This window comes from Rhinolophus hipposideros, assembly GCF_964194185.1.
Source record: "Rhinolophus hipposideros genome assembly, chromosome: 23".
Classification (NCBI taxonomy): domain Eukaryota; kingdom Metazoa; phylum Chordata; class Mammalia; order Chiroptera; family Rhinolophidae; genus Rhinolophus; species Rhinolophus hipposideros.
This window is the reverse complement of record NC_138069.1, coordinates 11,828,031-11,972,209: the sequence shown is the minus strand read 5'-3', so window position 1 is coordinate 11,972,209 and position 144,179 is coordinate 11,828,031. Positions and strand designations below refer to the sequence as shown.

General features: G+C 46.4%; 1 protein-coding gene across 4 annotated transcripts; it reads left to right on the top strand.

Annotated features, from left to right (window-relative positions):
- Positions 1 to 24,283: 24,283 nt before the first annotated feature.
- MACROH2A1 (macroH2A.1 histone) lies at positions 24,284 to 104,528 on the top strand. 4 transcript variants are annotated; one of them, XM_081034822.1, is made up of 9 exons: positions 24,284 to 24,456; positions 34,295 to 34,514; positions 57,935 to 58,041; positions 58,441 to 58,638; positions 79,056 to 79,166; positions 88,729 to 88,819; positions 93,440 to 93,529; positions 95,895 to 96,069; positions 103,763 to 104,528. In XM_081034822.1, the coding sequence occupies exons 2-9, from the start codon at positions 34,343 to 34,345 to the stop codon at positions 103,926 to 103,928; spliced, it is 1,110 nt and encodes a 369-aa protein (XP_080890948.1). In that variant the 5' UTR covers positions 24,284 to 24,456; positions 34,295 to 34,342; the 3' UTR covers positions 103,929 to 104,528. The 4 variants fall into 4 exon arrangements, with proteins under 4 accessions (XP_080890948.1, XP_080890949.1, XP_080890947.1 ...); XM_081034823.1 differs by having other exon boundaries at positions 24,289 to 24,456; positions 79,059 to 79,166; XM_081034821.1 differs by lacking the exon at positions 88,729 to 88,819 and adding an exon at positions 86,893 to 86,992 and having other exon boundaries at positions 24,309 to 24,456; positions 79,059 to 79,166.
- The last annotated feature ends 39,651 nt before the right edge of the window (positions 104,529 to 144,179 follow it).

Here is a 144,179-nt window from a genome sequence, read left to right as displayed (position 1 = left end):
AGGAAAGCACAGCTTTCTGGGTCCGATCTCTCTGCTGGGAGAAAAGGGACTTTCAACTCCATCCTTGAGCTGTAGCCATACCCCAAGGCCTCCTGGACACTGAGAATAGGACACTACCTGGCTGGCCACCCAAGCTGTGTGTATTACCCAGCAGCCCCTCCGGAAGCCCCAAACAGGCCACCTCTCCCCAGCCTGGAACGACTTGAATTGGATTGTAGACAGGACCAGGACCCGTGCTTGAAGCTTGAATTCCAGACCCCAAATGCACGTGTGGCTAGAAACCAGTCCCTACAAAATCCTACAGTACAAAGTGAACCCCTGTGCTACCTTCCAGCATCTCCCAGCTTGGCGACTCCCCCTCTGGCTTGTGGGTAAAAGACATCCCATTGCCCAGGCCACGTCCCCTCAATCCTGTGTCACTTCAAATTTTCTGGCTTGTAGGTTTGGTATGCTTGGCTCTTTTAAACATCACGCTTTATGGCCTTTTGCAGTGTAATTTTATTCCTGTCCTGCCATTCAATTTGAATTAAATATCAAACAGATGTGAGTCATTTTTTTGCTCTTTTTAAAGAAAAAGTTTAATATTAGGGAGCATGCCCTTCTATATGATCAGGAAAGCCATTTGGAGAAATAAGCCCCTTCAAATTAAAAAAGAATCACATTGGTTAACGTTAAGAAGCTTTCAAGTGATACATTTCGAAGTGCTAAGGGAAGGTGTTTCCAGGAAACTATAAAGCAGCCGGGAGAAAGGAGAAGATATATGGCCTTAGGCTGATGGGGAAATTGGAGCTCAGAGAGGGGGCACCCCCACCTGGGGAGGAAGCTCTAAGCTTGGAGATGAGGTTCACAGATGATGGTGGGGGAGGCCATCTTCCCCAAAAGCCTAGCGGGGAACTGTTCTCTGCAGCCTGTGTGGTCACGGTGGGAAGGGAGTCAGGAGGAGCTCCATTCTGCTCTGAGAGCCAACCTGACCTGGGTACCCACTCCTCACCCTCACATGCTTGCACCAGCCTGGCATATTTCTCCCTCCCCCCCAGCAGTCTCAGGGGTGAAATTGTATGTTTGGACATGCTGAATGGTTTAATCCCTTGGTTCCTGCTGCAGGCTCTTGGACAGTGGGGTCTTTGGCCTTTTGTGGGTCTTGGACACCTCTGAAAATGCAGAAACAGCCATGGCTGCTCTTCAGACACAGGAACATGCGTGAACTTGTATACAACCTCAGAGGCCCATGGTCCCCTGATTTGGACCCTCTCCCCTTTCGCACAAGGTAGCCATAGCACAGAGCATTTCACCATCAAGACACTCAGCCCACAGGGCAGAGGGCCTGCTCTCAAGGAAGAGGAACCTACGTTCCAAGCAGCCACACGCCCAGCACCATGCAGGGCCTTTGCGTGGGCTGGGGGAGCTGGTCAGCCTCCAAACCTCTATGACTTCTTGGCAACACGCATGGCTGGAGCTCAGCGTTATTGGACCTGCCGCCATTTATGGCTGTGAGCCAAGGCTTCTCTAGTGCTGGCTCAGGCAAAAGTGTTTCCATGTGGTCCTTTGACTCGTTGCACCTAAAAGGCAGCTCTCCAACTACAGACAGCAGACTACAAATGACATTTCCATGTGGTGGGGAAAGGGGTCAGAACGCCTCTGATTCCAGCTGGTTCTGGCCATCCTGGACCCTGAGATGAGGCTCTGCACGCCCAAGGTTTGTGTCTAGGGATGATGTGCAAATGCCCAGAGACCCTGCTCCATGGGGAGCGTGAGGCCCTGCTGATGAGAAACAGAACCAACACTTCCTAGAATTCCACAGACAAAAGCGAAGGTTGAATGGAGGGATTTAGAGCAAAGAAAAGACTAGACTTTGGAGTCAGACAGCTGAAGTCTGGATCCTGGCTCTACCACTTAGTAGTTCGGTGACCTTGGGCTGGAGACCAATGTCTCTCAGCCTCAGTGTCTGCCATCTTGTAAAGCAGGAGTATCACCTGCCTCTCATGCTGTGTTGCAGCCATCTAGCACAGTTGACCTACATCAGGGCTCAACGTTAAGAAATTATCTTCTTTTGTCCTTCCTTCCAGGATGACAAGCCCCCTGTCTGATGGGGCGTGAGGGGCTGGCAGGTGGGTCAGGGCCAGGCTTGCCCCCAGAAGTAACCACACTAACAACCACAAGAGGAGCGGGAGATGCAAAGAAAGGGATGTGAGTTACTGTCTCATAATTCCTGTCGGGGGGAGTGGGGAGGGGAGGAATGCAGCAGAAATATCTGCAAGTGGTTTTAGAAGAGGAATTGAAATTCACAAATCATTGTCGTTATTCCAACCGTTATTTTGCCTCTGTGGCAATTCAGTGAGAATGTACTGAGATCCATTCTGAAAGTCTGAGGGGAGGGGAGACCTGGCAGAGAAAGGGTGAAGCCTGTACCCTGCCGTCTAGGGACTCAGGGACTCATCAAAGTTTAAGAGGGGCTCCGAGCTCAGAGTGGCAAGGGCTGGGCTGGTCAGAAGAGGTTTACGGTAGGAAGAGGATGAAACTGTGCTTTCAACGATGGGAAGTCTGTTGAAGGACAGAGACGCCCGCCCTCTACGTCTTGTTGCCCACCAGGCAGAGGTCTGAGGACAAGTTAGCCTGCTCTCAGGGGTCTCAGTTTAGGACCCCTCCACCTCCCAACCTACGCAGCCACATATGGCAGCCATTCATTTGTGTTTTACTCAGAATAAGAGTTCCTTTGTATAGTGCTGCTCAGGTGCCCAGCCTTGGAACTCCTAACAGCAATGAAAACATTTCTCTTACCCTGGAGCTAGGGGCAGCCGTGTGCTGGTCAGAGCCCGGAGGACACTCCCACTCTCCCCAGGGGCTCAGTCCCTCTCCAGGCTACAGGGGCAGAGGGAGTACCAAGTATGTGGGGTCATGGGCTATGATGGGGGCTCAGTCCCTTTTCCCCCCAGAATGCCCAGGACGCCCCACCCAACCCTGGAATCTCATGTGGGTGGCTACACTCATTCTGATGACCCTGTTTTTGTGTCCCGCCACGGGCAGGGCATTATCCACAGACTTTCCTCCAAGCCTTTGGGATGACGTACACCTTGCCCTGGACCCATGACACAGGTTCTCATCTTAGTAGGAACTCGATAACTTAGACACATTCATATCTATCACTCTTCTTATTGAACTTTCATTTTTAATTATGCATTTAAATATTGAATGACTTAAATATATTTAAGTAAACAATTACCTACATCTCCCTCCTGTCTTCATCAGGGTACACACTTTCCCACAGTTGTGATCAGGATGCATTGACTTAATTTCTCCAGTTATTCCCCAGGCATTTTACATGGCTTCAGACTTGTATTGATTGTATGGGCTAATCACTGGTGCAGCAATGACACACCTCAGTCTATAAGCAATTGATGGGCATTTTCATCGGTTACATTTTTTTTTTTTTGCTGTGTTAAATACCCTAAACTTGTCATAAAAAAAATTTTAGAGCAGTTCCCTTGGGGACGTTCCCAGGAATTGGATGCCCAGTTGAGAGCTGCATGAAGATTCTCTGTGTGCTAGTCACCCACTGTGGGCCCGAAGTTTTAGGGATGGTATCTCATTCACCTGTGTGTCAGCCCAGGAGTGTTTACTCCTAGGACTCCCGTTTTACAGATGAGAAAACTGAGATGGGGATAGGGGTGGACATTTGCCCAGAGCCACCCTGTGTGTCTCCTTGTGCCATTTCCTTGGCACGCCCCTTCCCTCCAGGTACACTATGGGCTTAACAGAAGCCCTGACTGCCTTTCCCCAAGGCAGTGAATGACAAATGGGTAGAAATGCCCCAACGGCAGCCGGGGATATTACGAGGTGAGGAACGCTGCTTCTTTAGCCTCTGCAATAAGCCCTGCAGATGGCAATCCCAAACCAAGCCCAAGGCTGCCTTCCCCAACCCCTCCAGAGACCCTTTAAGCAAGGAGGACGTGCTTTTTGGATCTCTAAGCCCTTCAGAAGATGTGAAAATGGGGGCAGGTCAGCCACATGAAGTGCTGGCTACAAGGTGTAAACACCACATCAGGGCACTGTTAATCTCTCAGGTCAGGCCCTGGTGCCACCAGCTGCCCACTGCAGGCACAGAGGCTGGGGTGGCTCTCGCCAAGTGGCCTGTATAATCTTGTGTTGGTGGAGGGGTCATTGGACTCTCGGGCCCAAGCAGGGGACAATTTGTTGGTAGCCCCGTGTGCCCTGTGATGGCCTGAGTGCCCTGCTCAGCATTCTCTCCATGCAAAGCCATCGCAGCTGCCAGGCCAGAGAGGCCCTGGGCTCCCACAGGCATCCCGGGCCCCGAGTCGTGCCCCTGGGTGAGGTACATGGGGCTAACCAGAAACACCTGTGTACATGGAATTTCCTGCCCCAGTTCAGCCTTCATTTCCTCCGCCAGTAAAAACCCAAGGCGTGTGAAGGTGAAAGAAACCAGCCAGTCAATCACCTAGACGACGGCCACCAGGGCCGCAGAGACAGGGCTTTCTAAATTAAATTTTAATTCCCACCCGATGGCCTGGCCAGGACAGCCATGATTCAAGTGGGGCAACCGGCCGCCTTGGCCGGGCAGATCCCTGCCCGAGGCCTTTCAGGAATTAACCTTCCCCGAGCCAGCGGATGGTGGCATCTGCCTTGGCCATCAGCTTGTGAAATGAGACCCTAAGAAAAAAAGGGACCCCTATCCCCTCAACCTCATTGTGCAGCTGCAAGGGCTGCCCAGCTGATTAGCTGCTCACTACCCCAGGCTGTTTGAATTATTAGGTGCTGGAGAGATCAGAGCCCACCAGTGACTCAGGGACATTTACCGAGGCAACATCAAAGCTGGGGGCGGCTTGGGTCCAAAGAATCGGATAACGGTCAGAGCCGGAGGGTCTGCGCTCTGTCCTGGCCCAGCAGGTTTAGGTGAGGAGAGAGTCGTAAAAATACCTCCGTTTTCCCAGAACATTTTTTCCAGAGATTCCTGCTGGTTAGTGGAGATGGGGCTTAGAGCAAAAAAGAAGGAAGTTACTGAGCTACCCATTTTCTGGTCGAACCAACTGAGGCATCTTCTGAGATGCCCGACCATAGAGCGGGCTGGAACCAGGTCAGCAGCCTGAATCCATCCCTGGAGATCGAGTCATGACCCCCATCTCCCCATCTCAGCCATCGAAAAGAGGAGCAGGGAGGTGGCCTTGAGAGACCATACCATGGTTGCAGACATCTGCGCTCAAAGCCCAGCTTGTACCTTCATGCAAGCTAACTTCTCTCAGCCTCAGTCTCATGGTGCCTAAACTGGGAAATTATGAGAGCCCCTCCTTCATAAGGTTGTTAGGAGGAACAAACAAGTGTCTATGTGTGCGTCATACTGAGGAATGTGACAGCCAGGAGATCAGATGAGGCAACCTTTGTGAGGAAACTTCTGTTTCTCTGCCGGTGACACGACGGCGACCACGGGATCATCCTCCCCTCAGGAGAATCAAGAGGTGAAGCCCTTCGCTTCAGGAGAACCCGACCCCATCCTGAACACCCACGGCCCCACTTTCTGTTCAGCCTTGTGCAAGATGCACATGTCCCCTCCCCATCCTGTCTGATTGGTCTCCTCATCGAGGGGCTGAAGCACAAATATGTGTCCTGGGTGACTGTGGTGAGCCACAGGATGGTGGGGTCAGCATAAATCCTTTCTCGTCCTGGAGAAGCAACTGGGAGAGGCCAGGCAACCTGGCTGGAGGCCAGGACCAGCCCCCCGGCAGTAAGACTGTAGAATGCTCATTGGGAAGTGGAAAGCATCCCAGCTTTTTAATAGCTGCCATCTGCCATCTTTTAAAAATAGCTTTATGATTTTAAAAATAATAGATGCTCATTATAATATACTACAACTCCATACCGTAACATGGATGAATCTCACCAACGATGTTGAGCCAGAGAAACCAGACACAAAAGAGTTCACGTTGCGTGATTCTGTTTATACAACGTTTTAAAAGAGGCAAATGAAATCTATGGTGTTTAAATCAGAAAATGAGTCACGCTTGGGGGTGATAGTGACTGTAAGAGGACACAAGGGAGACTTTGGGGGGGCCGGTGATATTCTGTTTCTTGATCTGGGTGCTGGTTACACAGGTATGTGGTGCATTAGTGAATATCCACCGAGCTGTACACTTATAATTTGTGTACTTTTCTGCATGTATGCTATAGTCACGAATAAAATTCCTCAAAATAAATTGTCGGGTCCATAGCAACACTGTGTGTAAAAACAAATAAATATGAAACATTCATGCTCAGTATAGAAAAATGTTTTTTTAAAAAAAGAAAAAGCAGAAAATTGGCAACATGTCACTGATCCTACCATCCCAAGGTAATTCCTTTAATATTTTAGTATATTTCCTTTCCACCTTTTCCACCTATGTGTGCATTTGATACATTTAGCAGTATTTTTGTATATAAAACTATAAGTGCAAATGTTTTTCTTTTGCATCGTAAGGATTTGTGCACTCCTTAATGCTCCTGAAAACGACCCTTGTGACTCTATAATATGCCACCATACGAATATATGATGCTTTAACCTAATACTTCTCAACTGGAGTCGATTTTGCCTGTCCCTCAGGGCATTTTGCAATGTTTGGAGACATTTTTGGTTGTCCAAACCTCAGGGGAGTGGTGGCTACTGACATCTCGTGGATAGAGGTCAGGGGTGCTGCTCAACATCCTACAGTACCCAGGGACTGTACAGGGACAGTCCCCACAACAGAGAATTATCCGAACCTAATGTCAACAGTGTGAGGTTGAGAACCCATGTATAACCATATCCTTCCTGTTATACATGCAGGCTACTTACAACCTTTCCTAGTATTAATGAGGCAACAACAAACCTCCTAGATAAAGCACTCTGTCCTTAGCATCAGTTTCTGTGGGCGAGCTCAATGTTAAGGACACTTTAAAGAGCTTGATATATAGTCCTAGACTATCTTCCAAAAAGTGGTCTCGGTTTACCCTCATCACTGCCAGCCTTTCCCCTCCTTCTCTAGTGACAAGCTCTGGCCCCTCCGCCTTTCAGAGGTTTGCAGACTTCCCACCCCTGAAGATAGCCTTCTTTGCCAGGACTCTCTCCCTCACTCGTACGTTCTCAGCGGAGCCTCCTGAAAAAGCTGCCCACATCCTTCTCCCCTCTGGGCCTTCTCCCCATCCATTGCTCAGGGCACTGGAGAAGGACCCCCACCCTCATCAGGCCACTGCCACTGCCCTCAGAGCTACTACAAAACCCCGCCCCTGAACCAAATATTAAGGTTGTCTTCCAATGCTTGACCTAGCCCTGAGCCAAATCTGCCAAAGGCAAGCTCCACTCATCTCTCTTTGAAGGTTGCTGAAGATCCCTGTGCCACCACCCCTCAGGGATGGTCACCCCAGGATCGGACTCCACCCTCTTCTCACCCAGGAACGCAGAGATGATCTGAGCCCCGCCTGCTCTCCTGAACTCCAGACCCACGTTTCCAATTGAAACAATGCCACTTGACCTTTCTCCCAAGCCAGGGGACTTGAGTCTTCCATATTTCACCTTCTCTGGGTGATCTTCCTAAAAAAAAAAAAAAAAAGAAAGAAAGAAAGAAAGAAAAAAAAAGTCACAAATGCAATATGTAGACTTGATTTGAATCCTGATTCATATAAATCAACCTTGAAGCAAAAGCATTTGGGAGACGACCTGAGAAATTGTAATATGAACTTGGTGTTACATGCTAAAAAATTACCGTTAATTGTGAGAGATGTGGTAATTAATGGTAGTGTAGTTGTGTTTTAAAAAACCCCCATAACTGTAAAGCATGTACCCTGAAGTTTTTAGAAGGGAATGGTTAGGATATCTAAATTTGTCTTAAAATATTCTAGCTAGGAAGAAATACATTAAGCAAATTTGGAAAAACATTAATGATTATTCAATGTAAGCATGATTTCATAGAGGTTCAGTATACTCTCCACTTTCATTGAAATTTTTCATACAGTCAAAGCCACCCACAAATCTGACGACATTCACTGCCTTGCTGGGAATACTGTGGTATTCCCTACTGCCTAGAGGATCCAGTCTCATACCAGCCCCAGGGGCCCAGCCACCTTTCACTCTCCAGCCTCCCCTCCCCCCCCATCCACTCCTTCCTCCCCATTGACAGACCATCCTCTTCACTCTGCTCGGAAAGCAGGGAAGTCTTACCCTGTCCTCTCTGCCTACAAAACCTTATTCATCTTTCAATAGTCTCTTTTCAAAGTATCCCCTCATTTCTGAACTCTTCTGAGTCCTCCCATCTCTGAACCCTCAGGCCAAGCCACTTGCCCTCCCTCTATACCCCTACCCTGCCCACTGATCAACTATTTTATAGTTTGCCAGTTTTTATTTGTTCCCTAATCTCACTTCCCACCCACCCCCACCCTGGACTGAGTTTCCTGTGGGTACAAGCTGTGTCTTCTTCACTGCCACTTCCCAAAGGACTGGTGTGGGGACAGCACCTTGTTGCGATTCAATAAAAAATCAGTGGGATGAAAGAGTAAGCCTCCTTCCTTCCTCTTCGTTCCCTTCTGAAGATGAACAGTCATTCTATTTGACTTTCCAGACTGGGCTTTTTTCTGTGCTTTACTCTGGATGGGACCTATTAGAACAGTTTCTGAAATTGAGTCTTAGGGCATCATGGTGGAAATCAACCAAGTTCAAAGAATACCCCGGTTGCTAGAGGCAACAAAAGGACACGGAGATGTTTTGTAATTGCTCAGGATCACTCTCCTTATTAGTAATTTGCTTACTTACCTGCAAGGAAAGACTTATTCAGAAAACACAGTAATTGACACAGTAATTTGTGTCAATTACCAGAAAAATACCAGAAGTGAGATCATGTACCACTGAAGCACAAACCTGACCCTGGCACAGGGAATATTAGGGACAAAGAAGACAGCATGACCAACTCCAAGAAGCAGTCAGGACCTGAGGAGGTTACCTCCTGCCTCTGGCCTTTGCTGGACCCAGCAGAAGAGCCTGTGTGGGGAAGGGTACAGTGCCTACATAGAGATGAGTTGATCTTCCACAAAGCCCTGGGCCTCAGCGCCACGTCGCCAGTTATGATGTCCCTGCTAGTCCTCTGATCCCAGGACTGCCACATTCAGATACAGCCTGGGGAGACCAGTGCACCCATCCTGACTCAGCCTATGCAATGAGCGGCCTACCTTTCCTTGTCCCAACCTGCAAAATATGAGTCTTCAGGAGAAGCTCTGAAAAGCTGCGAGCACTCCTTCCTCTTTTTGTTCTCTTGGTTTTCACAAGAAAGGCAGTTCGCATTGTTGATGTCTACCTGCATTTCTAAAGTAAGCCCCTGGATTATCCACATCAGAGATACTTGGGAAGCCTGTCAAAAAGGCACTTTGTGGGGCCCACCCTGAACTTACTGACTGGATTCTGGAAGCAGGTCTTGGGAATCAGCATTTCGGCAAGATCTTCATATAATTTTGTTTTTATTGTGGTAAAGTATTTATCACAAAAGATATGCCATTTTAAGTGTTTTTAAACATACAACTCAGCAGCAGGCATTCATCACATTTCTTGTTCAATCCTCACCATTATTTCCAAAACTTTTCCATCACCCCAAACAGTTAAGCAATAACTCTCCATTTCCTACTGCCCCTGATAACCTCCAATCTACTTTTTGTCCCTGTGGATCTGCCTGTTTTAGGTAGTTCATGTAAGTGGAATTATACAATATGTGTTCTCTTGTGTTTGATTTATTTCAGTTAGCATAAACGTTTTCAGGATTCATCCATGTCATAGCATGTGTCAGAACTTTATTCCTTTTTATGGCTGAATACTATTCCACTTGTATGTATATACCACATTTTGCTTACCTATTCTGTTGATGGATACTTGGGTTGTTTCCACCTTTGGCTATTGTGAATAATGCTGCTATGGCCATTAGTATATGAGTATCTGTTCAAGCCCTTGTTTTCAAATTTTTGCGGTTTATATCTAGGAGTGGAATTGCTAGATCACGTGATAATTCTGTTTAACTTTCTGAGGAATGCCGAAGTGTTTTCCACCAGTTGCACCATTTTATGTTTCCGCATACAAGGGGTCCATCTCTATCTTCCCAACATTTGCTATTTTCTGTGTTTTTGACTATAACCTAGTAGGTGTGAAGTGGTATCTCCTTGTGGTTTCTTTAGGTAATTCTCATGCACACTAAAGTTGGAGAACTCTGCTGTGTGTAAAGGACACAGAACATGCAACAAAGAGAGATAGGGACTTGGGATAAAGGGAAGGGATTTTTGTCATTTTTTTAAGTTAAAGTTTATTGGGGTGACAATTGTTAGAGTTACATAGATTTCAGGTGTACAATTCTGTAATACATCATCTATATATCACATTGTGTTCACCACCCAGAGTCAGTTCTCCTTCCATCACCATATATTTGATCCCCTTTACCCTCATCTACCACACCCACCCCTTATCCTCTGGTAACCACTAAACTATTGTCTGTGTCTATGAGTTTTTGTTTCTTCATTTGTTTGTCTTGTTATTTTCTTGTTTTCAGTTTTATATACTACACATCATATGGTGAAATCATATGGTTCTCTACTTTTCCTGTCTGATTTATTTCGTTTAGCATTATAATCTCAAGATCCATCCATGTTGTCAGGAATGTTCCTATATCATCTTTTCTTATCACCGAATAGTATTCCATTGTGTATATGTACCACAACTTCTTTATCCATTCATCTATCGAAGGACATTTTAGTTGTTTCCATGTCTTGGCCACCGTAAACAAAGCTGCAATGAACATTGGAGCACACGTGTCTTCATGTATAAATGTTTTCAGATTTTTGGGGTAGATACCCAGGAGAGGAATTGCTGGGTCATATGATAATTCTATTCGTAATTTTTTGAGGAGTCTCCACACTGCCTTCCATAGCAACCTCTTTGTCATTTTTTGAAGAGTGAATTTTCTTCTAATTTTTCTTCTCCTTCCCCTTCTTCTTTAAACAAACAGGTTCTTAGTGCTGAGTTCAGAGGTCCATCAAGAGCACCGCATAATCCCGAAGTGAATTTGAAGAGTTTGGGACTTGTAAGGGCCTGGTTGAGATTTGAGAAGACTGGGCAGGTGAGCATGACTGAGCCGGGGGCAGAGGCAAAGGGTTGGTGACAGCGGAGCTGTGGTACCCTACAGTCGGGGACTTCACTCTTGTGAAGCTTTTGCCAATGGAGGGACTGAGTCGAAGCCTCTCTCCAGGGTCTAAAGATTTTATGAGTTGGCTTGGTAGGATAATTTTCCTTTTTGGAATGAGAATGCACAGTGGGGAAAAATGCCATCCAACACTTTAATAAAAAAAAAAATATGACTCAGGAGCGGGAAGAGTAACTAACTTCTCTGCCCTCCCACCAACAGGGTCTGTGCAACAGCACTCAGCGGGCAAGAAGGTCTCAGGCGTTGCGCGCATCTTAACAGATGTCCAATCAGAGGGGTTTTCTTATATTCCAGGACTTTAGTCCAGGCTGAGTGATATCCTTTGGAGGCAGGTGATGCCCCTCGTGATCCCACAACACCCTGCTGCCCATTAGCTGTGGGGGTTCGGAGTGTCTGGGAAGGACTGGGTGGGACCCAGAGCTGACCCCTGAGCTACCATAGGGCTGCCCTCTTCCAAATGCCAAGTCCTGCCAGAAGGAACAATTTTGCTTCTTTGGCTACACCGGGCCAATTAGCCTCGCTGAGCTCTGTGGGTAAGCACACTCTCCGTGGGACTTGTAGGAGCCACAGTCAAGAGATCAAATAACCCCCTTGCTCTCTGTGCAACAGGCCTGGACTCCATCAGAAGGACATGCCCAGCCAGCCAAGACGTAACTTTGGTGCAGACAGCAGGGCAATGAGGCAAGCAATAAAAGGGCCTAATCTCTTAAGGCAACACGAATTGTTGGCAAGAACATAAGGGGGAAGCACCATTAGCCAAGGATCATTTTTCTCTTGGTTTAGATGCCTGCTGACTGCTTGGAAAAACAAACAAACAAAAAAAAAAAACGAAGTGGGAAAAAATCCTGCTAACACCGGTGGGTGGCAAGAGGAATTTACAGAACGGGTTTCCCCAGAATTTTAACAGCTAAACACTTAGTCTTAAGGCGATCATTAGTGACGACCATTGAGTGAGTGCTTCTGTGACAGGAATCATAGCTTGTCTGGGATCCTAAAAAAAATGAGCAGTATAATTATCCTGTGTCAGGTGGGTTCAATGCAAGAAACAGAAGTTATTCTGGGCATTTCGAGCAGAATGGCGATTTTTGTATAGGGAATCAAATGCTTATAAGATTAGGGTAAGGGCTGGAGGAGCATACACAAAGGGTGACAATGAGCTCTTGGACATAAGGACGCATTACATAGCTGCGACATCGTGAAGCTACAGTTGCTGCCACCATAGTTACTGTCACAACCACCTCTCCCACTCTGAAGCTGGTGGCCATTGTCGTGTGGGGCGGCCTGTGGGGCCTCTAGTCCCGCTCCCCACATAAAAACGCAGGACATGGTGAGGACAAAAAGGAACACACACGTAGCTGTTGGTAGGGGAGTCATACCACTCCCCTATAGTCTCACTGGAGGCTGAATCCACATGACCTGCAACCAGCCGTCTGCTTCTCTGCCTGCCAACCAACTGACAGACCAATCAGCACAGCTGCAGCAGTGATAACAGGGGCTAGTTGGCTAACTGGTAACAGCTGACGGCCAACTAGCCACAACTGATGGGCATCTACTACCCGAGCCAGCACCTTTCCACGTGAGGCCAAGAGCCTGGAAAGTGCTGCTCTCTGGGACTCTGTCCCCACACCATCTTTCTTGGCTGCCTCTAACCTCACCACAACCAAGCTTATCTTAGCAGGTGGAAAAGGCCTCCCTCAGCTCCACCTTCCAAACCTCCCATGAAAACCATCAACCAGTGGAAGTTAGTTCCCATCTAGAATTCTAGCTGTAAAAGAGTCTGCAGAGCTTTCCAGGCTCCCCAAGGAAGGAGAGTGGAATTGAGAATAAATGTGCTTCACATCCCTGTTTTTCAGTTGCATCCAGAGAGGTTAAAGGACTTGTACAAGGTCACACAGCTTGTGGGTAGTGGAGCCATTACCTGAGCCCAAGTTTGCAGGATTTTGAAACCAGTTCTTAAGCACTGCTTTCCGGAACATAAAGGAGAAAAAGTACTCTGTGCATTCTAAGTGTTCCTATTAGTTATAATTACATTGGTGGTTATTATTAAATCTTTAACATTTAACATTTAAAGGAGGAGGTATCATAGCCCAAACCATATGGCAGCAACTTATACCCTTAGAATACCCCCCTCATCACCAAGAACTCCCTCACCCACCCTTATTTGTTGGCTTCTGAGATAGTGGTAGGTAATGTTTTATTTCTTGATCTTGGTGGTAGTCATATGGCTAAAGTGACCCTGGGAAAATTCATTGAGCTGATTACTTAGGGGCTTTTTCTTTTTGCATTTCTTTACATTATGTAAAAACCTTCAATAAAAAGCTTACTTAAAAATAATGTTGGCTGATTAGACTTCTTCCAGGACCAGGAAAATATTCCATGTTTTAATTGAGTCCTAACAGGCTGAAAAAACCATATCCAGTGCTGCTGTCAACTCAGGGATTGAGTAAATGGAGGAATGAAAGAGCCAAGAAAGTTTGAGAGCTGTTTGGCAAAAGCTGAGCCATTCCTTTTACTTTCTCTTCAGAAGGTAGAAACACACATGCACACACTTACACGAAACCTGTGGCAGAGACTTGTAGCCGTTCACAAACTATTTACTTATTCCTTTACATAGTCCTCCACTAGGCTACACTTCCCAGCCTCCCTTGCAGGTAAATGTGGCCATAGGACTTGATTATGGCCAACAGAATGCCCAGAATGGGTAGAAATGATGGATACAAATTTCACGTCTTGCCCATAAACCCTCCCATAACCCTTGATTACCTTTTCTTATCTACTGGCTCACTGGAGAGTTCTCTGAGGGCCTAGAAAAGTGCAGAGCCATTAGACAGAAGAAGCCTGGATCCCTGTGACATCATGTGGAAAAGAACCATGTAGGAGTGTCACCTGACCAGGAAATCCTACGATGGGACGTTGCATAAGCAAGAAATGAACTTTATTGTGTAAAGTATTGAAATGCATAGCTTGGTTATTTCAGAAGTTAGCCTACCCTGAATAGAGCCATTTTGAAATTAAGCAAATCCTATTCTCCAAATCACCCCTCCCTTCTCAACCTAGAGCATTTTAAAAAATATAAGAAGCCAAAGTAACCTCTTACCTGTTGACTCTTAATTAAGAAACAATTGTAACAGGTTTGATTCACTAGTTTCCCAGGTGAGTTAGGGCAAAAGGTCAGGGGAAAAAAACTCATTGTCATAAGATGTGAGAGTTGGCAGTCCTTTTTTAAAAATTGTTCTTTCTCCTCCTTTGTTGTGGAAGAGCTGAGAACTGCAGCATTCTGGGCCCATTTAATATAGGGGCTAACAGTTCTGCACCACAAGAGGGCAATACTATATAATAGCTGATGCATGTAATGGTGACCGAATCCTTGTGAAAGGGAGAAATGGAGTCAGCATTTATGGAAAGAGACAGGAGGTAGACACCAGGATTGTGGAAAGGACCCTGGGTGATGGGATGCAGGAAACTGAGAAAAGTGTCTTTGAGATGTGTGCGCCTCACCTCCATGGCCCCTGCAATTGTTCCAGCGCTAAGTGGGCCTGTATTTTTCCTGCATGTATGAAAATTCTCTGGCTGAAAGGTCCAGCTTCATGAGGGAAGGAAAAATTGTACTAAAATTACCTTCCAGAAAATCATCCAAACGTGTAGAGCTGTTAGAAAATGAAGACAATGAGAAAAGGCAGAAATAAAAAGAGAGGCAGGTGAGAGGACAGAGCCCATTTTGTTCTCTTTCGGGCCCGGGACCTGCAGGAGTCTATAAGAAAACAGTAGTTTCTCCAGCAATACCTTGTGGTTTCCTATTAAAACCCAACGTTGTAAGTTCTGCTTCCTGGAATGGGAAGCCAGCTTTGCTCCAGACCAAGCCTCTAGCAAAAATAACTAGAAAAGAAGACAGAAATATATATCTTTAAATTGTTTGATAGCATCAAAGAGCAACCAAGAATTTCCAGAAGCAAGATCTCCGAGAGAAGGGGAACCCTGGAACCTGAGCCCAATCTTTGGCGTCCCTTTTTCTCTTTGAGCTATTTGCTAATTCGAATTTTTTGGTGGAACAACTCATCAGAAAGTGGCAGCTGAGAAACTGAACAAAAATTTTGACAACCTCTCACTGGGTTGCAGGAACAAAACTTGGAGTTTGAGACTTGGCAGTCAGGAGAGGATATTATGAGCAGCGTAGGTTTTCAGTTGAGATCTCAAAGACCTGTAACCTAGAATAAGAGAATCTTAGCCCAGATTTCCTAGAAGACAGGGCCAGAGGCCGAAGCGTGCATGCTGATGCTTTTCTAGGAAATACACTGGCAGGCAAGCTGGAGTGAGGAAGAAAGGGGAGTGAGGCAGAGCAGAAGGGAGAATGTATGTATGTAAGGAAGGGTCTACTGTGCTCTACAAAGTACCAGTACTCTTCAAAACTCTCCAAGTCACCAAAAACAAGAAAAATCTGATACTTTCACAGACCAGAGGATGAGACAAGATAACTAAATATGAAATTATACCCTGGAACAGAAAATGAATATTAGGGAAAAACAAATAAGATCCGAATAGAGTATGGAGTTTAGTTAATAGTTATGTACCAAGTTGGTTCCTTAGTGGTTACAGATGTACCACAGTAGTGTAAACTGTTACCAGTAGAGGAAAGTGGGTGCCAGGTATACAGAACTCTCTGTATATCTTTGCAACTTTTCGGTAAATCTAAAACTATTTTAAATATGACATTTATTTTTTTAAAAAAGAGTAAACAAGTAGGTTATACCAAATGAATTTTCACTGTTGAAAATATCAATAATAATGTCTTGTGGGATTATAAATATATATTTAACATTACTTACAATTAAATCACACACATATTAAATGTTAATAATGTAAACACATGTAATTGTATTACGTCATAATTAAAACATACAACAGCAATAGCACTAATGGCAGGAGAGGGGGGATAAGTGGGGTTAAAATACCCTAAAATCCTTATATTGCCTGGGAAATTATAAAAATATTAATTTATATTAGATTTTAATAAATCAAAAATGAATGTTGTAATGTCTAGGTTTATCACCAATAGAATAGTAACTGAATGGGTAACTAACAACTAACAGAGAAGAAAAATAGAATAATAAAAAATGCTTACAATAAAAAAGAGTAAGAAAGGAAATGGAACATAAAAGAGTTGGGGCAAATAGAAAATAAATAGCAAGTTATAATGCTTAAACCCAAATATTAGTTATAACATTAAATATAAAGAAGAAAAATGCTCCCATTAAAAGTCTAAGTTAGAGTAGATTTAGAAACAATAGCAACATAAGCCAAATGCTTCTTTAAATACATACTTTAACTATAAGGACACAGAATTATTAAAAATAGTGCGATAGAAAAAGATACTCAGTTCAAACAGTAACTGAAAGAAAACTGGTGTAGCTAAGTGGACTTCAAGACAAAACACTACTACAGATAAACACATAATGCATGTTAAAAGGGTCAATTCACCATAAATATAACAATTCCAAATTTGTATGTACTTTATAAAGGAGGCTCAAAATATAAAAAGCAAAATTTGACAGAACTAAAAAGGAAAAAGACAAATCTACAACAATAGTGGGAGATTTTAACATATTTCTCTCAGTAACTATAGAACAAGCAGGGAAAAAAATCAGTAAGGATTTAAAAGAATTGAACTATACAATAAAAAAAGGTTGACCTAAATAAGATACATAGACTACCACCTTCCAACAGTGAGAGAACGAATATACTTTCTTTTCAAGTGCATGTGAACATTTGCCAAAATCGAACATATGTTGAGCCATAAAGCAAATGTCAACAAATTTTAAAGAACTGAAATCAAACAGAAGATATTCTCTAACCACAGCTTAATTGGAATTAAGCTAGAAATCAGTAACAATAAAATTACTAGAAAGTACTTAAATATTCAGAAATTAAACAATATACTTCTGAATAAATCGTGGATCAAAGAAGAAATCACAATAAAGAGGAGAAACTAACTGAATAATAATGAAAATACAGCATACTTAAATCTGTGTGCTATGGAACGAATGTTTGAGTTCCTCCAAAATTCATACATTGAAGCCCTAATACCCAGAGTGATGATATCTGGAGGTCGGGCCTTTGGGAGATAATTAGGTTTAGATGAGAGATAATATGGGTGGGGCTCCCATGATGGGATTAGTGGTCTTAGAAGAAAAGACCAGAAGCCCTCTCTCTCTCCACCAAGTGAGGATACAGCAATAAGGTTGCTGTGTGCAGACCAGGCAGAGAGCCTCACCAGACATCACGTCTGCTGGCACCCAGCCTCCAGGACAATGAGAAATAAATGTTTATTGTTTAAGCCACCCCGGCTATGAGGTTTTGTTATAGTGGTCCCAACTAAGATATTGTGAGATATAGTAACCTCAACTTAGAGAGACATTTATACCCTGGAATTCATATGAAAGGAAAGAACATCTAGATCCAGCAATTAGAGTCATAACAGTAAATTCAACCCAAAGAGTTCCACTTCCAGGTAGATGTCGTTTGTGGCAAGGCAAAGCTCTCACTAAATAAGCCTAAAAAATCAGACAACTTATAAAAGTTATATGTTCACATGCACCAGAACCCTGCAGAGGCAACGGAGACCAAAGGATGTAAGATTTCACTGAGGGGAGAACCTTTCACCAAATGACTGCAGAATACGCATTTTTTTTCAGGAGACATTTAGGTGATCAATTCATTTTCAATAAAGTTGCCAAATCAAACCAACAGGAAAAGAGAGGTTTGTTTTCATCATACTTCTGGATGGTGAGAGAACAACAGAATATCCAATGAGATAAAATAAAGCTTGACCTCTCTACCTCACACTCCACACAAGACCTAAATGTAAAAGCTGAAATTATAAAGCTAGTAAGGTAAATATCGTCGTGATCTGGGCTTAGGCACACATTTCTTAGATAAAACTGGAAAGCTATAGCTATAAAATAAATCACTGATAAAATGGAATTTATCAAAAGTAACAACATCTGTTCATAAGATACCATAAAGAAAATAAACAGGCAAGTCAAAAGCTGGAAGAAAATACTTCAAAATATGTAACCGAGAAAGAACTTGTATCCAGAGTACATAAAACTCCTACAACTTAATAATTAAAAGGACAAACAACCCCATAAAAATAAGCAAATGACTTGGCAGACATTTTCCAAAGGAAGATAGGTGAATGGCCAGTAAGAAGTCGGTGGAAAAGTGACGAACATTATCTCCTTTTATGGGTAGGAATATAAAACGGTACAAGCATTTTGGAAATACTCTTTGGCAATTTCTTATCAAGTTAAATATGCATTTACACATTCATCCAGCAATTTCAATTCTAGGTCTTTATCCAAGAGATATAAAAACATATGTTCATGCACTGATGGGTACAAGAATGCGCATCACCTCTTTATTCCCAATAATCAAAAAATTGAAAAAAAAAACAAAAACCAAATAGCCAACAACAGGGGAATGAATAAACAAATTACAATATATGTATATACAATGTTATGCTTTTCAACAATAAAAATAAATTAACTATTAATACACACAGCAACATAGATTGATCTCCCAAACATTATGTTGCACAATGACAACTGAACACAAAAGAGACATATACTGTATAATTCCATTTTTATGAAATTCTAAAACAAGTAAAACCAATCTGAGGTGAAAAACATCAAAACAATAGTTGCCTCTGGGGCCAGAGATTAATTGAGCAGGGACTCAAGGGAATTTTCTAAGGTGATGGAAATGTTTGGTATCGTGATAAAGGAGGCAATTGCATGGTGTGTCCATTGTCCAAATTGCATGGCTTAAATGCATGCACTTCCATGTATGTACATTTTATCTTAAAATAAAAGAAGTGTGGAAAATGAGCAGCAGCAGCAGTGTCAAGGTGGGGAGTGGTTGGGAGTATAAGAAGACGCAAAAATGGCAGAATTTGATCCTTGTATGTAATAGCTGGGTGATGTGTACACGGGGAGTTAATTATGCTCTTCTCTTTACTCTGAAAAGTCTTGGATTTTTTCCTAATAGAATTTCTGGTTGATGAAGGTGATGTAAAGGAGTTTTGAGGCCTCTTTAAAGAAGAAAAAACTGAGAGAATGAGTTGCCAGCAAGTCTATTAAAAGAAGCACCAATGGTAGTGTTTTTCTTGGGAGTGGGTGGGGTGCAAAATAAAAATGACCCATATGGAAACAGGTATACAAGGAGAATGAAAAGTACCAGAAACGGGAAATATATGAGTAAACATAACATAATTGTACCAAATAATTCTAGTAATGTTATGGAGTTTAAAATATAGATAGAAGATTCATGAGAATAATACAAAGTTGAGACAGTGAAAAGATTGTAAGTTAAAATATTCTAAGGTCTTGAAATGATTGGGAAGATAAGAAAAGCAATTTCTTGGTTATATGTCAAGAACTCATCTTGTAATGTCTATAGTAATTTGTTACAACAGTAATAGGGAATTAATATAGTGTCCACTGATGATTTTTGCTGAAACTAATCTTTACTATGACGGTTGTAATGTGCTGATTTTCCAACTCCAACTGTCCCTCTACCTTTAGCAGTTACCACTCAACATTCTTGTAAAGGAAGAGAACTTCTTTCCTCACCTTTATAAATAAATCCATACTGGGGGTGCCAAAGAAATGTGTACACATGACTTGTATTCATCTTTTGTTATCAATATATATTGACTATTACAATTTTAAAACCGTTTTTTCCTTTCTTAAAATGTGTATACATTTTTTTGGCAACCTCTGTACATCTGCTATGGAATTGTGTCCCCCCCTACTTCCCAAATACATATTGAAGCCTTTATCCCCAATGAGGTCATAAGGATGGGGCCCTAATCCAATAAGATTAGTGTCTTTATAAGAAGAAGAGACACCAGAGTTTATGTTTCTCTCTCTTTCTCTCTTTCTCTCTCTCTCTCTCTCTCTGTCTCTCTCTCTCTCTCTCTCTCTGTCTCTCTCTCTCTCTCTCCACACACACACACACACATACACACACACACACACACACACACACACACACACACACAGGAAAGGTCATATGAGGACAAATGGCAGTGTGCTCTGAAAGAGAGCTTTCACCATAGACTGAACTGTACCAGAATCTTGCTCTTGGATTTTCCAGCCTCTAGGAACTGTGAGAAAATTTTATTATTTAGGTCACCCAGACTATGATATTTTGTTAGGGCAGCTTGAGCAGATTAAGACAGAGACAATAGCTTTTACGTGTGTTATATTTTGCCAATATTTCCTTCTAGTTTGTCACTTGTCTTTTGACTTTCTTATGGTGTTTTCTTTTCTATGCAAAAGTTTTGTTTTGTTTTTAATGTAGTAAAGGTAGGAGTATTACAATAATTTTGCCGATAATTTTAGATATGGTTCGCTGATTCTACACCAAGACTCAACAAATGGTAGTTTCTTAAACATTAGTAGTTATGTAGAATATTAAAATATATTACTGAACTTTTCATACTGTGACATTAAATCCATTGGTTTATCTTGAATTTTGAATGGATTTTTTAAAACCTATGCATTATGTTGTAGTATCATACATTAGTGATTTGGAAAATATTGGTTCACTAAATTATACTATCATATGTATCACTAAGATATATAAGATCTTTCCAAATGCTGACTGATTTTATCACACAACATCAAAAAAATCATATTAGTTAAAACTACCACCAATCTCATCAGGAAAGTTTTTAAGTATTGGGAAGCTGTCAAGCTCATGGTGGCAGACACAAGCTTCTAAAAAATTTAAAAATCTGCTTCCTTAGGATATTTTTTAATTCTTTCCTTTTTAAAAATTACATTTATTGGGCCGGCCCAGTGGCTCAGGCGGTTGGAGCTCCATGCTCCTAGCTCCGAAGGCTGCCGGTTCGATTCCCACATGGAGCAGTGGGCTCTCAACCACAAGGTTGTCAGTTCAACTCCTCGAGTCCCGCAAGGGATGGTGGGCTCCACCCCCTGCAACTAAGATTGATCACGGCACGTTGAGCTGAACTGCCTCCCGGATGGCTCAGTTGGTTGGAGCGTGTCCTCTCTACCACAAGGTTGCCAGTTCGATTCCTCCACTCCCACAAGGGATGGTGGGCTGCGCTCCCTGCAACTAGCAATGGCAACTGGACCTGGAGCTGAGCTGCGCCCTCCACAACTAAGACTGAAAGGACAACAACTTGAAGTTGAATGGCACCTTCCACAACTAAGATTGAAAGGACAACAACTTGACTTGGGAAAAAAATTACATTTATTGTGGTGACAAGGGTTAGTAAAATTACATAGATTTCAAGTATATAATTCTATAATACATCATCTGTATATCACATTGTGTGCTCACCACCCAGTCAGTTCTCCTTCCATCACCATATATTCATTTTTAATTCTTAAGTGATACATAAGATAGTATAATTTAGTAAACCAATATTTTTCAAATCACTAATGTATGATGTTACAACGTCATGCATAGGTTTTAAAACTCTGTTGTTTGTGTGTGTGCGTTTTACCTACCAGTGCTTTCTTTTTTTTATCATCATTGCAAATGTCAACATAGTGAAAACAGCAAATAAGGCCTTAGTGTATTATTGTGGAAGTAGTTTTGACCCACAGACCGCATGAAAGGATCTCAGGGACCTCACAGTGGTCTGTGGAACACACTTTGAGTACTAATTCTCTACAGGTAGCCTAAATCCTTCAAACTGTTATTTTCAGTTCAGCTCTAACTTGGGAGGCGGGGAGGGTTGGGGAGGGATTTAAATTTAGAGATGTCTCTAGGCCCGAAGAGCATAATACAGCCCTCCTTCTTCCAACATACACCCAGGATGGTTTTCCTTGGCTCCTTTGTTATTACTCATTAAGGGTAAATATTCACCTGTACTTCTCCAAGAGAAGGGCATTAACTGTTTAACAAAGACAGGAGGGGTTGGGAGTTGTTGAAAAGGAGGGAATGTGTCAGACGTTGCTGCCAATTGCTGATCAAAGAGAAAGAAAGAGAACTTATCTCTGAAGTGATCAAGTCAGGAAGAAAGGCTCCAACCTGCAGAGATGACGCATGCATCTGTTCCGTGGAAAACAGCACGTCTGTTTGTGGGGCAGATGACGGTGGAGAGAAGTTTACCAGATTCTTTCTTTCCTGGAATCCCCTCAGTCCTTCACACACACTCACTCCTCTTAGTTTGATGTGTGTTGATCAAAAACTTAGGAACTCACTGGAGACCCACCCAGCCCTTCCACAAACATGGGCAGGTTAAACCCAGGGACGTGGTGACACCCCGCTGTTTGACTCTCAGATCATCAAAGGTCTTAGAGGACATTCAGGGTGGGGCAAAGAGGTGCTGAGGAAATGCAGGAATGCTCAGGCCTTCCCTGCTCACTGGCGGTGCTCTGCCTGGACTTCTCTTCTCCGGGAGGGCCCTTTGACTATCTGTGATAAAGCTTTCAAACTTTGATCCAGCAGTTCCATTCCTGCGAACTTATCCTCAACAGTCAGATGTGCACAAATGTGTATCTCTAAGGATATTCATCAGGTCTTTATAACAGAGTTGGAAAAAGTCTGAAAGAAAACAACCACCAGAAGAAACTGGTAAAATATACAGTGGTACTGTATATTTAACAGGATACTTGGAACAGTGGTTCCAAAATGAGGTCTGCAGACCCTTGAAGGTCACTGAGACCCTTTCCTGGGATCCACGAGGTCCAAATTTTTCATAAAACTAAGACATTATTTAGCTTTTTCACTGTCTTGATCTTTGCACCAATGGTGCAAAAACAATAATGGGCAAAACTGCTGGAGAATTGGCACAGATCAGCTCTGGCACCAAACTGTACTCATAATCATTTTATTCTTTATTGCCAAGTACTCAGAGGAAAAAATCCGAACAGTTTCACTAAAGAATGTCCTTGATGAAGCAGTAGAAAGTATTAATTTTGTTTTGAAACTCCACCCCACTGCCTCATCTTCATTACCCAAATTTGTGCATGGCCCAAAGTCTGACTTTACTACTCAACTGAATTAATGAATCCATAAATGGCTTGTATTGGACTCCGCTTTGCAAACTTTTCAAGTCCGGTGTAAAGCATGCTAAATAAAGGGAGAAGGTTACCACCGCTGCTCTAGGGGGCAACCAGAGGGCTAGGAGGGGTCTTTGAGCAGCGGTACCTTGAGGCTCACAACAACTCTGCAAGGTGTATATTGTTATCTAAATTCGGTCCACAGCTAGGTGCTCAGGTAGCTTCCCCTCTACACTTAGGCGGAGGGGAGAAGAGGTTAAGTCCCCTATTTAAGAACCCGGGATGGGGCACTAACGCCTTCGGGAGAGAAACCAATCCAGGAACTCGGAGATGATCTTTACAGCGGCCCTCCTCTTTCTGCTCGTCGGCAGTTTTAAAACTTGAGTGTGATAAGGAATCGCCGTTTACATTAGTGACTCTCAACTGGGTTCTATCGTGAACGTTTCCTGAAGTGACTAACGGCTTCCGTGTGCAAAGCAAGTCCAGGCTTCTGGCGGTCACGATGCAGAACCCAGGGCAGTGGACGTGCAATAGTTGACCGTGGGGAGGAAAAGGTTTGCTGGAGGCTTGTATCTAAAGACAGTGGGGGGGGGGGGCTCGGAGGTGCGCGGGAGGTCTGCATCGGTTGGGGAGCACTTGTGCCTCCCTCCCTGGGTCAATAGGATGGCTTCTGGGATGAGTCCCATGCTGAGGGCCAGGCATACAGTAGGCGTTCAATAAGTGTCACTCGAAAGACACAGGCTGAGACGCGCGCTGCATGCCGCTCTGCCGGGGCACCTCCGCTCAGGGCGCGCCCCGGGCTCGGGTGGACCCTGCATCCGGCGTCCAGCGTCAGGGCCGAATGACGGAGGGCGGAGGGCCGGACCCACGCAGCTGGGGGACACACCGACCAACGTCCGAGTTGCAGAGCGCCGAAGGCTCCCGAGCGATCGGCCGCGGGCTGGGGTCAAGGCCGGGCCGGCGCGGGAGGGGTGGACGGCCGCGGGGGCCGGGATGGGATGTGACGAGCGGCGCGCTGTGCATGATGGGAATCCCGGGGCCGCGGCGACTGGTTCCAGTTCACTCGGCGGCGGAGCCGGGCGGAGGGGGCGAGCGCGGGGCGCGCGGGCGGGAAGCGAGGAGGCGGGCGGGCGGGCCGGCGAGGAGCGCGGAGAGAAAAGGCGCGAGCGGCCCAGAGGGCACAGGCCGGACACCTTGCTGCTGCCGCCGCCGCCGCCGCCGAGCCGCCTGTAAGTGCCGCGCGGACCCCTCGCCACGCGCCCCGTCCCCGCCGTGCGGGGCCGGCCGCCGCGCTGTCCCGGCGGCGGGAGCCCGGGAGCGGCCGGGCCTGGCGCTCACCTCGGGCCGCCGGGCGTGGCGCGGCCCACGGCGGAGCCTCGCGCGCGCGGCGCCCTCCCAGGCCCTGCCTGTGCCGTGCGGGGTTCCCTCTGGTTTTGTTCAAAAAGCAAACCCGGAAGCCAACTTCTCGCAGCCGCGTCCTCCCGCCCCGGCGCTTTTGTGGGAAGGGGACAGGGGGGGCCCCTCCCTGGGCGACGCCTCCTCGGGTGGACGGGCCGCCGGCTGGGCCTGGGGCCGGAGGAGGCCCCGCGGCGCTGGCTGGCCCGCCGGCCGGGGCCCCGGCGCCCAGGAGCGGAGGCGCGCGGAGTTGGACCCGGAGAAGCCACGCCAGCCCGGCCCGCGGGTTGCCCCGCACAATAAGTGGGGCCCGAGCCCCCGGTGGCCGCGGGGCCGGCGCCCGGCTCTGTACGTGCCGGCAGGGCAGGGCGGTGGGGGGCGCGGTCCTGGCGGGACGGGAGCCGGGCCGAGCGGGGGCCGGGGCTGTCCGTGGACTGGCCGGAGAGGGGCCACGGGCACCCCTGCCTCTAGCTGGGCTCCTGATCGGCCTTTTGTTTGCTTTGTGGTTGGGAGTTGTTGTTTTTTAAAGGTGACTCCGGAAGACTGCAGGCTTCCCGGGTGGAGGAGGCCAGAAGAGGCTCGCGGAGGGTGGGGTGGGCTGGGGGTGGCGAGATGAGTCCGCAGGGTGCTGCTGGCCGGGTCACCAGACAACAGGTGTGTGCATGGTGCGCCCCACCGCCACTCCCGCGGGGACCACCGGTCCCTCCAGCATCTTGTCAGCAGATTGCTTGGAAGGTGCTTTTGGACGACAAGATGCTGGGGGAAATACTCCCTAACATCTGAAAGTGACAGGCTCTGTAGAAATAGCTGAGACAGACCTTGAATTGGGCAACTAACCATGACCATGAAGTTCTTGTAAGATTTCAAGGATTGGATAAAAAGGGTATAAGAGGAAGACAGTGAGAGGGGCACTCCTGCTAGCTTCTCTTTTTCTTCCACCTTTGTGGTTTGAGGTTTTACGTTCAAGAGTGGGGAAGTGCTTTGTTCTAAGGCTCCCTGCTCCCGGGACTCTGGGAGTTTTGAACAGCTTTAGGTTTGAGTGGGAGGCCCCCGTTGTAAATTAGATGGAATTTACCTACTGCAGGCCACCTTCAGGGTACTCTGCTGTCAGAGGAGTTATTAGCTCTGAAATGGGACACCTCATGCCTGCAACTGGAATTGATACCCCTTGTGCACAACTAACTACAGTTGGCCAGGAGCATCTCCATCTTGCACAAGAGGCTCTCTGATGAGGAGAAACATGTTTTTAAACCTATTTTCTTTCTTTCTCAAGCCCCCAAGACTTTAACTTCTTCCCCCCTCTAGTTTTAGGAGAGTGGGAAATCTCTCCACTCTGTTTTGTTTTAATCTGTTGCCATTGTTAATAGTTGTAAAGTTGTTAAGGAGGAGGGAAGAAGTTAAAGTAAGTGAACATTGTTTGCGGCAGGGCCTTTAGAATGAGGAAGGAATAGTTCACATTTCACTAAACTTTGAGAGTTGTCTGGACCGTCACATGTGATTCTAATACTCCACCAGAAGTCACTGGCTTGGTCTGTACCAAATGGGCCAGGGTCAGGGAGTGGTGGATCTCAGTGTGCCATTTCTTCTCGTCCTGGAGACGGCAGAACTCTGGGAGAGCCCTCATTCTTTCCCCAGAGAGGCTTGGAGTACATGTATTCTAGTATTTGCAGAACTAATGCTGCCCCAAGTCATTTAAAGGAGATTTATTTAAATAAAGAAAAGCACAAACTGAAAACCCCAAGCTGACAAAACCCAACAATAATCTGTATGTTGTGTTCATCAGAACCGCAGCCTGTAGTTCTCATTTGAGTGTGCCTTTGAACTTCTGTTGGGTTTTTCAGAACCCATTCTTGGCACATGGGGTGGCAAGAGGCAGGGGTGAGGGGGGCTCCTACCTGTCCTATGGGTCTTCCCCATGTTCTGTAGGTTCAGAAGTACTTCGGGCCCCACCTCAGCTCTTGTGAGTGTGAGCCCAACTGGGTCAGCCCTTCATACCAAAGAGTTGTATAGATTTTTTGCTTGGCTCCAGCTTGGAGTTCAGTGTGCCGCAGTCTTTCAAGAAATATTTCCTGAGAATTAATTCGGGGTCAGGGAGTGGGGACAGAACCATGATCAAGAAATGCCCAGTCCTTGGGAAGCTGACATGCAGAGAAGACAGGCTAGCAGCCGTTGCAAGGTCACCGCGGGAGGCCACAGTTGTTCCCATCGTGTCCCCCAGGACGGTAGCCTAGCCAGGAGCAAGCCCTTACGAGACACAAAAAGGCCAAGCAGGAGTTGTCTGGGCAGAGAAGGGCAGGTGGGGACAAGTGTGAGGGAACTTCGTGTGCAGATTCTTAGAACAATGAGAATAGAGCTCCTACGGGGAACTGCCAGGCTCAGGACGGCTGGATGCTAGGGGGGAGTCAGGTGAAGCTAGGGAACCTCACGGGCCAAATCACACAGGGTCATGATCAGAAACACATTGAGAGATTTAGATTTCATCCTAAGAGCAGTAAGAAGCTTTTGAAGGCTCTGGGCAAGAGAGAGAAATGGTCAGATACTCTTTATTATATCGGGAACTCTTCCTTTATTCAACAAATATTGAATGGCTTCAAGATGCCAAGCCTGACTAGGCTCTTGCCCTACTGAAGCTCACATTTTAACTTGACCTTTGATGGTTTTCCATTGGAGTGGTTATCTTCGAGTTTGGCAGAACCTTTGAAAGGAAGAGGGGGTGTGAGGAAAGTTTCCTTGTGAAGCAGTCAGACAGTGCCTGGCTATCTAAATACAGTGCCAGTTCCTTTGATGAAGCTGGGGAAGCACAGCATGGAGAGGGTTTGCACAGGGGAAATCTTAACCCCAAACTAACTTCTTGCAAACTGTTTCCTGCTTGTGGTGAATAACACGCGTGTTTGGGTTTCGTTTTTTTCCCCCGCCGCTGAAAATCTAACACCTGAGGGAGGTATGTCTGTTAGAACAAAATGTGCAGTTTAGGATTTATTTCCTATCTCAATTTATCCTTCTCTCCCTGTTTGCAATGCCTTGGTTCCCCAAAGGTGGACTCTTAAGTTCTTTAATAATCCTGGCTCACTTTATGATGCAGTGTTTTGTGAATGGAGAGAGATGTTTTTCCTGATTGGCTAGATAACCAGAGCACGTTTCTGTTCTGAGCCAATGAGAGTGTAGCTTGTGAACCCCAGCTCTGTGAATGATAGTTGTGTAGTATAGCCACATGCCTCTGGGGATGTGACAGCATTGACACCGTTAATCATTTGATATGATGGGAGTAAACGGAAGAGAATGCCGTAAATAGGATTAGTGTCCTACGCTTCAGAATTGTCTCAGTTTTCACCTTCGTGATTGGAGTTGATGGGAAAGTGACAAATGCATGTGGACGCGTGGGCATTTATCCAGCTGCAGGGAAAGAATGGGGCAGTCTTCCCTCAGCACTGATAGCTCAGTTTCCTTCATCCTCAGGTGCTGGAGATAGGGCTGACTAGCAGCTCCACAGCAGTTCTGATCAATATTTTGTTCAATGTGCATGCATTCATTGCTTAGATAATAAAAGACTTCATGATTGACTATTCCAGTGGTTTTGTGAGTGCCCTGATTAAGAGTTTGTTTATGCTGCAGCTTTAACAGAGGTCAGTCTCTTACCGATGTGAGGAAGGTAAGTATTTTCCTCAGGTCTGTGTTACTGAGACAGTCTAGTGGTAAGAAGAGAGGCCCGTGGAGCCATAGCATTGTCAGGGAGTTGGAAGGCCTCTGCGTGGTGCCCACCTCAGCTGTCAGGGCAATCGCAGTGTTCCTTTCCTGGGAATCCCCAAGGTAGCTCCATAAGCTCTCTGGATTTTGAGGGTCTGGGCTCCCACAGGGATTGGCTGGATATGTGTACATGAATGTCCCAGAGAAGGTCCCTGATAGGTGTCCCACTTGCCACATATCTGAGTCCTCTGGCCTTTGGAAATGCTGCCCTCGTCTTTGTCGAAAGAACCCCATCCACAGTAAATGCCAGCTAATCAGCCACCATCCAGCCAGCATTTGAGAGCCATCACGTAGCAGGAGGAGTGGTGGGTTCTTGGAGATACAGTGGCGGACAGAGCTGGCTGGTCCATTCCATCAAGACAGACAAAGAAATAGGCGGTGATGAGACAGGGTAACAAGTATTAAGGGTGGGGCAGTTGGCCTAAGGATGTTTATATAAATTGCATCCAGAGGGGCAATCAGATTGGAAGGAAGGCCTGGAAACTGCATTTGCATAGCACTTTAAATAAGATTGAGAAAAGCAATGGAACGTATTCAAGAATGGTGGCTGACCTAGGGACATTATGAGGGATTTTTAGCTGGGCTCAGGGACCACAGCTGGAATGTCCACTGAGGAAACGGGGAGCAATGCAGCTTGCTAGAGCCCTGGTTGCTAGACGGGCTGGAGATCAGCAGGGCCTCGCGTTCATGGGGCTGCCCCAAATTAGACTGTGGTTGGGGGTCACAAGGCAGGAATGCAGAGGGGAGAGCTCCTTGATGAGCCTGCATCACCAGGGAAGGCATTGGCACCACTAGGTAGATTGTCCCAGACAGAAGGCTGGACAGTGCTCCAGACTGAGCGAGCGCCATGTGCCAGAAGGTGGAGGTGGGAATGCAGGCTGTTGACAGTGCTGTCAGGGGCCTGTCAGGGTGCCCTGTTGGGGAGGAGTATAGCAGGGTGGTAGGGAGGTAGGGTGGCCCTTTGCCCTCCTCTCCATTACGGCCCCACCTCGCAGGGGAGGACTTGGGGTTTTCATGTCCATCTTATTCACAGGGTCCTCACAGCCAGCTTCAAATTAGTCAGTCCTGCGCTATGACGACAGATCTCGTTGTCCTGGTCACATCTCAATTGTTGAGGGGCCTGTGGTCAGAGACTGGCTTCTCTCTCAAGTCCGGCTCATCTCTCTGTACAGCCCCCTCTCCCACAGAGTGTCTCTGGGTAAGCTTTGGGTTTCTGCCAACAAGGTTCTGTCCGTTGTGATTCATTTATAGTTGGAGGAGTTGCAGAGATAAAGACCACAGAGATCCCTTCAGGACCAACCACAGAATCTTCATTTCCTGCCCTGATAACAGTCAGAAAGGCAGCCAAACTGATGTATGGGAACAGAATGAGGGGAATGGATGCCCAGGTTGTGTGAACACCTGTCACTCTCGTCAAAGCACGTGGGGCCCGCGACTAGGGCGAGGGCTTCTGGTTTACTGAATGGGGTGTCCTCTAGGTGACGAGCCCAGGAACGAAGGACACGGCTTTGTCAGTTTGACACGATAGTATGGCTGTTTCTCCTATGAGCTGCGCCCTGAGGAGAAACTCAGTGCCTTCGAAACCACTTTTTCTATGACGTGGGACTCTCCATCTCTCAGAAGAGGCGGGCTGCAGGATGGGGGTGAAACAGGGCTCAGGAGGCTTTGGCTGGTCATTAAGACCCTGGCTTTAGGGTCAGCTTTCAGGTTTATTTGTCGTGTGACTGGGGCTGGCTGTTTCTTTCCTTTGAACAAATAGCGGACATTTCTCAACCTCTCTTACAATTAGGTGTGGCCACATGTCCAAGTTCCAGTTGATGGATCATGGCCAGAAGTGTGTGCCTCACAACGAGGCCTGGCCCCCCTGAAAACCTCCATGTGTTCTCCTCCATGGCCTTTTCCGTGCTGGGGTCACCCTGGGAATTGTGCAGGGCAGGATGGGAGGAGTCTGGATCCATGAATCATCTTGTGCAGAAACACTGGACAGTCGTGGAAACCCACTTTGGACTTTTCATGAGTGAGAAATAAGCTGTAGGGACTTACTTGTAACAGTTAGCGGTACCCTCCCCACTACAAATATCCAACACCAGTTTTTCAAGAAGGTGGCCTTTTTTCATCTTACATACATTGTCATTTTTATTTACTGAGCACTTGGTGGGCGAGTGTCAGGCTCTTACATGCATGCTTTCATTCAATATTTTATGCATGCTTTTATTCAACTCTTTGATGTCATTCTATTATCTCCATTTGACAGATGAGAGAATAGGCTTGGAGGGGTTATATCATGTGCCCAAGGACACATAGGCAATAAATGGCTGAGCCATGACTTCAATCAGGTCTGTCTGACTTTGGAATTCGAGTTATTAACCACAGTGCTCAACAGCCACTCTGTCACAGCTACTCTCTCCCCACATGGGTGCCAGGCCATAGCTGCCCATATCTCCACGGCCCTCTGAAGAGCAGGGTGGACCTGCACGTTTATGGGTTTATCTGGAGACTTCAAGCTACAAGGCAGTTTTTCCCGAATGATGCTTTTGAAATCGCCTCATATTACTGGTGTCATGAAGTTGCATAGCTTAGAATTCTCATAGCTATGGCTGCTGTTTGGGGATCTAGCATCAGAAGTGCAGAAAGAATATGGAGAGGGGCCAGGAACAGAACCTCTCTCTGCAGGACAGCCCCCGTGGGGGAGGGGACAAAGACGTGGGGCTGCTTTATCAGAGAGGAGCCGGACTGAGAATGAGACGTGAAGATGTCCTTCATTCAGCAGAGTGGCACTTGAGTGTCGTGATATTTTAGATCTCTCCTGGGACCCAGGGAGCAGGGGATGAGTTGACTCCAGCGCCTGGCATCCAATAGTTTGCAGTTCAGTCAAGCTGGGAAGGCAGGCACACAGCTATGTGCTGAGATACGTGCTATGGAAACCGGGAGCGGAGAGCAATTCAAGTTCATGCCCAGGTCCAAGAAGAGGGCTCGTGAGCATCAGTTCAGCAGGTTGGCAGGAGGACAAAGGCTGTTACAGGCAGGAGAAGCAGCAAGTATAAAGCAATTCTGGGCACACCATCACAGGTAAGGAAGTTGAGGGCAACCTGGGGCATCTGAGCCCAGGCAGGGCTGGCAGGAAGCAGTGCTGCGGAAGTAGTTGAAGGATGGTGTTTGTGGCTGACTCAGGGCGGTGGGGGGGACCAGCAAAGCAGGCAAAGGTCCTCTGGTGTCCAGGAGAGAGACAGGTGCTGGGGAAACAGGTGAGAAGTAGAGCTGAACCAAGGATGGGAGGATGAGAGAAGGGAAGAAGCTTGAGAAGTTAGGGCGGTAGATTGAACAGAGCTTGGCTAATGATTGGGTGTTGGGCAGGTGGGCAGAGAGCTAGGGGCCAGGTGGACTCCTGCTTGGTACTTTGATGCATGGTATTGACACTGATGAGGCTGAGAAACGCAGAGAAATTCAAGGCCTTACAAGTGGGCCCTTGCCGCAGGCAGTCGGAGCAGATCTCTGGGTTTCAGCAGCCAGGTGTGCGTGGGGCTGGCGGCCTGGGCGTCAGCAGCACGGATGATGTGAAGGCTCTTGGCCTCAGTCACGGGGACGCATCAGGAGCGTCATTTTTAAGGACTAAGAGTGTCTAGGCTTCATCAGGTCCCCAAATGCCAATGGCTCCTCTCTGGGTCAGGACATTGTCCGGTCCCCACAGACACAGGCCCAGCATACCCAGGGAGCTCCTCGTGGACACAGAGCTGAAATCAGAGCTCCAGTGAGAACGGGGCTGAGCCACGTGAATCATCACTGACCACAGGCCTCTCCTGCCCGGCGAGGGGAAATTCAGCTCTGAGAGCTTAGTCCGAAGGTGTTAGGGTGGTCTGTGAGACACATTTGTAGTAAAGCAAAAGACTGCTAGGAAAGCCAGCGAGAGCTTTCCCTGCAAACACACGTGTGCACAGACATATACACATACCATTTCCTGCTCAGAGCACGGGTCCCTGTTGGCGGGGGATGTTTTAAAACGGAGCTCATTATAGCGAGAAATGGAGCCAACTAATTGTTTCAGAACAACTGAGACCCTTCTGGGACTCGCTTTCCCACTCGGTGATACTTCCAGACTGGTGCCCCCTCGACAGGGTGAAATACAGGGTTCTCATCCCAGGGGACTTCAGCCCCCTTCAACATCAAGACCCAGGGCTTGAGCACCTTTGTTCCGTCGGGCCTGTCAGCTGAGCTGCCCCCAGTGCCCAGGAATGCTGCCCTCTGCTGTTTGGTCGTCTCTGTCAGGCAGATGATTGGAAATGGTCTTGGTGGGGCTCACACTGATGTTAGGTATGGACCGTGGCGTGTCCCCAGTACGGGGTTGGACATCAGAGTAACAAGGACCGTGGACTCTGTGGCCTCCACAATCAGAGGCATGAACTGTTGGGGCTGGAGGGGCCCACACACTATGGAGCAAGCCTGACCTCAGTTTACTAGTAAGTGGGAGACCTGCCCATTTGGCCCAGTGGCCTGAGCATAAATGTCCTCTAGGGAAGGCTTGCCTGGTGCCCCAGAATAGGCTGAGGCGTCGTCACTACACTCTCCTAGCGCTCGGCACTGGCCTTTTGCCATTATCACTTATATGACTGCAGGATTATTTATTGTCTGTCTTCCCCATCAGCTCCAGGAGGACAGGGACCATCGCTGTCCCGTGCACTGCTGCCTCCATCCCCCAGCATAGCTCCTGAAGTGAACGCGGGATGACTCGAATGCTTGTAGCAAACATTTGAGACCTTCCTGTGTCGTGCTACACTGGGAACACAGTCAGGGGCAGCCCCGAGAGCTTGCAGCCTGATGGGGGAGACGGGGGCTGGGGGTGCACAGCATGGATGCCACGTGGTTGGGGCAGCTGATCCGAGCCCTCAAGAAAGGGTTGGCAGAGGGCAGAGGACAAGTGTGAGGGCTAAGAGGGCGTCCTGGCCAAAGAGCGCAGCCACCACAGAAGACAGCATTTGGGGGCAACATGTGTGACCACAAGAGGCACAAGGAAAAGCTGGATGGCTGTGCCAGGCCTAGATTCCCAGGGCGTTGCATGACAGGCCAAGGGTCCTGACTTTATCTGGGGAATTGAGGCAGCCACGGAAAACTAAGACGAGGGCCGTGGCGTATTCATATTTGTGGACAAAGATAGCCCTGCCCCTGGAGGGCAGTGGTGGGGAGACCCTTTCCGGAGCTGTGTGGTTAAGGCAGTCATGACCTGGGCCCAGTCCCAGCTGGGATGGAGAGGAGAGAACCCCGCACGCGGTGTTGAAGTGGGGTATCCTCTGGACCGAGTGGCATTGTGGATGGGCATTGGGAAGAGGGGCAGGGAGGGAAGCACACTTCTGTAAGGGCAGGCCCATCTGGCAGGCTGGCAGTGTTCCGAGGGCGTCTTATTCCAACCCGGCCACCCACTGAGCTCCTGTGAGCTGTGCCCCTCTCACAGATGAAGGATCGTCAGGTGGGGATGGCGCCGTCATCCAAGAACTTAGACATCTCGCTGCAGTGCTTCATTCTGGGGGCAGGTGACATCGTGGCTTTTTTATGAAGCCTTTAGCAGATTGATCAGCCGTGGTCTCAAGTCCATGAAAATGCAATTATTAAACAAGTGTACAGACTGTAGCCAAGAAATCCCATTTTCTTTTACATCGTGCGGCATAAAGGCAAGACACTTAACAGCAGTTACTGGCAGGGTAACCTTTCAATGGAAATGGCCAATAAAATCAATGTCATGGTATAAAACGGCGAAAAGCTGTCTCTTTGGGGCCACAAGCGCTCCCGTGGAGTGTCAGCTGGGCTCCGAGGGCTCAGCGGCTGCAGGCGGTGGCATCTGCTGGCCGGACCTGTTTCTTGCAGGGGCCAGAGTGTACGGGGACCGGGACGACGTGCAGTCTGCAGCGCGCCTCACGGCTGTGCCTCTTCCCTCCGCAGTGCGCTCACTGACCCAGCTCCGCCAGGGACGCCGTCAGGGCCACCGCCATGTCCAGCCGGGGCGGGAAGAAGAAGTCCACCAAGACCTCCCGGTCCGCCAAGGCCGGAGTCATCTTCCCTGTGGGGCGGATGCTGCGGTACATCAAGAAAGGCCACCCCAAGTACAGGATCGGAGTGGGGGCGCCCGTGTACATGGCCGCCGTCCTGGAGTACCTGACAGGTGAGTGCCCGGGGCAGCCAGCGGCTCCCAGTGCGGCCGTTCTGATGGCTTTCCAAGGACTGAGGGGACTTTCGGATTCCTTTCAGTTGGCAACTTTTCGAATCTACAGAAAAGGAATAATACAGTGAACATTTTCAACTAGATCACCAGATAACACTTTTGTCCCCCCACCCCATGTGTGTGGGTGCGTCACATGCATGCGTACGTTTATTTTTGGCTATCCTATGTTACATGGTTTATTTTCAGATTTCCTCAGTGGTCCCAGTAACGCCCTTCAGAAATATGTTCAGCTTTTTTTCCTGAGCCAGGATCCGTTTCAGAGGCAGACATTGCCTTGGGCTCTCAGGTCTCTTTAGTCTTATTTAATGTAAAACAATTCACCAACTTTTTTTTTTTTTTTTTTAATTTTTTTTTTTTTTTTTTTTTTAATTTTATTGGGGTGACAATTGTTAGTAAATTTACATAGATTTCAGGTGTACAATTCTGTATTACATCGTCTATAAATCCCATTGAATTCACCAACTTTTTAAAAATCTTTCATGACATGGGCATTTTTGGAGAGTCTGGGCCAGTTGGTTTGCAGAATGTCCCTTCTGTCTGGGTTGGTCTCATGCTTGGATTCAGCTTGAACATTTTAGGAGGAGAATTGCGTAAGTGATGTTGAGTCCTTCTCTGGTGTCACGTGAGGACGCACCTCATGTGGTTTTGTCCTGTCATTGAACATGTTCAGTTTGGTCATTCGAGTAAAGTGGTGTCTGCACACCCTGAATCATAGTCTTTCACCCAATGGCGTTAGCATTCCCTGACGATCTTACCTGAATCTGTTATTACCATGGTGGTTACAAAACAATGATTTTTCTGTTTGTCATGTCTTCTGCATTTATTAATTGGCATTCTTCTGTAATGAAGGACTTTCCTTCTGTCCTTCCCTTCTAAAAAGAAGGGAATGCTGTCAATGTTGGTTCTTGGATTTTTAAACTTTAGGGGGTTATACACTATCTTGTCATATTCATTATGATGTCTCAACTTTGACCCTCAAGCTGGTTCTCGTGTCCTTTGCCATGCCGCCATCAGTTTCTGTGCGTGTCCTTGCTTTCTGACATTATGGGCGTGTCCTTGCTTTCTGACATTATGGGATAGTCTCGTCTCACTGTGAACTTGCCCTGCCTCTGTCTTGGAATTAGCCATCTCTCCAGGGGTCCTTGGACCTTTTCATAGGTATAGTCTTATTGGTCTTGTTGGTGGCTCCATAACAATTGTGGGAGGTCAGCTGGACGGGGATACCACCCCATTTTCAGTGATGAGAAAACCGTCCTCAACGCCTGAAAGGACTTGCCTGGGGTTGCCTATAACCGGTAAGGACTTGGGACGGGACCCACCTTCTGTTGTCCTGTTGTCATGTGTTTACCACTTACTGCCCCATCCACCATCAGTGTAGGTGGCAGGAGGGGGCACTCTTGATCCTTAGCAAGACAAAGTCCCTCTTCCAAAGTGACACGGTCGGGCATCAGAGAGGGCATTGCTTCTTGCTCTCTAGGTCTCTCAATAAGGCAAGACCCGAGGGTCCCCTGTGAACAACACAGTCATAATTGGTGTGTCATAGCATGAACTAGGCCTGATTCTCCTCACTATATAGATGAAGAAACAGAGGCCCAGAATTTAGGTGACACACCCAAGCAAGCCATGTGTAGCATTGGCAGCAAGCCAGGGAGACTGGGGCGAAGTCACTAGATAGAAATCAGAGGCCATTTTCGAGTTCTGGCCTGGCAGTTTATATGCTGTGTGACCTTGAATGAGTCATTTAACCTCATTGGACCCCAATTTCCTTACAGCTCAAACGGAGACAATAGTCCTACTCCAGTAACTCCAGGCTGCCGTGAGAGCCAGAGGGGCTTTGTGTGACCGTAATGGGAAAGCTGGCACGATGTGCAAAGCCAGCCAGCCCGTTTCCTGGTTCCCAGACACCACTATGCCCCATCACTGGGGTTTTCATAGACACTGTCGTTAGGTCACGTACAACATCGGTTTCATTTCTTCCATCAAGCTTCCTCTTTTGAGTTTGCAGGGTCTGGGATGGGGGAATACCACTGCTCCATCGTAGCCAAGGTAACCAGTGTCTGTGCCACACAGAGAATCTGTATGTTTTCCCTGTCTGTGCCTGGCTGGCTCTAAAACCAAGCAGAGTGCTCCCAAGGTCGTGGTCAGCAGGTCCATTCTCTGGGGGCCAGAGACCTTGACCTGTCGCGCCTGTCCCTACTTATCACAGGTGTGTGGTCCCAAAAGGGAGCGAGAATGGTCAGGACAGCCCATCACTAGGGCTGGAAAAGTAACTCACAGCAAATCCTTCCTCTGGTGTTAGCCGCTGTATATGAAAGAATAATGCGTATTTTCAAGTTTTACCAGGGCTATAGTTCGCTGAATTGGAACCATTTTCTCTGGCTGCTTGCAGTGCCGAGCCATTGCTATGACCATTGTCTCATGCCAGCCCCCAACACGGGGCCTGGCCTGTGTGGCAGTTGCCTCGGGAGGTGTCCTGCTGTTAGTGCAGTGCTCAGTCACTGCTGTGGCCACTTGTGTCCCATTGCCTGCTGATGGGATAGGAACTAAGCTCTTGGGCCGCGTCCAGTGAGGATACTGCTCTGTTCTGCCCTTAGAACAATGCTGTACCCACACTGACTGCTCTCGGAAGGTGACCTGTGCCCCTTGGGCTGGGATGTGGGAGCCGGTGGCTACATGGAAGTCCAGAGCCTTGGTTTGGGTTCGTGGGTGAGAAAGAAAGGTGGACAAGCGCTCTTTCTAATCTGCTCTTCGCTTTTCTTTCACTGAAGACCCTTCCCCATTCATTCCACATACTTATCGTGCACCTGCTGTGTGCCAGGCGCCATGCCAGGCTTGGATGAGAGCACAGGAATGATCAGGACAGAAGTGGTCTCTGTCCCCGGGGAGCTCCTGGTCCACTGGGGAGAAAAGACCAGCCAGCCTGGATCCCCGCTGGTTACCGACTGATACATGCGCGAAGGGCATGAACAGGCCAAGGGGGCCCGGGCAACTGGGCGCCTGGAGATGGACTGGCTCAGGAAGGCGTCTTGGAGGAGGAGACACCAGCTGGGACCTAGAGAAGAGTATGGTGTCAAGCATCCCTGAGAGCTGGAAGAGGGGCTCTGCCTTTTATTCATGCTCGATGCACCTGCTGGTTGTCGGCCTCTTCCCAGAGCTTGGGGAAGACATGGAAAGAGGGAGAAGCCAGGGTACCAGCCCGCAAGCAGCTCAGGGCCTCGTCAAGAATGTTGCCCAGACCTCATGCTCGAACACAAGGCATCTGAGGGAAGTACCACCCATTCAGCAGGTCCTCACCGAGAGCTGCCATGTGTCGGGCTCTGGGCTCTGAAGCAGAACAAGACCTATCCCCTGACCAAAGAGCTTTCTGTCCAGAGACAGTTCCAGGCAAGAGAAAGGTGGTGGTCATGGAGGCCTGCATGTGCTGGGAGTGGGCATCAGAAAACATTTCCTGGAGGACGCTTGTTGGCCGGAGCTGCCCTGCTCATCTAGTTGTTACCTTCAGGGCCCTATGGAGGGATTGACTTCCTGTGTGTGAGGCCCAGACTCTTACAGATGGCATACACAATTGCAGGAATGGCGATGGGGGTTGCCACACAAGACCCTTTTGAAGGGTCAGGCCAGGAGGCTGGGCCAGGCCTCCTGCCTTCAGAAGTCTCCATAGAGAGATGACATAGGAGGGTCTGGAAGCTCAGGTGGCTAGGAGGAGTACTGAGCTGCAGAGCCCACCTGGGCCTCGGTGGCTCTGGAGCGGGTAGCTGACATCTTGGTGGCCAGCCTTGGGGACCACTTGGAGTGGCATGCTCAGTGGACACCAGGTCGAGGCAGTGGGGCTCAGTGGTTAAGAGTGTAGACCTTGCTGTCCGCTGCCGTGTCTTAGTCGTGGCCTTGGGCAAGTCACTCATGTCTCTGAGCTGTGGTTTCCTCGGAGAAACCACAGTGGGGATGACATATGTGGGGATGACATAACTGTCTCATAGGGTGATCACAGGCTGAAATGAAAGGCACGTGAAGAGCGTCTCCGTGCTGGCACAGTGTGTATAAGTGCCCACTTGCTGACTTACATTCGGGTTCAAGCAAAGAGAAAGGAGTTTCCAGTCAGCCTGCTCTGGCTGCCAAGGTGGCTAGGGCTTGCCCACTTCCCTTAGGGCTCTCGATGGGAGCTGTCACTGCCCACTCATGGGTGTTGTCCTCTCGTTTGGTCAGAACCCACTGGGCTTCACCGGGTACCTGCTGAAGGTCTTGGCAGCTTCAGGCCTACTCCCTCTGGTTTGTTAAAGCTGCCACTTGACTCCTTCTCCTAAAGGCTGTCACCCTCAACACCAAGATGCCCTGTTCCCAAACTCTTCTGTCTGGTCAAAGGCCACTTCTGTCCTGAGCTCCTGGCACATTCATGGGAACCCTCTTGAAGGATTATCCAGCTAGCCGGGAGCCGAGCATACCCAGGCCTGGGCCTGTGTTAGGCTGGAGCTGAGGCCAGAGCAGCACGTCTGAACAGGCAGCCGCCCCTCAGAGCCCGTAGAGCTCCCCTGTGAAGAGCACGTTTCAGGTCTGAGGGATCACACAAGTACCCCTTCTTAGGGTCTGCCCCAGGCTGGGGTGGATGTGGGGAGGAGGTTGTAGCCTTGTGTCTTGTTCTGAAACTTAAAGCTGGCATCTGTTTCTACTCGTGGGTCCACAACCCAATCATCTGCGAAACTTCAAAGGAAAAGTCAACACCTGGAACAAGCTTGACTCTGATGATCAGACTGCCCCTTCTTCAGATCTCTTTGCTCCTGGCTCTGCAGCTCTGCTGGACTCTTCCCAGAGCTCTTCCTGAGGAAGATGGTGCTGTCTGCTTGTCTTCTCAGTGCTCAGGGCTGTCTGGGCCTCACTTCATTTTCTACCTCTCTGCCCTTGACCTTTTAGCCTAGGGGAATTATAGAAGCCCCATCTCTGTGGGTTGCTATGAGAATTGATGATTGCATCTCAAGAATTTAGCCAGCATTCATAGTAAACATTCAATAAACGATAGATAAGTATTATTGGGGAACTGCGGCAGTTTCTTTTAGGTATCATCTTTGCCCCCACAGTACTGTGGTACTTTTTTCTTAACTGGTATTGAAACGGAACATGACATGAGTTCAGCTTGGAACATCTCTGGAGTCTCAGTGCTGTGCCCAGCGTCGTGCTGCACAGTGCTGGAAGGTGTGGAGATGTGAAATAAGAAGCACGCGACACGCCCTTGACCCCGATGGAATTGCCATTGATGTTGGGAACATGCAAGCCCACACACCAGTAAGGGAATAGGGCAGATCCAAGGGGTCAGTACTTGAGTCCCACTGTGGGGTGGGGTGGGGAGTGTGTGGAAGAGCAAAGAGCACGCATATGTGTGATTTGATGGTCCCGAGTCATGGGTCCAAGGCACTCTGGGTCAGCATTGCTCAAACTGCAGCAGGACTGAGGTGTTTGGCAAAATGTAAGCGGTAGTCCACCAAACCATAGGGCTGTATGGCCGAAATGGGGAGCCGACGAGATGCACATTCCCCCTCCTTTTTTTTAATGATTTGTTTTTTTGAGAATATTGGGAACCAGTGTGTTTCTCCAGGGCCCATCAGCTCCAAGTCATTGTCCTTCAATCTAGTTGTGGAGGGCGCAGCTCAGCTCCAAGTCCAGTTGGCACTTTTAATCTTTATTTGTAGGGGTTGCAGCCCATCATCCCATGCGGGAATTGAACTGGCAACCTTGTTGTCGAGAACTCGCGCTCTAACCAACTGAGCCGCCCCTACACATACCCTCTTTTGAGGTGGGTATATGGATGACTGATGAGTTCCTCACTAAAGGGACTTGTTTTAGTTTGGGAAGTACCGAGAAACAGCTTTCTTTACTGTAGGACTTTTCAGAGCTTTTAACATACTGGTGTCATGAATCCCCAAGGGAAGAAACTTTGATACATAGTGGTTCCCAAACTTTTATCACAAAAGGCTTTCCAGGAACACCTGTAAGCACTGGACACAGTACAGTGACGGGGACACTGTTGTGCGATAAGCCCATGAGAAGTGGCACTGTGAGCCGTGCTGAGTGAAGAAACAAAATCGAGAGTGACCATAAAGAATGAACTTGGTCTGGCTTGCTGTGGCAGCGCGACACAAAGCTGGGCTAACAGAGCCGTGTGTTTGTTCTGCTAAGCTGAGTTGCTCAGGCACTGACTCAGGGAGGGCCTGCCACGCTCCAGGCCTGTGCCAGACACTGAGATCTGTGAGAAAAGTCCCTGCCCAAGGAACTTACCAGGTGAGGAAGTGCTCTTGGAGCCATTTTAGCCAACCCTTGAGAGAATAGTCCTGGTTCCTGTTCATCAAATCTAAACTGATATGTGATGACATCTTTTTCTTTTTTCTTTTTTGTCCAGAAACCCTGTTATATAGCCTGATCACACACCTTATTCTGCCAACTTACTTCCTAGGATTTAAGCCTGTTTGCAAAAATCAAATCCTTTCTCAGAGGATTTCTCCACATTCAGAGGATGGAAAGCGCTGGCTACCAGTTCTCCAGGCTGAATGTTGACACTTTGTAATAAGCATAGGCCCTCCCATGGGGACCACTGTGAGAGGTCTGCTGATTTGGAACCTAAGCTCTGGTCTGTTTAAAAACCTGGTGTCATTGCGCGTTTCCACCTCTCACAGTGTAAAGCTGTGGCTAGAGGTTTCTCTTCTGTCTTCTTTGGATCTAATCCACAAAATGATGAGGGCATTTGGATGTGCATGTTCTTAACCCCCCCACTCCTTTTCCATTTTCCCAAGCCCTGCCCCTCCCCACTCCCCATGTTTCGAACCGAGGTCTTCCCTCTCCTGTCTCTTGCCAGAGACAAGAACCTCCACACTTCTAACAGTCCCCTGGTACCCCATCACAGCACGCACTCCAGTCTGAGGCTGCTTACGGCATTTCACTTGGTGAAGTTTACAGAGCCAGCTTCCCACCTGGGGAATAAGCGGGGTCCCCTGGGTGAACTTAAGACCACTTTATAGACTGAATGAGGCCTGGCCCTTGTGCCTGACTGCATCCTGCAGTAAAACCCCAAGGAAAACGGATGGTTGTTAAAAATACACATTGCCGCCTGGTTTTAGCTAATGAAAGGATCATCCCCATCCCAAATTTCAGCTTGTTTGATTTCGGATCTGTAATCCGGGTCAGATGTGGCATATCCCTTTGGTGTTAGTCATTGGGTCACGTTCCATCCCCGCCCCCATCTCCTGTAAGTGCAGTAGGGAGAGCCCTCTCCTGTCACCTGCACCTCCTATTGCACCCTCATTTCAGCAGACATCCACACACTTGGCATTTTTGGCCTGGGGAAGAAAGGATCTGACAAGCATGGGGGGCTGCGGTAGGCAGAGCCTGCACTTGGCTCTGTCACTTCCCCTGGCCTCTTTACCACTTTCCTATCCGAGACACCCAAGTGTGTTCTGTACTCACACAGCTAAAAATAGGGCAGGAAGAGGACAGTCAGGCTGGCTCCCTGATGCTCCAAGGCCCTCTGAATTCCTACGTCTCTTGCTTGTTCGTGTGACTGCCCCTGTAGACTGACTAGCGCGTCAGGCCAGGACCCAGCTAACTCTTGCTATACCTTCTTGGCCATTCATGCTCCCCTAAGGCTGTCAGCACCCCACAGTGCTCATTGTTCTGCAAGGCCCTTTACCAGCTTCGTTTTCTTAAAAGCAGACACAAAAAAGCCACAGAAAAGAGAAGACGAAGGATTTTAATAAGCAAGAGGTTGAAGCTAGAAAAAAGTTGGAAATCCTGAAGTTTGACTCTAGTGTGTTGGCTATGTAGTGTGTGCAGACTGTATTTAAATGCATATTCCTTTTTGTGGTTATATGAGCAATTTGTGTGAGAATTTTTTTAAACTTTATTGGGGAATATTGGGGAACAGTGTGTTTCTCCAGGGCCCATCAGCTCCAAGTCGTTGTCCTTCAATCTAGTTGTTAAGGGCACAGCTCAACTCCAAGTCCAGTTGCCGTTTTCAGTCTTTAGTTGCAGGGGCACAGCCCACCATCCCATGGATTGAACCAGCAACCTTGTTGTAAAGAGCTCATGCTCTAATCAACTGAGCCATCCGGCTGCCCCTCCGGAAGCTCAACAGCTGCTCATTGTCTTAAATCTAGTTGTGGAGGGTGCAGCTCACTGGCCCATGTGGGAATCTAACCAGCAACCCTGTTGTTCAGAGCTCGCGCTCTAACCAACTGAGCCATCTGGCTGCCCCCTGTGTGTGAGAATTTAAGAAGCTAAAACTCATAATCCCACTGCCCAGAGATACAGCAGCTGGCACCGAATGCCTTTTGTGTATATGTGTATATGCATGAGAGTTAGGGTTTTAGTATTCATTTAATTAGTTGTTGTTATTAATGCCTGCTATCGATGATCTTCATTGACAGCCAATCACAGAAAATCATCACTGCGCATCATCTTACAAAGCAGATCGTGTAGTAATTTAGGAGGTGCTCCCGCACATGCTCCCCGCAGTCCTCCGTCAGTCTCCCGGGGAACAGATCTGCGTGGTGGCTGGACAGTCACGGAGTGTTTGAAAAAGCGGCAGTTTAGTGCGGGGCCCCTTTGACATTTCCCTGATGACGTGATGTCGGATGGCAGCTGGCTAGCAGACCCAGGTGGGGCAGACCTCAGGGCTTGAGGCTACAGCGTGGAAAGCGCCCCGGGCTGGACTTCCCCAGGGCTTGCTTCACTACCGCTCCCAAGATGTGCAGCGGCAGTACAGCTTGAGTTCGCACTCCTCCCGGGGAATGTGCCTCTGCTGTAGAGCTCAAAAGCTGAGTTTTTATCCAGTCTGCATGCAATCCTTCTAAAGAGTCCACGAGGTTGTCCAGGACAGTGTAAATGCCACTGGCCTCACTCGTGAAACAATGGCCCCGTTTCCCCCTGCTCTCCCAGGGCCGGGGATTGGAACATATCACTTGGATCAGAGAAAGGAAAGGCCTCCTTGTTTTCTTTGGCAAATATTTCCTCCCAGTGTGTGACTTGTCACCTTAGTCTCTTTACAGCGTCTCACAGAGCAGAAAAATTTAATTTTAATGAAATCCAACGTAATCACCTTTTTCTTTCATGTACTGTGCCTTTAGTGTTGTATCTAAAAAGTTATTGTCAACCCCAAAGTCATCTAGACTTTCCCCTCTGTTTTCTTCTAGGAGTTTTATAGTTTTGCATTTGACGTTTAGGTCTGTAATCCATTTGGAGTTAATTTTTGCGAAGGGTGTAAGGTCCGTATCTAGATTCATTTGTTTGTAGGTGGATGTCCAGTTGTTCCAGCACCGTTTGTTGAAAACCTCTCGGCTTTCTTGAAGATAAACCATGTAGCATAGAAATCCTCAATGGTCAAGGAGTCTCACTGTTGCTTCACAATTTCCCTTTGAAGGGTAACACGCAACTTTCTTTTCTGCCTTTGGGGTCTGCACGTGCATAGACAAGTTTCGCATCAAGGGTTCTGTTTTTGCTGGGACCAATGGAAAAGCACTATAAAACCTGCTTCTGGATTCAGGCAAAGAAAAAGGTGCGACCAAAACTAAGTGTGGCTCTTTCATCTCAGACCTTCCATCTGGGATCACTTTACTTCCGATTGAAGTACATCCCTTAGAATTGTATTTAGTGAGGGTTTTTGGCGATAAACTTTCTCAGGCTCTGATTTTGAACATGTCTATCTCATCCATAAAGTTTTTAGCTCTTATTTCTTCAATGCCTCTATCCTAGTCTCTTTCTCCTCATGAAACACAAACAATATGTTAAGATTTCAGTCTATCTTCCATATCTGTTCATCTCATTCATATTTTTCATTTCTGTCTCTCCGGGCTTCTTTCTGGATGATTATTTTTGACCTATCTTCCAGAACTATCTCCCAGTTTAATTCTCTCTTCATCTATGTCTTATCTGCTGTTTAATTCAGTCATTGAATTCTTTATTTCAGTTTTGATACTTTCCATTTATACAAGTTCCGTTTGGTTCTGTTTTGAATCTGCTTGGTCATTCTTTATAACCTCTTCATTTTCAAAGTTTGCTTTAAATATATTACACGTAGCTATATATTTATCAGAATAAGTCTTTTTTTCGACTTAGTAAAGAATAATTGAGAAATAAAATTACATACATTTAAAGTGTACAATGTGATAATTTGATATACGTATACATTGTGAAATGATTACCATATTTATCTGAATAACCCTAATATCTGAAGTTTTTGAGTCTATTTCTTTTGGAATTAGACGTGGATTTTTTTTAAATGAAGTATAATCAGAATTAACATTGTTCAGAAATCCTACTTCTCTCCAAGGTTACAGAGGAATTCCTTCATGCTTTTGCTTAGTATTTTTATGGTTTAATTTTTTTACACTTTTACTTTGACCCATTTGGAATTTATCCTGATGTATAATGTGAGATAGGGATCAAGTTAATTTTGTTCCAGGTGGTTACCCAGTTATCTCAACACAATTAATTGAATAATCCACCTTTTCCTTGGTGATCTGAAATGCTACCTTTATCATATAAGAAGTGTCTTGATATAATTAGGGCTATTTCTCGACTTTTTTCTCTTTCCTTGGTCTTTCCTATAATATACTTAATAATGTGTTTCTCATATCTGATGGGTCTTTCATTGTCTTTTTTACTTTTATGGAAAGTAATTACTTTCTTTAATAGGTGTTGCATACCAATGGTAAGATTCACATGTTCCCAAAGGGCATACTGTGAGACGTGATCTCCCTCCCTGCTCTTTTGCACACCCAGTTCTCCTCCCGGGCGACAATCAACGTTATTGTCTGTTATATGTGTTATATATCTATCTAAAGATTCTTCTTTTCCCTTTTCATTTCAAAATATATCTAGAAAATGAAATGTCAAAAAATAGTGAGTCAGGATAATGGGTACATGTGATACACAGAGGATGACCTTTAAATTTTAGCCAAAATCTTGGTTGGGAGAATCTCATGATCCTTGATCTGCTCCTAACCTCCCTGCCTCCCCGGTCCCTTCTGTCAACCTTGAGTCTTGACCGGAGACTGTGAAGTGAGGCTTGTCTGGGTCCTGGTTCATCATACGGCTGCCTTTGCCTGGGACGACAGCTTTGTAGCTCACGCCGCCTGCCATGGAACCTGAGTGTTTGTTCTAATACATGAAACCAGGCCAGTCCGCTGGAGAATGTCCCTGCACGTCCCTCCTTCCTCACCACCTGAAGGCTGCAATGCCTGGTTCACTTGTTTAGTTATTCATCTGTAATGACTTATGGGCAAAAGAGTTACCAAACTCTGACCAAGTGCAGGGTGCCGAGCTGGGTGCTGGGGGTTGAAACAATCATTGATGATTTCAGCAGATTTGTATTGAGTGTCTGTGGTGGGCCAGGCATATCCCAGGCTGTATTTGTGACCCCAGGGCTGGGACTGCGCCTTCCTCACCCCTCCCTTACCACTGTGTACCCAGCTCCCAGCACATGTCTGACCTTTGCAGCCGCTCAGTAAATAGATTTTTTTATTGAAAGATAAGAGGACCAGTTAGAAGTGGATGAGTTTTAGGAGGCGGGAGGGTTGGTAATGTCAGGTGCCACCAGGAAATGGATGAGGGTGAGAACTGAATTAGACCCTGGATATTTTTTAATGAAGAATTAACATCAGGGTATGGTGGGCCTGACCTGCCTGAGGAGAGGCAAGTGGAAAGGTAGCTGTTGGTGGCAAACAGGAAGGGTTGGATGTATTCAAGGGCTGATCTCTCACTTCTGCCACAAGAGCCACTGAGAACATCTCAGCTATACCTTGAAAAGCCAGGAGATGCCCAACCGATGAAAATAGCAGCATCTCAGGGTTCTTCTGTGGGTGACCATCAAGAATGTCTTTAAAAGAACTATTTACTTACTGAGAGGAAAAGGAAATGGGTTCAGAATTCGACACATATCTTCTCTCCGAATATTTTCCTGTTACAATATCAAAACTAATAAAACATATTAATAGACCCCTTGCTTGCTTTCTCTATCCGAGGGCTTCTGTGTGTAATCAACCCAGAATAAAATATCATGAAAGTAAAAAGCTGCTCATCAGAGCTATAAATAAGTTCCAGCGAGAAGACAAACCCACAGGGTATTAGCCACAGCCAGCCTCCCTCCACCTCCCTGTCTCTTCCTACCACCCCCTCTGGTTCTGGTTGCCAAGAAGAGGACACAGACTCTCCTCAGATTGGCCAGGCTGCTCAGCCAGCCTACAGTGCTGACCCTCCCTCTGTCTCTTCCTTCATTTCCCACCCCACCTTCCTCCTTTTTAAGCAAGTGCCTTCCATCCAGTGGCCAGAAAGCGTGTGTTCCCTGGTACTTCAGAGGCTGGCGATGGTGCCTGACACTCAGGTGTCCTCTCACGGGATTGATGTCACCCCTGCTTGTCTCAAGGGAACATTATCGACAGGCCGTTAGAGAAGACAGTTATAAATGTTCTCCTTCTAGAAGGAGGCTCCTTCCCTGCCAGAGCTCATGTTTCTTGCCGTCAGGAACCATTTGGAATTCCAGGGCTAATCTGCTTCTTCGGCCATTAGTATCCTGACTGATGCTCCTTGTGGTAATTGGTAACTGCGCTGGTCTTTGGTTAACATTTATCTGTTGCTTCTGTAAATCTGGATATTGACTGCTGAAAGTCAATATCTGCTATTCATTGGGAAAATGAGGGTACTTAACTTGAGCAGGTGTGTGTGTGTGTGTGTTGCCTCCGCCCTCCACCCCAGGCCCTGGCAGTCTCTGTTTTAGATTCAGATTGTGGCTTGTTGCAATTGTGGTGGTGTTTTGAGTGCTAGGCAAAGACAGAGCAGTTTAATAAAACATCTGTCATCTATTGAGCACTTACTGTGTGCCAGGCACTGAGCACATGCTTCACATTTAGTAACTCGCTGACTCTTCAAACCACCTATTTTGCCTAGGAGGAAACTGAGGCTTTGAAAGTTCGAATAACTTCTCCGAAGTCACTCAGCCCAGTAACCCATTTCTAGAAGAGCGTTTCCTTCAGGCTCGCTGCTAGAGCTGAGACCTCAGCAGTGAGAAGGAGAGGCCTGGGACTCAGGGCCACTCTGTCCATGTTACGTCTCCTTTCTCTTCAGTGGACGTCACAAGAGGATGGTACGTGCCCCGTCTTCCAAGGCTGAGGAGGCCAGCATGGACTCCTGAGAGGGCAGATCCTGAGGGGCCCAGGGGATCCCCAAAGGGCATATGAGGCATGGGCTGTAAAGGCTGGAGACAAGTCTGTGGCCTGCAGTGGACCAAGGACAGAGCTCCTTCCTGGAGGGGCCTGGAAGGACAAGTCATCACTGACAGGGGGGAAGAAAGTTTAGGAAGGAGGTGGGTATGAGCAGAAGAGGGGCGATGGCCGTGGGGTGACGTGTGCTGGCTGTAGGGAAGGGGCAGTCTGATCAGGGTCGGAGGTGCTGGCTATAGCAGCAGCAGGACAAGTGAGGTCCTGGGGAAAAAGCACTCGTGGAGAGAGGTGGCCTAAGGGCTGCCATGAGGAGCCAGAGTCCCCGGAGGGGGTGGGCAGTGCCTGGTTGGGTGTTGGGGGTTCGTATCGCTCAGCAGCACTGAGGGTGGTTGGCAGGGCCAGAGCTTTTTGCCTGATGTCTCCTCACTGTCCCCTTAGTGAAGGGGAGGTAGAATCCTGGGTGACAGAGCCTGGGCAAACCTTTAGACAAGTGGCCCTGGACATCGGGAATGAATTTGGGCAGATCGGGCCTGGGCTGGGCTATTACCAATAACCTCAGGAGTGGCATTCCCTCTTGTGGGCCTCCCCAACTGTGACACACTCACATTGCTCTAAAAATAATCAGTCATGAAAAGAGCTACATAAGTCTTCATGTGCTCAGAGCTTTCCTCAAGAAGCAGGATTAAGCAGGCTGGGACAGGTGTCAGGGCAGGAGGGGGCTTGGGATATGTAGTTGCAAAAGCCAAATGGGTGGGTACCACATAGCGGCCTCTTCTCGTTTACTGCGTTTTCATTTTACTTTTTACATTTTGGAAAGATAAACTGTGCACGAGATAAACAGCACAGAGAGGGTAGAGCAAACTGTCCCTCTGATCTAGTCCCCGATGCACTCCCAGGGTGCAGAGCCTTGCCACGTCTCCATGAAGGGGGTGTAAGCGCGGACGACAGGTATAGCCTCTGCTCCCCGCACGGTGGCAGCCCACCACACGCGCCCTTCTGCAACTTGTTTCCCCTTTTCAGAGTCCATCTGGGAAACGGCACCATGTCAGGGCTCTTTGAGTGAGTTTCCTCTTCACATCACACTCTTCAAATCATTTCATTTCAGCAGACATCTCTGATTGCTCCCCCCTTCCTGAGATGAATTAAGAACAAATGGCTGTGATTTTCCATATCAAAACAAACATACATATTAACCATTTCCTTGTATTTTAATTTGGAGTCCTTGAAAGCAAGTGACTGGTGGGGCAGAGGGCCCTGGCCAGCTGTCAGCCAGGCCCTGGATTACAGCAGGTTTCTCTGTGCCCTCCCGAGGCATCTCCTCCTTCCACCTTCCTTCCTGAGGCCTTGACTTGTGCTGCCTCAGCAGCTGGCTTTGGTCCTGCCCCTGCCGTGACACACCCTGCTGGGGTCAGACAAAAGCCCCAGACCCCATCCCAAGGCAGAGACTGCCTGTGGGGCCACTCTGGGTGCTGTGTTCTATCAAGGCAAGTCTGGCAGCACTGAGGTTAATCGGGTTCAAGTGCATTTTTCAAACACATGTAAACTGTTAAGTGTAACAGCAAAGAGTAAACTATGGGGGGAGGTTTTCTATATTGCTTTTCTCCTCCTCTTGCTCTCAAGCACATCCATATACCCAGCCAGCCATCAGTTATTTTGATAAAGGGAACTGAGGAAAAGAAAGTCTAGTTTTCTTCCCCTAGAAATCAAGCCTGCTATACTTTTTAAAAGATAAAGTATATGGTTGTGGCCTCATGGATAGCATGTAACTTGGTAACTCATTAATCCTCATAAGCCTAGAGGTGACCTCAATTATCACCTCCCCCCCTTTTATAGAATGGGAAACTGAGCGAGGTTCAGGTATGTCTTGACGAGCCTCACAGCTAGGTGCTGGAGCTGGGGGGCACACCCAGGCTGTCTGACAGCAGGCCCCCAGTTGTAACTACTGCCCTCCGCTGAAGACAGACCAAGGAGCTGAGCTTACACAGAAGCCCTAGAAATTTGGGGAAGGTAGAGGAAGGCTTTCCTGAAAGGGAAGGTCTTCATGCACTGGGCTAGTGGGTTAGATGAAGGTAATGTTTCCCAAGAATCCTGATATCTCCTTGTCGTGCAGGGTCTCAGCTCCCACTCCCCGCCCAAGAACGCAGGACACGGTAAGGCCAAACAGGAACACCCACGGAGCCATAGATAGGGGTGTCAAACCAATATATTCTCGCTGGAGGCTTGGCTGGAGACACAGGAAGCAGGATCTACATAATCTGCCTAATAGCAGTCCGCGCTTACCAGCCACCATCTTCTTGCTAGCTCCCATTCCTTCTCTGCTAGCGTAGCCACAGCCGTTATATTAGTGGCCAATGGCCTACGGGTTACAGCTGACGGCCAACTAGCCACAGCTGCTGGCATCTGATCACAGTTGATGGCCATTTACTACCCGAGCCAGCACCTTTCTATTGTGAGGCCGAGAGCCTGGAAACTGCTTTTTGGGGTTCTGTCCCCACACTCCACCCCTACAGGGTCTCGCCTCACAATCTACGCGACAAGTGTCTTCCGCGAGGGTCCCTGTGTGAGGAGCCTGGAGGTGAATGCAATATTCTAGACACAGCCAAGCTCTCTGAGCACAACCAGGGTTTCTCAGGGCACCACCAGTACTTCTGGGCACAGCCAGACATCCTGGGCTTCTTAGGGTACCACCTGTTTCCCCGGGCACAGCCAGGTTTTCTCAGGGGACCACCACAGTACTTCTGGGCACAGCCAGACTTCCTGGGCTTCTTAGGGTACCACCTGTTTCCCCGGGCACAGCCAGCTTTCTCAGGGCACTGCCACTCTCTCTGGATACAGCCAGACTTCCTGGACACAGCCAGGGCTCTCAGGGCACTGCCACTCTCTCTCTGGGCCTCTCGGGGTACTGTGCTGGAACAACAGCGGCTCACATCAAGGTGCTTACATATTATCAATGGCGGCCAGTCAAGACACAAAAGCAAACATATTCTCGCCAGTCCCACTACATGATGGTATGTTCCCAAACAGTCAAGCGTCCATTAAATTAGGGATAGAAGGCAATTCCCCATAGTCCATAGTCATTCGCCAGGGTTGTCCTGGGGGTGAGGGATGACCTTGACCTCACCCTCATCTCCCACGGAGGACTCAGCAAGCAGTTCCTCCTGGGACAAGTCCCGCATCCAGGCTGCCTCAGCAAGCAGTTCCCAGCCCACAGGGCGTCAACAATCTTCGCTTTCTCCGGCCTCTGCTGGTTGGGGAACCATCCACATCTTCCCACCCCTCCACGGGGCTCGAGCTCTCCGGCAGCTGCTCCTCCTGGTCTTCCTCAGACTGAGCTTTCAGACGCACAAACTGCTCCACTGCCCTTCGGAAAGCTTTGGCCAGCACCGTATCCTGCCGACTACGCCAAGTGTCACGCAGGGAACCCTGCTCGCTGCGCCATTTGTCGTGCAGGGTCTCAGCTCCCACTCCCCGCCCAAGAACGCAGGACACGGTAAGGCCAAACAGGAACACCCACGGAGCCATAGATAGGGGTGTCAAACCAATATATTCTCGCTGGAGGCTTGGCTGGAGACACAGGAAGCAGGATCTACATAATCTGCCTAATAGCAGTCCGCGCTTGCCAGCCACCATCTTCTTGCTAGCTCCCATTCCTTCTCTGCTAGCGTAGCCACAGCCGTTATATTAGTGGCCAATGGCCTACGGGTTACAGCTGACGGCCAACTAGCCACAGCTGCTGGCATCTGATCACAGTTGATGGCCATTTACTACCCGAGCCAGCACCTTTCTATTGTGAGGCCGAGAGCCTGGAAACTGCTTTTTGGGGTTCTGTCCCCACACTCCTCTTCGTGAATGTGTATAATGCAAAGTTATTTTTCACATTGAAATATGAGAAACAACTAGCTGACTTGAGAAACTCCCCAAGTAAGCCATGTTTCTATCTCATTGGGAGAGTTTGTGGGGAAGGTGGGAGACTGGATCAGATGCTGCCCCCCAGACCTGTGGCTCATGGGTCCTTAGGGGCGCGGGGTCCATAATGTGGGCTTCAACAGCAATGGACAAACGTGTCCAATTTGGAACATCTGCAGAAAAGCAACAGAATGACTCTTTCTTAAAAAAGAAATACCTTATACTGTGCACAGAAAATGCCACTCTCGATTACAGCCGTCGGTTTTATTTTCTGTGTGGAATCCCTGTTCCTGGGAGGCCGCTGGGACAGGCAGACTGGAGAGCCGTGCTGTGGCCACAAGCCTGGGCCCAGAGCTCAGCAGGCTTCAGACCCTGCCACTCATCTCCTGAAAAGGTGGGGTGTGGGCCAGTGGGTTCTGGGCAGCGGAGGGAATTGAAGGACCCTGGTGCAGTCAGGCCACAGGAAACTCTTTAGCATTCACTCTCCGATTGGGGTTGATTGGGTTAAAGCCTTCAGGGAAGGTGGATGACAGTTCTGAACTCCGTGAACTGCTGATGGAAGCCTGATGAGTCGAAAGAAATACAATAAACAGATTCCTTGTCATGTTGTTGGCTGTGTAGCAAATATCTGTTTTCTCCTTGGGATTACGTGAACATTGGCTTTTCTTTGATTTCTGCTTGTTATTTTCAATATTTCTTTTGTTAGAGGAGACGCTTCAAACAGCTCAGTAGAAGCCCCTGACTCTCCTTTGCAAGGTTTGTGTTTAGAATTTGGCGCAGCCTCCATACATCACCTGTTAGCTGTTAGGAGTCTAATTCTGCAAACCATGACTTCATCTCCCCAAAGGAAGATAGACGGAATGCTTCAGTACAACAGATATGGTTCAGTTCAAGATGTTTGCGGGGGGGAGGGGAGGGGGAAGACTCTAAGCCTTTGGTCTCTGGGTGAACTTGGAAAGTAGACCTGTCAAAGGTATTCACGTTCAGACAGCTGGTCTGTAGCTGGAAAGGCTGCCAAATAATGCCATTATTCAAGGCTGTGAGAATTTTGTCAAGCGGCCTTAAGACGACAGTGCTCCCTGCGGCTGGGGGACGTTGGGCCCAGGGGTGCCTCTGCAGCGCCTGCTGCTCTGAGGACAGAATAGGTTGCATCTCTGGTCCAGGCCACTACAAATGGCGCCAGCAGCCCAGTACTTGCCAGAGACTGGAGTGGGAACCAGAGATGCTGGGGTTTCTTGCAAATTAGATCTTCAAACAAAAAGATCTTTAAAATGCACTCACTAGCTAGCCAGTGTTGCTCATTCAACCTGTCCCCTTGGCAGTGTTTATAATTGGGGGACCTTAACCACACTTAGGGTCCTTTCCAGAGCTGATCCCAAGTGCTTTGGGCCCCAGACCAGTCGAGTGTCAGTCACTGGTAACAAAATGAGCCTATCACCGGCCAGGAAGACTTGGCTTACAGGGCAGAGGAGCTGGTGAGGGGTCTGTTTCCTCTCCTGACTGCTCTTTCCAGTTTCCTCCAGTGCTTTTATATGGATTCCATTTGTTTTGGTTACAGCCCCTAGGGCTGTGGCTCCTAAAGTCTCCCTCCAAGGGCAGATGCAAGAGTTGCGCTCTGGAAACTGTGGAGAAAAGGACGGGCATCTGTAGATCTGGTGCTTTCCTGCTTCTCTTGCTCAGAATTCCTTTTCTCTTAGACCAGCCAGCGGGAAACATTTTAGAGATGCAGACAACCTGGCAAAGCACAAGTTCCATCAAGTGCAGGAAACCCTCCCTGTGGGTAGGTGGGGTGTCCATCCCGTTGTAGCAGAGCTGAAGCTGGCTCTGGCCCAGCCCAGGAGGCAGCCCCCTTGCTGGTGGGGGGCCCAGGCCAGGGGGCTCGGGGTGCAGTGGCTGGCCCTGAGCCTGGGCTTCCATGACTTGGCCCTTGCTATCATTTGCAAAGCTCAGGATCACTTACTAGGAAGGAAGCTTCATCAGTCAATCTCTGGTGGCTGTGCCCTACCCGAATTCCTCAGCAGCCAGCACCCTCTCTCCCTCCCCGAGCATGCCCGGAGGGCAGATGGGGAGTGTTCCATCTTGTCCAGTTGCAGGCATTTTGCTCCTCCCTGCAGCAGGCAGCCCTCCCGTAGCCAGGACACCCTTTATGATCTCTGCTTCTAACACTAGACAAGGATGACAGGGTGGGTATTACTGAGGACTTGGCAAAGGGTGAGTACATGTCTGGGTTCCTGCTTTTGTTACCATGTTTCCCCGAAAATAAGGCCTACCTGCACAATCAACTCTGCTGCGTCTTTTGGAGCAAACATTAATATAAGACCCAGTCTTATTTTACTATAAGACCCGGTATAATATAATGTAACATAATATAATATAATAGAATATAATACATAATACTAGCTATTACTTTGCTATAAGACCGGATCTTATATTAATTTTTGCTCCAGAAGACGCATTAGAGCTGACTGTCCGGCTAGGTCTTATTTTCGGGGAAACAGGGTAGCAGTCAGAGTGCGTCCTCCATCTTCCTTGGCTGTTGCAGCCCTCTGCCTGCTGCAATGTAGGGGCGGGGCAGGGCACACACTCCTCATACAAGGTGTGTCTCTGAGGTGCTCTGTCTTCTGCGTGTGTCCCTTGAGGAAGAAGTTACTATGGTAACTGTCCCTCTGGCAAACATGCGAGAGTGAACAGAAGATAAGGCTGTTGCTCAACTAGCAGGAGTGTGGATCTGTGCCCCTCCTTGTTGTCCCCACTTGACACAGCTCTCCTCCCTCCCCACAGGGCTGAGGGCTGTTCGAAGGTAAGCTGGGGTTTTCCAAAAAGGAAGGGGCCCTGGATTTTCTGGCTCCTTGGTGAAGCAGGCAGCAGAATGACACGAGCCGAAACACTGCTCATCCCACTGCACACACCTCCCTCAGCCCTCCACAGCCACCTCATTGTCACTCCCAGCTGGATCCAGGCTGGCATCCCAATCCACAGAATTACCGCGTTTCCCCGGAAATAAGACCTAGCCGGACAATCGGCTCTGATGCGCTTGTGGAGCAAAAATTAATATAAGACCCGGTCTTATTTAACTATAATATAAGACCAAGTCTTACAATATAATGTAATGTAATATAATATAACATAATACATATCAGGTCTTACATTAATTTTTGCTCCAAAAGACGCATTAGAGCTGATTGTCCAGCTAGGTCTTATTTTCGGGGAAACATGGTAGCAGTAAGTGAGCACAGTCCTGGCAATTTCCCAAGTGGAGAAGCTCAGGCCATTGGAGGTTTCAGCCACAAAGTGAGAGTTCAGGGGGGGAAATAAAAAGCAAAAAAGCTCACAGAAGTTGGCGAATTCCTGGAGAATTGATCTTCAGGTTTCTCAGCCATGGGTGCTACTTACAGATCACTCCATTGCTTTACTTCCTTGTGTTACATACTGCCTGTCTGCTACCCAAATCAGGGGGCCAAACATTCAGGGTTCTGGTGACCCCTCCCCACCCTCCAGGTCTTTGCACCCATCGCCACCATCTCCCCTGCACAAAAACAGAGCATCACTGCCGAAAATATAAAGACCACATCCCACCAACGGCCACTGTGCCTTCTCATGGGGAGAGCCTTCCACTAACACTCCAGGCAGGAAGAGGAAACAGGCCCCCTCCACTTTCCTGAGAAACTGAATTTCAAATTGTCTTCTTGCCACAGGCGTGGGGTTAGGGCATCGCTGGGAGTTGTTCTCTCTCTCTCTCCCTCTCTCTCTCTCTCCCTCCCTCCCTCTCCACCTCTCCCTCACTCTCTGTCTCCCCCCCTCGTCCTCCCTCCCACCCTCCTTCCCTTTCTCTGCCAGGTGAAGCATTCTTAGCACATTATGGGGAAAAACTTGTAATCCACCTGACTCCTGTATATTCTGGCTCTCCAGATACTGTTGGCCCTTACATGCTTCCCAGTGGCCTCAGAAACTGGGGGCGAGGCTAAAGGGGGGGTGGGATGGTGGAGGCCAGGAAGTCAGCCAAGTGGGCACCAGCTCTGCCCTGCCAGCTGCCCCTCTCCAGCCTTCCTGCCGCACTGCACAGGCTCTAGCCCAGTGACAGCTGTGGCTGGCTCTCCTTCCTGTGCCCTCGCTCCCAGGTCTGTGCTCACATCAGGTCAGAATCCTGCTCTGGCTCCCTGCCAGCCGGGGGTCAGGGCAATAGCATTGCAGGTGTGCTACCTGCTCTGTGAACATAGAAGGAGGGGCAGGCTGGGCTGACCAGGCAGGCATTTCCACGTTCAGGGCACCTGAGGCCTAAGGTCGTGTAGGCATCCCAAGCACCCTTTTGTGCTTGGCTAAGACAGAACCATCTCTGCGGGGCACTGGGACACACTGCCACGATCACCTATAGGGAAGCTTCAGTGAAACTGCTGACTGGGCCACCTCCCCACCTATACAGGCTGTATGGGGAACAGCTCTGTTGAGACTAACGGGTGAACGTCAGAGAGGTCCTGATTATCTCCCCTTCTTTCATGGGCCTCACTCCAGTGACTTGCACATGTGAGTTCCATGGTGGGGGACTCTGTGGCCTGCGAGCATCGAGCAGGCAGGTGCCCCTGGTGTCCTGTGATTACCAAGTAAGTGAATTTCTGCCGTGGAGTTAGGGGAGGAACCTGGTGTTCAAGGTATGACTGATTTTTCATCCCCACCAACAGGAGAGTTTGCAGGAGTAGCCAAGCAGCTTTTCAACTTTATACACAGAGCAGTTTTCACATTGGGTTCAGCTATTGTCTTAACAAGGAATACCTGTAATATTCTAAATTTTAAACACCTAATTTTCATGTAGCTAGAATTTTTTCGCTATTTTAAATGATTCTGAATTTTGACTTTGCCAGAGACATCTAGTGTATGCAACATAACCTAAATATTAGAAATTGTTTAGTACCAGGAAGAGATCAGACTTGCGCTGGCCCAGGGGGGTGGGCTCGAAGGACGTGACAGCAGGGCCGTGGCCTGGGCAGAAATGGGCGTGTAAGATACGCTTTGAGACAGTCTGTGTTTCTCATCAGGAAATGAGGGGATGAGGTTGACAGTGACCGGAACTGTGTCCCCAATGAGGAAACAGGTAACTTCTTATTTCCCCATCTTTGGTGCTGTGGTGTCTTTGTCCCGTGAGAGCCTGCCCCAAAAGACAGGTAAATAAACACTACTTAGCACCAGATAGGGGGTCAGGCTCATATCGTACTACGGTGTGTTTTCTTAATTTTGAAAAATGCCAAATTTATGGAATGCAGAAAGAGGAATGCTCTTACATTGTACACCTAGATTTAACAACTGTCAACATTTCACCATAATTGCTCTACTCTGTAGACTTCTCAGAATTATTTGAGAGTAAATCGCAGATGTCAAGACACTTCACCTCTAAATACTTCAGCATGTATGTCCTAAGAACAGGATGTTCCCTGCAGAATGTTCATACCTTTATCACACCCAAGAAAATTAATAATCCTCTAGTGTCTAATAGTCAGTCTACTGAGGTGCCAAAAAATGTATACCTCTTTGGTTATCGGTATATACTGAGTATTACAATTTTAATACAGTTTTTTTTATTTCTTAAAATGTGTATACATGTTTTTTGGCCCCCTCTGTCTAATCAAATCTCTGTTGTCTCCAAAATGACTTTTTTAGCTTGTTTTGTGATAAGGGATCCAATGGCGGATTGGCACATTGTATTTGGTTATGTCTCTCCAGCCTCTTTTCACCTGCTGCACCCCGCTCCTCCGTTTTAGGTCTTTATGGTGCTGACTGCGCAGAGTCCAGGCATATCCTTCTAGTTCTGAATGCGAATGTGCAGGCTTTTGACATGGACTCCGTCCGCAGGGACTTACTCAGCACCTGTAATGTGCCCCCGCGCCCTGAAGCCCCATATACCCAGGCATGACCTCTTGCTCAGGGTGCACCGTGTAGTTTTGGGGGCCACACCATTCTCTCCTCGGGGTTGGTCCTGGGGACGTCTGGCTGCCGACTGCAGGCAGCGCCGTTCTGGGAAGTAGGTTCAAGGCTCAGCCCGGCCCCTTCTTACTGAGGGACCTTTAGCTGGTCCCTTCTCTCTAAGCCTCTGTGTCTTTGTCACCAAAACAAAGGGGTTGCAGCTTTGCACGTCAGCGTAGCTGCCCCGTGAAGCCGCTGCCTCGTGAAGCCGCTGCCTGCGCCCATTCCCGGTACCGTGAATGGGGCCAAGAGGCTGCCCGCGATCCTCGGATTCTCTGACCTTATGCTCTTCCCCTTTGCTCCCCACAGCGGAGATTCTGGAGCTGGCTGGCAATGCAGCGAGAGACAACAAGAAGGGACGGGTCACGCCCCGGCACATCCTGCTGGCTGTGGCCAACGATGAAGAGCTAAATCAGGTATGGGGCTCTCCTAGCCCCCCACCCCAGACACCTGAGCAGGCGCTCATGCACCCCGAAAGACAGAGCTGTCTGTGCAAAGGGAGGTTGGTGTTTGGCTGGCTATCAAAAGCGTGGACTGCATTTTGGACTATTAGCACCTTCCCTGCCCTGTCCCCCTCCCCGTGGTGGTTTTCCTGGATGCCTGTTGGGGTTGGGGAGGAAATAAGGTGTGTGGCTTGGACTCTGAGGATTTGCTCCCTGTGTAGTGGGTCTGGGTCCTGTCAGCATTGTGTAGATGCCATGGAGAGAGGAGCCCTACCAGCCAAAACCCAGAGCATGGGTGGGCAGGGCTGACTTCTTCAAGGCCAGGGGCAGGGTGCTCTGGCTCACCATCTGCCTCTCTGGTTTTTCCACAAGCTGCTAAAAGGGGTCACCATAGCCAGCGGCGGCGTGTTACCAAACATCCACCCCGAGCTGCTAGCAAAGAAACGAGGATCCAAAGGGAAATTGGAAGCCATCATCACGCCACCCCCTGCCAAAAAGGCCAAGTCTCCATCTCAGAAGAAGCCCGTGTCTAAGAAAGCAGGAGGCAAGAAAGGGGCCCGGAAATCCAAGGTAAGTGACTTGACAGTGGTGTGTGGGGAGGAGCAGGGCAGGTGTGAGTAGGTGGGGTCCAGGAGCCCCCTTCCTGCTGAAGGCTTATCGTAACACTGATGGGGAGAGGAACTAGGGAGGAACATGTGGGAGCTGGTTACGGAGGGCCCAGCGCTGCTCAAGCGGCAGAGTCTGGACACGTGGGGGACTGGGCTGCCCCATTTGGGGTAAGGGGCATGTGGGCAGTGTGCTGTGTGGGTCAGGATGGGACGGTGCTGTGCCTGGCCTTACAGGGGGTGCCCACACCTGTGAGAGGGACCTGTGTGTGTAGGAGCTCCCCTGTCCTAGGACAGCTGCCATGGAGTCCTGCCCAGAGGTGCCGGCTTCCCACTTGCCCCGGCACTCTCAGAACCGACGTTGTGTGGCCATGGCTGTGTGTCTTCCTCTGAGCATGTTCCAGAGACAGACCAGGCAGTTTGCTTGTTAGAAAGAGTGCCTCATGAAGGAGTAACACAGACGCATTATTCAGGTCTTTTCTGCACTGAGGCTGGGTCCTCAGTGCTGCTGATTCTGTGGGGAGAGAAACCCTCTCCTTAGGGTGTTCCTTTGTCGCTGGGTCTGCCTCTCAGCTGTTGACATCGTTGGCTCCAGGGCCAACAAACTAGGTTTGGTGCACTTCAGACTCCATCTTTAATCTAATGAATCCTAAGGCTGCCCTGCCTTGTGGTGCCCCTCAGCAGTCATCCTTCTGGCCTCCAGCCAGATTAGGAGGAAATGACGTCTGGCAGAAGGTGTCCTCCCTATTCTGTAAGACCTTTAATAAAAACTTGGAAATGCCTCATGGGGTCTAAGGTTGCCATTTCAGGATGTTCTTTCTACTGGAGCCCAAAGCCTCGCACCAGAGTGACGTGGTGAGGTCACCTCCCAGGACAGGCTCCAGGAGTCCTGACCGGGAGCCACGCTCCCAGCATGTCCCCTCCTCTGAGCCGTTCCAAAGATCAGGTCCCTGGCTTGTCTGTGCCTCAGAAGGACTGGCTTTCACCACGTGGGGGCACCTTCCCTGACCTCTAACCTCCCATCCACACTGTTTGTGGGCCTTCTTTAGTTCAGGTGGAAGAGGCTATATTTTTTGGTACATCCTTCTGAGTACAAACAAATGCTTCCCTGAAAACAACAGAGTCCAAATTCCTCTTGCCAACAGGCCACCCGCCCCACTCTACCCAGCTCTGAATCACTCCCAGGTCTTTGAGAGAGAAACCCGATATTGAAAAGCGTCCTATAAGTTTATTTCCAGACGCTTGCTCTCCACCGAGCTCACAAGTCCTGGAGAAGGCTTGGGGCCAAGTGGGGATTTCGCAGAATGCACTGTTCTCATTTCTGCTAACTATAAAATTAGCGCATTGAACTGTTTCTTTTCCCCCTTTCAACATTTGCAGTTGGGAGGAGCAGGATGAGGAAGGCAGGGAAAGGGCAACCATTTTTAAATGTTAAAAAGGAAGGTGAAGATGCCAAATCTGTCATCTCTTGGTGATGGACCCAGGGAGCTGGCTGCTCCCAGAGCAAGGCCCCTTGTGCTGGGCACTGGGGGCCAGCAGGGCAGGTACAAGTCCCTCAGCCTAGCTTTCCTTTAGCCGTGGCCAGAGCCATGGCGCTCCTTCCTTCAGAACCCCTGCTCGTTAATGTGTGAGCAGCCTTTTTGACTCCAGTGTGTCCGACAACCCTGGGCTGAACCTTGCTCCCTCTCACCTGATTCTTCCCCTAGTAGTTTGGCCCGATGACTTTCTGAACTTCCCAATTGACCAAAAACTAGGAAGGCTTTTTCTTTCTCTTTGGACTTGAAATATAGAAGGGGCGGGGGGAGGTGGGGTGTGTGTGTGTGTGTGTGTGTGTGTGTGTCTAGCTCCTAGTAGCTATATTTGGAATTCAGTGTTTCTAATAACCATATGCCAATAATCACTCGAACACTCAACATTTCCCTTGATTACAAAAGCAGGAAGTCTGTTATGGTGGTCTGTTTTTCTTCCACACAATAAAACACATTGTCTGCTTACTGTATGAGTATTTGGCTAACATTAAACCCTGGGGGATGCTGAAATTGGAACCGTGAACAGCTAATTTTCAAAACATTTGTTTAATGTAAATTGTGGTGTCAGCTCCCAGAAACAGTGGAGAACCCTGCATCTCCACGCTTAAGTGGAATGTTCTGAAAATAACCTTTCCAGAGACTTGCAGAGAAAGCCTTAGTAACATGCTAAAGCACTTGTAGTGAAAGGGACTTGGTATTTTTCAAGTGTCAACACTTGAATTCCAAATCATAATTTTCCCCCCAATTCTACGTAATTGGAAGCTTTTGAAAGTCTCCAGTTGTGACAGCTGAGTCAGCTATAGTGGAAATGGTGAGAGAATAGAGAAGGCAACAGAACCCACGGGGCAAGGAATGTGGGGCCCTGGCAGTGCCTTAGGATTTTGCTTTCCTACTTGGGTGGCCTCAGGCACGTCTGTGCCTCAGTTTACACCTCTCCCAGTAAAATGACTGGGTCCATCCCAGCCTTAAATTCAATGACTCTACGAATATTCCCATAATGTGTTTTTGACTAGGTGATATGGTAAGAATTTGCATGGTACAAAAGAGTACGTAGTAATAACATCTCACTCCTACCACAGTCCCTCGTCTTCTCTCCAGAGCAGGCTCTGTAATGAGTTTTCATGTATCCTTGCAGAAAGTATGCACGTAAAAGCATATAATACGTAAAGCCTTCCCCATCCTATCTGCCTTAAGAATGTATATGTATATAAATCATGTTACCCACTGTATTGGCAGTGTGGCATAGTAATTAAGGGTGCCAGCACAGCTGGCTTTGTATTTGAGTTCTGCCATTTCCTGGCTGTGTGACCTTGGGAAGTGACTTGACCTCTCTGGTAGCTCAGTTTCCTTATCTGTAAAATGGAGCTATTACACAGGATGGTTGGGAACCTTAAGAGAGAGTCCATGTAAAGTGCTTACAGCAATGTCTGGCACAAATGTTAGCAGCTGCTGCTGTTGCCTTAGCAGAGTGCTGCCATGTCTGGACGTGTAGAGCTGCTTAGTGTTTCATAGTGTGACTTCCATGTTGTGCCAAACCAGTGTCCCAAGTTCTCTACCAACGGACTTCTGGTTGTTTCTGGCATTCACTCTGAAAGGCAGTACCACAGAGACCATCACTGTATGTGGGTCTGTGTTCATGGAAAAGAGTTTCCGTAAGATCAAGTCCTCCAGCTAAACTGCGGGGCAGTCTGTTTTCAACTTTAATGGCTGTTGCTCACACAGAGAGCATTTTTTCCATGAAGTAATTTCAAAAGCCACCTCATTCTTGTAACGTTTCTCACCGAGTTGTTTAAAGAAGATGCATTCATGTGATCGGTATTTATCAAGTCTACACGTGCCCGTTACTATTCTCAGTAGTGGGGTATAGCAGGGAACAAAAGGCCCTTGCCTTCCTCCATGCTCAGTGAGCTCTGATCTAGTGAGGGGGGCAGAGACATTCCAGAAGGTTGGGGAGCAGGGAGCAGGTGCTATGACAAAAATAAAGTGGAGTGATGGCATAGGCAGTGTTATTTTACATAGGCAGTCAGGTGAGCCTTCTCTGGGAAGGTGACACCTGAATAGAGACCTGAGGGAGTAAGGTATCTGGGCATTGAAGTGACTGGGAAGAGAGAGCTCCTGACAGAGGAGGAGCAAATGGGCCTGAGGTGGGAGCACGTCTGACTCCTCCCACAGAGAACTGGACAGAGTTTTCATGTGAGGACCCTACTGTGTCCATAATGGACACCTTTGGCGGTCAGGGAAGCCTGGGATCCTTCTCAAGATAAAGTGTCAAATGCCTGAATACCCCAGGTCAGAGTATTTATAATACTAGGAGTCCTAGGATAATATTTAGGGAATCTACAAGAAGATAGTTTTTTTGCCAAAGAATTTGGATGAACAGTTATCTCACCTAGTATTTTTCAACCAAACACCCATTAGTACCAACATTCCAATTGCCCCCACCCCATAGAAAATCACCTTCCTGGATCATGAAGATAGGCTTGCTCCTCACCACCTGGCAAAGCCCAAGATGATTTTGGTAGAGCACCTCTTTTCTGAGAAAAATATTTAAGCTGCAAATTGAGGGATGAGTGTTCTGTAAAGATGCCAAAGAAAGGGATTGGTTCTTTTGAGAAGCTGCCATCCTTGTAAAATTCTGCTGGCTTTTTAATGAGATTTTTGGCAGTTCAAACATCAGAATAGGTAAGCTTGGGTCGATGATTTTACGTAAACCTTTTTGGATACTCAGTTCTACAATTCTTAAATATGTCTCCCAATGACTCTGACCTCATGGGTTGTCTGCTGCTGAAAACAAAGCTGGGTGTATGTACAATACATGGGAGCTTTTGGATTTGTAGAACAATATAAACTTCTAAAAAGTCAATCATTTTGGAGATTGACAAAGTTTTTCTTGCTACCTTCCTCCCTCTCCCCCAAGTTAGAATATGAAAAGAAGCTACCTCCTACCATCATTAGTTCATCATGAAAGAAAGGGCATTTTAATACCAAAAAGTTAGGAAGGGACGTAATCCCAGACTACAGGCTTTATGAAAAACTTAGGGCATAATTACTATGATTTGAATTCGTGACGTCTCACAAGACAGCTGCGGACCTAAAGTACCCCTGGAGGGACTGCAGAGAATCAGGAAGGAAGGAAGGGCTTGTCTTGCAGAGTTTGACGGCCTTCTCTCTCTTGGCCCCTTGTTTAATGTGGACTCCTCTCGCCTTAGTCTCATTTTCCTGATGAGGCATCTAAGGCCTAGGGAAGGTGAGCGCTTTGCCCAAGGTCATGCAGCTAGTAGGACCAGGAGTCAAATGCAGGACTTCAGAGTTTAAACATAGTATCGTGTATATGTCCTGTGACCATGGACCACTTCCCTTGGCAGAAACCCCTCTGTTCTGATGGTGGAGGGCTGCAAAGTCACCTACTGCAGGGTGAGTTGGGCAACAGCTTAAAATATTTTTTTAATATCACATTCTGGCCCCTCATGAAATGTGTGTATTCATGAGACATATTTGCTTACAATTTTTACTTTTCACCCTCTGCAGCATTCTTCTTCCCAATTTTACTGAGATGTAATTGACATATGTCACTGTATACGTTTAAGGCGCACAGCATAATGGTTTGATTTATAAATAGTAAAATGATCACCACAATAAGGTAACGTCTGTCATCTGTAAAATGTTTTTTTCATCTTGTGGTGAGAACTTTTAGGATCTACTCATAACTTTTGGATATATCATACAACAATGTTAACTACAGTCACGTTGTACATTAATTACATCCCTAGTCGTTATTTATAATTAGAAGTTTGAACCTTTTGACCACCTTCATTCAATTCTCTGTCTCCCAGTTCCTCGACTCTGGTAACCACAAATCTGATTTCTTTTTCTATGAGTTTGGATTTTGTTGAGGTTCCACATATGAGATCATATAGTACTTGTCTTTCTCTGACTTATTTCACTTAGCACAATTCCCTCAAGTTTCATCCATACTGTCGTAAATGGCAGGATTGCCTTCACTTTTATGGCTGAATAATACTCCATTGTGTATACTCATATATGTAGTCCACGACTTCTTTTTTATTTTTTGTACCGCATGAGGAAAGAAGTTTTTCACGAGGGTCTGAAGCTTAAACAATTTTGGGGACCCTATTTAAATAAACTACAAAACTAAATACAAAATTAGGTTCAGGGCCTTGGAAGCTGAGCAAGTTAAGGGGCCTTTATTATCTTCATAGTAAATTCAGTTCTGCTAGGGTATATATTCTTTTTTTGTCTTCTATCACTTAACATTGTGTTTGAGAGATTCATCTAGGTTCTTGCATGGGGCAGCTAGCACCAGGGCTGTGCATTTCATTGTTTGAGTGTACCGCACCATGCTTATCCATTCTGCTGTTGAGAGACATTTGTTTCCAGTTTGAGGCCCCCACCAATATTCCTGCTGCAAAAGCACACACCTTTCGGTGCACACATGCTATGTTGTGTTCGGAGTGTAGCTGTGAGTGGAACTGTGGTGTCTTGGGTATTCATATGTTCAGCTTTAGTAGGTAGTGCCAAATAGTTTTCCCGTGTGATGGTAAAATGTACGATCCTAACGCAGCATATGGGAGTTCCAGTTCTACATTCTTGCCGAAGCAGTGGTATTTTGAGGCTTAAGTTTTAGCCAGCCTGGTGGGTGGGTATTACCCTGATGTCCAATTAGCTTTAGCAAATTTTCAAATGAATTTTGGCCTTTCTCTTGTACAGATGTTTTATACATTTAAAATAAATTGGGTTATCCATTTTTAATGACTTACAGGAGTTTGTTTTATGTTATGGATAAGAGTTCTTTTTTATTGTGATATAATGAACACATAAGATTACGTTAGTTTTATGTGTAAAACATAATGACTTGATATTGGTATATACAGCAGATACATGAATAACGTTTTATAACATTAAGAGATGCTTTTGGAACTTAACTCTTGTTTATATAAATTAGCCTGTGGTAAAATTAGTCTTGTTATGTGCTGTTTCACTGCTGTTCCAAGAACCTATCGGTGGCATTGAGGACTTCCTGTTCTGCAATATGATCACCACAATAAGTCCAGTTAACATCCATCACCATACGTAGTTACAAATATTGTTTTGCAATGAAAATTTTTAAGATCTATTCTCTTAGTGACTTTCAAACATGCAATATACGATCCCTAACTATAGTCACCATTCTGTACATTATAACCCTATGGCTTATTTACTTTATAACTGGAAGTTTGTACCTTTTGACCTGCTTTAGCCAGTTCACCTAAACCCCCAACTCTGGCAACCACCAATCTGTTCTCTGTACATAGGAGCTTGTTTTGTTTCTGTTTTTTTAGGTTCCACATGTAAGTGGGATCAAATGATATGTGTCTATCTGGCTTATTTCACCGAGCGTAATGGCCTCAGCAGTTACCCATGTTGTTGCAAAAGGCAGGCTTTCCTTTTTATGGCTGAATAATATTCCATTAAATAAAAATACATAATATATACATACATACATATATATATATATATATATAAAATATTTTCTTTATCCATTTATTCATCGATGGTCACTTAGGTTGTTTCCATGTCTTGGCTGTTGTAAATCATGCTACAGTGAACATGGGAGAGTGCATATATCTTTTCGAATTAGTGTTTTCATTTTCTTCTGATAAATACCCAGAGGTGGAATTGCTGTATCATATGGTAGTTCTATTTTTAATTTCTTAAGGAACCTCCTCCATACTGTTTTCCATAGTAGTTCCTACCAACAGTGCACAAGGGTTCCCTTTTCTCCATATCCTTGCCAGCATTTGTTATCTCTTGTCTTTTTGATAATACTTGTCCTCCTAATAGATATGAAGTGAAATCTCACTATGGTTTTCACTTGCATTTCTCTGATAATTAGTGATGTTAGCACTTTTTCATGTACTTGTTGGCCACTGGTATGTATTCTTTGGAAAAAATAATCAATTCAGGTCTTGTCTCCATTTTTTGAATTTTTTTTTGTTCTTGTCCTTTGCTGTTGAGTTGCATGAGTTCTTTGTACATTTTGTATGTTCATCTTTTATCAGATATAGGATTTGCAAATATTTTTTCCCATTCCATAGGTTGTCTTTTAATTTTGTTGATGGTTTCCTTTGCTGTGCAGAAGCTTTTCAGTTTGATGTCGTCCTGCTTGTTTATTTTTGCTTTTGTTGCCTCTGCTTTTGGTTTCAAATCCAAAAATCAGTGCCAAGACCAACATCAAGGAGCTTACCTATTATGTTTTCTTCTAGAAGTTTTAGGGTTTCAGGTCTGGTTCAAGTCTTTAGTCCATTTTGAGTTGAGTTTTGTGTATGGTGTCAAATAGGGATACAGTTTCATTCTTTTGCATGTGGCTGTCCAGTTTTTCTAACACCATTTATCAAAAAGAGTATCCTTTCTCTGTTATATATTTTTGGTGCCTTTTTCACAACTTAATTGACCAAATATGCATGGGTTTATTTCTGGGCTCTCTGTTCTCTTCCATTGACCTGTGTATCTGTTTTATGCCAGTATCGTACTGTTTTGATTACTATAGCTTTGTAATATAGTTTGAAAACAGGAAGCATGTTGCTTCCAACTTTGTTCTTATTTCTCAAGGTTGGCTTGGCTTGGGGTCTTTGGTGGTTCCATACAAATTTTAGGATTGCTATATTTCTGTGAAAATTGCCAGATTGCTTTGGGCAGTATGAATTTTAGTAATATTAATTCTCCTAATCTGTGAGTACAGAATATCTTTCCATTTATTTGTGTCGTCTTCAATTTCTTTCATTAATATCTTATGGTTTTCAGTGTACTGGTCTTTTACTTCCTTGGTTAAATTTATTTCTAGGTATTTTATTCTTTTTGATGAAATTGTAAATGGAATTGTTTTTGTAATTTCTCTTTCTGATAGTTCATATTAGTGTATAGAAACACAACAGATTTTTATGTATTGATTTTGTTTCTGCAACTTCACTGAATTTGTTGATTAGGTCTGACAATTTTTTGGTGGAGTCTTTAGGGTTTTCTATATGTAATAACGTGTCATCTGTAAATAATGAGTTATACTTCTGTTCTGATTTGGATGCCTTTTATTTTTCTTGCCTCATTGCTATAGCTAGGACTTCCAATACTGTATTGAATAAAAGTAGTGATAATGGACATCCTTGTCTTGTTCCTGATCTTAGAGGAAAAGATTTCAGCTTTTCATCTTTGAGTATGATGTTGGCTGAGGGCTTGTCATATGAGGTCAGACAATTAAGTTTACGAACTTGTTGCATAAATGTTGCTAACCCTTTTTGATATCAGAGGGATTATTCGTTATGAATTTGTACCAACTGAACAAACAGTTAATCAAGTTTACTGTTTGGAAGTGCTGAAAAGGCTGTGTGACAAAGTTAGTAGACCTGAACTTTTTGCCAACAATTCGTGGCTCTTGCATCACGACAATGCACCAGCTCACATGGCCCTGTCTGTGAGGGAGTTTTTAGCCAGAAAACAAGTAACTGTATCAGAACACTCTCCCTATTCACCTGATCTGGCCCCCTATGACTTCTTCCTTTACCAGAAGATAAAGGAAGTATTTAAAGGAAAACATTTTGATGACATTCAGGACATCAAGGGTAATATGACGACAGCTCTGATGGCCATTCCAGAAAAAGAGTTCCAAAACTGTTTTTAAGGGTTGACTAGGCACTGGCCTGGTGCATAGCTTCCCAAGGGGAGGACTTCGAAGGTGACCGTAGTGATATTCAGCAATGAGGTAGGTAGCACTTTTTCTAGGATGAGTTCACAAACTCAATTGTCAGACCTCGTATATGGCCTTTATTATGTTGAGGCACGTTCCCTATCTACCCACTTTGTTGAGAGTTTTTATCATAAATGAATGTTGAATTTTGTCAAATGTATTTTCTGCACCCAGTGAGATGATCATATGATTTTTATCCTTCATTTGTGGTGTATCACGTTTATCGATTTGTGGGTGTTGAACTATCCTTGCTTCCCTGGAATAAATTCCACTTGATCATAATTATGATCCTTTTAATGTATTGTTGAATTTGATTTGCTAATAATTTGTTAAGGATTTTTACGTCTGTAATCATCGGGGACATTAGCCTGTAATTTTCTTGTGGCATCCTTTTACTGGTTTTCGTATCAGTGTATTGCTGGCCTTGAAAAAGGAATTTGGAAGTAGTCCCTCCTCTTCTATATTTTTGAAGAGATTGAAAAGGATTGGTATTAATTCTTATTTAAATGTTTGGTAGAATTCGCCAAGAAGTCATCTGGTCCTGGACTTTTTTGGGGGGAGGTTTTTGATTACTGATTCAATCTCTTTATGAGTCATCGATTTGTTTACATTTTCTGTTTCTTCATGATTCAGTCTTTGTAGATTGTTTCTAGGAATTTCTCTGTTTCTTCTAGGTTGTTCAATGTTTTGGCACATAATTGTTCACAGTAGTCTCTTATGATCCTTTGTATTTCTGTGGTATCAGTTGTAATGTCTCCTTTTTCATTTGATTTTATTTGAGTCCTCTATTTCTTGGTGAATCTAGCCAGAAGTTTGTCAGTTTTGTTTATCTTTTCAAATATCAGCTCTTAGTTTCATTGATCTTTTCTGTTGTATTTTTAGTCTCTATTTCATTTATTTCCATGCTGATGTTATTTCCTTATTTGTTATCTCCTTCCTTCTGCTAACTTTGAGCTTTATTTGTTCTTTTTCTACTTCGTGAGGTGTTGTAAACTTAGGTGGTTTATTTGAGATTTTTCTTGTTTCTTGATGTAGGCACTTATCACTATAAACTTCCCTCTTAGAACTAGTTTTGCTGCGTCTCATAAGTTTTGGTATGTTGTATCTCCATTTTTATTTCTCTCAAGGTATTTTTTTATTTCTCTTTTGATTTATTCTTTGACCCATTGGCAGCGTGTTGTTTAATCTCCATTTATCTGTGAATTTTCCAGCTTTCTTCTTGTAATTGGTTCCTAGTTTTATACCATGTTATATCCTCTTGTTGGGCCAATCTCTTTACCATTACATAATGCCATTCGTTATCTGTTACTGCAGTCTTTGTCTTAAAATCTGTTTTATCTGATACAAGTATAGCTACCCCAGCTTTCTTTTAGTTTCCATTTGTATGGAAAAATTTTCTTCCATCCCTTCATTTTCTGTCTGTGTGTTCTTAAATCGGTAGTGAGTCTCTTGTAGGCAGCATATAGATGGATCTTAGGTTTTTATACATTCAGCCACTCTGTGTCTTTGATTGGAGAATTTAGTCCATTTACACTTAAAGTAGTTATTGATAAGTACTTATTTACATTTAAAGTAGGTATGAATAGGCACTTATTGCCATTTTGTCAATTATTTCCTGGTTGTTTTGAAGTTCTTCTGTTCCTTTCTTCTTTTCTTGCTCTCTTCCTTTGTGGTTTAATTATTTTCTTTAGTGGTATGCTTAGATTCCTTTCTCTTTTGTGTATCTATGAAAGGCTTTTACTTTGTGGTTACCATGAGGCTTACATATAACAATTCATATTTATAATGGTCTATTATATTTTGATAATCTAATTTTGATCACATCTAAAGCTCTACATTTTTACTGTCCCCCACCATATTTTATGTTTTTGATATCATATTTTGCATCTTTTTATCTTATGTATCCTTTAATTATTGTAGCTATCCTTATTTTTAGTACTTTTGTGTATTACTTTCACATTAGCTTTGTAAGTAATTAATACACCACCTTTATCGGTCAGATTTATACTTTCATATGTTTTCGTGATATGAACTAGCACCTTTCCTTTTCAGTTTAAAGAAGTCCCTTAACATTTCCCATAAAGCCAGTTTAGTGGTGATGAACTCCTTTAGCTTTTGCTTGTCTGGAAAACTAACTCCCCTTCAATTTTGAAGGACAATTTTGCTAGGTGGTAGAGTATTCTGGGTTGGAAGGGTTTTTTTGTTTTTGTTTTTTAACTTTCAGCACTTTGAATATATTGTGCTATTCCTTTCTGGCCTACAAAGTTTTTGCTGAAATATCTGCTTATAGTCTTACAGGGGTTTCTTATATATAACCAGTTGTTGTTCTCTTGCTGCCTTTAAGTTTCTGTCTTTAACTTTTGACATTTTAATTATGTCTTTGTGTGGGTTTCTTTGTATTCAGCTTATTTGGAACTCCCTGGGCTTCCTGGCAGGATTCCCTTATTTTTCGTAGCTGAATAATATTCGTGTGTGTGTGTGTGTGTGTGTGTGTGTGTATTATTGCTGAAAGTCACCAGTATTAATTATCACACATTAAGTCTTATAACCTGGCTGCATAGGCAGCTGCTGACATGTATCTGGGTACAGGGAAGCTCTCAGGCTTTCCTCCACCCAATGAAACCAGCTCCGATTCCTGGATGCTGAAATTTTGTCAGGACTTTCTCACCTTTTAAAATCTAAGTGTCCTTGAGCAGAAGTGCTAAATCCTTACCTACCTATCAACTGCATCCCATTCCTGAGTGTGTACTGAGCGCCTCTTGTATGTGTGGTGTTCACTCAGTAAGGCAGTGGTTTTTAACTTTTTTACTTGCATACGTCCTGAAATAGTTTTTAAAATCTTTGTATCACCCACATTCAAAATTGACAGCTGAACTTTTCATAATAAATGTAAATATCTGAAAGGGAATAATTTTTGGTACATAATAAATATTGACATTTAAAAAGAAAACTGTTTCAGCTCATTTAAGTGTACCCAAAGAAATCTAAATATTGTGATGATTTGATATATTATCATTTAAAAAATAACACAGACTCTTTATAACAGTGGGAAAATTGACATTTTTTTCCCTTGAGCCCTTATTTCCCTTTCCGTGCCATACAAAATTTTAGCCTAATGTAACTCATTTTTATGCTTGTACTATTTTATTGATCTCAAGAAAAATAGTGTATATAAATTTCAATTTATTTTGAAAAAATTTCAGAAAAGCACTAAATGTTATGAATTCTACAGGGTTGGATAGTTATCACGTTTATTAATAATATGAATTGATCTAATTGAAAAATACTTTATGAATTTTAATAACTTAAGGAAAAAGTAAAGTGTTTTCTTGAAATTATATCTTATAATGGGATGGATATAGAGAGAGTTTTTTCAATTAACTCAACTCTTCTAAGATGAATGTTACTAAATGCTAAAATGAGACAGGGTTCAGCATCCTGTATTTTTGTATTTATAGGTATAAGTGCCTGGAAAATCTTCACAAAAAATAATTAAATGGGAATGGAAAGGATTTTGTTAGAGCAACATCACTCAGTTCCCTGAACTCTTTCTGAGTTATAGGCCAAAAATCACATAGTAATCTGTCATCATTTTGTTTTAGTAAATGTTTTATTTTAGAATCGTTTTAGATTACAGAAAAGTTACAAAGACAGTACGGAGAATTTCCCCATTGTTAACATCTTACATAACCCTGGTGTATTAGTCACATCTAAGAGACCAGCACTGGTACATTGCCATTAAGTAAGTGCCGTCAATCTATTCTTTAATGATCTATCAGCTGTTAACTTAATTTAGTATTTCTTCAGTTTTGTTGAAAACACAGAATTAGAAACAGCTGACTTGTGAAAAGATTTGTTATCCAGCTTTTCCCTTTCTTGTTTCCTGGAAAGGATATCAAAAAAGCTTTACCAAGCAAGACTTCTTACCATGTAATTGTTGATTATACCTGTTTCTCTTTCATGTGTCAAATCTGTCCACTCAAAAGAATTAGGAAAACCAAAGTAGTGGTAACTTTAATATATCTTTTCTACGACCATTTTTCTTGATAAAGTGCTTTTTGTCTTATTTATATTAAAACTTTAGTGCTTCAGATTTAGCTCATTTAATTTATGGAAAAATGTTTCAGGTTAGCCATATAACCTAAAAGCCAAAGCAGTCTTTATTGTTAAAGCACTCAGCAAAATTAGACCTTATTTTTCAGTGTAAGTAAAAATGTTAATATGGTAGTGAATTTGCATCCTACGTGGGCAAATGAATAGGACACAAGCCTTGCTTTGCATTGACTGTAAAGATTCGTCCTGTAGAAAGGCATGGCCATCTGTAATGTTTCTCTCCTCCTACTATCTTTTAAAAAATTTTTCATATAAAGTTGACATACAATAGTAGCTTTGGGTGTAGTGGTTAGACATTTATATAACTTACGAAGTGATTGCCCTGATAAGTCTAGTACTCAACTGATGCCATACATAACTATTATGACATTACTGACTATATTCCTTATGCTGCACTTTACATCCCATGACTTTATAACTGGCAATTTGTACATCTTAATCCCTTCACCTTTTTTACCCATCCTCCCACCCCACCCCTCATCTGGCCACCATCAGTTTGTTCTGTGTATATGAGTTTGTTTCTGTTGTGTTTGTTTATTTTGTTTTTTAGATTCCACATATAAGTGAAATCATACAACATTTGTCTTTCTCTTTTATTTCACTTACTCTAATATCCTGTAAGTCTGTCCATCTTGTCGCAAGTAGCAAGATTGCATTCTTTTTTATGGCTGAGTAATATTCCATTGTATATATGTAACACATCTTTATCCATTTGTCTATCAATTGATACTTAGGTTGCTTCCATATTTTGGCTGTTGTAATAATGCTGTAGTGAACATACGAGTGCATATATCTTTTTGAATTAGTGTTTTGGATTTCTTTGGATAAATACCCAGAAGTGGAATTGCTGGGTCATATAGTAGTTCTATACTTAATTTTTTGAGATACCTCCATACTGTTTTCCATAGTGGCTGCACCTATTTGTAATCCCACCAACAGAGCACGAGGGTTCTCTTTTCTCCATATCCTCTCCAACATTTGTTGTTTGTTGATTTATTGATAGTAGCCATTCTGACAGGTGTGAGGTGATATCACATTGTGGTTTTAATTTGCATTTCTCAGAGGCTTAGTGACTTTGAGCATCTTTTCATATGTCTGTTGGTCATCTGTATGTCCTCTTTTGAGAAATTTCTATTCAGGTCCTCTGCCCATCTTTTAATTATAATTTTTTTGGTGTTAAGTTGTATGAGTTCTTTATATATTTTAGATATTAACCCCTTACTATGTGTACCATTGATGAATGAATATCTTCTCCCATTCGGTACGTTTTTCTTTCTTTCTTTCTTTCTTTCTTTCTTTCTTTCTTTCTTTCTTTCTTTCTTCCTCCTTTTCTTTCTTTCTCATTTTTTTTATGGTTTCTTTTGCTGTGCAAAAACTGTAGTTTAATGTAGTCCCATTTGTTTATTTTTTCTTTTGTTTCCCTTCCCTGAGGAGAAATAGCCACAAAAATATTAACTAAGAACAATGACAAAGAGTTTACTCCCTATGTTTTCTTCTAGGAGTTTTATGATTTTGGGTCTTACATTTAAGTCTTTAATCCATTTTGATTTTATTTTGCTATATGGTATAAGAAAGTGATCCAGTGTCATTCTTTTACATGTGTCTGTCCAATTTCCCCAGCACTATTTATTGAATAGACTGTCTTTCCCCAATTGTATATTCTTGCCTCCTTTGTCATAGATTAATTGACCACATAGGCATGGGTTTATTTCTGGGTTCTCTGTTCTGTTCCATTGATCTATATGTCTGTTTTTATGCCAGTAAAGTGCAGTTTTGATAACTATAGCCTTGTAGTATAATTTGATATCATGTATCATGACACCTCCAACTTTGTTCTTCTTTCTCAAGATTGCTTTAACTATTTGGGGTCTTTTGTGGTTCAATATAAATTTTAGGATCATATGTTCTAGTTCTGTGAAAAATGCCTTCGATATTTTGTTAGGGATTGCACTGACTCTGTAGATTGCTTTGGTTAGTATGGACATTTTAATGATGTTAAGTCTTCCTATCCATGAGCCAGATATACCCTTCCATTTATTTGTATCTTCAATTTCTTTCTTCAATGTCTTATAAGTTTTTGAGTACAGGTCTTTTGAGTACGGGTCTCTGTTCGTTGGTTAAATTTATTCCTGAGTATTTTATTCTTTTTGTTGCAATTGTAAATGGCATTGTTTTATTAATTTTTCTTACTGATAGTTTGGTATGGGTGTATTACAACTGATTTCTGAATATTAATTTTTTATCCTGCTACTTTACTGAATTCATTTATTCTAATAGTTATTTGGTGGACTCTTTAGGGTTCTCTCTCTATAGTATCATCTTAGCTGCAAATAATGAGTTTTACTTCTTCCTTTCTAATTCAGATGCCTTTTATTTCTTATTTGATTGCTGTGGCTAGGACTTCCAATATTATGTTGAATAAAAGTGGTGAAAGTGGACATCTTGTCTTGTACCTAATCTTAAAGAAAAACTTTCAGCTTTTCATCGTTAAGTATGATGTTAATGGTGGGTTTGTCACATATGACCTTTATTATGTTCCCTCTATTCCCCACTTTGCTGAGAGTTTTTATCATAAATGGATGTTGGATTTTGTAAAATGCTCTTTCTGCAACTATTGATAGAATCACATGATTTTTATCCTTCATTTTGTTATGTAGTGTGGTGGATTACAATAATTGATGTGCAGGTAATGAACAAACCTTGCTTCCCAGGAATAAATCCCACTTGGTGTATGATCTTTTTAATGTGTTGCTGGATTTGGTTTGTTAATATTTTGTTCATCGGGGATATTGGCCTATAGTTTTCTTTTTTTTGTAGTGTCTTTGGCTGGTTTGGGTATCAGGGTAACGCTGGTCTCATAAAATGAGTTTGGGAGCCTTTCCTCCTCTTCAGTTTTTTGGAATAGTTTGAGAAGGATCAGTATTCTTCTTTAAATGTGTGGTGAAATTCACCTGTGAAGCCACCTGATCCAGGGGTTTTGCTTGTTGTAAGTTTTTTTGATTACTGATTTGATTTCATTAGCAGTTACCAGTCTGTTCAGGTTTTGTTTCTTCTTGATTTAGCCTTGGAAGGTTGTATGTTTCTAGGAGTTCATCCATTTGTTCCAGGTTGTCTAATTTGTTGGCATGTAATTGTAGGATATCCTTATAAACCTTTGTATTTCTGTGGTTTCAGTTGTTACCTCTCTTCCATTTCTGATTTTATTTATTTGGGCCCTCTCTTTTTTTCTTGATGAGTCTGGCTACAGGGTTATCAATTTTATTTATCTTTTCAAAGAACCAACCCTTGATTTCATTTATCTTTTCTATTGTTTTTTTAGACTGTATTTCATTTATTTCCACTCTGATTTTTATTATTTTTTTCCTTCTCCTCACTTTGGGCTTTGTTCTTTTTCTAGTTCCTTTAGGTGTAAGGTAATATTGCTTATTTGAGATTTTTCTTGTTTCTTGAGGTAGGCCTGTATTGCTATAAATTTTCTTCTTAGAACTGCGTTGGCTGTGTCCAATAGATTTTGAATTGTATTTTCATTTTCATTTGTCTCAGGTGTCTTTTGATTTCTTCCTTGATCTTATTGTTAACCCATTTATGTTTAGTAGCATGTTATTTAGCCTCCACATGTTTGTGTTTTTCAGTTTTCTTGTAACTGATTTCTAGTTTCATACCACTGTAGTTGGAGAAGATGCTTGATATGATTTCAGTCTTCTTCAATTTATTGAGACTTGTTTGTGGCCTAACTTGTGTTCTATTCCAGAAAATGTTCCATGTGCACTTGAGAAAAATGTATATTATTCTACTTTTGGGTGAAATGTCCTTAAAATATTAATATCAATTAAGTCCATTTGGTCTAATGTGTCATTTAAGGCTGCTGCTTCTTTGTTTTTTTCTGTCTGGATGATCTATCCTTTAATGTCAAGGGGGTGTTAAAGTCCCCTATTGTGGCTCTTTATGTCCACCAATATTTGCTTCATACATTTAGGTGCTCCTACATTGATAGATGTTTATGAGAATTACGTCATCTTGTTGGGTTGATCCCTTTATCAATATGAAATGTCTTCCTTTTTTTCTCGTTTTAAAGTCTATTTTGTCTGATATAAGTATTGCTTATATCAGTATTATTTTTTCATGTCCATTTGCATGAAATATCTTTTTCCATCGCTTTACTTTCAGTCTGTGTGTTTCTTTCAATCTGAAATTGGTTTCTTGTAGGCAGCATATGTAGGGTCTTGTCTTTTTATCCATTCAGTCACCCTATATCTTTTGAGTGGAGCATTTAGTTCATTTACATTTAAAGTAATTATTGATAGGTATGTAGTTATTGCCATTTTATTCATTGTTTTTTTCTGATTTTTCTTTTTTTAGTTCTTCTCTGTTCCTTTGTTATTCTTTTATTTTCTTCTATGTTGATGACTTTCTGTAGTGTTGTGTTTGGATTCCTCTCTTTATTTCTTGTATATCTCTTATAGATTTTTGGTTTGTGGTTAACATGTGCTTCCTATATACGAAGCTATGTTTATAGCAGTCTATTTTGATGGTCACTTAAGTTTGAACACATTCTAAAATCATTACAATTTTTGCTCACCCCCTCTATGTTTATGTTTTTCTCATGATTTTGTACTTCTTTTGTGTATGTTTGTGTGTATCCCTTAATTTATTTTTGTAGTTACATATGATTGTCCTACTTTTGCCTTTTAACCTTTGTATTAGCCTTATAGTTGGTTGATCCACTGCTTTTATTATGTGTTTGCCTTTGTCAGTGAGAATTATTTTCTTTCCTACATTTTCTTATTCATATCTTTGATCTTCTTAAAGAAGTCCCTTTAACATTGCTTATAATACTGGTTTAGTGGTGATGAACTCTTAGTTTTTTCTTGTCTGGGAAACTCTTTATCTTTCCTTCAATCCTAAATGAGCAGAGTAATCTTGGCTGTAGGTCGTTGCTTTTCATCACTTGGAGTATTTCATGCCAATCCCTTCTGGCCTGCAAAGTTTCTGTTGAAAAATCATCTGAAAGTCTTATGGGAGCAGTTAGTACGTTACTAACTGCTTTTCTCTGTCTGGCTACTTTTCAGATTCTCTCTCGTCTTTAACCTTTGGTATTTTAATTATGATGTATCTTGGTGTGGGCCTCTTTGGGTTTATCGTGTTGGGGACTCTCTGTGCTTCCTGAACTTGGTTGTCTATTTCCTTTGCCAGGTTAGGGAAGTTTTCAGTAATTATTCCTTCAAATAGGTTTCCAACACTTTGCGCTCTCTCTTCTCCTTCTGGTATCCCTATGATGCAAATGTTGGTACACTTCATGTTGTCCCAGAGATCCCTTAAACTATCCTCATTTTTTTAAAGTTCTTTTCTCTTTTTGCCTTTCCAATTGTGTGTTTTCTGCTACCTTGTTTTTCAGATCACAATTTGATCCTCTCATTCATCCAATCTGCTGTTGATTCCATCAAATACATTCTTCATTTCAGTTATTGTATTGCTCATTTGTAACTGGTTCTTTTTTATGGTTTCTGTCTCTTTGTATAAGTTCTCACTGAGTTCATTTATTCTTCTCCTAAGTTCACTGAGCATTCTTACAACCAGTGTTTCGAACTCTGTATCTGCTAGATTGCTTGCCACTATTTTGTTTAGTTCTTTTTCTGGAGTGTTGTCCTGTTCTTTCATTTGGGACATGTTTCTTTGTCTCCTCATTTTGGCTGCTTCCCTGAGTTTGTTTCTACATATTAGATCTGCTATGTCTCCTAGTTTTGGAAGAGTGGCCTTATGTCGTAGATGTCCTGTGGGGCCCAGTGGCACAGTCTCCCTTTTCACCTGAGCTGTGTCCTCCAGGGGTATCTCTTGTGTGGGTTGTGTGTGCTCTCCTGTTGTAGTTAAACCTTGATTGCTGTTATCATATCAATGGGTGGGATTGAGCCTCAATCTGATTGGCAGTGAGGACTGGCTGTGACTACTGCAGGAAGTCCTACTTTCGTGATTTACTCCCACTGGACCCTCCCTCAGGATTGATATACTTTTTGATAATATTTGGGGGAAGAGAAAAGTTTTAGTATCTAAACAAAAATTGCCATGGTCCCCACTCTCCTCACTGTATAATATATCTGAATGCAGAAAATCTCCAAATGACTCAAAATATCCATTTCTAATAAAAGCCTCGTCCTTAATAGAAATATGTAAGACTGGGAATGGCATGCATTCCTCCTCCAGTAGTATGTCATGCTAATATTTACTCTGGAAAGCGGGGGAAGGGTAGTTGTGCAAGGAGACCCAGCATGACCACAGGAATAACTCACTCTTAGGGGAGATCAGTTTTAGGAAAAAAGTACACTAGAAAGTTGAGGATCTGGAAACATACCCCTTGGAAGGCTCTTGGGAACCCTAGGGTACACATATTTCATTCTGTGTCATGCTGGTTAGAGGCCCAGAAGCATACGGAGATCCATGCCCACTAACAGGGGTGGGGTGTCCCCAGGGGACAGATGGGTTCACCAAGTGCTACTGTATGGATCCTGCTCCAAGGCTGATTTTCGTGAAGGAGAGTGGGAGGCTCTTACCTCCTGGGGTGGGGAGGTGTGGGCAGTTGTGGTCCTTGGTCTGCTTTGTGGATCTTTGAGAACCAATGACCTAGAACAGCTTGTTCCCCCACCCCCAAACTTGAATAGTGTATAGACATCTAGAAAGTGAAGATCCTTAATTAAGAGACATTTACTTGGTCTACATTTATGAAAACGGTTCTGTGCTAAATTATTGTAAAGCTTTGCCTTTAAATAGCTTTTTAAAAAATATAATGTGTTGAAAATACAGTTTAATGTTCATCATAGAAGTGTTGGACTTCAAAATAAGCCTGTAGCTCCCACTTTGAGAAATGCTGAGAACTGCTTGGAGTTTAGTCTCTTGTTTTCTCCGGAGTATTATGGGCAAGGCCTTTGAGCAGCCTCCTTATTAGAAAAGCCAGGACTCGTGGGGTCTCTGCCTGTGCACGCCACATACTGACTCTTCTATTTGTGCAAGAAGAAGCAGGGAGAAGTCAGCAAGGCAGCCAGTGCCGACAGTACGACCGAGGGCACGCCCGCCGATGGCTTCACAGTCCTCTCCACCAAGAGCCTCTTCCTGGGCCAGAAGGTAGGCAAACTTTTGGTCTTGTCTGTCCACGGGCCCTGGGAAAGAGGGGTTCAGGCTTTGTGGGTGTGGATGGAGAGATTGGGGGGGGGGCGGCTTCAGGAGGAGCCTTGGGGAGGGTGGTGGTGGGAGTGCTGAGGGGAGACTGGCAGGCGGGAAAAGGAGGTTGTGGTAAAGAAGAGGGAAAGGCTCCTGTGGGGGGTTGGACACCCCAGTTAGTCTTTGGAAGGAGCTGCCTACGTGGGATAATCTGTTCATCACATAGCCCTGGGTAGAAAAACTGCCAGAAGTTAAAACTGGGTCCTGGAAAAGGAAAGGTCCAGCAGGCACCCCACGCCTTCTGGTGGGCACTGAAGGTAGAGCCCCCTGATCCAGGGGGCGGGGTCGTTTCTAGATGTGCGGAAGGGGTGCGCTGAGCCAATGGACGACTCCTCGAGCCAATCGTTTGGTTTTGTTAACCGTGGGCAATATGTTTTCAGCTGCCCCAGTGACGCAACCTTCCAGACGCCATGGTTTTGTAAAAGATGATTCGCTTTTGTTGAAAATAAAAATGATGCAAAGGCTTTTAAGACCTGAGAGTGAAAGTTAATTAATCTTTCTCTAGTAACACACGCACAAAAAAAAAAAAAAAAATAGGGATGGAGAGAAAGGGAATTAAACTTTTCTTAATTTTTTTCATCTTAAAATTAAAAAAACAAAAATTAAAGGCATGAATTTGACCTCCCAGGTCCATTGTGTTTCGTTTGAATGGTTAACCACTTGGTTCTGAAGCTGCATCATTTTTACCACCTCATTGTCCGTTTTCTTTTGCATCTCGGCGACACAGCCCTCCTGCTCACGTCATTGCAAGCGCTCCTTTTTCCCCTTCCGGCGCCCTGTCGCCAAGGCAGGCTCTCCTGACGCAATTCCAATGGTGGACTCTGTGTTCCAGCAAATAACCACTGCAGTTTGCCTTTTATAACCAGTATCTGTATTTTGTATGCATTTTTTAAAGGAAAAAAAGAAGCAGCACTAGTTGTCATCTGTCTGGGGCTTTGAAAGTTTTTGTTTGAAGTCTTTTTTATTTATTTAGAAAATGCCAACTCAGCAGTGAAGGCAACCACTGGGGTCTTCTTGCACACCCTTTAACACCCCCGTTGGGTCATATATGGAAAGTTAATGGGACCTGTCATCTAAATTGCCTTGTTTCGAACCAAAGTGTGTGGAAACCCCTGCTCATTAAGACTCACTCCTGTGTGCTTCAGATCCCGGATACACATGATTAGCCAGGCTTGGAAGCCTGTTAAGCAGGTAGCACACTTCAGTCCCTGGGGCCACCCTCTCCCTCCCGTCCCCCACCCCAGCCTTGGGTGCTGCAGCCTGGCCTCTCCCTTCCCAGTGTTCTTGCTCCCTCCTGCTGGCTACCCCAAAGCCAACCTGAGACCAGAACACCTCACACCCCATGCCGATGAGCTCAAATATTTCTACAATAGCAGCACTCAGACCTACAATGGAGATGCCCTTCCTGCCCTTCTTGATCTTGGGATCGGGGCCCTGTCTGGACTCTGTTGCACGTGAACACTAGAAGGGAGGCGGCAAAGGCTACACACACCTTGCCAGCTCCTCTGCGACAAGCAGCACCATCGTCTCCATTTTGGGCGCACCTGGTCTCAGGCCGTAGGCCCAGGCGCCACAGGCATGAATGTACCAGAAAGCACACATCCAGCCTATACTAACTATACCCCACTCAGGGCTGGGGAGGGGAGAGTCCAGCAGCTACAGAGCAGTATTGATACTCAAATCATTTACAGACAGGTCATCTAATGTTATTCAAGACATAGAGGAAAACGGAAGAAGTAGGTTTGACAAACGAAAGTAATGTGCCTGTCTGACGTTTGGAGGGAGAATCGGTTGAGCTGGAACGCAGTGTAGAGTGGTCAGCTGTAAGAAAAGGGGCTGAGGACAGAACTTGATTGCCCACCTGCCTTCTTTCCCATAGCACGCAGTTATGTGTCAGCGGTGAGAACGAAACACTAAGCTACCATGGGACTACCCTTTGCTTTAAATGTGCTTCCAGATTAATGACCCAAGCCTCCCACCTCCAGGATCAGGGACCCCCCCAACTCTAACACGGCAGACACCCTGTAGCAGAGCGAACCGTGTCCTCTCAAATGAGGCATCACAGAATAAAGCGGCACCTCAAGTCAGCCTGGGTACCAGTATTAGACGCTAGTGTGCTAGCAGCCCTTCTGGGACCCTGGGCCCCTGCAGCAGGAGATGGAGCATTATTTTGAAGTACTTCTTTGTGGCCCTTTCTTGGCCATTACTTATAAGTGAAAGTCATGGCATATAGTGCCAGAGGCGCAAGAGTCATAAAACTGACACATAACGAATCTACACAAAGCACATTTTAAAAATGTTATTATTACAGAATTAATTGTGACTTTGATTTTAGGAAATATTTCCAAAAGTTACTTCAGAACGATGACTATATGGTACTCTGTGTTCTCTGAGTCTTATTTTTTCCACCTGTGACAGCGAAACCAAGGCTTGAATATTGCAAGCAAGCTGGGTGGAGAAAGGTGACACTGTGCTCCCTACTGTCACATAAGGCACGGTTGCTAAGCTACTCACAGGAGAAGCTGGCTCCAGCTTAGGAGCCGAGAATCTAATTGTTGTTGATGATATATTTCGTATACTGAAGTCTCAGGAGTAATCGTCCTCATTACTCTAAGATTTTTATCCAGTGTTCACACACATTGTTGAATTATTTTCAAAAAGAAAACTGGTATGACTCTGAACTGACTAAATGTTTTTGCTTTGTGGTTCAATGGAGATTTGCAGCCCCTTTTCAGAGATTTAAAAACCTGACGGTTTAATTAAAAAAAATTCTTCCAACGTGTATTTCTATAAATCTGTGTCAGTGGTAGTAAATTTAGTTGGGTCAGTATTATTTGAAGCAGTTGGGAAGGTGGTGTAAGGAGGGCATGAGTGAGGCTTCATGCTGCCCTGTCCATCAGAATTGCATCTGCAGCCCTGTAGGCCACTAAATGCAGGGGTGGGGTTCCATGGCTCTTCTCCCTCAGATCCCTCTGACACCCTACTTCTGGGGCTGGAAAACTGGAAGGAGAGAGGCAGCTCTCGGAGCAGCAATGAGGAGGAAAGGGCTTTCCATCCTGTGGCTGACTATTGGCGTCTGAGGTGGGTTAGGAAACTGACTAAGCCATAAAGAGTGGTGATTCAGCTCCTGGGCCTCCATCAGTGCCCACACGTGTCCTTATCTTTGTGTGACACGTTCTAGCCTGAAACCTGAGGCTTCTGGAGGAATTTGGGCTGGGATGCATGCAGGGTGAGCAGCATAGTAGAAATGAAGGAGTCCTGTCATCGCAGAGGCAAGGCAGGAGAGTGGGCCCGAGAGTGGGCCACAGAGAAAATGTGGTACTCCCTGAGGAATTCAGTTCAGTTCTATGGAAGACATTGCCCGTCCCATCCTTCTTAGTTGGAACAGACTTTGGGGACAAGAAAAGAGTTGCATTCCATGTGATTAGCATGGGGAAATGAGACCGGCCAGTCTTCCCCCACCTTGTCCATTTGGAAGGAGTGAGAGACACCAAAATGGGTCAGTTATAGGTGAGTCTAAACACGTCAACTGGATAGTCTATAACAATCACTTTCATTTCCTAAAATTGAATTTCTGATCATACCGCGTTTCCCCGAAAATAAGACCTGGCCGGACCATCAGGTCTAATGCGTCTTTTGGAGCAAAAATTAATGTATTAATATATTATGTTATACTATACTATACTATACTATATTATATTATAATATATTATATTATGATTATATTATAATTATAATTATATTATTATACCCGGTCTTATATAAGACACAGTCTTATGGTAAAATAAGACCAGATCTTATATGAATTTTTGCTCCAAAAGATGCATTAGAGCTGGTGGTCCGGCTAGGTCTTCTTTTCGGGGAAACACGGTATTACATAAAAAAAGATTGTACTATTTTTTGTAGCCAAGTAGGTCATGTCAAGGCAGCCTGGATGTCCATCCAGTAGCTCCAAGCCATCATCAGCTCCCTCCCTATTATTGGCAGGCCACCTCTTGACTTGTCCTAAATGGTGGATACCAGCCTCCTTTCCAGGCTGGCCAAGTTGTCTCTGAGTCCCCTCAGGTCCAAGCCAGGCCAAGGGTCCGATTCCTGAGCTGGCATTTCCATTAGCTCTGCTTTAAGGGAAGAGGGATGTTCATTTCATGTCAGATTTCTGTCAGGATGTTGGATGTTGAATTCCAACTCTCTTTGTGCCTACAGAAGCCTGAGCACTGTCTTAGGCATTGTGTGGCCCTCGGCGTAGGAGGCAATCCACTCTGTGCCCTCAAGGAGCTTGTTCTCTGACAGGTTCACATCCTGAGTAGAGAACAGGGGTTAACATGGGCCTACCCACTTAGAATGAAGACCTGGGTGCTCTGGACATCAGAGGTGGCGACAGCAGAGCCAGCTGGGCTTAGAATCAGCAGTTCCCCGTGCTGGAAGGGATCTTGAAGGATGCTTGGCATAAGGCCGGTTCTTTCACCTCCGCAGCCTAGTGGGACCCCCTTCTGCTCTGTCACTGGCAATACCCTTTGGTCACTCTCTCCAATGGACAACAGTCTTCACAGATATTTTAAATCCCCCATACTGTGGTTTGAAATTTAGCTTTCCATCTTTCCTAAGGACGAGACAAAGAAGGTCATCTTATTCTAATTCTGAAGTTGTTATGACCCCCTTCCCTCATGGAAAACCAGATTGAACTTGGGAATTCTTACAGTTCCCCAGGAATCGGATTTCCCCTGCTCTGCCATGTGCTTCAGACAGCCACGTGGCCCACTGGCTGAGAGGCCCAGTCGGATTTGACCCTGGGTGGTAGGGATGGGGGACCTCCAAGGACTGGCACGTGTCTTGCCCCTCCCAGGCCTATGCATGTGTCCCCTGGACACGCCACCTTTTCAGACGCACCTACATGGCCCATTTGCACCCCATGCTCATAGGTTGTCTTCTCCCGTCCAGGGCAGATACTGTCTTTGCTCATGATCATCTCGCCGTTGGCTTCTGCCCACTGGTCCCGCCTGTCCCAGCCAAGCTGATGACCCCTTTGTCTTTCCAGAGTGCCTGAAGCAGTCTGTCCTCTCCCCTCCCCATTCCTCTCCCACGCAGAGACCCACACGCAGACCCCTTCCCCACCAAACACACGCTTCATATTATAGTTCAGAGGTGTTTTTGGGTTTTTTTTTAATACATATTTGTACCCATTCAATAGCAGCAAAACTGCTCTATGGCTCACCTTGGCGCACAGCCGGAAAATCAACACTCAGGTGTGCGGCATGACCCAGCTCCTGTACTGGTGGCAGTGGCTCCCTGAGCTGCAGTATTCTGTGCTTCCAAGGGCCACTGCCTCCGGTCAGGAGGGAGGCCGAGTCCAGAGTGCAGTGGGTGCTCTCCGAGGAACTTGAATTCTGTTGGCAAGCACTTCCTCACTTCAGCAAAGCCACAAAGTCCCCCAGTTTCCCTAGGGAGCCCCTTCCATAGACTGAGGGGTGGTTCTCCCCGGGCAGCATCAGAAACAGGCTACTGTGGTCTGCCTGGCTAGTTGAATTGGAGTCCATGGAAATAGCTGATTTTCCAGTGAGGCATTTCTGAATACAAATCCAGAAGCATCTATACAATTGGAAAAAAATACAGTGTGAATTTTAAGGATTTGAACGTGTGCAGTTTTTAAAAACAAACCAAAAAGGAATCGCACAGATGTATATTCATCCACACCACACCAAGTGAAGTGTTTCCCCCTTATCTCCTCCTTCCTACCCTCATAACCTCCTGCCGCTTCACACAGTGTGGGTTCTTTTATTTGTTTGTTTTGGATGGGGGGGACAGGGAATGTTGGCTTAATTTGAGTTTTTATAAACAGTATTTGCTTGAAGTCAAACGCAGTACTTACCTGATATCGTAATCAAACCTTTGCCTTGTCCTGAATCCTGAACGTTCACTCGCCTTACACTGAGACCCCCATCTGTGCCCACTCACCCCGCTTCTCCCTGAACCAGGCAGTTAGCACCTTGGCCCCTGACGCTCGTCTCTCTTCTGTGCCTGTGTCCTGGCACCAGGGCCCTGTGCTTCCGAGAGCTTTCCCATGTGAGGTCACCCCAGTGGGCTTTCTTTGGCTCCGGGGGTGTGGGTGGCCCCTAAACCACCCTGCAGTGCTGGGAACCATTACCCCAAAAAGTCCAAGTGGAGAAAACGTGTTCTTCTTTCTCTGCATCCAAACTGAAAATGCCAACCACTGCCTTGTGGCAGGGCCTAATCAGAGTCCTTCCCCGGCCATATGACCAATTTTATTTCCACAGCTGTTCTTTCCCAAAGGATGATGGCTTTTAGTCTAAGCAGGTCCCTTTTTTAAGCATCTACTGACTTTCTGGGAATCAGAAATGTAGATTTATATCTCTGATGCTTCTAGAGTTTCAGGGTTTTTGTTTGGTTTTGTTTTCAACAAAATCTTTGGTCCCAGAAATGCAGTGACTTGGAGCTCCGTTGCCACGAGTCTTCCTGCTAAGTGTTGTTGGAGTGAGAGCCTAGAGCAAGGTGACTGCCCTGCGGGCTGCAGTCGGCTCTCCCAGCTGGGATCTCAGCCGGCCTGGGCACCGGCTCCTCTGCGGGCCATTGGTGCAGCTGTTAGGAATTTATTTCACTGAAGAACGAGCATCTTCAGAGAGAGAGAGAGAGAGAGAGAGAGAGAGAGAGAGAGGGAGAGAGAGAGACCGCTTTGCTGCAGGCACTGGTAGCTAAGAACAGGAAGGGGAAGAATAACACCCCCCAGGACAGTAGTCCTGGAGCAGCTAATTCCCATTGCCCCTCTGACAGCTGAATGTACAATTTAGGATTCCTCTCATACTGAGGGTTGCTATGGCAACAGAATAACAGTGGTGAGGAAGGACATCATTGGCTCTTTAGAAAGAGCCAGTTGGTTGAGTGCTCATGAAACAAGGAAAATGCTGGACCCATTGGGCCTCTGAGTAACCTCACCAACAAGATGAAAACCGTTTAAGGGACATATGGTCTCACTAGAGAACTGCCGTTTCTCTTCCCAGGGTTTCATCAGAACTTCAGCACTACATGACTAATAGACCCATAAAATTAGATGTTACTGAGCAAAAGACCATGCTTGCTCTTCGCCAGCCCTGAGCAGGACAGGGGAGCCAGCCAGCCAGTAGTCACGGTGATGGGGACAACCTTAAAGACCCATGCCGTGGCCACTGGAGGAGATGGCAGAGCTACTCGGGGTTACCCAGCCCAGCTGTGACTTCCGCACCATCCCAGTACTCAAAGACGACGACAGTCACATATGGCACGCTCGCCCAGCAACGCGTACTCTGGTCCCGGGTCCTGATAGCTGCTTTTCTTTGGCCCCTAGATCACAAGTTCCTTTCAAGGGAAGTGGATCCATCAGTCCGATATAGCTTAGGCCTCTCTTTTGCCCTAAGCGTCACCCGCCAGGTTCTGGACCCTCAGCCCAGCTGGCTTCCTTTAAGCGTCCTGACATTTGAGTCCTTTGTTAGAAGTGGATCCGTTTGAGCTAGTAACTCCCTGTTCCCCTTTGTGCCCAGTGCCCTCGGAGTGTTCACTGCCCTTCGTCTGTGTCCCAGGCTCACTTCTCTGTGACTTCCCGGCTGTCCTGTTATTTTCCACCTCATGCTTTTCTTTTCAGCTGAACCTTATTCACAGTGAAATCAGTAATTTAGCCGGCTTTGAGGTGGAGGCCATAATCAATCCTACCAATGCTGACATTGACCTTAAAGATGACCTAGGTAATTGGGGATGGGGTTTGGCGCCACCAGCTGTCAGGTGAAAAGTTATGGAACCCAGAATTTAGGGTCTTCATCTTCTCCAACTCCAGATGCTCAGGCCAGATTCCCAAATCCAACGTGAATGTTTGAGTGGACGCATTGAATGTCTACTTACTTCAAGCTGTTCCAGATGGAAGTGATCTGATAATGTTTCATTAAGTGCGATTGGCTATTTTCCCCCTGATTGTAAATATATTGCCATCTAAATTCTCTTCCATAATGATCACACTGACTGCTGGTTACTTGGGGGGATTTTTAAAAACCTGGTTTTGTATTTTTTGTAGAACTGAAAAAAATCTCAGGTAACTACAAAATGATAGTTTCTCCATTTAAGCCTTAATTAGAAATGACGCTCAAACAAAGCTTGAAATCACCTGAAAATGGAGACAAGCTGCATCAGATTGTAATTGTCTTTAATCTACCAGCAAATTGGTTTTCCCCCAAATTTACCACCTGTTGTGACTTCTTCCACTTTATTTACAACTGAAAACAGTATATGACTGAATGCCACCTAATGGATTTTTTTGGCTAGAGGATGATATTAAGCAGAAGGGCAGGTGTCTCTTTGTGCACCAGCTCCTATGGAGGAAGGCTCTGCCCCAGAGCCACAGGATCTCAGGAGGGTGGAGGCTTTAGCGTCAGCTGAGGGGTACCCCTCAGGCGTCCCACTCTGTGGCTTCATCTTTGCACAGAGGAATTGTCAGCTCAGAGGCACTGCATGTGAAGGCTCCTCTTCGCTGTGAGCCTTGCCAGGGGCAGCAAGCCGGCAGATGCCCATCCCGAGGCAGCCACATGCCTTATGCTGACCTGTGTGCCTTTTGTGTACCTTTAGCTCCCACGTTGGGCTGCCTTTTAAGACGGCAGATTTCCTTACTGGGAGAGATGCTTTTTCCAGAGCCCAGGCATGAACCATAAAAACTGGGTACAATAGTGGGCTGACGACCTTGGAACTGGGACTCAAGAATGCCCTGCTCTGATTTGTTTCTCATCTGCCTTTTACAGGTACTTGGGGGGGGACGGGGAGGGATGGCTACAAGCTAGAAACTGCAAGGATCCTATTCTGTTATATGTAAAATACATAAAAATAGGATCAGCTAAAAGAAATAAGCGTAGAATAAGAAGAAAGCCTGGAAAAATAGTTTTACACACTGAGGGGGGGAAAGTAAAGGCAGTCCACGTGCATACCTATACTGTTTTCTCAGTTTTCCAGAGATGTCCCTTGAAGGCAGACAAACTGATGAATATCCCCAGAATAAAAATCAAACCTGGAAAGTTGACTGCTGCTGCCAAAATGGAGAAACTCATTGTTTTGGTTGGCCTCATAGCCCACATTTTTTTTAAAACAAACAGACGCCATGTTTTAGTAGCCTTCTCAGTGGGGTGCCAGCTTGACAGGCTTTTGCGAAGTGAACTGGGGCATTCGTTGTTTTATTTCTTTTAACCTTTGGCAATGATCTCATGTGTGTGTTTCTCTTTTTTTGGACTTGTCATTCAAATGTTTAATTTCAACATGTCACGTTTGCTATTCCTCCTCCTCACCCCCATCCACATGTGCGCACGCCTCGTGGACGGTGCCCGTTGGGCTCCTATGTTGGAATCGACCAGGTAGGCCCGCCCCGCCATGGGGCGTTACTGAATGTGCCTGTGCGTGGGTCTCGGTCCCACACAGTTGATATGCATCTGTTTACCTGTTATAGTTGCAAGTTGTACAGGCTGACATTGCCTCGATCGACAGTGAGGCTGTCGTTCACCCGACAAACACTGACTTCTACACCGGTGGTGAAGTAGGTAATGGCCAGCCGGGTGCTGCCGGGGGTGTGTGTGCATGGTCAGTCGGCCGCCGCAGACAGCTTGATCCTGGGACAGCTATGCAGGGCTGCATGCATTTCACACTTCCAGCTGTCCTGACCTTCCCCAGGTCTCCTGTCCCCGGGTGGCGCAGGCGAGAAAGACAGCGCGCTGTCAGCCAGGGAGCATCATGCAGCTCACAGATGGGCGCGCTTCTGGTTTGGAAACTGGTTCAGTCATCTCATGGTTTCACTGGCTTCACGAGGCGCAGCTTTGATGGACACTGGGTTCACGCAGGATTTTAGCTGCAAGGGGGATCGGCCCAGGGCCTCCTAGGCCACACAGAGAGGCCCTCGCACAGCCCTCCGCCCCACACACCTCTGTGTCAGAAGCACATTCATCCCTGACAATGGCCGTAAAGCCTCAGGTGTCCACAGGGCACTTCCAGCACACTCGCCCACACTCAGAGGTTCCCAGGCCTTCCACGTGCAAAAGTCACCTCATTCTGATGGGGTGTCCCTAGACCACTCTTGGGAAACACTCGCCTAGACCCAGAAAGCCCGGTCCCCGGCAGCTGACACAGATCGCCAGTTGGCTTCTGGTGGTAAATAGCTGAGGCTGGGCTGAGGCCCAGAGCATGCTGCTGACTGGCTGCAGGAGCGTCAGCTAGTGCTTTAAGGACGTGCCCAGGTGCTGACGTAAGGAGGCGGCAGCGGTGGGATGGCAATAAAAGCACAGGGCTGAATCCCAGCCTCACCATCTACTGGCTGTGGGGCATGGACAAGTCAGTTAGAGCCCTGATGCCTCGGTTTCCCTATCTGTAAAACAGTGGTGCCAATGGGAATTGCCTTAAATAACGTAATAAGCAAAGCACCTTGTTTGGTGCCCGCCTTACCTATGGTCTCGCTCTCATGTATATGTGTGGTTTTTACAGTAGATGTGCTCTTCCCAAGAGCAGCATTCTGACTGTAGATTCAAACACCAGCTTCCAGAGAGAATGGAGACGTTTCTAATAAGGGCAAAAGTGAACTCAATCTTGAAGAACGAGTCTCCCAGGATTTTCCTGAGTGTCTTGGACACCGGAAGGGCAACAGTTTAGCACTCTGTGGCTGTCCAGCTCTGTTTCATGTTACTAGCAAAGCCTGCTGTTCAGTCTGCTCCAGGCACTGTGATTTGGGCTAATTGTTCTCCCGGGCATTTTGGATTTCGGACATGGATGGAAACACAGACTGGTTGGAAAGTCAGGATTCGCCAAGTCTGCCAGTCAAAGTGAAACCAGGCTGTAGGTAATTAAAATAAACTCCCCCTTGACAAGATTTTGGAGGAGTTTAAGAGCTCCTCAGTCAGGCAGCGTCCTTTCTTAACCAAATGAAAATTTGGTGGGAGGGAAATACTTATTTGGAAGAATATAAATGAACAGCAAAGGACTTATTTTTCAACCAGGAGTGACAAAGGCCTGGGTTCATCCTGCCATCCAGGACATTTGGTGAAATGGAAATTATGAAAGTTCTTGGGTGAAAGTATTTTGCCTGGGCCCAGGGAGAGGAGCGTTGGCTGACCTGCTACAGCTGGCTGGCTGTGTAAGGTGTGTGTTCAGCAGGATTAGCCACCCTAGGGGGTAAAGCTGGAGGCTTTGGGGGGGTCACAGGCAGTCAACTGTGCCCCCCCCCACCCCCAAAGAGCCCAGTCCTTCCTGAACTGTGACCGGAACTGGTTTCATTGGAATAATGACAGTGCTAATAATGCTTTTCCCTCTGGCCTGCTTGTCCTCAGCCCACTGATAGTACAGAGTAAACATATGACATCGGTGACATCTAAGGAACCCAGGTCCCAGAGCTTGCCCAAGGTCACATTACTCACTGACACTGTCACAGCTGGACAAAACCTCAGCAGGTCCAAACTGCCTGACTGGCCAAGGAGGAAAGACTGTGCCAGGAGCAGAACCCAGGTCTTCTAAAGCCCACCTCAGTGCTTTTTCTCAGTGAACCAGTCCAAACTAGTACTGAACCCAGATTTCCTTTACAATACCAAACCAGTGAGCAACCAGATTCATACATGGTCTCAATTGGTTCCAGCTCCCACTTTGATGTGTGAGAGGGGAAACGAGGAAGCTAGGATGTAATCACTCCATTTCTCGTATTTGGTGTGAATTCCTGAGCCCTGAGACCGCTGGAAGAAGGAATGCGAGTGCAGGAATGCTTAGCCCCGTGATTAACTTTACCATCGAAAGTTCTTTCTAACAGTGAAATAGACCACAGGCTTAGCCTGACATTTGTCCAAGCCTAAATTTTCGCTTAGGCTGTTTTGAACACTGATATTGATGCCTGCTTTCTAAGCATGAAATAATGTTCTTGTTCTCTTGGGAGTAACACATGTTTATGCTTGGGGGCAAATAAGCCAATTGCTTTATGATTAACCCTGAAGTTAAGCCTGAAAAGCAAGAGTCTTACATTAAGAGTGTTGACAATACAGTTGAAATGGGCCTGTTTCTTGTTAAAAAGTACACGTGTGTCTACATGAACGTGTGCATACATGTGTGTGTGTAGAGGTCAAGTCCTGACTGGGTGGGTTGCCTGCAATCTAGGGTTCAGTTTTTCAGTTTGGGAAATGCATTAAGTGTATTTTAACTCACAAATTTCACTTTTAATTAAAGCAAGATTTAATTATAACTAAAAATTTTAAAGTAAACGCTCTTCCTAAGATAAGAACTTTAATTGTAAACCAGCCCATTTTCTTAAGAAATAGCTTACATTTTAAAAAGGAGTTGATAGTATTCATAGTCCTGATTTTCCGTCCCACATTTCCCAGCTCTCCCCAAAGGGTACGTAGGCTGGAGAATGAAGGCCTGAAGTAGTCCTACCTGGAGCCCACTTGTGTCCTCAAGCTGGAGGCTGGATTAGGAGGAGGGAAGGCTAGAGCAGGTGCAGCTGGGTAGCAGCAATTGGGGCCCACTAGGTTCATTTTTCTCAGTCGCACGGGTATGTCAGGTGAACCTATAATCGGGCCTCACTCACCTGCCTTATGTCCTCAAAAGTCTCCCCTTTGGGATGGGGTCTCCGAGCCACGAGGTGCGAGCCTGCTCCCTCAAACCCACTCCGCCACTGTCTCTGAGGCTGAACTTTGTCAGAAACATGCAGCAGCTGCCACTTCTGCCATGTAACGCCTCCTTCACTGCTTTCCAAAACGGGAAGGCATGAGGGCAGTCTGGGCGAATGAGGAGGCACGCTGGATTCCCACCTCAAGGACCCCATGTTCATCTCTCTGAAAGCTGGGCCTTCTCTTAGCCAAGAGCTCTTGTGGGTGCCGGCCTGCGGGCCACGTTGGCACGCACCCCTGACTTCCTAGAGTCGGGCGGCTTCTGGGTCAGTGCGTTCTGTTAGCCCTGGTGCTGTTATTGGTGACAGGGCCCAGCCTGTCTGCCTTTCCTTCCAGACACTTCCCGGGGTCAGCACGCAGATGAGTCAGGTTTCTCTAAGATACTCACCTCTAGACATCACAGAGTGAATTAGGGAGACGGTGGGCTGCTGCACTCCACGCACCCTGGCCGAGCCATCCCAGAATGTGCCAGGTGCACCTTGAATTTTCCAAGACAAATGGTGGATCTTAAGGGGAGTATTCTGTCCTCTTGTGAGGAAAAGTCCTTTAAAATGTGCAAAGCTGAGGAATCAGAGCTTAAGGAAGACTCAGACACCATTCTGGCCAAGCTTGAAAGGATGTTAATCTCTCACTTTGGTTGCTGTTCGCTGTCCCACACGAGACATTTAACCCACAGTCCTTACAGGTGTTGGGGATCTGTTTGGGTACTTGGCTGCCATAAGCAGAATCTAGTACTTAGCAAGGACCCTAATGCACAGGAAAGCTGCTCCCTACCTCCACTGGGGTTTTAAACATCTGATCCCAAACAGTCATCCTTCTTTCCAAGTTTTTATATAATACAAGTTCATCTTTAAGCTCTGCTTCTGATGTTGCTCTCTTTTACCTAAAATGATTCTGAATCATTAGTGTGATTAAGGAAATACTGTCTGAGGCCTTCTCTTTTTTTTTTCTTTTTCTTTCTTTTTTTTTTTTTTTTTTGTATTCACGTATGACATCAAAGCTGCAAAATAGAAACTAAGCATGGTAATAGTGCTGGTCCTAAGGTGGCCAGATCTGAACGCTTTCTTCTGGGCCTGCTGCCAAGAGGAGAGCTAGCTGCCTGATGGGGGCATGGTGTGCTTCTTCTAAAACCTCCTTATTTGGGGGTTTTCCCCAGAGATAGAGAAGAAAATCCAGGGAAGGCTTCAGTCTTGGAAGCCAGCACCATCTGGTTTCTCACGCCGATAAAAAGCATGTAGGACAGGCATGCTCGCAAAGGACAGGCGTCTCCCATCTCCAGCTCATCCAGGGTCACCCTGAGTCACCCCCAAATAAGGGGCTGAATGCTGGAGTAGTGACTGGCCGACGGCGAATCCCTTCTAAATCTCACTCTTGTGACCCAGCCAAGGCTTAGCTTCTGTTTTGCAGCCATCTGGAAATTTAGCTGGTCAGATCATATAAAGTATGTAATCATCTGACATGCTAAGTGTCTGCGTGCCCTGAGCCACCAGAATGGCAGTCTGACCTCGCCCCATCCTTGTCTAGGAAACACGCTGGAGAAGAAAGGTGGCAAGGAGTTTGTAGAAGCTGTTTTGGAGCTCCGGAAAAAGAATGGACCCTTGGAAGTAGCTGGAGGTAAGATGAGGAAGCATGGGGCTCATTTGGGTGTGCCATGGGCAGAATTAGGGAACGTGTTGTATGAGATAACTTGGAATTCAGAGGTGGCAAGGCAAACGTGTCTATGAGCGGAGTCTGGGGAGTTCAACGGTTGTGAAAATTGCCTTTCCAATTTTTTTCTGTATTACTTAAACCAGCTTCTAAATGTTTGATGTCTAGATCTCAAATTTTAAGGAACTACAAAAGCCGATCTTGGCAAATTTAAGATCTGACTATTAGAGACAGTGATACTAAACCATGAGCTCAACTGCTAGTAAGAGATGCAAATTAATCATTTTTATTCAGCCTTCTGTGTTTTGAATGGGGAAAAACATAAACACTTCTCATTTGCCAGTTCTGATACAGGAGATAAGAAAATGACTTGAAATCTGATGTGGGGAGAAATATTGTTAAGAACTTAGAGGTGCGGTACCTCTTACTGCCACTAGCCTGGAGCTTGGAACGTGAGGGGGGCAGAGGCTTCCTGAGGGCAGGCAGAGTCCAGACAGCGGGTAAGGCCTGGCTCGGGCCACAGCTGTGCAAGGACAGGCCCTTCCTGTCCTCTCGTTGGGCTCTGGTTTCTCTTCTCACTAGAGCGTCACTAGTGCCATTCCGTCTTCAAATCCTCTTCTGTTTTTTGAATGAATCTTAATTAAATACGGGCATCAACAATTTGTGATGTCCGCACAACCCCTCTCTCAGAGGGTACCCTGGGCCTTACCCCGCTTTCCCCAGTGACTACACACGACCTACCAGCCTGGGCTAGTTATGGGGCCGGTGGGGATGAGAGGATGCCATTCTCTTTGCTGCTCTGCCAGGTCTCTTTTGCCTACAAGGGGCATGGCACTGTGTAGGGGGGAAACAGTTATCAAGCTCTTCAGGCAATCCCACCTAGAACGAGGGAGGACACGTTGCATAAACTAGCTCTCCAGGGCTCCTGGCCTTTCCTTAGCCCCTCCCTGGCACCTCTGTGTGCCAGCCAGCCCGGAGAGCCTTCCCACCGGTGCTCCAGTTCGAGCCCCTTTGGTGACCCTTGGCATGAGGTGTGACCTGAGGCGCTGCTGTGCCCCGCACTCAGCGTGTGCACACCCGTTAGCTTTAGCCTGGCTGTACGTGTGCTCGTTTCAATAACAAAAGCCTGTTTTGTTCTTAAGATTTATTTTAGAAAATGTTTTAAAATATTTTAAAAAGCATAAAGAATAAAAGCATACCCCTGCTCCACTGTCCACATGCTGCTTTCCAGTCTTTGGCTTCTCATGTGGACAGAGCGATGGATTAAATTCCCCAATCTTACGTTTCTATAGGCCAACACTTCAGCCCAGAGGGCTCTAGTCAGTGCAGCGCGGACGCAAACTCAGACCCGTAACTTTTGGTTCAGAGCTGTTGCTTCTGCACCATGAGACACTACCCACAAATCACCAGTCTCTACTAGAGACACGATCTTAACGCCCCGTGTCCCCTGGCTAGTGCTGATGGATGTTCCTCACAAAAGGGGTTCAGGAAACAATCTAACCCAAAAGTGTGGGTGTCTTATTGTCACAATGGTGTGGAGACGTTAGTGTGCGCCTAGATGGAAGCAGAGCAGGCCGCGTTGCGCCAAACCCTTGGGACCTGGAACCACCTTGTTTGCATTGCATCTTTGGGGACAGGAATCCTGGAACATGCTCTGGGAGACACTGGGCTGGTGTGTTCCATTTCCTGGTGAGCAGTAACCCCAAGGCCATTGTCTTTGGATCCGACAAGGGGCAGAGGTGGAGAGGCGGGTCTGCCATGGAAACGTGTAGCTGGAAAAGGGCTCTTCTTCTAGGAAAAGAAAACAGTTCCGTCCTAAACACAGGAATTCTGTCCAAACTAAACAGGATCAGCTAGTCAGGGAGAAGAACAGGACGGCAGATGTGCTAGTCGGGTTGCTTTCCTAAAAGGTGCCTGGGAGATTTATAGATACATCATAATTATGTATGCACGCGAGTCCATCCACTTGAGGAAGGGGAGTTGGAGACCCCGAAGGGCAAATGTTCTGACACATTTGGCCAACTTAAATGGCTACGGCTGTGCCTTCGGGGAGGGTAGAGGGAGGGCTCACTCCAGTCTTGGCTAAAATTCCTGCTGGAGATGCATCCTCATGCCAGCTTGCTGAGGGTGGGTCGGGGCCTGGCACCGCTACCCCCTCAGCAGTCAGAGAAGACTGGCTGCTGAGCAGTTTCCAGCTCGAGCTTAGGAATCACAACGCAGTGGTGGCCCTCCCCGGAGGGCCCAGGCAGCTGGCGAGAAGGTCTGTGTGGGCATCTTGTGCTGTGTGCTTTGCAGAGGGCAACACTCACTGTTCCTGTCTCGATCCCTCCAGCTGCTGTCAGCGCAGGCCATGGCCTGCCTGCCAAGTTTGTGATCCACTGTAACAGTCCGGTCTGGGGTGCAGACAAGTGTGAGGAGCTTCTGGAAAAGACAGTGAAGAACTGCTTGGCCCTGGCAGACGATAAGAAGCTGAAGTCCATTGCATTTCCATCTATTGGCAGTGGCAGGTAAGGGCAACCGGCGTGTTACCATGGCAGTCGTGGATGTATTCTCTGCATGTTTTGCCTGTAATTGTGGAGCTCTGACTGTGCGCAAGGTCAGCTGAGGCTGCTTTCAAGCACTTGCCTCCATCTAGGAGACCAGGAGCAAGAAATAGGGAGGAGAGCAAACATTAAGCAACAGTGAGGTATATTGTCCAATATAGAACTTCAGCTGTGACAGTAGGTCACACAATGTGACCTCAGAGATGACAGTTCAAAAAGTGACTCCTGAAGGACACTGCGCCCTCAGTGAGTGGAGGACAGGGAACTGTGGATGCAGGGTTATATGTAAGAGCACCTGTCCCAGGGCCAGCCTGTGGCTGTTACCCTTCTGTCCCCAACCCACAGCCTTCTCGGCAAAGCCCTCTTCCTCTTAACTTTGTGTTCCCAAACGTCCTTCACCTCCCCAAACCGGCTTGTCCCGCCTCTGTCACAAGACCTGGTGGAACTGAGTGGGCCATTATGTGAGTGAAACGGGGCTGGGCCTACCCCACCTCCCACCCTGCAAACTCCCCAGGTGGGCTCACCGGGAGCAGCACGACTGCCCCTCAGACAGACACACAACCCTGAGGGCCACCACTGGGTGAGTGTAGTCCTTGAACAGCTGCTGGGGCCAGCAGGGCAGCCACCCCCAGCCACGTCCCTGCCTATCAGAGCAGCACCGTGGTCTGGTATGGGCTCAGGCCTTGAGTTAAGTTCTGGCTCAGCCACTAACCAGCTGAGGGATGGCACATAAATTACCCTGACCTGGAGCCCAATTCCTGTTCTGTAAAACAAGCGGTAATCCCTCAGGCAATGTCTCAAAGCTGCTCTGGAAATGCAAGGGACTCTCAGAGGGAGGGGGCTTTGAGAACTCTTGCTGCGATGAGGATGTGAGGCCCTGTTGGGGCCGTGCTATTTTGAGGTCCCCACCATATCACCAGGGTCCTCCCTGCTGAGGGTCTACGTCCCAGGCCTCGGGAAGGCTCACAGTCTGGATTGGCCACTGAGCAAAGGGAAGCTGGCCTCAGAGCTGCAGCTGTTGGCATCTTGGGCCCAAAAGGGGCCACCACCCAGGGCTCCCCGTTCAGATTGTGAGTCTGCTTGGGTCTCTGCCACCAGCCCCTCACAGTCCCCAAGGAAGGCATGGATATGCATAGGCAGCCGGGGTTCCCTAAGGTGCCAGGGTCAGTCCCAGAGTCAACTCAGGACCATTTTTTAAACAAAATGTTTTTGGATCAGAGCATAAATAACCAGCTTCTTCCACCTTCCCATGCCGCCACCTCTCACAAAGTCTGTTCTTTGGCACTGAGCTTCTGTGTGACCTTTGGTAAATGAATCACCCTCTCTGTCCCTAGCCTGCTTTATCAGTGAGCGAGGCTAGGATTGGCCCTTCCTCACAGACGGTTCTGAGGTCCAGTTAATTAGTGTTTCAGATGCACTTTGATCTACTCTGATGAAAGGTGCTTCCAAAGAGAGAGCAAGAGGGCCCTTATTGGAGGTAATAATTTCACGCTCTTTCATATGGCTATTGGGACATTTCTAATTGAAGCATAAAAGTAATTCTCATAAAAGAACATCTGTTATTATAAACTTATTTACATTTTTCACGGAGTAAAATGTTTTAAGAAATAATCAATTGAAAGCTTTTAAGAGGGCGGAATTCCAACGGTAAGCACATGTGCACAGCCACCGGGCCCACATCTGTCGGGCAGACCTGCCCTACAGCGCCATGTAAACAGCTGCCCTCTCTTTCATGAGTAAAGAATGGGATTACACCAGAGCCGGCCAGTAAATCACAGTGGGTTTTAGGAGGGGAAATAAAACAGCTTGTTTGTGGCATCCAATGTCTCCAGCATAAAAGTCATGTTGGAATTAAAACAATATAAATGCAAACATGGTGGTGAAGTGGGCTCCCTTTCTCTGTGCTGAGGTCCGGTGTCTGCCCGGTGTCCTGGGCCGGTGGGGGATGACCTCAGCCCTATGTACCTTTCCTCTAGCCCTTCGGCCCCCAGGCCAATCTGCACGCCCATTGGAGGCAAATGAGACCTGGGGGTGGAACCCCGGCCTCGGAAGCCACCTCGGGCATCTGGACATCCTGTCCTTGGGCAGTCTGGTCACATTATTTATGGATACCCCCACTCCCTCAGCTCTGTTTGACATTAGGGGGTGACCCCTCTCCGGAGGGGCAGTACATAGGGAATAGCTAGTTTGGGGCCTTGATTAAACTCTCCTTAGATTTATGAGCTTAAAAGCAAAGCCTGTTTGTCTTTTTCAAGCTACCATTTATGGGTATTCACTGAGTCCCAGGCACTGTGCTCAACCCTTTATCCGCATTCTCTCACAACAAGCCTCTAAGGGGAGTGCTCCTAATTTCATTCTTAGGCAAAGTATCAGAAGCTCAGAGGGGCTGAGACACTCACCAGTGTCACACAGTGTGGTAGGGCCAGCAGCATTGGTCAGAGGCCGTTGCCTTAGGTATTCGTGAGAGGATGAACCTGGAACCCCTGCCCCCAAGGGTCAGCAGACCCATCTCCATGCATCCCACCGGAGGGTCACCCCACTGCCTGCACTGTCTCTCTGAGTGGGATTAGGGAGCCTTGGAAACACCACTTGGAATTCCCTGACCAGGTACAGCCATCAGCCTTGGCACCCCCTAAGCATGAGCCTTAGAAGAGAAATGTAAAGAACAGGGAGAAACTGAATTGGGGAGAATTACTTATTAACCCAAAACATGCGAGCCCTTGAGGGAGAGAAGGTAAGAGGCTTCTTCTTTTAAGGTGTGCTGCTTGGGCCCCTCTCTAGCCTTGGGGGGCAGACGATCCATCATGCCCTTCTGAATTTTAGCTTCCCCCTCTTATAGCCCCTGCTCTCAACTTTGGACCCTGATGGCCTGGTCTTTGCCTCTGGATGGAGTGGCCTCCAGCTGGGGCAACTTCAGACAGGCAGTTACTCAAAGTCAGAACATAGAAAAATGGAGGGGCCGAGGGACACAGTGCGAGGGACATCTAGTGCCAGCAGAAGAGTGTCCACACAGGTGACAGACATTTTCCCCAAGTCACTCAAACTTCCAAGACATCCAGCCCTACCCATCTCCCAAACAGCCATACTTTAGACGGGTGGACTGGGCCAGCGAGAGAACCAGACTCCATCTAGAATCCACGTTTACTCCTACCCAGCCTCCAAGGGCAGGCCCCCAGTCTGACTCCTCCAGAAAACCAGCGTGGACTTTCCTCACCCCCAGACACAGCCCCTCCCCCCAGGTCCCTGATTGGCCTGCTCAGCACAGCTCTGGGCCTGATTCCTGTGTGTCTGCCTTGCCCAGCCCTGGAGGGCAAGCTCACCAGGCGCAGGGACGCGTGGCAATGCCCTGCACAAGGGCTAGAGGAATGGACACCTCTTGTGTGCTGTGGCTTTATGAACCCAAATCTCTGCCATCCACATGGGATAGCGGGACAAGCAACCAACGTGCACGGTCCCCAGCCACCACTGAGGAGGCTGGCCCAAGAGGGCAGCAGATGGAGATAGCCCATGGGGTCCCTTTGCACCAGCCTAGGGAAATTGAGGCCCAAGGCACTGGGAGAGACTGTCCCTGCCACAACTGGAAGGTCTGCTCAAAGTAAGGCCAACGAAAACAAAGGTCAAAGTGTAAGATAAACTGTGTGGGGAGCGAAGCACGTGGCGCAGAGGAACGTACGATACATGCCCTAACCACAGCAGGCTAGTTCGGGGCCCAGGGGAGTGTGAGGGGCATCACCATGTGTACCCCCAAGGGACTCATTTTCCAGTTGAGGAAACTAATGCTTAGAGAGGTTGATGCCCCAGTCCAAATCAGAATCAGCCCAAATGTGACTCTGGAGCGGAAGCCCTTGCCCTCTTTGCTCTGTGTCTCGGAGGAGGTGGCATCTGGCCTCATCCAGAAGGCAGACACAGTGAGTGCAGCCTAGGCCAGAGTGGCTGTCACAGGCAGTGGGCCTGAGATGATGCAGAAAGGCACAGAAACATGGCCAAGCAGGGATGGTGTTGAGCGGGGCTGTGCCTGTGCAGCCAGTGAGGGAGCCCACCCCGCTGAGACGCTGGAGGATTCGGGCGATGCCACAGGCACACAGCTCTCGGGAAGCTGACCAGCGCTGCCCTGGGGAACCCCTGCTGCCCTCCCAAGGGACTGGGCATCGCAGAGCCGGAGAGCAGCTGTCTGCGGGCCTGGTGCCAGCACTTCGCACAGGGTACGTGCAGTGACAGCAGCAGGCACCCAGTCAGGTGTCGTGGGGTCTGGGGTAGGGAGGCAGTTTTCCACTGTGTGAACCTTTAGAAAGACTGTTCCAGAACACTATTTTACAGTAATGCCATGGCTCGAGGGCTCTGTGCTTTATCTTGTTCAGTACACACAGCCTCCCCAGGTAATAGGTACTTTGATTACCTACCTCGTCTCAGCAGGCGGGGAAACGAGGCGCAGAGGCAGCGCGCAGACTCAGACCCTGTGGCTTCGGCTCTGTGTGCCCCAGCCACTCGTCTTGAGGGCACAGGGCTCTGACTGTGAGGCACTCTTGTGGAAGCATCTGCTGTGGCCACAAGAAAACATCCTGGGCCCCACGTGCAAACATGAGGGAAGCACTTACCTGCAGTCCCTCTGGCGGCCTGCGCGGTCCACTGCGGCCATCCCCTGACGGGGTTTCTTCCTTAGGCTGTGGCTGCCTAGCAGAGAGGCGCGGGTTCATCAACAAGACACTTTCCTGGAAGCAAATCAGATTCACACTCACCCAGCAGCCCCCTTGACGGACAAGGCCAAACCAGCCTACTCTGCATTCACAGTGGGGCACGTAGGGGTGGCACTGCAGGTCTAAAACCTTTGACCCCTGCCCCGTCCACCTGCAGGCTCTCACCCTGGGCCCAGCCTGTGAGCTCAGACTGTATGGAGGCTCCATGTAGGGTGCCACAGGGTGGTCTCACACCTGCTGAGTCAGACTCCCCACAGGCCCTCTGCGGTCCAGATACAGGCTCACATTGAAAACTTGACGTAGAGAGGCAGGAAAGGACATGCCCTGGCCAAGAATCACAGAGCCCTTTTCCGGGGCCCCAGGCAGAGCAATGGGAGGCTGTGGGAGGAAGCCCGTCAGAAAGCGCTGGGCACAGGTGGGAGTGACTGGCATGTGTTTGATGCCGGGCAGAGGATGCTGGGGCCACAGGAGACAGGCTGTGCCATCAGGCCACACAACAGACTGCTCTTCAAGGAAGTTCCACAGGGCCTCGCCTCAGCCCAGCGCACCTGTGCAGGTGAGAGGCAGAGACGGGCAGGAGGGCACCCTCATGGGGGGAGTGGAGCATGGTCTTGGGCTTCTCGTGTAGCGATCAAGTTCTCACAGCTCTGCTCAACGCTGACCCGGCCAGGTCATGTGCAGACTGAGCTGTGCCCGGCCCAGGAGCCCTGGCATTCCCCTGGAATGCCTGAGAACAGGCCGCTTCCCGCAGGGGGCCTGGCTCCCTGTGCTGCCACACCCTCCCTGCATCCCCACCGCTGCCTGTCTGCCTGCGTGCTGCTTCCTCCTCAGGCTGTTCTCACCGGGGGGAAACTAACGGGATCAGCAGCTGTATTTATAGCAGGAAAATAAACATTTGCGTTGTGAGACACTTAAAATGGGCCCTTATTCCAATGATCCCGTGACCCTTTGCCTGTATACCCCTCCCCAAAAGCTGGCCTGGCCCCTCTCTCAGGAGTGGGTCCCTCGTAGACCCTACAAGGGTGAGTTGGGCTCCCCACAACACTCCCTTGCATGTATTCTCCCAAGAATATGCTCACCAGAGAGATGCCCCCCAAAAGTGGAAGGTCAAGTTTACTTCCTCAGGCACTTCCTACCCTGTGTGCTCCTCAACTCCTGTGAAATAGTGAAGGCATCTATGCCAGGTGTGGTGAGAACAACAGCTTCTTCCCAGACAGCCTGCAGATCCCAGAGTGGGGAAGGGGGTGAGGGGTCCCCACCTCTCACACCCAGCAAAACCCTTCTCACTGCACTGTCCCCCCGTCCAGGCCAGCAGCCCACCTGTTGGTCACCCCAGTTCTGGTGGTAGAGCCCCCAGGGCATCCTTGGGAGGAAGCTCTGCCTGTCTGATACTGTCCTAGCTGGAACACCTCTGAAGCTTCCTTCCACCGCTGGGCTGCTGCCCCCCCTTGGCAGTCTTGTGTGTGGCTGCCTTGCAGGTGTGCCTTGTGGCCGAGGAGGAGCTCCAACTCCGGGTGGCACCCCATGTCGCCCACTGACTCCTCTGCACATAGTCCAGGGGACATGCCCTGGGCGACACCCCTGTCTTCTAAGAATGGGCTGACTTCTGAAGCATCCAGAAGCTACTAGGGGCCCACTGTCAAGCTGGATGCAACCCTGTTTGATCAGAAGCAAGTCACAGGACAGTTTTCTCCTGTGCCTCCGAAATGCTCTGAGCACTGACAACAGAATGAGTGTGGCTCTAAAGGAAACAGCTAAGGTGGGTAAGAACTCCCGGCACTTAGTGAGGTGAGGAGTGTTCTAAGGAACCTCTCACCTGGCAGCAGGTACCCAGTCTGACAGACAGTCCCAGCTGAAACTGGCAGGTTGGTCCAGCACTTACAATACCAGCAGACCCACAGGCTCAGAGCAGACTGAAGACATCTGTGAGGAACAAAGAAATCCCCATGAACACTGGCTGCAGGCTCTCGTCCTCAGTATCGTTAGCTATCAACTGGGGTCAGTGAAGGATTTGAACCCAGGGCCCCTGGCTCCAAAGCCCATGTTATTTCCACCAGCCTAGGCAAGGTGCCACATGACTCCCACTGTTCTTCTGGGTCACCTGGTCCGGGCATCTGTGGTATTGACCAGGAACAGCCTCTGGATCACACGAAGCAAGGAGTGCCAACCTTTCTGATCCCAATTTCAGATTCTTGCCTAAGTTCTGAGGCCCTACTTCCCAAATTGTCACGTCACATTTTCTTTAAATGGAAATGTATGTGAATTCACCCCAATCTGGCTTGGAGACTTGGATGCTTTCCCTTGAAATGAAGAGTCCACTTGGCCCGGAGTTGTTCTCCTGCACCCACAGCTCCGACACCCCGGCCTTTGGGGAGGTACAAGCTGGTGTGTTCTGGGAGTGGGGTCCTGGCCAGCAGCCCGGCGCCCATGAAATCTAAGGGCCAGTGTAAAGGGCGCAGCCTGCCTCGTGTGGATGGAGGCCAGTGCTCCCTGGAGAAGTGCCAGCCTCCAGCCGTCCCCTGGGGCTGAGACCCACAGAGGACCTTTGGGAGCCTGGGCTGTGTCCCAAGCCCCACCCTAGTGACAGTGGTGCTGGGAAAAGGGCCGTGGGAGCTTGCGCTGCCTCGGGAGACTTAATGCACCTCACATGCCACAGAACACAGATCCTGTCCGCTGATCACTGCCCTTCAGAAGACGACTTCCTGGCATACCTCCTTTCTGAGAGCACAGAGAACAGTTTTCCGCAGGTCCCAGTTGTCTGCCCACTTGTCCTTCCTGTCTGGTGGGCACTGGGCTTTCTCACATCTGCCTGTGAGCAGCCGCAGGACCCAACACTGCTCGTGGACACTGACCCACACACGCGGCCTTCACGGCCTCCTGGAGGGAGGTGGTGGGTGGGCAGGAGCGGTCCTATGGCCGCTGTGGCCTCCCTCATTGCTGAGCCCTTGTTCTTGTTCCTGCAGGAACGGGTTCCCGAAGCAGACGGCAGCTCAGCTGATTCTGAAGGCCATTTCCAATTACTTCGTGTCAACAATGTCCTCTTCCATCAAAACCGTGTATTTCGTGCTTTTCGACAGTGAGAGTATAGGCATCTACGTGCAGGAAATGGCCAAGCTGGATGCCAACTAGCCTGAGGAAGCACAGAGCCAGCCCGCACCCGTGCCCCCTGCCTCCGATTTGAAAGAAAGAGAAGAAAAAACAAATCCCTTCACTCCTATTGGGAGGCGGGAACCCTTTCATTTTCAATTTTGCTCATCTAGGGAAAATAAGGTTTTGGTTTCCAGTTTAATTGTTTTTGACCTTCTAAAATGTTTTTACGTTAGCACTGATAGTTGGCATTACTGGTGTTAAGCACTGTGTTCCAGACCGTGTCTGACTTTAGTGTAACCTAGGAGATGTTATAGTTTTATTTTAATGAAATCCTGCTTGGCGCCGACCAGCGGGGAGAGCAGTGTCTACGTGTGGCCGGATCCAAGAAGCCCGTGTGTAACCGTGTGTTGTGGTGCTTTCTTGTACACCCAGTGGCGTTCTTTTTTACTATAATGTTCCTTTTTTTTTCCCTCAAGAAGAAAAATCATGAATTTGTGCAGACTTAATTTTTGTTTACTTTTTGTCTTAATGGATTTGAAAAATGAAAGATTTAAAAAGCAGAACAGAATCTGTTGTCCTTAATTATATTTGCAAATTTGGAATTTGTGTGAATTGATTTAGTAAAATGTTAAACTGTTACTGTGACGTATTTCGAGTTACTGTGCCTGTGACCTGTCAGTTGGCTTCTCTCGTCACAGGATGGGGGGATTTCCCACACCCATGAAGCACCATGGCAGCCACTGCAGCCGGGAAAGGGGGACATCTTCAGGCTCTAATGGTGGGTGGAGGGAGTTCATGTAAAGTCTCTCATCCTTGTGACACGTGGGCAAGGGTGTTATTCCCATTTCATGGATGAAGAGGCAGACATAATGAAAGCCAGGTGGATGGCAAGTGGCAAGCTGGCACTAGAGCCCAGGTCTTCAGACTCTGAGCCCAGCACTCTCCTGCCACCTGCCCCTTCCTGCTGGTCTCTCTGGCTCGAGGCTGGACCCAGTGCCCCGAGGCCACTGGCCAAATGGAGATGCAGGGGCCTCAAGCACTCTGCGAGGGCTGTACTGGAACTGCCATTTCTTAGGGCAGGGTGCCATTCCTACAGGGCTCTGGTGCCAGGAGCTCTCCAAGGGTGAGGTGCCACCTCCAAGGTCCCCAAGATGTGCTGCCAGCTTTTACATGCCTCCTCGCAGCTGTGGGTGTTGAGAGATGTAGATTTAAATCAAAAGATACCAGCTGGACCAGAGTAGCTAACCCCTTATTACATAAACTCGGCATAACAAAGACACTATTTGCTTCAAACTGTACTTTCGCCTTCATCTAAATTTGCCTAAAATGCATAGAAGAGGGTTCTATCTCTTTAACCAAACTCTTCCATGAAAAGACAACTACTTCTAACTGAAACCTGAAAGGTGATCTTTCCAAATTTCTCCTAAATGTAAGGTGTTATTAAGTCTTAAAAAAAATTTTTTCCAAGGTCTTTACTGGGTCTAGCTTACATATTCCTACTTTTTAATTAGAGTTTGGCAAAAAAAGTTTATCATTATCTTTTCACAGCTCCCTGGTCCATGCTGGTATTATGAGCCTTGCACTGCCCCCTGGCTGAGACAGTCGGTCACCAGTCAGCCGCTCACAGCAGCTCATGGCAGCTCTTGCTGGCCGCCGGCCACTCCTGGCAGCACCCAGTAGCCCACTGGCAGCTCATCCCAACCTCCGGCTGCTCATGGTAGCCCAGCTCCAGGGACAGCCGTTGTTCACAGTCTTAGCTGTAGAGGGCGCAGCTCACTGGCCCATGTGGGAATCGAACCGGTGATCTCTGCGTTAGGAGCTGGGCGCTCCAACCACCTGAGCCACCCCCTGGCTTCTAGGCATTTAAATGGCATTTCCTGAGCTTTGGATAAGAAACACCAGAAGCAAATCCGGTGTCTGGCGCAGAGCTTCCACTAGATGGCGCTAAAAGGATTGGGAAGTAAAGAGGAAAGGACAGCCGGGTTCTGCTCTTCTTGTGCTTACACAAAAGAATAAATTGCATTGGGCAGGATTTGCGTGAATTATTTACCATAATCACCTAAACGTTTCTAAACTTTCAATAATCCTAAGTGCATCGTGCCCCTGAGCTGTGGGCTCCTTGAAGAAATTCTTTTCAGTGAAACAGAAGGAAAGAGAGCCAACCAGCCGCCTGGGATTCCCATCATCTCTAAACCACCCAGCTTGTTTCAAAACTGGGATCAAAAATTGTTCTCTGATGTCAGCCTCATGTTTACAGGGGGAAAAGAAAACAGCTTACTACTTAAAAAAAAAAAGTGTAACTGCAGGGAACCGCTTGAAATGCACACATACATCTTTCTATTCAAAAGACAAATTTGTAGCAAGTAACATTTACCAAAAATGAAATTAATTCTTTGAGGGGGAAGCCTGCAGGCTGTCCCGAGCCCTCCCCTTTGCTGTAAGCTGTGTCAGAGGAGACTTGCAGTTAGGTCTATGCAGCTCACCCCGTTGTCACACTGCCACTGTGCCTGAGCCCCCAGCCCAAACTCGGGTCATGTAACCCTGGGACCCCATAGTTGCACAAGGCAGACTACGTCCCCCATCCCCACCCTGCACTTGTTTGTAAAGAGCAATCCTTGCCCTCAGCAGCTGTGCTGTGCCCTGAATATCCCAGATGATCTCCATACTGCTCTTCCATGCGTCCACCTAAGTGACATCTGAGATCTAACAGCACTGTGCCTCCAAATGGGACTAAACCGTAATAATTACTGTGTGTGTGTGTGTGTGTGTGTGTGTGCTTGGCAGCCATATGAGGCCGGTCATATGATCCTTACCTTAGAGGTAGAAAACTACAGCACAGAGAGGTAAAGTGTATTCCCCAAGGTCACTCAGCTATTGGTGGTGGAACTGGGATTTAAACCCAGCTGTCTGACTCTACAAACAGAGCTCTCCCCACTCCCCCATCCCATCCCCAGGGCTGGCCTCTCCTGTGGTATGTACCCCCAAACTTTGCCCAAGTTAGGCAGGGCCTCTTGCCTATTATTCACTGATAGATCCTGTGTGGTCAGCCCTGGCAGCATAAACAGAACCTGTTGGGTGAGGGGCGAATAGAAACATGTATGTAAAGCAATCCAATAGCCGACAGGGACTTACTGGGTCCTTCCTGTGAACGAGGCCTCAGATTGGGGCCTCTTACAAAGGCAGGTGAGCCACTGCCTCTGTCCAGCAGAGCAGGGACCCAGAGAAGTGCCTGCTAAGCGGGCAGGTGCTCAGAGAAGGGTGTGCTCACGGCCCAGAGTGCTCAGGGAGGGTTTCTTGGAGCAGATAACCTAGAGCTGGACTTTGAAGGAAAGGCTCTAGACCAAGAGAGCAAGGTGGTAGGTGCTAAGTGGCAAGATAGCACCCAAGCATCTCAGCCCCAGCCAGGGGAGCTGCCCCTGCCTGAGAACCAGGTCTCACCCCACTCGCAGCCAGGCTAGCTCCTTCACCCGGCACGTGTGTGGAGCTGTACATCTATGGATTTGTTATCTGGCAGAATTCTCCCCCTGTTCAGGGTCATGTAGCTGTGTTTGGTCACAGCTCCAGTTAGCCCTGACAGAAAAGAAGGCAAAAAAAGAAGAGAAATATGAGATGGGCAGCAATTTCCCTCTCTCATTCAGTCCCACCCCTCCCAATACCGGTGTCCCACCACTGCTCTGTGGACTGCTCTGAGCTCGCACAGGCCTTTCTCAGAAGGTGGAAGACCCGACGGCTAGTCAGTGCTGGGGCAGGCAATCCTCTCGCTCCTGATTTGTCACTCAGGCTGCACATCAGTCACCCTGAGGGGCCCTGCTCTCTCTTTCATCAGAGGCAGTGGTGGCTGAGGAATGGCGTGGCCAATTTATTCATTAGCAACTGCAATGTTTAATTTCCATGGCCAGGCGCCACCCGCCAGCGTTATCTGGGGAGCTGGCCTTGGTGCCGCCTTGCAGTGATCGGCTTCCAGGCACTGGCGGTGGGAGGCGGGTCCTGGGCCCACCCCAGGGCTGAGAAGAAAGGGAAACGCTCAATGGCAAGGGGCGAGGCCCCCTTTTCTTCTATTTATAACCTGGCCTGTTGTGTTTGCTTTTGGGGGCCCCCATATCAAAATAATATCACATGACCCTCCTGACAGGCAAGGCAATAAAACTGCTCATTAATCCCGGCCCCCATCCCTGCCCCTCCATGCTCTTCGACAAAGGTGTGTAAATAGATTGGCCTTTCCCTGACCCCTAAAAACCAATCCAGCAGGGCCGCTTTGTCAACTCTGAGAAGGAGAGGGTCTCAGAAACACTCTCTCCACAGAAGGCACTTTCCTCCTCATTCCTCTTCTCCCACCAAAGTGACCGCACATCCCTGCACCGACACCCACTCATGCCCATGCTGACATACACACTCCTCTCACCCCCATGCTGCCACACACCGCTCCTACACCCTTGCCGACACATACACCCACACCCATGCTCGTGCACACACAATGTTCATGCACACGCACCCTCCCACACCCATGCACACGCACACCCATGCTCAGGTACACACCCTCCCATGCCCGTGCACACCCATGCTCATGTGCACACCCTCTCAAACCCATGCTCGTGCACACACCCCCATTCACTCATGCACACCTGAAGAGACTCCAGAGCTCTGTGTCAGCAGAGTGTAGAACGGAGGGACATATAGAGAAACAACCTTCCAACTTGAGCAGAATCAGCCCAGAGTAAGTCCTACCAAACAGCTGACATCTTTCCCGGGAGAGGCTCTCCCCAGCCTGTTTTGCCTGTGAGTGCAGAGCTGCTAACAGTCCTCGTAAGAGTGCTTCGATGGGGCGCCAGACCACCCTCTAGAGTCTGCAGGGGCCCCACACCTACAGCCCTAGAGCACAAGCCACAGGTAATGCTCTCACTGGGGAAGAGGCCTCCTACTGTCCCAGGATCACAAGTTGAAGGTCACTGCCTTGGCTGCAGGTTTATGGCCACACTTCACCGACGGCAGAAAACCAAGTCCCAGAACAACACCCTCCAAATCTTCTGTGTCCAAAGCCCAGAAACCAGAGCATGAGTGCAGTACAGAAAAACGTGGCCCTAGAGGCATGTTGAGCAGGTCATACGTGCCCTGCCGACAGGAGTCCCTGCCGGCTCTGAGCCCTTGGGCAGGAGACTTTGTTCCCAACGACATGGGATGTCATGCACCCCCAGCCCCATCCCCACATACAACCTTCCCACTAAGGAGTCCAGCCTCCTGGGCGAGAACCCGGCTTCCTCTGAGCCAGGCCAATGGCACCTCCCTGCTGACCACCACAGCTCACCTTTTCCATGTGTCCACTCGTGCACACCCTGGCCAGCCTGGCTGGGAAACCTGATATTTCTGTACCGAGAAACAACAAGGCTTCTAAGCTTAAGAGAATAAATTAGAGTGGAGTGCACAGAGACTCAGCTGCGGCAGATGGGCAAATTGATTTGCTTCCCATCTGGGGGATTAAATTCCACTGCCCAAAAATGGCAGTGGGGTAATGAGCTGTCAGTCAAACGGCACAGAACCAGGGCCAGCTGCATAATTGAACCCTGGCAGCTCCTCATTAGGTCCCATGGAGGTCCTGGCTACAGATTGCCACCTTGAGGCAGCCTCTGAAGCCCAGCAGAGAACGAACACACTGACTCTGTGGCACATCCTCTGTAGGGAAATGCCACCGTAGGCCAGGACTGGGCCATCTCTGAGGAACTTTCACTTCGCCAAAGTGCTCATGATATCTTTGTCAAGAGCCACTGACAGACCCTCTAGGGTTTAATTATGGGCAAAATCCATTGAAAGGATGTCAATAACTTCCTGTGAGGTGACACCCAAGGGACCTCACTTCCCCTTACCTGAACCCCCCTGTGCCTCATGTATCCCCAGTTACCCCGGGGCTTCTCAGAGGGCAGCACCCTGAAACTATTGCCACACTCCACTCAGCTCTTTACAGCTTGTAAGACACACTCACGCACACTGCCGGTTTCATCCTCACAACGTCCTGGGATGATGGTGTCGTGTCTCCATTGCTAAAATGGGTAAGGAAGCGGTGGCCCGTGGAACTTCAGAAGCTGCCCTCTGAAGCCTCCATAGGCCTGGGACTCGAGGAAGGCTGGTCCTCCTCTCCAGCCTCCCCCGCCCCCTCTGGCCCTCTTTCCACCCGTCCTGTCTCTGTTTCAGGCCTTTATATACGCCGGTTCCTCAGCCTGGAACATGATACTGCCGCCACTTATTTGTAATCCTGCCCAGGTCTCGCTCTTAAACCCCCCTTCCAACTCCTCCAGGAAGCCTTCCCTGACCTGCAGTCCAGGCTAGGGGTCCTCTCTTGGTGCACCCTGCATATCCACCAGTCACAGCAGTGTGCCTCCTGGATGGCTGTTGTGTGCAAATTGTGGCTGTCTCCGCATCCGACACTGTCATTCATTCGCACACGTTCCCCGAGCCGTATGAGCCAGGCCACGTCCTAGGCTCTGGGCAGACAACAGTGAGCGAGCAGTGAGGTCCATGAGGCCGGGGACCATGGCTCCTGCTCTCTGTGGCACCCTCAGTGCCTCACCCAGCGAGCCTAGGGCAGGTGACGGGTTCTCTCTCGGAGACTACTTGGATCACTGGTTAAGCTAAGCCTGCCAGGACCTCAAAGACCCATCGCCAGGCAAAGTGCCTGATTCAAAGAAGGCCGCAGGAAGGTTAGGGAGAATGTGGTCATTCCTGACACGCCAGCCCTGTAGAGGTCAGCCAGAGGTAATGGCGCACTGGATCACTTGCTTCATGTGGGCACATGGTGGCTTCAGAGTGAAGTCTGACGTTGACACTGAGTCCCCGCTCGGCACCCTCTTGCTGTACTGCTGACCACAGCCTGGATCCCATGACATCCGGTGCTTCTGCTTTCCCTGGCTCTTGACTTGACTAGGGCGTGGACATGGGACCTTTCTGGCTAAATGCTAAATCTACAGTATCAACAAACAAAACAGTGGAAAACTTTTGCAAGAGACCTATGGGTGAGTGCTGCCAGAGCTCTTGCTTCTGTGCCAGTGAGCTTGGTGCACAAATTTTACAGGCAAGGGCACTGGCCACAGGACAGAGGTCCTCGGTGGGTGACTAGCAGCATGTCCTGGTGACCCAACACGTAAGCCTGAGTCAAGAAGCTTCGTCTCCCAGCCCCAGCCTGGGCCAGAAGGACAAGGTCCCGTTGCCAGGTCAGTCCAAGGCCTGGGTCCTGGTCCCATCAGGCTCCTACACCAGGAGAAAGGGGCCTGTGGTAATGAGCACAGGCAGAGAGGCCCTTGTGAGTCTCCAATGTGCCCCTCATGTGATGTGTGTCTACTGCCTGCTGCCTGGATCAGCACAGCACAGGGGCAGAATCACAGCAGTGCAGGGCCTTACAGGCGCCATTCGCCTGAAAGTGACAATAACGACACAGCCAGAGGCGTAACCAAGCACTCGGTAGACAAAGGAGTCTGCATACATTCTCCCATGAAATCCTAACAACCCCCAAAGTGAATGTTAGTATCCCAGCTCTCCAGGTGAAGGAGCTCGGATCCGTAGGGTGAAGTGATTTGCCTGGGCCACACGGCAGGAAACTGGCAGAACCAGGATTCCAAGCCAGAATGGGTAACTGAAGTCAACTTTTATGTATTCTGTATGCTGCTCCCCAAATGCCTCCAAAGGTACTTATCCCATTTTACAGATGAGGAAAAGTGAGGAAAGGATCAGCACCTTATTCAATGCCATACAGCTAGGTAGACACGTCTGGGGCGGCCTCCTCAGTGGAGAGTAAGGAATCTAGCAAAGTCTAAACTGACATAGGAACCAGTCCCAAGTTCTGTTCCTCCACAGGCTAGAGACCCGGCCGGGGCCTTCCAGTAATTAGTGGGCTCTTGTTAAGACCCAGTCGCGCCATTCTTGGGCCAGGACTTGTTTGTGTTCCCATACGGAGGCCCTTGCAGGAAGGCCAGGCCCACGTGCACAGCCCCATAAATCCAGCCAGCGTCGCTCATTACAACGTTCCGCTTCACAACTCCGCCAGGCCCAGCCTGCCTGGGCCTCGCCGGCCGGCGGCCTCCCTCTATCCAGGCCCGGCCGCCCCATGCCTCAGACATGAGCTCATCCAACACGCGGCGAGTGAGGAAGTGGCCAGGCGGCGCTCTCGGCAGCAAGGGGACAATGTGCCTATTAAGGCTGTCAGCTGTCAGACCCCCACCAATACACCCCGCCCTGGTGAGGCAGGACCACCCCACTCTGGACCCTGCCCAGCCTCCAGTTCACTTGGGTATGCCCCACGTGACCTGTCCACTCAGAGTGACCTGTCCACTCAGAGAGTAACCAAAGAAAGTCAAAGTGAGGCAGGGAGGACGTGGGGGGTAGGGGAAGTGGGTTCAGAGAAAGCGAGATGCTGAGCACGGCTCTGGCTCCCAGGAGACTGACCAACTCCCTGTGGGACCTGGGCATGTCCCTCTGCCAGCTGGGAGCCTTCATTCCCATGCCTGTACAATGGGCAGCTACTCCCTGACCTGGCCGCCCACTGTCAGGAACAAATGACAGGACAGAGATAGGTATCTCATAATCGGGCAAGCACCGTGGAGGTGGCCAGACAGATAGAGGGGCCTCAGGCCGGAAAAGCCCTGCTCTGCAGCCTGTGACCTGGAACACGTTGGTGTTCCATCAATACGAAACCTGGCTGGCCCTGTATTTGGGGGGACTGGTGGGGAATGAATTGCTAGGCAATTCCCCCGGCTTCTTGAGGGTGTCTCCTTGTCTGTAAAATAGAGTTGGCAGTACAGTGTTGGGGACAGACGCTTAATAAACGCAAACCATTCCTTTCTATTGCTCTGATTCCCATAAAAGTTACAAGCCATGGACCTGCTACAGCTATGGTCAGTGCTTGAGAGTAGCCAGCTCATCTCCACACAGGCCAAGTTCAAGGAAACCCAGCCAGGAGGTTATTAGTACCGTGCGCCATTCTAACCCAACCTTTGTTTTATGTGGCTGAGGGTGCTGCCATGAGTGGCAGCCTGTCTCCATCTGGTGATCTCATAGCTCAGAGAGGAGCCGGGCAATATCCAGTTTGGAGAGAACTTTCTAGAGCTGTGCTATCCAATATAGTAGCCATTAGCCACATGTGGCTATTTAAATTTAAATGAATTAATGAATAATTAATGAATGAATAAAATTAATGAATAATAAAATGAATAAAATTAAGAATTCCATTTCTCATTTTCACTAGTCCACATTTAAAGTGCTCAGTAACCACATGTGGCTAAAGTCCAGTGTACTGGGCAGCTTTATTCTACAACATTGGTTGGTGGAACCCCTCAGAGTGACACCCTAAGCTTTACATACCATGGCCAGGACATGTCCACCAGCAAGTGGTTCTATGCCACCAATAGTGATAATGACAGTGATTCATAATCATGACAGTGGAAACAATAACCCATATATTGAACATTTCTATGTGCCAGGTACTGTGCTGGCTGCCCTCACATTCACTGTTACATTAACTGCTCCCCTCCCCCCAATACTCTAGTTAGTGACCTATATCCTTTCACTCATGACAAAACTCACTCAGGGAGACTAAGGAACTTGAGCAAGGAGGAGTGGCAAAACCAGCTCCGACTTCAAAGCCAGACTGCCGCTCAGGTACAGAGCCCACCTCGTCTGACCTTGACCTGTGCTCTGACTGGTGTGCACCGGGAGGGGTGACTGCGCTTTCTAAAAGGCATCTGCCCCCCTCCCGCCTTTCACTTTGCTTTGAACATTTCCTCCTCTCAGGAAAGCTCAGACTTGGCTGAGCCCGGGCTGGGGGTCCCTGAGTCCCTGGTTGCTGTGTGGAATTCCATGCCCTGAACAGGCCTCGGGGGGGCCACTGCTGGCCACTGGGGCTGTCCTGGCCCCAACTACCCCTAGTTCCCAGAGGCGCTTGCTTCCTGGGCCCACCCGGGGCCAGGTACCAAAGGAGAGACAACGGATGGAGGCCCCAGCTGTGCTGCTAAACCCCTTCGGAAGGAACGTGGTCTGCAGGCATCAGGTGGATGCCCCAGAGAGTGTCCCTGTGAGCGGGAGCAGCCCTCATGTTCCTGCTCAAAGCCATACACGTGACACACACTGAGGCACGGAGAGCAGGACAGGCTGCCTGAGCCAGGCCCCTGGGGTGAGCCCAGCACGTTCATTCACGCATCCGTCCGTCAGCTGTTCATTGAACCAATGAGCACGAGGCCCTGGACTCCGTGCCGGTCACCTGTACAGCAGATTCCTCTGAGCCACAAAAGATCTCTCCCGCCATTCCCAAACCCTCTCTCTCACTTGTGAAAACCTCAAGAGGCTGGCAGGCAGGGCAGGGACAACCCCCCCAACTTAACAGATGGGGAGACTGAGGCTTCGGGAGCAAATGCCATCCCCCAAAGCCGGCACACTGCCTTTGGGGCTCAGGCCCTGCTCATCAAGCCACTCTTTCAAAGGAGCATTTTACATGGACACGGTACATCATGGGCTTGTGGCTCCAAAGGTCAAACAAGGACACCAGAGGTACAACTTCAGGTGCCCTCCTCTCATCTAGGGGCTTCCGTCCTCTCCCTCCCCCCCACAGGCCACCCCAGGACCCAAGTCACCAGGCAGGATTGCTGGGGACTGGGGGCATTTCCTCCCCTACAGGCTCCTGCTTGTTTAGAGACCCTGGGTTCTCACGTACCTTTAAAGGCCCATGGACATATTCCTGGGCAAGGGGAGCTTTCTCGATCTCCCACCCGCAGTGGCCATGCAGGCCAGCCACCTGCACCAGGGACTCACCGAAACAGTCTAGAGGCCTCAGGCAGTCCCGCATCTGGAAGCCTCAGCCCACTGGCACGAGCCCATTGCAGTAGGGCCGGCCAAGCCAGAGTGCCAGGCTCCAAGCTGAAGCCACATCCTAAATGGGCTCACACCTCCGTGCTGAAGGCAGAGGGAAGGACTATGCCCTCCCCCAGGCCTGAGCCTACGTTTGTGTCGCTGAAGCCCTAGGACTCCAGTTTAAGAGCCTTTTTTATAGACTCCTATAAAGGAGAAAGTGAAGTTTTACCATGTTTACACTCTACTAAGTCAATACGCATAAAAGGGACAACAGCTGAGCTTTCTCTGCCCAGATGTGGTCCAGCAGGGCTGGAAGGCAGCGTTGGTGCCATCCTGGCTCCCGTGGGCACCTGTGGCCATTTCTCATCATCTATGGGGCTGGAGCAGGGCCCCCAATTAGCAGACCGCTGTCCAACAGGGGTGGACACTAATGAAACCAGAAGGTCCTCCCCTGGCTGGGTTAATGGGTGGCTCCTGCCCTCACTCAGCCGAGACGGCCCCCCAACTGTACAGTTTTCATGGGAAGGTTTAGAGGAGGGGAAAGGCGGAAGCTGTAAAGTTTTACTAGGAATTCCCAACCATCCTCCTTTGGCTCCGACACTCATGCTGCCCTTCGTTTTGAAAAGGGCTTCCTTTCCGTTCTGAATTTACCCCTTCAATCTAAGCAACCCGGTGCCCGCCTCCAGGATCCGGGATCCGGGCTCAAACTCCAGAGATGCCCGCCCGCCTGCCCAGGAGGAAGAGGAAGAGGCTGTTCAGCACCGCAGAGGGGGTTCTCCTGCCCAGCCTCACCCTGGAACAATCCCCAACGATGCCAGCTGCCTGGCTGCCTGCATGCCAAGGCCACAGGAGTCAAAGCTTCACCTCTGAGACCCAAAATCCTCCTCGGGGCCTGGTTTGCAGAGCTGGCTCACAGCTCTCTCTTTATTCCCTCATTTGTACTGAACACCTACTGTGTGCAAGGCACAGACTAGTGAAGCTCACAGCAGCTACTGCTAAGTGACCCTCCCTGCGCACTTCGTGGGTGTCATCTCAATGGCTAAGAGAGCAGACATTTGAATCAGTTTCCAGGTTCAAGCCCCAGTTGTGCCACTTACTAGCTATGATCTTGGGTGAGTCACTTAGTTTCTGAGTCGGTAACTTATCTATAAAATAGGAATAATGATACACCTCTCCTCCCCCCCCACACACACATACACCATGAAGTTGCTGTGAAACTGAAATCATGTGGTACACGTGCCCGTCATACAGCAGTACTCAGTGATGTAGCCTAGAGCCCTAGCCACTGTGAGGAAGATACCATTCCCCCTTTTTGAGAATAAAGGAATTGAGAAGGTTAAATGACTTATTTAAGGTCACATGGGAGACAGAGAGACAGAACGGGTTTAAATCCCAGTACTTTTCAGATTCCAAAGCCCATAACCGTAAACGCTATTGTGCAAAAAACCCCAAGCTTGGGAGCAAAGCAGGCCCCTAAATCAGTGAGAAAAGCTCAGAGTCAAGAAACTTATCTAGAATTTCGCAATTAGCAAATCTCCAAAGGAATAATTTGAATTTCGACCTCAGGGCTTTGTATTGTTTCTTAGTTTGAGCTGACAGTGGCAGAGAAGGGGTGATATTAAGTTTCCAGTGCTTAGGGGACTGGGGTCTAATGCATGTGACCAATTTATTATGTGCTAAAGATCAAACCCCTTCCTCGTGGGCAGGTAACTAATCGTGGCCCCTGAGTGGCCAGGCCCTACAGCATCCTAGCCCACAGAGGGCCAGGCAGACAGAAGTCCCGGGGCTGTGCATTCAGGGAGGGGTGAGGCTTGGGGGGATTGCAGGCAGGAGTCAAGGTCACCTGGCAACCCCCTCAAAGAGCTGGCATCTCTTGGCCACATCCTTGTCTGGAATTACTTAGAAAAATTGATATCTCTTTGCAAATTCAGAAGACCTGTCTGCTAACCACACCCAAGAGGCTGTGGTTGTGGGGCTCTTATTTTCTAGGAGAATTTTTTGGAATCATTCATGAAATAGTTTCTCCTTGTTTCTGAATGGATCAAGAACTCCTCAGTGTGAAGTCATGTAAATAAAGCAGAGGCCTGTGGTCATGTTCAAGCCTGGAATCAACCAGTGGTACAAGTCAGAAGTGGATGGACCGTGGACTGGGTAGCATATGGGGAAACCAAGGCTCAGGTGCAGAGGGACTGACTGCTCAAGAGTCAGTTACTGGCCTCACGTCACAACTGGGAAGGTAAGCACCATTGTCTTGGTCTGTCTACCTCTCCGTCTTTGCCTCACTCTCCTTTACCACAGCCTTGAAATGCCCAAATCCCACGGAAATTGTCTGTGCTGAATTCCTCTTCAGATAAAGAGCTGTTTTCCTAAGATGTTAAAAGGTCCAAGGATGTGTGGATCAATCAGGTTTGGGGAAAAGCCCCATCATGAGCAAACTTGCCGGTACCATGACTCTGGTAGAGCTTATACCTCCTCCAATCCAGTCACTGGAAGGAGAGACAACCAGAGGACTTGGCTGTCTCTGGCCCTCTCTCTGAATAAGACGTACCCAGGAAGTGGCCCATGGGAGTTCATAACGCAAGCCTGCGTTCACGCGGGTTTGGGTGTGGATTTACAACACCTTCAGTCTGGGAAGCTCCAAGCGAAGTTAAAGTAATTTCTGGTCTAGAAGAATGCATGCTCAGCCCTGGCCCCTGAGAAATCTTGCAGGTCATAACCAGTTAGATATGAACTCACCGTGAAAAATGACGAGAACCCAAGGAAAGAAGCCACCATGAGTGAGAGTCCACGGAAACAACAACAGTACAACTGGCTCCCAAAGGCCAGCTGTTAGAATTTGCAGATATGAACTATAAAATCAGACCTGTAAACTTACACATAATGAAAAAAGAAAACTTCAAAACTGGCCAGGCATATTTGAAAAAGAATCAACTAGAATTTCTAGAAATAAAAAGTGAAATTAGATATCCAATGAACAGCTGATGTGAGAATTAATTTACTGGAAAAGATCTAAAGAAACATCACAAATATTGTACACGGATAGAATGGGACGCAGGGGAAATGAAGGAAATTTTTAAAAACAATAAGCTAGTGCTTACACCGTGTGATGTGCCATGAGAGAGCATGCCTTGGATAGCATTTGAGCCTTGAGCCTGGCGCCCAGAATGTACCATGAGTTGAGTAGACCAGAACCTGACCCACCGCCCAGAGCTGAAGACCTGCAGAACTGAGCAAAACATAAGTATGTTTTGTTGTGAGCCACCGGACTTAGGGGAAGTATTGTTGCTCCAAGAACTAACCAATACCAAAAGTGGTCCCCAGAAGTGGGGTACTATCATAACCTAAAACATGTAGCATTGTTTGGGGGACTGGGAAGCAGGTGGCAAGGAAATTTAAAGGGACTAGAAAAATGGCATCTGTGTTGTATCGTGGTAAAACTGCTACCCGTGAGACGTGGAGAGTCAAAAATGCACCTCACGTCTTTATGGCTTCTGGTGAAGAAGTGTCACAAAAGGGGATTCCTATGGGGGTTGCTTCTCAATAGCTGCATCTCATAGGGTGTGACAAGAAAGAAAGGAGCTCAGGAAGGAACCAACAAGTTTGCAAGCAGAAGCCTAAGAGTCCTGATGTCTCTGGACTTGCAAAGTTGCAAAATGGAGTTGATTCCTCACCAAATTGAAGATGTGGCCATTAAGACACAGTCTTAGGTCAAAGACCAAATCAAAGGCACAGCCTTTAAGACACTGTCTCAGAACAGAGATCAAATCAAAGACAGTGGCCATCACACATTTGTTGAAACCTGATTGGATTAAGGTCATACCTGGTAGATTAAGGACAAAATCAAGCTTTCCTCCATGGAAGTATGATTAACTCAAAATACCTATAATTAAGGGGGTGGAGAGAGAGAAAAGGGAGAGGGAGGGAGGGAGAAGGAGAGGGAGAAATGGAGGGAGGGAGGGAGAGGGAGAAGGGAAAGAGAGGGAGAGGAAAAGAGAGAAGAGATAGACGTTGCAGAAGAATTGTGGATCTGGCTTTGGAATATAGAATTGTGACTCAAAAACATTTTTAAAGGTATTTAATAAAACATTCAAAATATAATAAAGTCAAGTACACTTTTAAAAATGATTTTGGGAGTGCTATATTGCCCAAAGCATTGCCATACAAAGGCCCTTGGCCCCCAACTCTCTCTGGGCAGGGAGAGAAAGTTACTCAGCCACTGGAAGGAAGGCATACTTTCCAATGCCTTCTTTGGAGGTAGGCAAGGAGAATAATGGAAAAAAAGATACAGCAGAGGGAATACAGTCAGTAATATTGTAATAACTATGCCGGGAGGTACTAAACTTATAGGGGGATCACTTGGTAAGTTATGTAAATGTCTACCTGAAACTAATACTGAATGTCAACTGTAATTGAAAAAATTTTAAAATATTTTTCTAAGTAAAAGATAGGAACTCCCAGAGGGTGAAACTAGGAGCCATGAAGAACAATGAATCTGGGTGCACCTAACTCCATGATAGGAGGATCTCACAATGTTTTCCCAGAGGGGACAATCTGCTATGTAGTCTGCTTTGCGCCTCCAGTTCTTCCCCTTTTCAAATGCGAATTGATAATTGTGGTTATTTTGTCCCTGCTGTTTAATTACATATTGTGTAGGGGATTTTTGGAGGAGGGAAGGGTACAAATACTTGTCTCTTTAGATCATAGGCCTCTAGGCCAATAGAACTGATAGATTACAAGATTCTGAGCCTGATGCTAGACGGGATGAAACTTCTGGACTGTTTGGGGGAGGGAGGGAGTGTGTTTTGTTTGAGGCTTAAAATGAATATATGTGAGGAAGAGGACAGACTGTGGTAAAGTGCATTATTGTTTAGCAAATATTCATCTTTTTCCAACTCCCTCCAAGAATGAAGTAGACTTCCCACTACACTCTTTTGGGTTTAGCCATGTGACTTCCTTTAGCCAATAGAATGCAAGTGGGCATGATGTATGCAGAGGTTAAATGTGCTTCTGTGGTTTGTCTTGGCCTCACATATACCTGGGAATACACCCAGGTAATTGCTGCTCCTTCTGCCTGGGTCCTGGGAAGAGAACCATATGGATCAGAGCTGAACCTGACCTTCAGCATGGAGTAGAGACACCAGAGCCAACCCATGACCAAAAAATAAATGATTCTGTTATAAGCACCTCCGTGCAAAATTTAACGGACAATTAATTGAGAAAGTTTACTTATTGTATATCTCATCAGATTTCCTGAAGATAATATAATGGGAGCAAAGAAATACAGATAATGACAGATGCTTTCCCAGAACTGGTAAAAGGTGTTAACCCTCAGATTTAGGAAGTCCAATGAATCCCAAGTAGGATAGAGAAAAGAAATTCACGCTCAGACATGTTGCAATGAAACTGTACAACCCCAAAGGCAAAGAGAAGATCTTAAAAGTTGCCAGCAAGCATGCACTCCATCCCCTACCCTACATGAGCTCCCTGACTAGGGGCTGACATGTAAGACAGAAACTTACATCTTTCATTGAGGAGCGTTGCCAGGCAGGTATTATGTTATCTGGGGAGAACCTCTAATCTGTCCCCCTCAATGAATGATGAGGACACTGGGCTCCAAAAGGGAGAAGGGAAATGTCTGCACATGTTGTCTCATTCTCTTGGCACACCTGAGACTACCTGGCATACCAGCGTACTACTTCCCAGCCTGTGTTTCCCATCACAGAGGGCTGAATGTTCCTGGACCTGGTACAGGAGAGCACACAGAGAACAGGTGCTTCTCAAATCCATGCAACAGTGTCTAGAAGAAGCAAGGAGTGCCCCCCAAAGGCTCTGATGCATGGGACACTTAGGCAGACCCTTGCTGGCGCATGACAACAGTGCCTGGGAAGGAAGGGCCTTCTACATGGCGCAAGCCAGCTTCTGGGCCTCTCCTGACATGGCATACCCCTGCTGTCATTCCTAAAAAAGCACTCAGCCCCCATGAAAGCCAAGCCCTGCCCAGCAGGGACATGCCTGGTCCTACCAGAAAAGTCCCTGGACAGCCAACTCATCCTTCTAGGAATGACCCTGTCAAAGTGACCACAGTAGGATCCCCCTCATTCCTCCACTGGTCCAGGTTGTTCTAAGGAGAGTGGCCAATATAAACAGCAATACAAAAATGAGTTCAGAAACCAAATTTCCAGTTCCAGGATCATAAATGTCTAATTGTGGGAGGCAGACCAAGCTTCCTGGGACAGCTTCCCAGAGCCCAGGACCATGTGTTCTGGCTCATGTCCCTAAGCAGAGAGGTGTCTGGCAATGTGGTCTCAGTACACAACAGTTGTCTTGGGGATCTTCCCTGACAAACACCTTCCTCCCAGGTCCTGAGAAGGGAGAACAGACACAGCTGCAGGGCTCATAGTGGCCCAGCCAACACGCAAGTAGAGAGGCTTGTGGAATGTGTGGACTGGCAAGTGAAGAAACAGCATTTGTCTCTGAGCAAAAGGGTCTGGGCCTGGACGTGTGACCAAGGCAATGACTTGGCTCTTTAACAACTAAAGGTTTGCTCATTTTCATTAAAGAATCATCTGGCCAGTGTTTCCCTGGACGGCACCCCTAGAGTCACCTCACAAGCAGCTGTCTACAGACAATTCACTCTGCAGAGGGCATCAGCCAGTCTATTGACATCTGGCAACTTCTGGGCTCCAGTGCTGACCAGAGGGTACTCATTCTCACATTGGCCTGTCGAGAAACCCTGCTTTAAGAGAAGAAACTGCACATTCCCCCAAACCAAAAGTGGTCACCACTTATATCCAACCCTCAGTCAACCTTTCCTTTTCAGAATGTTTGAGGAGCCAGGAAACAGGCCTCAAGGTCTTTGAGCAGCCAGAGTCGTCACAACTTCTGTGCGCAAAAGCCACAAAAAGTGATAGCCACTAACTGACACAGAGAGAAAGAATGCAGAACCACAAAAACAGGTGAAAAGAAACTTTACGAAAAGTAGCCTGGGACCATTCAGGGCAGGCACAAACAGTGCCATGGATCTGAGTAGGTTCTGAATTATGTAGCACAGAACAAGACCTGGCATGTTATCTCACGCAAATATATATTTTTTAACTTTTGAATTTGAAACAATTTTAATTAGTTTGGCCCGAATTGATTATATAATGACTGCTGAATGGAGGTTTTCCTTACCTCATCACTCCTACCACACTGATCAGATGACAATCTACTATGATGAGGAGCCTCCTCCTCTTCCATGTTTACTTACTTAAACCAGTATGGACGCGTGGGTTGCTGTTTAGTGGATTTTAACCCATTATTATCACTATATATTTTGATGCTCCAATGTCCCAGATTGCACCAGTGGGAGCCCCTTCAAGCTGCCTTCCCTGTTCCTGTGCTCCCCTTCAGCAGAAAATGATATTAAAAAACTATTATCTGAGCAACTAGGTATGCTGTTTGATCTGTAGGTATCTTTATTTTCTAGGCCCTCTACTGGAAAGAGCTCAGCAATAATTAGGTGTGCACACGTCATTTACATATACGCTAATTTCTATATTTATCTGTATGGAAAACCATGCGTTTACATCAACATCTCCAATTCCCACAACCCTGGGTTCATTCTAGCTTTCCCCTTTCCTTACCTGTAACTCCCTCCTCTAATAGTAAGAAAAGCAGCCTCCATTCTCCTCAATGACTGTCCTTATCTGCTCATTTCCCCTGTGTGTAACCAAATTCTCAAATCCATTTGGCTCCCACCTCACTTAGCCACCTTCCTCACGTGGCCTTCCACCTCTGCCAGGTAACATTCCATGCTGGAGCTGTGTAAATGCTTTTCTCCCTTCAAAGAGCTTTTCTGAATTATAACTTACCATAAAATTACTTTAAGTGTACAACTCAACATTTTTAAGGTAAATTTATATAACTGTGTAACCATCACCACAATTTAGTTTTGAAACACTTCCATCGTGCCAACAAATCCCCAGTGTCCATTTGTAACCAATCCCCAGGCAACAGCCGATCAGCTTTCTGTCTCTATAGATTTGCCTCTCTTGGAAATTTCATAGACGGGGAATTACATAACACATCTTTTATATATGACTTATATCACCGAGTATAATGTTTCTGAAGTTCATCCATGTTGTAGCACGTACCAGTAGTTCCTTCCTTTTTGTTGCTGCATAGTATTCCACCCTGTGGATGGATATATCACATTTTCTTTATCCATTATCCAGTTGGTGGACATTTGGATGGTTGCAGCGTTGGGGCTGGTATGTATAATGCTGCTCTGAACAGTCATGCACAAGTCATTTACCCTGGATAGTGTGGTAGGCAGAATAACGGTTCCAAAAGATGTCCGATTGCTAATCAGCTGACTTGAAGAAAGCAAGATTATCCTGGATTATTGTACATTATATCCAGGCCCTAATCCCCAGAACAGATGGATATGTTGTACGAAGTGGCAAAGGGGAATCAAGGTTGTAGATGGAATTAAGGCTGCTAACCAGCTGATGTTAAGAAAGCAAGATTACCCTGGAGTGTGAGGCCCAGTATACTCACTAGGGTCCTTCAAAGTAGAAGAGGCAGAAGAGGAGGTCAGAGTGATGTAATGTGAGAGGGACTCAACCCTCTGTTGCTGACTTTGAAGATGGAGAAAGGAAGCCAGGAACCGAGGGACCACGGGCGGCCTCTAGAAACTGGCAATTTTCTCCTCTTAAATCTCCAGAAAGGAAAGCGGACCTACTGACACACCTTGATTTTAGCCCAGGGAGTCCCTGCTGGACCTCTAACCTCTGAAACAGTCAGACAATACATTTGTGTTGTTTTCGGCCACTAAGTTTGTGGTAATTTGTTACAGCAACAATAGAAAACCAATATAGGCAGATACCTAAAAGTGGATACTGGGCTCGATAGTAAGTTCATATTTAATTTTTTAAGAAACTGCCAAACTGTTTTCCAAAGTGGCTGTACCATTTTACATTCTCACCAGAAATGTAGGATTTTGGTCAGTTTCTTGAGCCCTGAAATGGTTGTTTTTGATAATTTTGTCCAGTTTTATTTGGGGAGAGGATTTGCCAAGTTTCTCACTCCACCACACCAACACCCAATGGCTTTTTGACTGAGTTATTGAAGAAAGATGGAAGGAAGGAAAGAGGGAAGAAGGGAGAAAAGGTTAAATATTTTTAATTGACTTACTGGTCATACTAGAGGACAATGCATTCCAGGGGCTCAAACCTCTACCACACTTCTTATTAGCTGTATGATTTGGAGAACAGTCTCACTCCTCTGAGCTTTTGTTTCCTTACTATAAAACAGAATACAAAATAAGATCTGCCATCTAGGTTGGTGATGAGGATTAAGTAAGATAATGCAGGGAAAGCACATATTCAGTGGTTGACCTCTAACTGCTATCATTGTTGACAATATTTGTAATGGCAAGGTCAAAAAGAAAAGGTTAAATTTTGTCTGCTCTGCTCTATTTAAGAAGATAGAAAGATGTGGAATTAATTGCAAAAAACACAAAGTGTAGATTCCTCGAAATGTAAACACTTGTCTTGGTTGGCATGTTTTCCAAGTCACTCAGAGATCTCTGAAACCTAAAGTTAGCTACAAGAATACGAATGATCTGTTGCCAATAATTACCCATACACCACCACGTTCTTCCATCAATAACAACCCTACACATTTGTACAAGATTCTATGTATTCAAACATCGTTTCAGTACCTGTTTTCAAGTGGTCTTCAAAACTGCCCAGTGGGTAAACAGAACAGGAATTACCATATTTGACAGACTAAGGAAACTGAGGCCTAGAGCTGTCAGGGATTCACTCAAGACTCTATAAAGAGAAGGTGGCAGAGCAGCTGCCACGTCCTGTTCTGCAGTGCACGTCCCTGGTTTCCACCCATAGGCACGTCCCCACCTCTCTCTCTTTCACTGCCATCGTTCGCTCACGGACCGTGGAAGAGATTAGGGTTTACCACATCCAGACATGCTAAGAACAAAGGCAATGTCCATGAACACACACTGATTTCATTATAATTCTGCTCATCTTGTTGGGAGCAGCCATGCATGGCTTGCTGGAGATTCAAAACTCCATTAGAGAGTTAAACTGGCATTTGTTCTCAGCCCAGTAGCACATTTAATGCATTTGTGAAAATGGCAATGAGTCGAGGCATCCAAGGCTGATTACGCAGGGCACGTCAAACACCCCAAGAGCCCACGGCCAGAGCCCTGCCAACAACTCCCCGTGCCCATCCTCCGAGGGGCGACTGAAGGCCTGTTCTTCTCAGACAGCTCTTTCATGCCCTCCATCTCAGGCAAACCTTCACAATGGCCGCACGATGTCAGTCCTTCCATTCCTTCATTTCACAGATGAGAAAGCAGAGGCTCAGAGAGTTTAACTGACTTGCCTATGTCACACAGCAGATGGTGGAGCCTGGCTCAAACTCAGGTCACTGAGATTCATTCCTCTCCCCAGTGCCCCTCGCCATAGAGCCCTCCTCTTCCCACCTCACTGTGCTCCCTTGACGTTCCACACTCTGATCTGGAGAACACAGCGTCCCGGGGTATGAATGCAGAATACCGGGGGACGGGTGCGCATGTCAGCCCACCTGAGGCCATCGCTGTGCAGCTTCTGCTGCCACGTTTCATGTACAAGGTCAGTTTCTGACTTGAGGCCTCAAAAACAAAAAACACTTGGAGGTCGAAGCCATCTGTTCAGAAAAGCAACGTCCGAGGGTCTCATTGAACTTGTAAATGTTACTGTTGCTATTTTCTTATTGCTTTCTTATGGCTTTGATTTTTGATTTTTGATTTTTTATTGTTTCTTATTGCTTTGATTTTTGGTTTTGCTGCTCTGGGAATAGCTAATCCATTAAATGAGCGGGGCTTTGTTCTCTTGAACCAAGTCTTTATCTTTGTTGGAGGGGAGGGGGAAGATGTAGAGAAGCAGAAAGCAATATAGAGCCTGTTGCAAGTTCAAGGTAGCGAAGTCTGAGCATGAAGAGCCACGTATGCCTCTGTTACTGTCTCTTCCTCATCCTCCCTCTCTCATGCACAGGTACATTCCAGCCCCCAAAGGACACTTCCTCAAGGCTCGGCTCCAAAAGCCGGAGAGAGGCAGACACAGCACTGAGTGGTCGGGGTCACGCCCGCATGTCCCCAGAATGCCAGTGCCGATGGGACATGTCTCCTGCTCATTTTCCAGGAAAATTGGAGGAAGGGTCCATACCTGTAGCTCCCTGCTTCTTGTGGCCTTGGGCCATTTCCACGGAGAGCCCCTGGCTTCCAGAGTTGCTCTCCACATTTCCCAGGGGCAGGGAGAGTTGGGGAGATGGAGAAGGGGCACAAACAAGACTCGCCCATTCTATCCTAGCAGGAGGGTTATTCAGATTCATCCATCCATCCATCTACTCATCCATTTATTCATGGCCAACTCTCTGGCAGAATGCTAGGAACCCGTGCCTATGATTAGCAAAGCACTTCACAGTTTCCAAAACCATTTCACATACATTCTTTAGGGTGACACACAATGCCCCTATTTGGCAGGGTAGATATCATGCCCATTTTACAGATGAGAAAACTGATGTCAAAAGTGACTTGCCCAGGTCCCAGAGCAAGAAGTAGCAAAACCAGGCTGGGAACCCAGAAGTAAGGCACATGGAGGTGGACTTCCCTGCCTGTCCTGTTGGCAATGGGACAGCCCTTCTCTCAGCAACCAATCCCTGCTCCATGTTCCAAGGGTAACACCGATGACAGGTCTCAACTCATGTCCCAGTGGGGCTTCACCTTCCTGTGCCTAACTTTCCTTGTCTGTAAAATGGGCACAAGAGTGGCTACCTCATGAGATCACTGCAGGAACTGAACAAGATAAAATGCAAGCTGTGCTCTTCACACAGTGAGGGCTCCACAGACGTCAGCCGTTCAACTTATGATGGTGCTTTGGCGCCCTGCCTGGCACATGACAGGGGCACAGGACTCTTGTTTGGACTGACCAGCCCCCCTGCTTCGGTGAGCTAATTTCTTCCTTGCCCTGGTCCCCCCAGGAAGCGTGCAGGGGCTGGAGGGGAGGGAGAGGCCCAACCAGCAGGGCTCTGGGCCCGCCTCGTGGCCAGGCACTGCCGTCCTCGCCTTTGTCTGTGCCCCTGTAACTGAGAGGCCTGTCTAGACTGAGTGGCTACTAGAAGTAATCCGGGGAAAATCTCCCTGAAACCTGATCCCTACCCTTATCGAGGGGCAGGCAGATTAGCCTGATTGATTGAACAATGGACGCCTGGCCTTAACACAATCTCCATGTGTCTGCCGTGCAGAGGGGCTCTGGGTAGGCGCAGGGCCCCGCCTTGTGGAGGAACCTGTCCTGCAGGGTCAGCTGGCCAGTGGCCTCCTCCCAGCCTGCTGGAGGAGGGTGGAGGGAGGACCCATTTCTACCAGGGCCAGATCGGCAACCCATCACCACTTCTGGCACTTAGGGGCTGCTTTCCGTGATGCAGGGTTCCTGCTGGCGCTCATATATCCCACCCTGTGAGTACCTATCACATCACCACCATCATCACCATCTCTGCTTCACAGGTGACTGCACTGAGCCTAGGCACCTCATTCAGGTTCACACAGGAGAAAGTACCAGAGTCAGGAGCCAGCTCTGGACTGTGTGACATCGAGCCCCAGCTCTCACCCACATTCCAGTCCTGCCACTTGGCACTCACACGGCCGTGGTCACCAAGCCACAGGCTCCAGCCATTGTTCGAGACAACCTTCCAACGTCATTCAGTGACGAAATCAGGCCTGTGGTCTCCTCAGTGTAACCAGGGGTGTGGAAGGGCTCTGTAAGCAGCAGCCTACACCCAGGAGCCAGTGTCGTCACCAAGGTGTCATTCTCTTTTGTTTTTACTGAAACATCCAGCTTGAGAAGGGACTATAAACAAAGCAATGCTGCCCGGAGCTGCCTCCATCACGGGCCTTCCAGAGTGAGTGTGAGGTACAGAGGGTGGGTCACCAGTCACACACAGGCCACCAGGTCAAGAATAGAAAGCACACCGCCAGTCCTCACCAAGGGGTGGATGCAGACAAATGTGGTTGGCACGTTCTGTGATCTGGGTGCACTGGGAGGGGCAGAGAGAGAGGACGTCCATGGAGGGAGAAGCCACAGCTCGGCGTTCCATGACACACACAATGTCACCACGTCACAGCAAGGCTGGCCAGCAAAGCAGCCCAGGGCATGAGTGCTCAAGTGAGCCAAGCCTGACTTCCACCCTCCCTCCACCACTGACCTATGTGACCTTGGGATAGTCACCTGCCCTGTCTGAGACACATTTTCATTTTGCAAATGAGAATACCAACCCCTACCTCTGCTCTGCCCCGAGGGTTGCTAGGAATGAAATGAATGAACCTCTGCCTTGCATGTAGGTTAGGCAGGGCAAGAGGCTTGCCCCTGCCCCAGACACTTATTAAAACCCAGAGCTGACGTAACCTAAAATGCGATGTAACCATCTGATAGCCATACTCTGTCCTGTCTTGCGAGTGACAGCTAAGCCAAGGACCCGGGAATGATACGTATTTGGGCAGTGCCCTCCTCACTGCCCACAGCACAGCGTGGCAGAGTCTCTCTCCCCTGGACACCACCATGTAGGGGAGGAGGTCTACTGTGCAGGGGCCTCATGCCACAGAGGAGGAAACTGAGGCCCAGGGTGATTTCCCCTCGGGACTCAGTGAAAGGTTCCCATGGAAGTATCTCCAGCTCATTAACTAGAGTGGGTCACACTGATCCCCGGTAATACCTCTTTGAGGTTTTTGCAACCCGAACACCCAGCTGGGGTCCTAATTCATTTCAGCAAATGGCATCCAATGCATTTCTGTTTCTGTGATCTCAAATTGGATAATCCCTGCCCCTCTGGTTTCCTGTTGGCCCAGTAACACCTGTGCTCCCAGAGGCCCCCTCACCTGCCCTCTCGCAGTGCCTCTGGGTAGGTCTGATGTCCACCCCTGGTTATTCCCATATCTGTCCTGAGAGCATGAAGCACCGTGGGCACCAAGGACAAAGGGGCAAAAAAGTAGGATTTTCCATATAAGTCAGTGTAACAAGCATTAGCAAGCAGAACACCCACTACATGCCAGTTCCCGTGCAGGCAGAGGGGTGGGATGACAAACAAGATACACCCCTTGTCCTCTGGAACCCTGTCTGACTAAGGCCAAGCATGCCAGAGGCCAGAAGGAGCTGGTGGGGGAGAGGCCTCTGAGAGCTGCTTTGAGAGAAGAGCTGCTTTGAGCCTGGGCTCAGGTAATCTGGGGCATGACAAGGTATTGGGCGGGGAGCCCAGGGTGGAAAGGGCCCAGCTCAGGGGACTCCTGCAGAAAGGATAAGCAGAGCTCAGAACACAGTGGAAACTTTGCATGGTGGGAAACGGGAAGCAAATGACACTGGTAGAGCAGAGCTGGGTTCTAAAAAGACCACGCTGGTGGAAGAGTAGGTGATAGATTAGGGGGTTTGGGACAGAAAGAGGAGAGCAGTGAGGGGACTACTGCAGTAGGTCAGATGAGAAAGGGCTCTAGGACCCACACTCTTTACCATTTATAAGCTGTGTGACCTTGGGTGGATTACTTAACCTTTCTGAGCTTTAGTCTCCTCCTCAGTCAAATGCCTGTCATATGAATTCAACCTGATAATGCATGAAAAGCATTTAGCGTGCTGCCTGGCACACAATACATGCTCAATAAATGTTTGCTTAGAAAAACAAAAAGGCAAAAGCTGACTTCGGGAGCCCCCTGCCTTCCCCAATCCCCCCAATCAATAAAAGCAGCCCTTTTATCTAAATCCCTGGGACCAAAGGGAAACCAAACATAGCAGCTGCAGCTCTGCCTCCCAAGACTAGTGCCCCTCCCGCCTGGGCTTCTCCCGGTGGGGCCCCGCTGGCTCAGTGACCTGGCCATGAACCTTCCCCTGCCTTCAAATAGGCACAAAAGCATTTCTTCTGCTCAGCAACAAGCACCAGCCAGCCCTGCGTACCCTGCCCATGGAACTGAGGTGATCTGTGCAGAATTACACACCTGCCTGTTTTTGCCACCTGTTACCATCGCTGGGGCAGCAGGAGCAAAATGAAAAGACAAATTTGTTCTTAATATTCATGACTCTGGTGGTATTCTTGTTCACAGGGCTGGCTTCCTGCTTAAACAGGAGAAATTCAATCCAGTGTAAAATGTGCTTGAGAGAGGAGGGGTAATACAAGCTCTTGAAACCCTGAGAAATTTTGGTAGGTCTTTTCACAAGAAAATTGTGGAATCTTCCAGGTGGGCTGAGAAGTTGGGAGGCACACATTCCGTGAAATTAGGGGGAGGCCAGACTCTCAGGGACTCCAGAGACAAGTCCTGTTGGCTGTCGTTGGATGGTGACGTGGTGGTGGCCTGTCCCGGCTGGGGTCCTCAGCCACTCACGTATCATGGGAACATACAAAGATGGCATTTCAAATATGATAAAAGTGGGACTATTTCCTGGGTCATCTCTGGATCATAATTCATTTTCCGTAGTGAGATGGAGAAAAAGATTATGGGTTTGGGGGTCAGTCTCCTTTTTACAAATTGAAAGCCGAATTGCTTACACTAGCTGACTTTCAGCCACAGGTGAAAGACGGAGATGATGGCAGCTGCCTGAGAAAAATAAGATGATGCCAGTGCAGCAGTGCGCCCTGGGCCTGGTCCCTCACTGGCACTCCGTAAATATCTGTCCCCTGCCCTCAACAACAGTGTCTACTTCAGAATATAGCACATCTACCTTGCCACCCCCAAAGTGGGCCAGAGCGTCAATTAGCTGAAGAAAGCAAAACACAATTTTTAAACGACTGTCACTACACGATTGAAATAACAAGGATTTTTTCCCATGGAAACTATCTAAATGGCCTCAAGTTTCTTGTGTGTGCAATAGACATGGACTGATCAACAAGGGCCTTAGTGGCCCTGGATGAAAAGCCAGCCCCTGGTCATATTTCCAGGAGTTGGAAGGACAACCTTGGCCTTTGCAAGAGGACTCATCTGCTAGATGCGTACGTAGAACTAAAAATGCAATTCCTTGTCCCACAATCACTGCTCAGTACAGGGGACCATGTTACGGAAAGTCCCTAGAGAGGTGCAAAATTCATGTCAAAATGGTAGTGGTGAAAAGCCCTGATCAGTATGACTCTGCCTTCCAACTACACCCTTAAGAAAAAAGAAGCTTTTAAGTTTTTTCTTCTTTGTAACCCAGAATGCCTGAAATCAGGCTGCGGGATTTTAATCGGGATATCTACATACAGCACTCATTTTAGGAACCTGGTAAAACTTCCAGTTGGCAGAGATCTTGGTTGGCATCTTTTTTTAAACTTTTTTGAAGCACAATTTACCTAAAGTAAAATGCATCCATTTGGAGTATACAAGTTGCTGAATTTTGATATATATATGTATCTACATATACACATACATATGTATTTATACATATGTATACATGTAACCACTACTGCAATAAAGATCTTGAGTATTCCCATCACCCCCAAAAGTTCCCGCATGCCCTTTCGCAGTCAATTCCCCTCACCTCCAGACAATGATGAATGTGATTTCAATCACCATCACTATAGTTTCATTTGTTCTAAAACATCATATACATGGTGTTTACATCATGCAAGATACGCTCTTCTTTCACTGAGCGTAATGTTTTTGAGATTCATCCATGACATGTATGTCAGGAGCTTACTGTTTTTTATTGCTGAGTAGTATTTCATTGTATGAATGCACTACAATTTGGTTATCCATTCACTTACAGATGAGCATTTGGGCGTTTCTAGTTTGGGGCTCTTAGGAATGAAACTACTATTAATATCCATATCAAAGTCTTTTGGTGGACATAGGATTCCATTTCTCTCAAGCAAATACTTAAGAATGGAATATGGTTAAGTGTGCACTTAACTTTAAAAGAAACTCCCAGAGAGTTTTTTTACACTTGAGCCAAGACTATGCGAGTCACAATTATTCTACATCCTCACTAGCACTTGGAAATGCCAGCTTTTTGTTTTTGTATTTGAAATATTTTCTTATTCTGCAGATTTATTGAGGTATAAATTATAGTCAATAATAACAGTGACCTACGTTAAAGATACAATTTGATTAGCTTTGGTAACTATGTGCAGCCATGTAACCACCACCACAGTCAAGATACAGAACATTTCTATCACCTAAAAATTCCCTTTGAGCCCCTGTGCAGTTGAGCCCTCCGCCAGCCTCACCAACCTCGATTCTCCGCTACCGCTGATCTGCTTTTCGTAACTATCGTTTGCCTTTCCCAGAACTGCATGTAAATGGAATCCCAGTGCGTAGTCTGTTGACTTAGCCTCATGTTTTTCAAGATTCACGCATTTTGATGTGTGTATGACTATTTCGTCCCTTTTTATTACCAAAGAATATTCCGTAGCATGGATATACTAACAGTGTATTTACCCATTTACCAGTAGATGGTCATTAGACTATTTCCAGTTTGGGGATATCATGAATAATGCTTCTAAGAATGTTCATGTACAAGTCTTTTTTTTTCTTTTTTGACCATATTTTTTCATTATTCTTGGGTAAATAACAAAGAATTTAATTGCTGGGCTACATGGTAAGCATATGTTTAAGTTTGAAAAATACGGCCCAACTCTTCTTCAAAGCGTTTGTATAATTTTGCATCTCTATACAGAGCAATGTATGAGCATTCTAGTTGTTCCACACTTTTACCTATACTTGGCATTTTCAAGTATTTAACTTTTAGCCATTCTAGTAGCTGAGTTTTATCTCATTGAATTTTCCTGCTAAATAAAGTTGCTGGACATACAGTCATGTGCTTCCCATCCATTCACACATGTCCTTGTGTAAAGGGCATTCACAGTACCTTGGGCACTGATGGTGTGATTACAAACTAACACAGCCACTGTGGTAAAACGGTACGGAGGTTCCTCAAAAACTGAAAATAGTGTCCATCGATGGGTGAATGAATAAAGTTGACACACACATACACACACACGCACATATATATTTCAGCTATAAAAAACGAGGAAATCCTACCATTTGCTACAACATCGATGGACCCTGAAGGCACTACGTTAAGTGAAATAAGTCAAAGAAAGACAAACACTGTATGATCTCACTTATATGTGGAATCTAAACACACACACACACACACACACACACACACACACACACATTATACTCATAGAAAAAGAGATCAGATTTGTGGTCAGCAGAGGTGGGGGATCAAGGGAGGGGGAATTGGAGGAAGGTGGTCAAAAGGTACAAACTTCCAGTTATAAGATAAGTAAGTACTGGGGGAGTAATGTACAGCATGGTGACAGGAGTGAACACTGCTCTATGACATATAGGAAAGTTGCTAGGAGAGTAGATCCCAAGGGTTCTCATCACAAGGAGAATTTTGTTTCTTTTCAGTTGTTTCTATATCAGATGATGGGTGTTAAGTAAACCTATTGTAGTAATCATTTCATAAAATATGTGAATCAAACCATCACGCTGTATACCTTAAACCTACACAGTGATCTTTGTCAATTACTCTTCCATAAGCTGGGAGGAAATATCTTCCCCCCCCCAAAAAAAAATTTAAAAAGTATTATCATTCAAGACTCAAATTTCGCCCCATTGTAGTAACAGATTGGTATAGTACTTGTCCTGGTCAAAACTCCTACATTTAATTTTTTTAAAGACAGATTTTAACATTAAAATGTGGGAAAACATTAAAACTATAAAAATATAGTGACTGCCAGGGTGACACATAGATTGAATGTTAATCACTTGTTTTAAATAAAAGGTTAAAAATAAAGTGGAACACAGTTTTAAAAAAATCAGTAAAAAATCTGAACAGACACCTCACCAAAGAAGATATACAAATGGCAAATAAGCCTATGAAAAGATGTCCCACACCTTATGTAACTAGAAATACATTTTACCACACATTTCAGTACACTCATATGTTTTATGTATAAATCCGTGAAACAAAACTTTCATAAAACCATACTACTAATGTTATACAATCTGAGGCATTATCTTCACAAAGAGGCAGGAAAGATGTGACATGCATTATTTGGTCTAGAAATGTGTTTTGATTTAGAGTTTGTTGCCTAAGAAAGTGAACTTGCATTATCTCAATAATTTACTTCAGTGGAACATGCCAGTCTCTAAAATTATTGTTGTTTATAATGATCATAATGATGATTGTGATGATATTAACAAAGAAATGCCTAGTACATGCAAGCTACTAGTCACATATACAATTAGTTCAAATGCTTTAAAGTCTACAAAGTAGGTAGTATAACCTCCACTTTACAGATGAGGAAACCAAGTATCTTAGTCTGCCCAGGCTGCCATAGCAAAATACTGTAGTCTGGGGAGCTTAAACAACAGAAATTAATGTTCCCTTAGTTCTAGAGCCTGGAAAGTCCACAATCAGAGTGCGGGTTTAGTTAGGCTGTGGTGAAAGCTCTCTTCCACATGGCTGCCTTATCGCCATGTCCTCAAATGATGGGGTAGCAGTGGGGCAGGAGAGATGGAGCAAGAAAGTGTGCAAGTTCTCTGGTGTCTTTTTCTATAAGGACACTAATACCATCATGAGGACCCACCCTCATGACCTCATTTGAACCTAATTACCTCCCAAAGGCTCGGTCTCCAAATACCATCAGATTAGAGATTAGGGCTTCAAAATGTGAATTTAGGTGGGTGGGGGGCCAATTCAGTCTGTAGCACCGAGGTTCAGAGACGTTAGCCTGATCAATTAAGTGGTACAGGCCAGGCTAAACCCCTGTCCATGTCACTTGAAAGCTTAAATTCTCAATAGACAGTATCTCCCATCAATAAAGCTGGGATTTGAGACGGCTTCCCAAAGTGAGCTCCTGCTCTTACTAATACAGCACACGCACCGAGAAAGCCAAAATGAGTGAGCAAAACCTTGAAACACCACAGATGCAGTTTTATGGAAGAGCAGTGAGTGTCTGTGTCTACACACTGCATCCAGTGCCCTCAGGGGAAGCCCACAGGAGGAAGAGGCGGCAGAGCCCGTGGCATGAGAGGGATGGGAATAAGGAGGGGTGGAGCAAGAGGGGGAAAGCAAGCGCCGTGGCCTTCTGGAGCCCTCCTTTTTGGTGGCCCAGGGACCACTCTGGCCGTGGTTCCCTCTGATGATTGGACCCCCAGCCCCGCCTTTTGGATGCCCAGTAGAGTGGGCTTTCATAAAGATGTGGGGCTTTTGGATGTAGCATCTAAAAGAAAACAGTCAAATCCTAATGTCAGCCTTTTACCGAGAAATCAAGTTTCAAAAAATTCAGTCATATCCTCCTCATTCCCACTCCAACCCAGAGCCTCCCCATTCTAGAAACTCATATTCAGGGGACTGGAGTGGAGTCAAGGACATCTACTGTTCACATAATTAGGTAATAAAACAAATATTGTAAGCTGAAATTTTAGTATATTTAAAATGTTTTTCTTTAGACCATGTCAAAATATCTGTGTCAAAACAGCCAAGTCAACATGTCATGCTTTTGAATGGCACTACTGAATCAGCCATGTGAAAATGGCTGTCCTAACACTTCCCTGGGTGTTAATCGGCTAGTGTGACAGACACACTGAACCATAGCCCGTGCTCCTGGACTGGAATGAGCACCACCCAGGAAATATGTGCGGCAGAGGGGACTGGCCTGTGCTTGAGATGGTGGGGGAGACTGAGCGGAGAGAGGGCTTGGCAGGTCCCTGGAGGGAGGTTCTGGGCGGGTGTCTAGAGTCCCGCGACTAACAGGACCCTGACTCTGTCCTCAAAACAGACCCAGGGGATGGTGAGAGAGCACCGGACTGGGTCTGGGGTCTCGACCTATGCCAGCCACTGAATGCTGGGGCCTCAGTCTTCTCTGCAATAAAACGAAGATAGTAATCTTGGTCCTGCTCATCTATTAAATGAGACAACGCACATGAAGGGCTTAGTTCATAGCAAGTGCCCTACAAATGTCAGCTGTCAGTCTCATCACACCATCATCATCATCATCATCTTCATCTTCTCCCACCTCCTCCCTCTGCTTTTCCTTTCAGGGAGACTGTGAGCATTAAATGAGATCAGATAGAAAAGTGCTTCAAAACCTGCAGTATACATAGCCAACGACTAATTTTAATTTACTGTGATTTTGCCATCCTGAAAATCAGTAAACACTGGTTATCTATCCCTCAGCTACAGTATCCACAAGACTGAACATTTTGATCTTGCAAAAAAACAAACAAACAAACAAACAAACAAAACACTGTCCCAGTGATCTCTAATTTTGTTCCAGGCCCATCTTTCTAGGCAAATCCTCATCTCTCACATATAATCGCTCTGCCTGGAATAGTTACAACCGGGAAATGCTGCCAATGGCTGTCTGTCCAGTATTGGAGCATTTCCCTTTCTGGATCTAAATAGGAGATACGTACATAATTGGGATGATCACAGAAGTGAAGCCGAGACAGGTTTGAAGTCAAACCTAACTGGGGCTCATTTGAATTCTCACCACTGATCCTAGGGAAGGCTGGCTGGCACATGGGAAAATGGCACAATGAGGAACGTGACATTTAAAGCTCCACATCTAGGAGGGGAGCATATACCACGCTCTTACTAGTCTCGCTTTTAATAAATTATATCTAATTCCCACACTCATAATTTTTGTTGTTCGCCACCCACCATTGGAATATGAGCTGAAGACAGGAATTTTTGCCTGCGTTTTTCATTACTATACGCCCAGTGCCTAGAATGATGCCTGGTACATGGCAGGTACTAAATAAGTAATTGTTAAATGAATGAACAGCCTGCAAGTCTGGCATTTTCACATAATAGTTTATAGACGTGGAAATTCAGGCTCAGAGAAGTAAAGCGGCCCTTCCAATGCCAAACAGCTAATTAAGTGGCGGAGACTAGACTTGTACTTGGTCTTTCTGGCTTCATCTGCCTCTGAAAACAATGAGATCAGTGCGAATTAATTTCTAATGCCCTGACACAAATAGAGATCAAAGCAACAGGCTGTTTATGAGACAGAGGACCAAATTTGTGTGAATCTGGGAGGCAAGAATGTACTTCTTATTGTACAGGAATGGAATCTTTCTATCTGTCAGCCTGAATTTTCTGAGTCTGCATGAACCATGCAGGGATAAGGGCCCAAAGTGAGCTGTGAAATGCAGAACCCACAAGTTAAGGCCCAAAGTTCCTACGAAGATGGAGTGAGCCTTCTACAGCCTATCCCACTGATCACAACTGAAATGCTGGACAGAATTCAGAAAGCAGCTACCTGAGGATCCTCAAGGTAAGTACAGCAGGTGGATTGTTGAGGGAAGTTAAAATTTCAAGTACAGTCAGTTTGGTGGTAATGAGTTATGTGTTTTTATCTTTTATCTTTTCTCTTTATCTTTTCTCTCTTTCTTTTTTATCTTTATCATTTGGCTTTCACCCAAAGACGAGTGAAATTTGGGGATTTCAGAGTGGTTATAGGAAGCAAAAACTCCAAGAAATACCCTCTTTGGGGCCAATGTGGCCCCTGAAAGCCAGAGAGTGTGGAGGAGTCCCCATTGTTCTGAATCTCCTTTTCCTTTCCTGGACCTGCCCTGCACCCCCGCCCCCCCCGACCCCCAAGGCCAGTTTCAGTCTGAGAAATGTAGTACCATGGCAATAGTGGCCATGCAGGCACCTAACACCCCTGAAAGAAACTTGTCCCATTGGGAAAGGGAGACCCTATGATACAAACAGTGCTATTTTTTCCTCTCTTCTATGACCACTTCACTATTTTCTATGAGCCCAATCATGCAAAACTGCAACAGTGCCAATGGCTGAAGCACTGACAGAACCCCAACTTTCCAGCCAGAGAACCAGGAAAAGGAGCCCCTGAAAGCTGGAGCATATGAGGGAAGTCCTGTGGAGGAGAGATCAGGAAAAGGTGATCCCTGATTCCATGTATAAACCAACACAGACTCCAGTTTCACTTTCCCATGCTGCATGTGTGCAGAACATATGCAAACAGCAGGGAGAAGGCTGCCCACAGCAGGGGAAACAAAACTTGTCATTTGACCCTAACCAGGTTGGTTACCTGCTAAAACAAAACAATCAACATTCTCTAGAATATTTCAGCAGGACCCAGAGCCTCACAACTACAGAATGCCCGGTGAACAATACAAAATTACTCAACATACCAAGAACCAGGAAAATCTGATCAATTCTCAAGGGAAAATGCCATTCAACTCCAAGATGAATCGGACGTTAGAATTATCAAACAAAATTTTTAAAGCAGCTAGGTCATCATCCCCCATAAGGTAAAGATAAAATTCTTGAAACGAATGGAAAAATAGATATGCTCAGCAAAGAAATAGAACCAAACAGAAATTTTAGAACTGATAAATACAACATCTGAATATTTCAAAATACTGGATAAGTTCAATAATAAGATGACGAAAGAAAAAAGAATCAGTGAACATGAACACAGATGAATAGAAATTATCCAAACTAAAGAACAGCGGGGGAAAATATTGAGAAAAAAATGAACAGTTTTAGAGACCTGTATGCCAGTTTCAAAAGGCTATTCATGTCATTGGAGTCCCTAAGAGAGAAAGAAAGCTTAGCACAGAAAACAAAAAAAAAAATATTTGAAGACATATCAAACTCAGCAAACTTGGTAAAAAAAAAAAAACAAACAAACCATAAATTTCCAAAATAAAGAAGTTCAATAGACCTAAGAAAGAGTAAAGGCAAAGAATAGCACACCCAGATACATCCAAATCAAACTGCCAAACACCAAAGATAAAGAAAAATAACTCTTTTAAGCAGCTAAAGGAAACAACACATTACATATAAGAGAACAACTACTTGGAACGCTGCTGACTTTCTATCAGAGATCATGGACGCCAGAAGATAAAGGAACAATGTCATTAAAGTGTAGAAAGAAAAGGAATGGCAACTGAGAATTCTATGTCTGGGGAAAATATCCTTCAGAAATGAAAGCAGAATAGTGACATTCTCACATGAAGGAAACTGAGAGAATCTGTCACCAGCAGAACCTCCCTAAAATAAATGCTAGAAGTTTCCAAGCTGAAGGAAAATGATCCCAGAGGAAAACTTGGCTCTTTAGGAATGAGGGAAGAGAAACAGGATGGGTAAATATAATAGACTATTTTTTTTCCTTTTAAGTTTTTAAAAATACACATGATTATTGAAAGAATACATAATAATCTACAGAATCCTGAAAGAAGGGCTCACTGTATGTGTATATAATACCTATGACAACTATATAATATAAGGGTGGGGGCTAATGCTATCTTTATAGTTGTAATGCTTCTATATTTTACTTGGAATAGTAAAATATTGACCCTAAATAGACTGAAAACTTATGTATAGTATAATCTCTAGAGCAACCACAAAAGAAAACATGCACAAAGACATAATCAAAAAAACCAACAGATAAATGAAAATGGCATACTAAACAATATTCAATGAATCCAAAAGAACACATGAAATGAGGTACAGAGGAACCAAAAAGAGATATGACAAACAGAAAAACAATAAAGTGGTCAACCTAAATATAAATATTAATAATTAAATTAAATGCAATGGTCTAAATACATCAATTAAACAAAGATTGTCAGATTGAATTTTTAAAAATAGTTCCAACTGTATGCTGCATTCAAGAAATATATTTTAAATATAAAGACATGCATCAGTTATCACACAAACACCAATCAAAAGAAAGTTGGAGTGGCTATAGTAATGTGGAACGTAATAAAGGAAAATCTCACTTAAAATGGAGTAAAGACGCCAGAAGAGGGAGCCCTCACACAATACCACTCAAGGTCAATTACTGACCCCAACAGGAAGGAACACATCTTATAAGTCCATACTGGTTTACTACTCCAGCAGGAGGGAGGAAGATTTCCCTCCTTGCCTCAGTAACTCAGCTAATGAGAAACCGTCACCATCCAGAGCTCGTGCTTTCCTCCAATGGACTTTTGCTCGAAACAACCCTTCTCAGCTTCCTCCTTTTTCTCTACAAAGTAAGATTCCTCTTCTTTGCTTGTTGGACTTGCCTGTAGTTTTTGCTACAGCATGCTTGCCCCAAATTGGAATTCTCTGCTATAAACCCAGTTTACTGGTAAAACAATTGGCTGTTTTATGTTTTTTAGGACAACATTACTATCAGGCAGTAGACTACAACAAGAAAAATTACTAGGGATAAAGATACATAATGATTAAAGGGTCAATTCATTAAGAAAACACACTAATCCTAATTGTGCATATAGCTAAGAACAGAGTTCCAAAATAGATGAAGTATATTTAACAGAAATGAAAAATGGAGAGGAGCAAAAGATAAATCCACAATTGTGATCGGAAACTTTCTAATTAGTTTAACACTCTTATCTCAGTGAGTACTCACTCAAACAAGTAGACAGAAAATCAGCAGGGACTGGAACAACACCATAAAAAAACTTGACTTAATTGGTATTTATAGAACATGCCACTCAAAAATAGTAGAATAAAACTTATTTTCAAGAGATTTGGAAAATCCCCATATATTTGGAAAAAAAACAATGCACTTGTAAATGACCCACAGGTTAAAGAGAAAGTCTCAAGAAAAATTAGAAAATATTTTGAATTGAATGAACATAAGAGTAAAATGTAACAAAATTGGTAGGTGTAGCTAAAACAGTGCTTAAAGGAAAATTTACAGTATTAGATTCTTATATTAGAAAAAATAGGTCTCAAGTCAATCATCTGAGCTTCTATTTTAGAAAAAGAGAGAAAAATTAAACACAAAGCAAACAGAAAAAGGAAATAGTAAAAACTAAAAAGTCAGTGAGACTGGAAACAAAAAAGAAAAGAGAGGAATAATCAATGAATTCAAAAGTTATTCCTTGAAAAAACAAAAAAGATGCAAAACAATAATATCAAGAAAGAGGGAATATCACTATTGAGACTTCAAGATATTAATGGATAATAAGTGCTATAAATAACTCTATTACTATCAATTAAATAACCTAGTTGAAATGAACCAATTCCTTGAAGGATACCCAGAAAAAAGTAAATAACCTCAATAGTCCTTTGTCTATTACAGAAATTGAATTCATGGTTAAAAACTTTCAAGCAAATAAAACTCCAGGCTAGATGGTTTCACTTCTTTAAATGTTCAATTTAAGGAAGCGATAATACCAATTTCCCACAATCTCATCCAGAAAATAGAAAAGAATGCAATACTTGTTAACTTATTTTATGAGGCTAGCATAGCCCTAATTCTCAAACCAGAGAAATATCCCAAGGAAAGAAACTACAGAACAGTATCTCTGACGAACACAGACACAAAAATCTTCAACAAAATACTAGCCAGTCAAATCCAACAATACGTAAAAAGAGTAACACATCACAACACAATTCCAAGTCATCCTAAGAGTGCAAGGCTGGACCAACATTTGAAAGTCAACCAATGTAATACCCTACATTATCAGACTAAAGAAGCAAAACCACGTGATCATCTCAATACATGCAGAAAAAGTATTGGACAAAACTCAAAATCCATTCCTGATAAAAACTCTCATCAAACTATTATAATAGCAGCAAATTTTCTTAATAAAGGACACTTACAAAAACATGCCACTAACAACATACTTAACAGTGAAAGACTGAGTGTTTTCCTCTTAAGAGTGGGAACAAAGCATGGATATTCTCTCTTACCACTTCTATTCAATATCATACTGAAAGTCCTAGCCAGTACAACAGTCAAGAAAAAGGTATAAAAGACATGCAGATTGGAAGGCAAGAAGTAAAACTGTCTCTGTTAGCAGATGGTATGACTGTCTACACAGAAGATTTAAAAAAAAAACCACCCTACGGAAAGGCTCCTACAACTAAATAAGTTTAACAAAGTTGTAAGATACAAGGTCAATATAAAAAATTAGTTATATTGCTCTATATTAGCAATGCCCAACTGAAATTCAACATTAATAAAGCATTTACAATAGCACCGATAAAACCATTTACAATAGCACCAAAAATGAAATATTTAGCTGTCAATCTAACAAAATGTGTGCAAGATCTGTAAATGAAAAACTATAAATCACTGATGAGAGAGAAATAAAAGACTTAAATAATGGAGAAATGCACCATATTTGTGGGTTGGAAGCCTCAATATTATTCATATGTTAATTCTCCCCCAAGTAATCTAACTACACCAAAAGCAAGACTCATAAAACAAAAATTAATGAATTGGTCTTTTCAAAGCTAAAAAAGTTTTACTCTATGAAGTACACTGCTAAGCGAATGAAAAGATAAGCCATGGACTTGGAGAAAATATTTGCAAATCACATTTCTAATGAACAACTTGTTTCCAGAACATATATAAAGTAACCTCAAAACTCAACAATCAGAAAACAAACAACCCAGTTAAAAATGGGCAAAAAAATCTGAACAGAAACTTCACCAAAGTCATACAGATGGCAAATAAACATGAAAGATCCATATCATTAGACAAATAGAAATTAAAATCAGGAGATCACTACACACGAATGCCTAAAAATGTTTTTGTATCAGTTCATTCTTTTTTTGTTTTTTGTTTTTTTGTTTCAGGTGTACAAAACATAGTGATTAGACATTTACACCCCTCCCAAAGTGATAACCCTACCAAATCTACTACCCCTCTGACATCGTACATAGCTATTATAATACCATTGACTATATTCCCTATGTTGTACTTCACATCCCGTGACGATAAATTTTTTTAATTATAGTTGACAAGAATGCCTAAAATTTTGAAAAATGACAATACCAACTGGTGGCAAGGGTGCAAAACAACCGAACTCATGATATATATGCATGGAAATGCAACATGATATAGCCAGAGCGGAAAACAGTTGGTCGGTTTTGATAAAGTTAAACATACAGTTCTCATAAAACCAAATAATCCCTGCCCTAGGTATTTACCCAAGAGAAATAAAAACTTATGTCCACACAAAACCTGTACATTTATATAACATCTTTACTCATAATCACCAAAAGCTGAAAAGAACCTATATGCTTTTTAACCAGTCAATGGATAAACACCATTCCAATAGCACAACCATAAAATGGAATACCACTCATCAATAAAAAGTAACTATTGGTTCATGCACCATGGATGAATCTTAAATGCATTTGGCCAAATGAAAGAAGCCAGGCCTAAGTGGTTCCATTTTGATGTCATTTAGAAAAATGCAAACAAACAAAATAACAGGGACAAAGGGGAAGGAAGGGTCTGGTACAAAGGGACAGCTCTAAAGAATTTGAGGGGTGATAGAATCATCCTGTATCATGACTGAAGACTTAATTATATACATTTGTCAAAATTCTTAGAACTGTATACTACAAAGAGCAAACTTTACTGCACTGCAAATTTATATAAAGTAAAACCATCCAGGATGTGGTGAGAACCTAAGGCAGAATACAAACTGTAAAAAATGAACCTAAGTGTAGTACAGATGAATAGCAGACACCCACTGAAGGGGGTGGGGAAGGAAAGCATCAACCTAAGTAACTTTAAATATATAGATAATACACATTTCAAAATGATATATACATTTTGACTAGATACTGTAAAGCTTAAAAGAACTGTACTCATATTGTAGTTAATAAATTTGCTTCTCACAGAGGAATGGGTTAGCGTTTTGAAGCGATCTTATATGTATACTAGAGTTGAACAAATAAATAGATATATTGTACATAACAAAAAGTTTCTAACAAGCTGAAAAAGTAGTTACAAATAAGCAAATGAGGAAGGCCAGCATGAACACTGTGTCACTGGGTTGGAATTAGGGGTGTCAGTATGAACTCATCATTTTTAAAACATATAAACTTAGATACAAAAATAAATACAAATGAGTGTATACATGAGTTAGTATGCACACATATATTTCTAAGTTCTGTGCATTGATCGAACCTAGAAACAACACATCCCAGTAGCAGTGAGGACACTGCCCAGATCTTATCTTCTGAAGACCAGCCTCCAGTTAGAAAACAAAAACAATCACCACCACAACCAGGGATCCTCGGGTAAGTGGTTAATTCCAAAGCTGGGGCAGAGAAAAAACAAGAGGAGCCTGGGGCACTTTGGGTGCCAGAAAATAAAGACGTTCTCAAAAAAGGATCCGGACATGTGAAAAGGGCAAAGGAACCAACCCTGAAGGAGTTCCTAATGGCCAAAGCTGGAACAAGTTGAGCAAGAAAAAAACGTAACAACATAATAACCTACAGATAAAACAATATACATGGGTCAATCCTAATCAAATAGATAGACTGGAGGGAGGGAGGTGGGGAGGGAGGGAGGGAAAAAGGGAAGGAGGGAAAGAGGGAAGGAGGGATGGATAAATGGATAGAGGAGAAGGGACAGTTCTTCCTTACAGGAGAACTACAATTAATACAAGCAGAAAAAATAAGGGAATAGAAAATCACCATTAGACTAGCACAGTAATTG

What these genes read in the sequence shown, in the direction of transcription:
- MACROH2A1 (XM_081034820.1), top strand. Translation starts at nt 34,343, where the DNA reads ATGTCCAGCCGGGGCGGGAAGAAGAAGTCCACCAAGACCTCCCGGTCC. An exon ending in ACGATGAAGAGCTAAATCAG is followed by an intron (nt 58,042 to 58,440) that starts GTATGGGGCTCT and finishes TTTTTCCACAAG; the next exon opens with CTGCTAAAAGGGGTCACCAT. An exon ending in CCATCTATTGGCAGTGGCAG is followed by an intron (nt 96,070 to 103,762) that starts GTAAGGGCAACC and finishes TTGTTCCTGCAG; the next exon opens with GAACGGGTTCCCGAAGCAGA.